The sequence below is a fragment of the Phaseolus vulgaris genome, chromosome 9 (genome assembly GCF_000499845.2).
Source record: "Phaseolus vulgaris cultivar G19833 chromosome 9, P. vulgaris v2.0, whole genome shotgun sequence".
Classification (NCBI taxonomy): Eukaryota; Viridiplantae; Streptophyta; class Magnoliopsida; order Fabales; family Fabaceae; genus Phaseolus; species Phaseolus vulgaris.
Window position 1 is genome coordinate 15159635 of NC_023751.2, and position 144179 is coordinate 15303813.

General features: G+C 29.7%; 14 protein-coding genes and 1 non-coding gene across 26 annotated transcripts; 7 read left to right on the forward strand and 8 right to left on the reverse strand.

The window, feature by feature from the left end:
• Window positions 1-8210: 8210 nt before the first annotated feature.
• Window positions 8211-9146, reverse strand: LOC137822249 (U-box domain-containing protein 14-like). The gene has a single exon (XM_068627144.1). It carries the CDS (start codon window positions 9144-9146, stop codon window positions 8211-8213), a length of 936 nt encoding a protein of 311 aa, XP_068483245.1.
• Window positions 9147-13097: 3951 nt separating this feature from the next.
• On the forward strand, window positions 13098-17383 carry LOC137820051 (uncharacterized). 2 transcript variants are annotated; one of them, XR_011082531.1, is made up of 4 exons: window positions 13098-13249; window positions 13898-14326; window positions 14510-15973; window positions 16122-17383. XR_011082531.1 is itself a non-coding variant. In XM_068623830.1 (3 exons), exons 2-3 carry the CDS (start codon window positions 13928-13930, stop codon window positions 15296-15298), a joined length of 1188 nt encoding a protein of 395 aa, XP_068479931.1. In that variant the 5' UTR covers window positions 13098-13249; window positions 13898-13927; the 3' UTR covers window positions 15299-17383. The 2 variants fall into 2 exon arrangements, 1 of the variants encoding a protein (XP_068479931.1); XM_068623830.1 differs by having other exon boundaries at window positions 14510-17383.
• Window positions 17384-20786: 3403 nt separating this feature from the next.
• LOC137820053 (GTP-binding nuclear protein Ran-3) lies at window positions 20787-23313 on the reverse strand. Its single transcript, XM_068623831.1, has 8 exons — window positions 23164-23313; window positions 23014-23083; window positions 22730-22786; window positions 22480-22597; window positions 21764-21853; window positions 21489-21668; window positions 21306-21383; window positions 20787-20999 (listed from the first exon to the last, which is right to left on the reverse strand). Exons 1-8 carry the CDS (start codon window positions 23164-23166, stop codon window positions 20930-20932), a joined length of 666 nt encoding a protein of 221 aa, XP_068479932.1. The 5' UTR covers window positions 23167-23313; the 3' UTR covers window positions 20787-20929.
• Window positions 23314-25787: 2474 nt separating this feature from the next.
• LOC137820055 (GTP-binding nuclear protein Ran-3-like) lies at window positions 25788-33433 on the reverse strand. Of its 2 annotated transcripts, none has more exons than XM_068623835.1 (8): window positions 33348-33433; window positions 27770-27839; window positions 27579-27635; window positions 27366-27483; window positions 26939-27028; window positions 26654-26833; window positions 26475-26552; window positions 25788-25987 (listed from the first exon to the last, which is right to left on the reverse strand). In XM_068623835.1, exons 1-8 carry the CDS (start codon window positions 33348-33350, stop codon window positions 25918-25920), a joined length of 666 nt encoding a protein of 221 aa, XP_068479936.1. In that variant the 5' UTR covers window positions 33351-33433; the 3' UTR covers window positions 25788-25917. The 2 variants fall into 2 exon arrangements, with proteins under 2 accessions (XP_068479936.1, XP_068479934.1); XM_068623833.1 differs by lacking the exon at window positions 33348-33433 and adding an exon at window positions 27931-28108.
• LOC137820054 (GTP-binding nuclear protein Ran-3) lies at window positions 31375-33485 on the reverse strand. The gene is made up of 8 exons (XM_068623832.1): window positions 33348-33485; window positions 33197-33266; window positions 33009-33065; window positions 32802-32919; window positions 32410-32499; window positions 32123-32302; window positions 31955-32032; window positions 31375-31609 (listed from the first exon to the last, which is right to left on the reverse strand). Exons 1-8 carry the CDS (start codon window positions 33348-33350, stop codon window positions 31540-31542), a joined length of 666 nt encoding a protein of 221 aa, XP_068479933.1. The 5' UTR covers window positions 33351-33485; the 3' UTR covers window positions 31375-31539.
• A 7736-nt stretch (window positions 33486-41221) lies between these two features.
• On the forward strand, window positions 41222-48108 carry LOC137822081 (potassium channel AKT1). Its single transcript, XM_068626986.1, has 12 exons — window positions 41222-41731; window positions 42006-42371; window positions 42688-42745; window positions 42922-43233; window positions 43481-43726; window positions 44001-44099; window positions 45130-45162; window positions 45260-45445; window positions 45640-45834; window positions 45909-45984; window positions 46794-47366; window positions 47672-48108. The coding sequence occupies exons 1-12, from the start codon at window positions 41514-41516 to the stop codon at window positions 47938-47940; spliced, it is 2631 nt and encodes an 876-aa protein (XP_068483087.1). The 5' UTR covers window positions 41222-41513; the 3' UTR covers window positions 47941-48108.
• A 789-nt stretch (window positions 48109-48897) lies between these two features.
• LOC137822769 (probable boron transporter 7) lies at window positions 48898-55279 on the reverse strand. Of its 2 annotated transcripts, none has more exons than XM_068627764.1 (13): window positions 54807-55279; window positions 53753-53858; window positions 53558-53640; window positions 53286-53478; window positions 53048-53186; window positions 52796-52961; window positions 52548-52714; window positions 52151-52324; window positions 51971-52066; window positions 51772-51888; window positions 50102-50409; window positions 49711-49978; window positions 48898-49602 (listed from the first exon to the last, which is right to left on the reverse strand). In XM_068627764.1, exons 2-13 carry the CDS (start codon window positions 53845-53847, stop codon window positions 49444-49446), a joined length of 1965 nt encoding a protein of 654 aa, XP_068483865.1. In that variant the 5' UTR covers window positions 53848-53858; window positions 54807-55279; the 3' UTR covers window positions 48898-49443. The 2 variants fall into 2 exon arrangements, with proteins under 2 accessions (XP_068483865.1, XP_068483866.1); XM_068627765.1 differs by lacking the exon at window positions 54807-55279 and adding an exon at window positions 54110-54247.
• Window positions 55280-58149: 2870 nt separating this feature from the next.
• LOC137821146 (probable 1-deoxy-D-xylulose-5-phosphate synthase, chloroplastic) lies at window positions 58150-64879 on the reverse strand. 2 transcript variants are annotated; one of them, XM_068625605.1, is made up of 10 exons: window positions 64467-64879; window positions 63153-63272; window positions 62892-63056; window positions 62552-62702; window positions 62068-62336; window positions 61254-61551; window positions 60302-60594; window positions 59548-59826; window positions 59077-59361; window positions 58150-58668 (listed from the first exon to the last, which is right to left on the reverse strand). In XM_068625605.1, the coding sequence occupies exons 1-10, from the start codon at window positions 64605-64607 to the stop codon at window positions 58513-58515; spliced, it is 2157 nt and encodes a 718-aa protein (XP_068481706.1). In that variant the 5' UTR covers window positions 64608-64879; the 3' UTR covers window positions 58150-58512. The 2 variants fall into 2 exon arrangements, with proteins under 2 accessions (XP_068481706.1, XP_068481707.1); XM_068625606.1 differs by having other exon boundaries at window positions 63153-64295; window positions 64467-64855.
• A 5106-nt stretch (window positions 64880-69985) lies between these two features.
• LOC137822840 (EG45-like domain containing protein) lies at window positions 69986-72913 on the forward strand. The gene is made up of 4 exons (XM_068627843.1): window positions 69986-70096; window positions 71907-72029; window positions 72210-72510; window positions 72776-72913. Exons 2-4 carry the CDS (start codon window positions 71912-71914, stop codon window positions 72780-72782), a joined length of 426 nt encoding a protein of 141 aa, XP_068483944.1. The 5' UTR covers window positions 69986-70096; window positions 71907-71911; the 3' UTR covers window positions 72783-72913.
• Window positions 72914-76171: 3258 nt separating this feature from the next.
• Window positions 76172-79143, forward strand: LOC137821413 (uncharacterized). 5 transcript variants are annotated; one of them, XM_068625999.1, is made up of 7 exons: window positions 76174-76417; window positions 76490-76532; window positions 76617-76772; window positions 76980-77075; window positions 77158-77235; window positions 77533-77642; window positions 78678-79143. In XM_068625999.1, the coding sequence occupies exons 1-6, from the start codon at window positions 76299-76301 to the stop codon at window positions 77617-77619; spliced, it is 579 nt and encodes a 192-aa protein (XP_068482100.1). In that variant the 5' UTR covers window positions 76174-76298; the 3' UTR covers window positions 77620-77642; window positions 78678-79143. The 5 variants fall into 5 exon arrangements, with proteins under 5 accessions (XP_068482097.1, XP_068482100.1, XP_068482098.1 ...); XM_068625997.1 differs by having other exon boundaries at window positions 76174-76532; XM_068625998.1 differs by lacking the exon at window positions 78678-79143 and having other exon boundaries at window positions 77533-77883.
• Window positions 79144-81420: 2277 nt separating this feature from the next.
• TRNAG-UCC (transfer RNA glycine (anticodon UCC)) lies at window positions 81421-81492 on the reverse strand. Its single transcript has one exon. It is a non-coding gene; the product is annotated as a tRNA-Gly (tRNA).
• Window positions 81493-85699: 4207 nt separating this feature from the next.
• On the forward strand, window positions 85700-93340 carry LOC137821938 (pleiotropic drug resistance protein 1-like). Of its 3 annotated transcripts, none has more exons than XM_068626751.1 (25): window positions 85700-85850; window positions 86007-86418; window positions 86510-86630; window positions 86752-86840; window positions 86943-87027; window positions 87129-87288; window positions 87401-87477; window positions 87586-87639; window positions 87735-87825; window positions 87929-88230; window positions 88318-88599; window positions 88700-89016; window positions 89099-89259; window positions 89548-89651; window positions 89762-89918; window positions 89994-90101; window positions 90185-90348; window positions 90546-90878; window positions 91136-91426; window positions 91515-91598; window positions 91686-91819; window positions 91931-92158; window positions 92257-92428; window positions 92570-92824; window positions 92941-93340. In XM_068626751.1, the coding sequence occupies exons 2-25, from the start codon at window positions 86096-86098 to the stop codon at window positions 93196-93198; spliced, it is 4350 nt and encodes a 1449-aa protein (XP_068482852.1). In that variant the 5' UTR covers window positions 85700-85850; window positions 86007-86095; the 3' UTR covers window positions 93199-93340. The 3 variants fall into 3 exon arrangements, with proteins under 3 accessions (XP_068482852.1, XP_068482851.1, XP_068482850.1); XM_068626750.1 differs by having other exon boundaries at window positions 85738-85875; XM_068626749.1 differs by lacking the exon at window positions 85700-85850 and having other exon boundaries at window positions 85902-86418.
• Window positions 93341-94954: 1614 nt separating this feature from the next.
• On the reverse strand, window positions 94955-98153 carry LOC137820664 (probable protein phosphatase 2C 22). Of its 2 annotated transcripts, none has more exons than XM_068624849.1 (4): window positions 97387-98153; window positions 96512-96715; window positions 95938-96149; window positions 94955-95665 (listed from the first exon to the last, which is right to left on the reverse strand). In XM_068624849.1, the coding sequence occupies exons 1-4, from the start codon at window positions 97510-97512 to the stop codon at window positions 95101-95103; spliced, it is 1107 nt and encodes a 368-aa protein (XP_068480950.1). In that variant the 5' UTR covers window positions 97513-98153; the 3' UTR covers window positions 94955-95100. The 2 variants fall into 2 exon arrangements, with proteins under 2 accessions (XP_068480950.1, XP_068480949.1); XM_068624848.1 differs by having other exon boundaries at window positions 96512-96718; window positions 97387-97931.
• Window positions 98154-104612: 6459 nt separating this feature from the next.
• Window positions 104613-105499, forward strand: LOC137820665 (protein CHLOROPLAST VESICULATION). The gene is made up of 2 exons (XM_068624850.1): window positions 104613-104998; window positions 105076-105499. Exons 1-2 carry the CDS (start codon window positions 104919-104921, stop codon window positions 105425-105427), a joined length of 432 nt encoding a protein of 143 aa, XP_068480951.1. The 5' UTR covers window positions 104613-104918; the 3' UTR covers window positions 105428-105499.
• Window positions 105500-130374: 24875 nt separating this feature from the next.
• On the forward strand, window positions 130375-133066 carry LOC137820666 (probable indole-3-pyruvate monooxygenase YUCCA4). The gene is made up of 4 exons (XM_068624851.1): window positions 130375-131181; window positions 131455-131703; window positions 131868-131990; window positions 132668-133066. The coding sequence occupies exons 1-4, from the start codon at window positions 130546-130548 to the stop codon at window positions 132884-132886; spliced, it is 1227 nt and encodes a 408-aa protein (XP_068480952.1). The 5' UTR covers window positions 130375-130545; the 3' UTR covers window positions 132887-133066.
• The last annotated feature ends 11113 nt before the right edge of the window (window positions 133067-144179 follow it).

Genomic DNA, 144179 nt, shown 5'->3' on the forward strand with positions numbered 1-144179 from the left:
ATCAAGAGATCGTTACAAAATTGGTAGAATTATTATATTTTCGTCTGACTTGTTGATGATTATTTTTTTTATATTACTTTTAAGATATGCCTTCTCACCACATATATATATATATATATATATATATAAAATTATTGGTTCTGAGCATGTCTCAAACATCAATACTTTCTCGACATCTTAATACATTGAGAATCAAGTTGTTGTACACATCTAAATTATAATTTAACGTTATAATTAAATTAATAGATAATACGAAATAAACATTTTCATAAGATAATTATAAATATTTGAATTATATTGGATGAAACTTTAATCATTCATGTCCAATAAATAATTATATTAATGTCTAGTATAATAATTATATATAGGAGTTAACTCCCTCAATAAAAAATAAGATGACAAAATTTTAATATTATTATCTACTTGATACTAATTTAAGTGTCGGAATACATTTATACTATTCTTATATAAAGAGAAATGCGTGAAAAGATAAAGATCAAGAAATCGAAACCTAATACTTAAAAGAGGACGGATAATAAACTTTCACTTTGTAAGAATATATATTACATTGTTATATATACAATATAGTAAAAGAATTTATTTATTTAAAAATAGTAATTTTCAACAAAATTCTTAAAGAAAATACAAGTTTATTCTTCCATATGAATCTAACTTTCCCAATTTGGGTAACATACTAATAATTAAGAAAGATAAATAAATGCATGGTTTTAATATATTATAATAAATTTATATAATGTAAAATAATTGTTTATAGTTATTTTAAATAAGCCATTTAAAAAACCTTTTTAACAATCTAAGACTTTCCTTCTTTTTAGTATTTATGTTGAATAATTATTTTAAAGACATTGAATACTTATTTTTTTTTTATAAATTATTTCACTTGAATAAATAATAATGAAATATGAAATAATTTTGTTATAAACTAAAATTAGTTTATATAAAAGTTGAATTTAAAAAAAATACTTTATATATATATATATATGAGTTAATATTATGTTATAAAGAAAATTTATAAAAAATAGAATTTTATGAAAGTCCACACACAACACAATTTTTAGAAAAGAAAAAAAAATATATCTAAGTTTAATTTAATGTACGTTGAGTTATAGATAGTTGTCCAATAATCGAAGTATTTTTATCTCTATTCATAGTAAATGACTAACTCATTTATTAAATTATTCCATTTTGATGTGAATTTCATTGATTTTTTTAACTTTTGAATATTTTTTTATATTTTTCAGCTGTTAGTTTGTAAATAAAGTAGGAAAAAAAATATTAGATGTTATAATAGTAAGTTTTGATGCATTGAATTCAAGTATTTTGATGTTGATAAATGAATAAAATTATGCAAAGGAACTTGGGGGTGAAAACAAAAAAGAAAAAAAAATCCAATAATTTTGGTAATTCTTTGAATGGGAAATAATTTGTTAAACGAAACTATAGTTGCAAAATTTGAATGTATTATTGGAAGAAACTTGCGTGTTGAAGTCAATTTGCTAGATGAATCTTAAAAAAAAAACACTTAATCTGACTAGTTTATCTATAATTAGTATTAGATGTAACAATGCAACTCGTATTAGTCTGAATTATGTAAATATATTCAGGGTTTATTTCATTATTCTTTGTGATTAATATTTGATATTTTATTACTTATAATACAAATTAAAATTCAGTATATATGATTTTGAATATACCTATATAGAATTATTATATATTGAATAAACATAATCGTAAACAATACATAAACATAGATAAATAACTCTTATCTTATATAATCATATGGTCGTTATTATTTATTAATACGCGATATGAGTTAATCATACTAAATCATCACAAATTTTGACTTCTTCTTGATGACTCTCGTGATTGTGTGATCTTTATTTTTAATCGTTACAAACATTAATTTTATAAATTAACAAAAGGAAAATATAAACATGAAGAAAAAAAAATGTCCATAGTCAGCACTTTTGAAGCCATTTTTTTAGTTTTAATGAATATATTTAGTAACCTATATAAATCAAATTTTATTACGCTTTTTTTTTTGTTAATTATTGAATGAAGTGTGAAATAGGCAAGTTATTGACGAACCAATAGTACTAAAGTTGGGTTTCAGTTTAGAACTAAGTTTGAATAACTAAAAGCTAAATAAATAAAATCAAAGTTATCTTTCTTGGACTAAACTGATTATGTAAGAAGGTTATTAAATTTGTTAATGTTTTTGACATTTTTTTTAGCTTAAACAGATTTCACACCATTGGTGATTTTAAAATATAGTCATCGTTATGCATTCCTTTCAGTTTTGTTAAATTTGTTTTGTGATAAAATAATTGAAATTAAGCATTTAAATCTTTTTACTTGAATTCAGAATGCTTTTAGTTAAAATAATTAGAGTGATTACTTTGGAAAATTAATTATTAATTGTCTTGGCCATTTAGTTGTATATATTAATTATTAAAATAAGTATCGGTTTACTATAAGAAAGGTACAAATTATACCTAAAGTACATTAAAGTGTGATGAAGTTTTGTCGTTTTCTCAGACAGAAACATTCGATAAATCGACAATCTTCTTTTCATGGTTGACTGTTTAAAAGTAAAGTAGGTTTGGGCGCGGAGAAGGGATATATGGAACTTGTTTTTTCAAAATGAATTTCTACATATATATATATATATTTTTTTTTTTTCCATCTCAGACAGAAAAAAAAAACTAATAAAAATATTAAATGAAATAATAGAAATAATTAAATATCATGCTATAAAAAGATTAACCCTACAAAGAAGGGTTTTAAGAAGTGAAGTGATGCGAAGCCCCAGAATGAGTAAAATAAGTTGTGATTTTTTTAATTAATAACCTAAACCTAGTGGTGTTGATGGTGTAAGATAGGTATATAAATAAAATAAAATAAAATAGATGCAGTGTCTGTGAACAGTTCGAAAGCAGAAATTCCAGCTAGTATTTTGAAATGGTGTGTGTCGGGAATCTATGGAGATTTAAAACTATTATCACGTCGTTGATATTCTGTATGCCACTTACACAAGTTCCTTCAGGCATATATTTTATTTTATTTTATTGCTATCTAAGTTATTAATAATAAAAACAATATTAAAATATTGTTTTTTTCTGAGTGGGCTAGGGTTGAAAAAGGTGGGAGGTAGGCTTCAAAAAAGTTATTACGGGTTGTTGCTGCTTTGCAATAGAATATATTGGATGTTGGACAACTTTTATTTCTTCCAACACTATATTTATATTCATACGCATTCACTTTATTTAAAACAAAAATAATAATTATAAATAGTTCATTTTTTAATCCACAATTATAAATTGATTATGCTTTTAAATAGTTCATTTTTAATCAATAATTATAAATTTCCAAAATTTTAAAGCGAATACCATAACGGACAGTGGTCACGGGTGCTTTCGGCCGAGTATGAGGCCCAATGATCTAAGCTTCCAAACAAATAATTACGCACTTAATTTTTTTATTATCAATTTAATATTATTTGTGAGGAGATTTTATGTTTATTTTAAATATTATATTATTTCTGTGCATATTTAATTAATCTAACTGTCCTCTCCACGGCCTATTTAAATACTTTAAAAATCTATAGTTAATTTTTATTCTTTAACTTAGTCATCAAATTTAGGAAAAGTGAGTATCGTATTAATCTTTAAAAATTGAGCTTTGGGAAGTATTATAATTTTAATGTTTTCAATTTAATTTTAGAATTCAATTTGTCAAAAAAAAAAAAAGACAAAGCAACACTATATTAGAAAACAATATTTATTTCGATTAAATTGTTTTTTGAGTATACTACTCATATCGTATTACCAACTATTGTTATAATTTTGTTAGTGAAAGAAGTTTATTTAAAATTGAAATTGTCTAAATTTCATTTAAGACCGCTACATTTGTGAGATAAATTAATATGGAACAAGAGCATGATAATTGATAGGATATAAGTGGATAAAGATATCATGAATTTTATTTTATAAGATTGACTTAAATTTCAAATTTATTTTTAATATGATAAAAAATTAAATTGAATATTTTTTTTCTTCACTCTTACTAAAAATTATTAAAAAAATTAATTTTAAAAATAAAAAATAATTAATTGTTATATTAACTAAATTATATATTATTTTAAAGATTATTTTTTTTATTAACATATAAACTAATTTTTATTATTAATAAATAGTTTATAATTTGGTATTTAATTAATTATCAAAGTTTTAATTACTAAATTTAATTTTAATTCTTATAGTAACTCATTCACCATCCTCCGTATCTTTTTATGTGGATCTCTTTCATGTTTTTACTGTCCACTTTTTCTCTATTCCTTCTTTTCTACATTCCTTCTTATTTAACTCAGTTTCTTTCCTTAATTTACTTTTTTTAAGTCTATGGTAAAACAACAGTAGTTTTAATGATATATGACTACATTATAAAAAATAGTTTTCATTGATATATTGACCAAATACACAGCAAAAATTAGTTGATGTTGTGAATGTTGTAAACAGAAGCAACAACAAAAGATTATGTTGTATATCTTAATTGAATATATACTGAAAAATAATTTTACCTATTAAGAATACTATTTTTTTTTTCAAATTGAAGACAAAAAGTAATGAATAAATTGTGCTAAAATAGAAAGAAATGAGGTGTGGCAACTAACGTAGAAGGACAATGGGAGACAAAGAGTAACAATTATGAAGCTTGATACTCCTCTTAAATGGCGAGTCGGTGTCCGATACTTGTGTCGAACACCGACACTCGTATGACATCTGTAGGACACGTATCTGTGAACTGTCAAATTCAAAAAGTATTTGTTAGATTTCTGACAATTATAGTACGATTTTAACACAATTTTAAAAAAGAAAAATACATTAATTTTCTCAAAATTCAAATTTTATTGTATAAATTGTTATTATGATTATAAAACTAAGAAACAAATTATTGTGAACCAATTATGAAAAAACATCTTTTCGCTCCGAAAAATAATCTGGAACATACTTGTACACATAAATTTTTATTGTCAATTTATATAATTCATAATTATATAATATATAGATTCGTGTCCCCGTGTCTTACATTTTAGAAATTTTAAGTATCTCCGTATCTGTGTCTGTGTCATATCAGTATCCATGTGAGTGTCTGTGCTACATATATGAGGATTGGGGAGTTTGAATATGAGCGAGTGGGGTGTGAAGAGAGACTTTGAAAGTTTTTTAAAATGGAGGTGTAAAGAGAAGGACGAGTAACCTCTAAAATTTCAAAAACAAATTAGAAAGTGTAAAGAATAAAAAATGTGGTGTAAATCGAAAAATAATGTAGAATGCCAGCGAGGGTCAAGAAGGCCTACTAGGAGGTACTGCACTACCCAAAGTAGTGACAGTATTTTTGGATAAGTTAGCATAATACATGGAATATTTATTTAGTATTAATAATTTTATTTATTATTATAATTTTGGAAGATAAAATCATTGTCAGTTAATGCTGAAAGGATTAAAGTAACGGTATAACTTATCAATTTTGAGAAATGAAATTAATTTTGTTACAAATTTTGGAACTAAATTATAATATCTTAATTTTAGAAACTAAATCAATGTTGCTCGGATAAATTACACGGTACCTCTTGTACTGAATTATATTGTATCTCTGGAACCCTTAAATTCATATCAGGTTTATTGACCATGATTGGGTTATTTTTTTTAGTTTTTACCAAAATGGTGTCCGTTTAAAAAAAATTATAAATTTAGACAAGTCGTATCTAATTGGGACGACTTCATATGCAGAAGTCGTACCAATTAGACACGACTTCTGCCCTGTCATACTGAAGTCGTGTCAACTTGACACGACTTCTACCCCGTCATACTGAAGTCATACCAACTTGGCTCGACTTCTGCCCTATCATACTGAAGTCGTGCCAACTTGGCACGACTTCTGCCCCGTATTAATTAATTTATTATATATAATTTATTTTTTCGTATTAATAAATTTCTATCAATCATTATTATATATAATTTTATATGGTAATAAAAATAGGCGTGTCTAATTTTATTTAATATTTAATGTTTTAAGAATCTGTAAAAAAAAATTTTCGTATTACTTAATTTCTATCAATCATTATTATATATAATTTTATATATGATAATAAAAAAAATGTGTCTAATTTTATTTAATATTTAATATTTTAAGAATCTATAAAAATATTTTTTCGTATTACTTAATTTCTATCAATCATTATTATATATAATTTTATATATGGTTAATGTTTTAAGAAACTGTAAAAATATTTTTTCGTATTACTTAATTTCTATTAATCATTATTATATATAATTTTATATATGATAATAAAAAAATGTGTCTAATTTTATTTAATATTTAATATTTTAAGAATCTGTAAAAATATTTTTTCGTATTATTTAATTTCTATCAATCATTATTATATATAATTTTATATATGATAATAAAAAAATGTGTCTAATTTTATTTAATATTTAATATTTTAAGAATCTATAGAAATATTTTTTCGTATTACTTAATTTCTATCAATCATTATTATATATAATTTTATATATGGTTAATCTTTTAAGAATCTGTAAAAATATTTTTTCGTATTACTTAATTTCTATCAATCATTATTATATATAATTTTATATATGATAATAAAATAGGTGTGTCTAATTTTATTTAATATTTAATGTTTTAAGAATTTGTAAAAATATTTTTTCGTATTACTTAATTTTTATCAATCATTATTATATATAATTTTATATATGATAATAAAATAGGTGTGTCTAATTTTATTTAATATTTAATGTTTTAAGAATTTGTAAAAAAATTTTTTCGTATTACTTAATTTTTATCAATCATTATTATATATAATTTTATATATGATATTAAAAAAATGTGTCTAATTTTATTTAATATTTAATATTTTAAGAATCTGTAAAAATATTTGTTCGTATTACTTAATTTCTATCAATCATTATTATATATAATTTTATATATGATAATAGAAAAATGTGTCTAATTTTATTTAATATTTAATATTTTAAGAATCTGTAAAAATATTTGTTCGTATTACTTAATTTCTATCAATCATTATTATATATAATTTTAAATATGGTAATAAAAAAATGTGTATCAATCATTATTATAGTCAAGATGGGAACCAAAACATTTTTCCATTAGCTTTCGCCATTGTTGAAGGTGAAACAAAGGAAGCCCTTATATGGTTTTTCCAATTGTTACGAGCATATGTCACACCTCAGTCAAATTTATGCATGATTACTGATAGAGGAACAACAATATTATCAGCATTACAATCTCCTGAAGTTGCTTCCGAAGATGGTTTAACCTCAGTGTATTGCATACGCTATATAGCATCCAATTTCAATAAGAGGTTTAAAAATGTTGACTTAAAGCGGAAAATAATCAACATGGGTACGACTTCAGTATGACAGGGCAAAAGTCGTGCCAAGTTGGCACGACTTCAGTATGACATGGCAGAAGTCGTGCCTAATTGGTACGACTTCTGCATATGAAGTCGTACCTGTTGGGGATCCCACATCGACTAGAGATTAGAGCCTTTCATTGTATATAAGTGGGTGCAAACCTCACGCCATTGAGCCGGTTTTATGGGGTTGAGTTAGGCTTTAAGTCCACTTCGTAATATGGTATCAGAGCCATTTTGAGCCTATCCTAGCGAGTGTTTGTGTTAGGCCTATTGTGCCACCCGCTATCGGGCCACTATCGGACCACCAAAAATATATAGTCCCACGCACGAGTTGGCAGTCTCGGCGTGAGCTTGTATATAAGTGGGTGCAAACCTCAACCGTATGAGTCGGTTTTATGGGGTTGACTTAGGCTTAAAGTTCACTTCGTAATAGTACTAATTAGGCACGACTTACCTAAATTTATAATTTTTTTTAAACGGACACCATTTTGGTAAAAAAAAAAAAAAATAACCCCATCATCAATAAACCTTCATATCACTATTATAATGCGTAATTTATAAATTAAGAAAGGGTAAAATTAAAGAAAATAATAATAATTTAACCTATTTAAAAATGTGAACACATTTTTTCCCATCAATTTGTCCCACAATTTTATACTTGGTAATACTCAATCTAAAAGTGACACATATTGATTGGTGCTTATAAATTGCAAAATAAAAGCTTGGCAAGTTAAGCATGGAGGGAGCATACGTCCATATCAGAGTCCAAGCTCACCTGTGCCATCTTCTTCATCAACAAATCCGCCTTGTCACGAACTCTCACCGAACCCCTCACACAAAGATCAGCCAAGACGGTTGAAAATTCCGGCAGCATCAAAGCCTCAGTGACACAGTCTTCACTGTCATCAAAAAGACGGATAAGGATATCAGCAGCACCCTCCTTGCTCAACAAAGACCTACCCTTCAACACATTCAACATTACCCTAACTATCTCATCCGTTTTCTTCAAACCATTCAACCCTTCATCAAACCTCGCAAGGAGACTAAGAACAGCCAGAGAAGTTCCTGCCAGGTCTTCATTATCAGTACCCTTCACCACCTTAAGTAGCACTGCCACTACCCCGGCTCGCACTGCCAAAGTGCAGTTTCCATGAAAATGAACAAGCTCAGCCAGAGAACTCAGAAGGTGGTGCGCATCAGAACCACGAGACCCTTCAACTGCTTTCACTAGCAACTGAACTGTGCCTGCCACCCCAAACTTGGCCTTGTTTTTGTCATGCATGGCCAAGCTGCAAATCAACGAGGAGGCCAATTTGGAGGAGTCAAGGGAAAATGATGAGTTGGTGATGAGGGAGTTGAGGTAGTAAATGGTTTCCATGTCAGCAAGAGATTGCTTCAGATCTGGGTTGAGGGATAGGTTGAAGAGGGTTAATAGAGAAAGTGTTTGGATGATGGGGGAGGAAGAGTTTGTTAGTGTGGCTATTGTTGGAATGGCTCCTTCTGTTTGAGCTAGTGAGGTTCTGTTCTGGGAACTGACCTTGGTGATGGAAGCCAGCATTTGAAGAGCTTTCTCTTGAACTTCAGTTGAGTCTGATTGAACCAGGAACAGACATTCATTGATGGCATCAAAAACACGAGACGAGGATGATGATATTACTGACGACATCTCGTGTTCAGTACCACCTTTCAACCACCCAAGTTTTTTAGGCTTTAAATTGAAGTATTTAAGAAGCTTAAACTTAAACCCTACATCTTTGGTTATGTAAATTATGTATATATAGAGATAGTTTCAATGTTTCATTAGCATTGGAAATGGCTTAGATTTTTGTCCTACTCTTGGGGCTGTAACACATTTAATCTATATATCTTTGTCATTTCTCATTGGTCTCGTGCTCCTGCCAACACACTAATATTGAGAAGAAAAAAAAACACTATTCGGCTAGACAGAAAAATATATTTTCACAGCAATATTCAAAATAAAACATTTAAATCCAAAATAAATCATTTAATAAGTGTATCTGTCCACCTATAAATTGTGAAAGACCATCAATTTAAATTTTTAATAAGTGTATCTGTCCACCTATACATTTTGAAGAATTTTAAATTCACCAAATAAATGAATTAATCTTTTATTATAAATTAGTGATTAATTTAGAATATAAAATAGTTAGTAGCTAATGTTAAAAATTAATTTATAAATTATTTATAATTTTTATTAATAATAAAAATTATTTTAAATACTAATAATATTTTAGTTTATAAGGTAATATTTATTTTGTTTAATATATTAATTATTTATTTATTATTCTTAAAATTAGTTAATGTAGTAATTAGTTATTTGTTGTTTTAAATTAGTTACTATTGAATGATTATTTTTTGTATGTTAGAAGTATGTTTAAAAATAATTTTCAAAAGATTTTCATAAGATTTGTGAATAGGAACAAAAGTTTTTGATACAGGTGCACCAGAGCCACTTTCATGTTATATGTAATAGGAATTTAGAATGGAATCAGTTATTTGCCTAAATCCATCTATACAAGCAGTTTTACATTTAAGATAATTGAAAAGTGAAAAATATAAATATTAGGATAATTCTAACAAATTGGATTGTTGTCTCTAATATAAAGAGAGAGATATGAATTACATAATTAATCAATTTTTTTATCAAAAAATAAACCAGGTTAAAATTAAAGATGTAAACTTATTTGAAGTCATGATTTAATTAAATACAGAGGCTATAGAAGAATTCAAATTGCATAAAACACGTCTAACTACAAGAAGGATTTACATGAACGAAATAAATAAAATTCAAATAATAATGAAGACATCTTTAAACAATTTTAAGTTTCAAAGCTATTCATAGCAAGTGTTAGATATAAGTATAAATTTAAATATTCCAAATTAGTACAAAAATAACTTATTTAGATTTTCAATCATTTCAAACATCTACACTTGCACTCAATAGAAGATGAAAGATGTTTAATTCTATGTTCTTTTATTTATTTATTTATAGAATTGACTAAATAAATACATTTTTAATATGATTATTATTAGAATAAACTTAACTAAAATATATTAATGTTTTAAGTATAGAATAATATATATATATATATATAATTAATGTTTTGGTACACTAAATAGCCTCACATCGTTCAGAGGTCAATAAAGACAATTTAAATACATTTTTTTCCATGATCCTCTAAGGTACCTTTTGATGATATAATCATAACGAAGTTATGAGCTTCAGAGTGAACAATATACCGGATGCGACAATTGACCCTAGTGATGTCACCTCAACGAACTTGAGGTTGGAACATTAATGTTATGTACACTCAATAGTCCAACATCACTTAGGAGTCAAGGATAAGGACAATTTAAATACATCTTCCTCCTTTAATCCTCTAAGACGCATTTTAAGAGCAAAATCGTGATGGGACTCTAAGCTCTAAAACGAAGATTGCATCAAATACAATTATTGACCCTAATGATATTATCTCAACGAACTTGAGGTTAAACATATGATAATATATCAACTTTACAAACATAAACATTATATTTATGATAGTTGTTATATAATTAGTTTGTATGATTGTTTCTCTCATGTATTTACCCTTCTATTGAAAGTGAATAAATAAATAAATAAAAGAATATTAATAATATATCATTTCACACATAAAACAAAGAAATAAAAAAATAACACAGTATATAGGTATTTATATTTGTAGATAATTTCATCACATATATTCATGTTTTATGAAATTTAAATCATGGTTTTATTTACATGCATTTATCTAAAATGAATCTTATAATATTTTTTAATTTAAAATAAGATTAATATATTTATATCAACATTATTATTACTAGTAGAAACACATACGTTCATGTCAAGTGCCTGCTGTCCGCAATTTTTTTTTTATGGTTAAAATTTTAAAGTCATAATTTTACTACAACAATAAAGAAAAAATGATTCAATGTTTTATATTTATTAATAATTCTTAATTTAATGGAAACAAATAAAGAAAGAAATGAAAGAATGATCAATTTGATAAAGAGGAATAGTAAGCGAACCTGCAAGCCAGAAGAGAGTGTGAGCACCGCCCCCAATCAATGACCTTAAAGGTTTGGTTGCGAAAGGCGAGATAAACAACAGATTACCATTACAAATCCAAGTTACAAAGATTCAATCTTTCGTAATGCAACGAACCTCTTCCATGCCTCGTGCGAGAAAGATCACGTTAGAAATCATAAACTCAAAATTCTATTGTCAAATTTGGAGAAGCTTCCATGCCACATTGGTGATGAGAATAATATGTGATCCATGAAGAAGGATGTAGTGAAGAAGAATAAGTTGTTTTGTTCCTCGTTGACATCTCCATCCATATCAATCACATTTTGAGTCATAGTGATTCGTGTTTTTTTGCAAATAAAGAACAAGAAACCAAATGATAAGAAGGAATAACAATTATGATTTTTAGAGAGGTGAAGATATGGGTAAAAAACCAATACAAAATGGTAAATAAACTACTTCACATCCAAAATTTAAAATTGGTATCTTTTTTTACAAAAATGATAGAATATTAGTTTTAAAAATAAAAAAGAAAAACAGTTTTCAATTAAATATAAAAGTAATTAGTTATTTATTAAATGCTTTAAAAAAAATAACTAAAATGTCCAAAATAAAACAATAAAATAAATATTAATATAAGGGTAAAATTGAAAATATAAAAAAAATGAGTTAAAGAGGGGAATCTCTTTATATATAGGTATAAATTTTGATTTTTTAAAATTTTAAATCATAATTAAATGTTTTATAAGTAAATAAATAATTAAATTAATTAACATAATTATATATTTCATGAATTAAAAATAAAATAATTTAGTGACATATTGACAGTAAAAGAATTGGGTTATCACGTTGCATCCATTCACTTTGCAAAACCGTTTCTTGTAATACATAATAGATAAATAAAATATATAATATATAATAGATAATAGATAAATAAGATATGTAATATATAATAGATAATAGATAAATAAGATATGTAAGATATAATAGATAATAGATAAATAAGATAGGTAAGATATAATAGATAATAGATAATAGATAATAGATAATAGATAAATAAGATATATGCTCTCTTGAATAATTATTATCTTAAAAGTTACAACAACAATGATTTTTAATTACATTATTTACTAAATAGAGTTGAGATGTCACGGGCATCACTGATAACATTACAAAATATGTAAAACAAAAGTGACTTAAATATGTTAAATATCTTAACTAATTAACATTTATCAGATACTATCTTCTAATATTAATTAGTATAGCACGGGTCACTTTAGTTTTGCGTATATTTTAGAATTACTTGTTTATATTGGGTATAGCTCTTACTTTCAGTAAAAAATATATATAGAAAAATTGTTAATAATCAATATTAAATTAACAAACTAGTTATTTTCTTATATAGTAAGCAAAACTTATTTCTTATATAGTAAACATAACTTATATAGCAAATGAATTTGATATTTATTTTCTTAAAAAGTACAAATTATATGGGCCCAAACCATTGCGGCCCATATGGCTATTTTTATCTCCAGTGCGCCCATAAATTGCACAATTATGCCATTTTTGACGATAAATTCTTAGAAACCCTAATTTGTTCGATTTTTCAATACTCTTCCCCTTCGAAAAATCAAAGGTACTTACAGGCGCAGCGATTAGTTCAGAGGTTGTAAGCGATCTCGCATCGTGAATCGTCGATAAAGGTAATTTTTCACCATCTTCATTTATTAGAGCTGTTTCGATTCATGCCACTTTTTACAATTTAAACGTTTCTGCTTCGATTGCGATACCTGCTTTTAAATTTTGATCCTGTTACCTCCCTTTCCAGTTTATTTGGTCTATTTTATGTAGTCCGCTTCTATGAATTGTAGCTATTCTAAGATTTTAGTTACTTTTCAATTAATCGCGTTGACAATATTCAATGTAGTTTTTTTTTTCGTTGCAAATTTTTTCGGAGATTTATTTTGTTGAGCATAGCAGTAAGTTTGATTTTTATGAATTCATTCGATTGACACACTTGCCTGATTAGTTAGTGATTCGCAACACCGGTCAAGGTTTTTGAATTTTTGTTTTTGTCATGGTTTTATCGTGAGAAATTGCTGACAAATGCAATCTATGCATCCACAATCGTGGTCTGAATTGCGATATAGATTCGGTATACCCTAACTTTGCTACCGTCGTGGGCTGTTTAAAACCTTAAATTTGATTCTATTTCCATCTTTGGTAAAATTTGTTGAATATTTTCTTGGAGTTGTATAGGAAGATAATCTATAATCCTTCTAGGGTATCTGATATAAACAATTTTGTGATTTTTCTTCTGTGATATTAACGTACGAGTATTAATGCCACAGATTCGTGTCTGAGTTGGAGTAGTCATCACCATGAGATTGAGAAAGGGAATTAAAGTGGAGATCCCTGGCAATACCGATGGACTTAGTGTGGAATGGCGATGTGCACGAATAATTTCTGGTAATGGGCACACCTACAGTGTTCAGTATGACCGTTCTAGTACAACAAGTGAAGCTAGCATAGAGAGAGTTTCAAGAAAGGCCATCAGACCATCTCCCCCTCCTGTTAAAGGTATTGGGAGTTGGGTAGCTAATGATCACGTGGAGGTTTACAATTTCGGTTCTTGGAGAGCAGCTACTGTTTTGAAATTCATTGATGGAGATTTCTACCTGGTAAGACTGTGGGTATCTTGCAAAGAGTTAACGGTGCTCAAGGTAAACATGAGGGCACGCCAGACTTTTCAAAATGGTCAATGGGTGGTCAAGTCTAAGGTAAATTTCCATTTGTTCAACATAAATAATACAGCTTTGCTTATGATTTAATTTTTAATTTTAGCTAATATTCCAAAGCTTGATTACTTTCTTTATGGTTGAATATCTGATCTATTTATAGAGATTCCTTGAGTACTCGTAAATTTAATTCAATGTCCTGATATTTGTTCATACTTCTTTCAGGGATCTGTCAAGTCACCAGTTGGGAAGTCTAGCTTGATTTCTAACAGTTCCAAAGATGAGCCTGAAAATAAGTGCAGAAATATTGTTTCTCCAGGATTAGATGCCAGTGATCACCAGGAACCTTGCCTGATTTCATCTTCAACATTGAAAAGAACATCACCTTTTGTCTCCTCTCTTGTTGAGTCTTATCCCAGAAAATTAAGGGCTGTGTCGAATATGGGTGAGTGTGAAAGATTCAAAGCTGTAACCACAGCCCCCTCGCTGCATAAGGTATATGCTGTTGTTTACCCACAAAATAATATGGGTGAAAAATGCATGCATACTTCCTTTACTAATGGTACCAAAAAATATTATGAAACAGGAAAGGAGAATCCTTGTAATGTTTCAACACACTTTCTTGAACGAATTGAAGAACCTGATTATTCTTGTAGTGATCTGAGTTCTGTTGGCAGTTGTAGTGTCATAAGTAGTAACTCAAATAAAATTTCCAGTGATACCTTACCAGGTCCTTGCCAGGATGAGGATACCCTTTGCAGTGATGCAGAATCTCTAGATGTTGGAGATGTGGATGAAGGATGCTCCACTTCTCCCAGTGAGGTTGCAGCAGAAAGAATTCATAGTTTAGAGTTGCATGCATACCACAGTACCCTAGAAGTTATGTATGCCTCTGGTTCTTTAAGTTGGGAACAGGAAGAATTATTGACTAACCTTCGAATTTCACTCAATATTTCAAATGATGAACATTTGATGGAGATAAAGAACTTAGGTTCATGTGGTCAGAATTTTTAAATGTTTACATTTTAATTCCTTATTTGTACAGCCTTAGTAGGTTCTGAAGAAGAGTACATATTTTTGAATTATTTTTTCTTAATATTTCTATATTGGGAAAATAATGTTGCTATACACTCATTATGAATATATCAAGTTACGATGCTCTTTATTTATTTGCTAGTCTCACTCTCTCTCTCTCCTTATATTTGATGCTATAATTTTCCTTTTCAATGTCACAAGTTCTTGGCTTCTACACCTGTTATGATTTGCTGATATGAGATATTCAACTGATTGTCTCCTTAGCTACTTGTATGTCATTTAATTGCCAAGTAATTGATTTGCCTGGACACCTTGATTATACTTCTGAATTTGATCTAAAATACTTAATTTGAATGAAATATATTAGCGATTTATTTTATGGCATCAACTTTTCTGCCATTTGAATATTATTGATGAATCAACTACAATTTTCCAGGGCCAGTGTAGGAGGCTTGCATGCCTTGCTTCCAATGGCTAAATATGATACTAGGTTTGCTTCTTTTCTCTCTGCAAATTAATTGGTCACATCTACCAATAATTTTCTTACTGAGATTAGAAATTTCTGACCACTGCTTTATCATTCATGTGATTCAAGAACACGATCTCACTTTAGGGTTACTCATGTGATTCAAGAACACGATCCTCGTATGGAAGGTCTTCTTATAGTGCAATTATTCAGATAATAACAATTTAATTCATTTATTTGCATACCTTGTGAATTATCTTCACTGTTACTTGAATACTTTATCCTGTCAGTGGAAAAAAAGTGATGCTAGGATGTTCAGAATGTGTTATATATCAGGTAGCTAATTGCCCTGGATTTCTGTCCCGTGGCCTCTCCATGATGCATAAGCAGATGTCCGGTGTGTTGACATGGCAGCAAATTGCAGCAGCAATAATGCTTTGCAGCCACTACATCAGACGGGTAAAAATCTCATATCGTTTTTTCATAATTGACCTAATTATTTTAGGGTCGTTTGGTCATAATTGACCTGTCTGCAAAATTATTCTCTCCATTCTCTAATGTCAGTTCACCACTGTCTGACAGCCCATTTCATGCTGTCTTATTGTACCTTTTTTTGAACTGGTCACTTAATGCTCTTATTTTTCTAAACTTTCTTAGGCTTGGATCTTATAATTTCCACGAGTTCATCAACATTTTTTTTTATCTTGACATTGTTGAAATTGGCGTATATAGGAAACATGTTAACGATGGTTTTTTAGCAGGTCTTGGGAAAAATACTCCATTAAGTAATTTTTTAATGGAACTTTACTGTATCTAAGAATTTGTAAAAAACATAGGATTCGCATATTCCCGTCATACTCAAAAATCAATAAACTCATTTCCTCCTTTCTATAGTGGTTTCTGAGCGTATATGTTGTTAAGTTCAAAATGTCTGACATCTCTCAGCCCCTCGATATTGTCAAGCACACTGTCAATTGACCATCAAGAAAAGTGTTAGGACATCCGTTGATTCTCATTGACATGGAGCACCATTTTCTATCATTATTCTCATTGAGGTCAAATTTATGTTTTTTTATCCCTATCGTTTTGTTTTTGTCTCCAAATAATTATATTGTGTGTTGGGTTTACATACTGATCGCTAACGAGATCCGTTGATGACATTTTGTTAATCTTTGCAACCTCATCATTCTGATTCTTGACTGTTTATTTTGAAATGTTATATATTGAGATAAAATTTATATCGGCTATTCATAAACATAGTTCTCGGTAATTTAATCTAATGCACTTTTTTTCGTTGTGGTCAATTTGAATCCCATTTGCTGAGCTGATCAATGTTTTAGTTCTTCCAAATCAAATGTGGAAAGCAAGTACCTGAGAAGATGATGCAACTCTGATGCATTTTTGGTTTGCCTCATTGTGTGTTTGTGTAAAATCTGGCTTGTTTTCCGTATTTTGAATTTTTTTGAATATGTTATATCGCGAATAATCAATTTAATCGATGTATTATGCGCAGTTAAGTCACAATATGTTCAAATTTTGTATGATTGCAGCCTGTGCTGTGTATTCGATTGAAGTATAGTTCCAGTAATTTTTAGTTATTACAGTTCTGTTAATGTGCTGTTGGATCCAATTACAGTGCTTTTAATGTTTAGAGTTATTACTCGTATCTATTGTAGGCTAAATTCATTCAGTAAAAGATTGACACTCCCAATCCCTCTTTTATGTTTTTCATATTCTTATTTAGGGGAATTGAGCAACCGACCAGTTGCGGACGATAATGCAATTGTGTCGCTCAATGTAAACATAATTGGGGTTGCTTTGCGTAATGTTTTTTAATGTAGCTGTTCACTTAGGCTTTAAAGATTTCTGAAAAAGATTAAATGCTTTTTCATAAATTAGTACATGGAGGCCAAAATTACGCATGTTAATCAAAGAACTAGTGATGTAAAAAAACATTAGTAGATAGTGAAGCTTACTGTTTTGTTTTCAAGGTCTCCATTAATTAGTCTCTTAAACAGATATCACTAAATTAATTTCTGCAACTAAATGAAAGGCATATATCATTAGTAAAAAAATTCTTAACATAATACATATTAAGAACATTTTTACTCGTTTTAAAAATGTTATCTGCCAAGTCTTTTAATGGTGTTGTAATAAAATATTTTAATGTTTTAATTATACTAGGTATATCGCATAAGCAACGCTTAAACGTTCCTTTATAAATTTATAATCCTGAGTTGAAATAAAAAAAATACTTGTAACCTTGACAATAATCAATAAATTATCTTGTGTAAAAAAGTAATCAGGGCTACTAAGTGTTAACTATCAGTATTCCTTTGGAAAGTTTGATGTTGCAATTAAACAATGGTCTTAGATGGGTGTGAGATTTGTCGGGAGAGAAGAGAGTGAACTTGTGAGGTAGAGTATTCCTTTGGAAAGTTTGATGTTGCAATTAAACAATGGTCTTAGATGGGTGTGAGATTTGTCGGGGGAGAGAAGAGAGTGAACTTGTGAGGTAGAGGATGCATATTGAAATAAATTTATGAAGATGATTTATTAAAGTTTGTTATTGATAAAATTTATAAATTATTTTAAAGATGTAAAATTTAAGTTTATAAATTTATTTTTGTTATTAAAAAATTAAAATAATAAATTATGATATTTTTTTTTATAATTTTGATTTAATTAAATTTTTATAATATATAGTATTTATAATTATTAGTATTTTTTAACAAAAAATAAAATAAAATATATTTTTTATTTATTTAACTAATATAATTATTAAGTATATTAGTATTTATAAAAATAATAAAAATGATTATACATATTTATTATTTTATATAATTATATATATATATATATTGTTGATATTATAATTTTATTTTATTATTATTTATATCTATATGTTTTTATTAATATTTATTAATAGTATAATTAAATGATTTTATTACATAAATTTATGTAATATTTAATATATTAATATTTTATATTATATATATAATTTTATTAATAATTGCACTATAGGTCGAATAGTTGAAAAGTTGAAAAATCGATAATAAAATTGAAAACTAAATAAAAATGAATAAATGATTAAATAGTAAAATATTATAGCAAAATCTATTAAATAGGTATAAGTACGTTTAATATGTTTAATAAATACAATGTACAATTCAATTGGATCTAAAGTCTAATAAAAAGTACTATAAATAGGTAATTAATTCAAGAAGTAAGTAGAATCTAATAATTAACTAAAATCAGTTCTGATTATATCATCGGAGCCTCTTGCTAGTACATATTCGAGAGTTGATCAAAGGCCAACAGTTGATCCAGTCCAACTAGTGAGAATCCATAATCGATATCCAAACTCAAGTCCAAACTAATGAATAATGTAACCAATAATTAATATTATTAATAACTTAAATAATTAATATATTTTAAAATAGTGTATAATTTAAATTTAAATTTAAATATAATGATATAATATATATATATATATATATATATATATATATATATATATATAACTCAGTGAATGCAGGAAGGATGAGTTAATTTAGGGTTTAGGATTTATATTTAGTAAAATCAGACATCATTTCCATCTACTCGTCGGTCTTCATTTGTATGTCATCAATAGAACGAAACACAACATATTTTTTATATTTTCCAGTCGAAAGTGTGATGTTGCAATCGAGTGTATATGTTTGCTCGTGAAGTTGACATTAGAATATCTTTTCCAACATTTTATTTCTAAATAATTTTAGTTCAAAATAACATGAAAGGTTAGTGACAAAAATGTCTACTGTAAATTTTATAATTGCTCGAGATGTGTTTGTATCCTTGTAATCACAATGGTACATAGTCTAATACATTTTTTTACATTTGTGGACATATTCTCACGAAACATTAAAGTTTTGGTAGGAATTACGAGTACAATTTTGATTATTGAAGATAAAAGATAAAGACATGAAGTTGAGGTTTTTAAAATCTGAGTAAGCATAGCCATAATTTTTATAGTATCTTTTTCTTACGATTTTTCTTTATATAATCATTTAACTCTTTTTTTTAATTCACGCAAGTTAAAGCTAACTAAAGTAGGTTGGACTATAAACGTTAGAACCAAAGAATAAAATGGAGTAAAAAAGCACATTACAATCACTCAGCAAAAAAAAAAGTATTATGTAAAAAGAAAACAAATTACTGTCAATAAAAGAAGACTTGAATATCTTGTTATGATTTTTTTTACCTTTTTCTTTCTCTTTTTATTTTATTCTCTATGTTAGTATTTGATAAAAATAAGATATGGATAACACCATGTTGATAACGGGACATGTGTCGACTTTGATGATTTATGTAATGCTAGGTAGTTAAGTAGTTATAAACGTCACATTTTATTATCTTCGGCCAAATGAATAACGCAACGTTATTTATTACATCATGCACTTTCAGCACTATAAAAATTACATCTCAGAAAGAGTGGTAGTTGTTGGAGTAAAAGAATACTGTGAAAATCCCCTGTACTGACAGAAAGGTGCCCAACTTTATAGGTACAACTTCATTTCACCTTTCCATTTAAATTTATTTCAGAGGGTCCAACCGCTACAAAAAACCTTGCTTATAAATTTAACAAGCTAAACATTTTTAAAAGATCACACTGCCTAAATAAATTATATTCGATTTATCCTTTTAATCTATTTTAATCTTATTAGTGCATGTTAACCGGTCCACAGATTCACCCTCAGAGTAAAGGATAGCAATGTTATTTTCTTGAGAAGTGCTTGTAATGATCTTTCAAGCACGTTAATGTTCAGAAAAAATACAAGTTCAAAAAGTTATTAGAGAATTGAGTCACTAATATCACTTCATTTACTTGGAAGATAATATATGAAGTGATTACTGACTAAAAAAAATAAATGGCTTTGCCCACCATATATGCAAAATGTATTTGTCGGGCGTCAAAAACACTGAACAACAGGAATGCCGAACGTGATAACCAAACAAACATAATCAAATCACCTCATAATGATTGAATTTAAAACCTCAAATCCATGTTCAAAAATGTCAATAATACACAACCCCAAAAAACATATATTGTAGCATACACAAATACCAGTAACTAAGGAAAATGGTCCACAGACGCACAATTCCTACTCAAAAGTATCATCGTCGTCGTCTGGAAGGGGCTGACTAGCAGCTGCAGCAAGCTCAGCCTCATGTCTGCAAAAGTCACAAATTCATACATTATAAAAAATCTGAACAACTCTGGATGACCAAATACAATAAGAATACTTTCAGTTTGATCGATATGAAACAACTCGGAGGCTCTTAGTTCATAGAAACTAAAATAACACAGCCTACTAAAAACCTAATATAATACCCATGACGACAAACCATTAGGACATTTTTAAATTCAACATACAACCATGCAGTTCTATAAACCTATTTTATCATCCTAGAGAAGCCGTGACCAAGAACTACAGGTTGCTGATAAAGAATTAGTTTGCTAAAGGACAGGTAACTTACTGTTGTTGGGCTGCTAAATCAATTTGAACTTCGGGTGGAGCCAAAGCAGGAGATTCTACAAAGTGCAAGTTAGGATCTCTGCAAAATTGACACAAGTAGCAAAATTTTAGGAGAAATAAATTTAGAAGTTTGTAATTGTCTTATAATATGGACTGCAAATAAATCTAGCAGTTTTGGAGGTACCCTGCAAGTTTCCTAGCCAAGTACAAGAATGGCTTTTCAAAGTTATAGTTGCTCTTTGCAGATATCTCATAATACTGCAAATTCTTCTTTCTGTGAAAAGTAACCTGCTTGGCCTTCACTTGCCTATTCTTTACATCAACCTTGTTACCACAAAGAACAATTGGGATGTTCTCACAAACCCTAAAAAATCAATTGGGCAGAAAACGTCAATGATCTGATGTATACAGAACTCGTATGAAACTAATAAACAGGTTTTAACAAATTCATTTACGAACCGACAAAGATCACGGTGCCAGGTAGGGACATTTTTGTAAGTTAGCCGAGCAGTAACATCAAACATGATTATTGCACATTGCCCATGGATACTGCAATATAAAGAATATAAGGAACCGAGTTAAAAGCAGAGAAAGGGATCAAAATATATATAAAGATAAGCTTAGGGGTTTTATAAATTTCCAATAAACATTTCCAAAAGAATAAATTAGAAATTTCTTACGTATCCAATTCATCCTATCCAATTCATCCTATAAAGATTAACAACACATGCAGAGCCAGGCAATTTTCACGCAAAAGCTTTAATAGTTATGATAAAATAAAATTATGGAAACAATGCCAACGGACAACAATATTAGTTCACAAGTAACAAATCTAACATTTAACACACATGCAGAAGTTATGATTGAAAGCATGTATGTAAGCACAACAAGATATAATAAATCATAATCTTCAGTCTTGCCTTGTCATACAATGTAGATATTCAAAACAATAACCCATGTAAGAAACAAGAAACACATAGATGATGAAAGCTCCCAACAACATGCAAACAGAAGAGATGCGTGCTATTTAATTCTAAGCATCAAACAGTATAACAACTCGTATTTCCCCTTTGGATTCAAATGATCACACAGGTCATCTACATGTAAACATTAGAATAACAAAGGGAGTCTGCGGTCTTGTTGCCAGTTCCCGCAAAAAAAAAAAAAAAACTTACTAATATCCATCCCTGAGACCACCAAACTTCTCTTGCCCGGCAGTATCCCAACAGTAGAAACGAATCTTTCCACAGTTCGTGAAAAAATCCAACGGATGAACCTCCACACCAATAGTGGCTGTTTGAGACAGAGCCATGACAACAAATAAGATGATAAACGCAAATAAAATACAAACACAAAAACAAACTATGAGCATAAATCATTAACCACAAATAATAATTGATAAAAAAAAAAAAAAGAGAATCTCACGTTCATATTTCTTCTCAAATTCACCGGTGAGATGCCTCTTCACGAAAGTGGTCTTTCCTGTAAAGATCCAACATCGTATAATAAAACAATAAAACTCATATTGATGATGAACAACTCGATACTGAAATTTTACTTTTAGAAATAAGGTAGATCGTTCCCCAAAAAAGAAAAACCAGACAAACAATACCAATTGCGAAATAACCAAACCCTAACCCTAACCCTAACGGTTTCAAATCAAGAAAGAATGAAAGTGGATCACCCTCAAGAAGCAAGAAGTAATTCACCTGTCCCACCGTCACCGACGATGACGAGCTTGAAACTTGGGTAGTCAACTGTTTGCTGATTTGGCAAAGCCTGCGATGAAAATATAATGTTAATCGAATGTGGAGAGAAAATTGAAAAAAAAAAAAAAAACAGAAAGAAAGAAAGAGAACCATGGTGAAAGCGGTGACTGAGAGAGGAGACAGAGAGAAATGAAAGCAAGGGTTTATAATAGTTCCCCTTTCTCACAAGAGAGTTCCTCTCAGCGTTAACCTCACGCACCTCTTCCACCTGGACTTTGCTTTTTCGGTCATATATTATTTTTTCCATAAATGGGCCTCCTAATATAATTAATTACAGGTATTGCATTGTGCAACCCCATACTTTTCAAGTTGCACCCTATAAATACTGAAAATAAATTATTACCGTTTTTGCTGCTCCAGTTTTCAATTCTGCAATACAGTAACCTTTCATATAGTATATTCTAAAATATTAAAACTTATTTTTTGATACTTTAAATGGTACTTTATAAAATATAATTTTTATATTTTATAATATATATTTAAAATATAACATTCAGAATATATTTTTTAAAGGTCAGTTTTATCACTTTGCCAAATTTTACTCGTTTGCCACCATATGGGTGTGCAACTTCAAAAAGCATGGGAATGCACCAACACTGCCCATTTTAGTATTAAATATCCTTTTTATAACATTTTTTTTTATACTTTGGTTTTCTCTGCATTAAAGTAGAGATATACTCTGTAATAAAATTATTTTATACTTGAAAAACTTACTAAAATTTTAACAAATAAATTAATAATATAAGATATTATGAGCAACAGGTCATGGGATAAAAAGTTGGAGTTTTTTTTTATATAAACCATTTTTTTATTGAATAAAATATTTTTATAGTTAAATAAGATTTCTATTGAGAGTAAGAATTCATATTAAAATAGTTAACACAATTTTAAATTGATTAGATTCAATAAATTTATACCAGTTAATTTATGTGCTATTACAAAAAAAAAAAATCAAATTTTTTGCTGATTAAAAAACTTTGAAAAAGAAGTTATATGAGAAGTACTGTACTTGTTTAAATGATTAAGGAGAGTTCATTGGTATAATCAAAATATAAAAGTAAAGTTTTTAATTGAACTCCCATTGACTGTACCATTTCAAATTTACTCTTTCATTCTCATGAAACATCAATATTTTTTATTACAAAATATATAATTTTAAAAACAAAATTTATATTACAAAATGTACATCATAGAATACAAATGTACATTTTAGACTCTAAAATCCAAAATATATTTCCAGACACAGAATGAACGATTCAGATTTAATGTATTTGGAATTATACTTAATATATTTTGAATTATCCAACTTATATTGTATTTCTAAATCTAGAAATGTATTTTAAAAGGTAAAAAAAAATACATTTTACAAATATGAAATAGGAGAACACTTTTAAAATTTCACCATCCATGAAGGTGCACCTTCAAACTAGTGGGGGATGCAGAATAAATGGACAAGAAATAGGCAATGCATATCACTGCACCTAATTTCAATGGAAAAGACAAAAATAACCTTAATGTATTGTTTGTTTTTTATATTACGGATTTTCTTATCCGAGCTTTTGATTTTTTTTTCGGATTTTTAAACACAAAATGCTCTTCGGATATATTTTTTGAATGTATTATTTTTCTATTTTGAAACACAAAATGCTCTTCGGATATTATTTTTTTGGAATGTATTATTTTCTATTTTGAATTTTCATTTTCGAAATAAAAGTTATTTTTGGAATTTTTTAAATTGTGTTGGGCGCATGTTTTTCGGGATGTACTATTTTCTATTTCGAATTTTCATTTTCGAAATAAAGGTTATTTTTGGATTTTTTTAAATTGTGAAATGTTGGGTGTAGGAAGAATTTGCCCAAGAAATAAACTTGTTTGAGTCCAGCTGAGCCCATCAAAGAAACTCATTGACACAAATTAAAAACTACAATAAAAACAACTAGCATAGAAAAATTAGTTTGAATTAAAACTTATTTTTCCAAATTTTTATTCTTTTAAAATTTAACATAAACATTTGAAGATAAAATAAAACTTTTTAAGAAACAATATACATTTAGTTCTCCCTACTTATAAATTTCAATTTAGTTAATGCCAATATAAACAAATTAAACACAACTAATTCTTTTTTACTAGCAATGCAAAAAAAGACATATATATATATATATATGTATATATATATGTAGGAAGGGATGGTACCCTAGTGCATCAAACTAGACACCAAAAAATGAAAATGAACACAAAAAACAGGTTTCAGCTTTCACTGAGATATGTCTTCAGTGCTTATATAAGAAAATCTACACCACAAATTTCTCACTAATACAGTATTGATTTGACTTCTAGAATCCACTAAAATAGCCTCAGTTTTTCCTTATCAATAGACACCAACTACTAAAATTTCATTTATATCAAATGTTCCCTTCCAAATCTTAATACATTTTCTATTAAAATATCAGTGATACCGTTATTATAAACAATAAAACCAGAAACGTCTAATGTCAGGTTATCTTAACAGAGGAATCAAATAAAAACAAAAATCTAACTTTTAAAAAAAATGACCAATTTATTTTACACCAAATTAACTTCAATTATATTCTGTGAAAATCACATCCTTAATTCCTAGATGTGTAATTGAAAATATCCAACACGCACATCCTTGCATAATAAAAGATCAAAATTTTGTTGAAACAACCAGCTCACACCTTCGTAACACCCCTACATAGTAAAAATGAGAATTTTACTTTAAAAACAAATTGTAATTTAAACAACGAAGTGTCAACACTACAACCCCTTAAAGGATTTGAAATAGCTTACAAAAACCAACATTTGTTCCATAAACACTCTAGTTCTCTACTCAAAAGTGTCATCATCATCGTCAGGAAGGGGCTGACTGGCAGCTGCAGCAAGCTCGGCTTCATGCCTGCAAAAGCCACCAATACATAATAAATATAAGAAATTTAAAATGAACAAAACCACATCAAATGAGAACAATACTACTACGTTAGAAGGACCTTTCCGAAACACAAGTCATGCATTTTGTGGAATTTAAAAATATATGAAAGCTATGCCGGCTAATTAGTTCACTTTGTTTGGATGTTAATGCTGGCAGAAGAGGAATGATTAATTATACGAAACAATTCCGATTCCTCGTTATTATTTAAGTATATTTAACAGCAAAGTCTTCCCCCAGCTAACAACACAAAAGACACTTTCTCAAACAGTTCTCCTCAATTCCTCCCCATTATTTTGGTTAGTGGTAATTCGTTTTCGTTAAGCAATTTTTTTAATTCAAAACGCACACTTGACAAATCTACAACCCATCTTTTTCTTATCATGCCAAGAAACCAATAATAAGTAAAATGCTGATAGAATCGGAGAAACAATTTAGTTAATGACAGATGGCTTACTGTTGCTGTGCAGCTAAATCAATTTGAACTTCTGGTGGAGCCAATGCAGGGGATTCTACAAAGTGCAAGTTAGGATCACTGCAAAATTGACACAGTTAGAAAAAAAATAAATTGGTGTCCATTTAAAAGCGTAGTATAAAATGAAATGAATGTAAGAAATGAAAACTCAGTGGCTCTACCCTGCAATTTTACGTGCAAGATACAAAAATGGCTTCTCAAAATTGTAGTTGCTCTTAGCTGAGATTTCATAGTACTGCAAATTCTTCTTCCTGTGGAAAGTAACCTGTTTTGCCTTCACCTGCCTGTTCTTGACATCAACCTTGTTACCGCAGAGAACAATTGGGATGTTTTCACAGACCCTGAAAAATAGGTTAGGCAGAAATTACTTATGGAGCCAAATAAACCAAATTCAGAGTTATAAGAGGCATCACAGCCGAAAAAGATTAGGGGCTTCATTTACAAACCTGCAAAGATCACGATGCCAGGTTGGGACATTCTTGTATGTTAGTCGGGCAGTAACATCAAACATGATAATCGCACATTGTCCATGGATACTGCAACATAAGATACCATTTAACACAACATAAAGGGTTGGTATCACAGCATAACAAATAAAATTCTTACACACCTTTTCATTAGAAAATTTAGGCCTAAATCAAATCTATAAAACAGGCTTGCAATATAAACCTATATTCTATAATTTGACCAACAATTTCCAGTGGAACAAATTAAAAAACTAAATGCAATAAATATATGAGTGTGTGTGTCTAACAGTCGTCATACAAAAAATAAAAACTAAAAAGTGCAGGTAACTTCCATGCAAACTACAACATGCAATCAGATACACATAGAATACTGTTAAAAGAAAAAAATTGTGGACACAAGACTTACTAGTATCCATCCCTGAGACCACCAAACTTCTCCTGTCCAGCAGTATCCCAGCAATAGAATCGAATCTTTCCACAATTAGTGAAAAAATCCAACGGGTGAACCTCCACACCAATTGTTGCTGTTGTGAAAAAGCAAAATCAAGATAAACAAGAAGTTTGATTTGAAATAAATGTTAAACACAAAACCTTAATCTTAATTATAAACTAATCTTACGTTCGTATTTCTTCTCGAATTCCCCAGTAAGATGCCTTTTCACAAAGGTTGTCTTTCCTGGAAATTTCATCACAAATAAGTTCACATGCCAAGGTATAACCAGATCGCTACAACAGAATAACCTTTAATAACTGAAAACACAGGCTAAATGGTGAAAATAAGAGTGAGAAAAAAGAAGAAGAAAAGATAACCTGTGCCACCATCGCCGACGATTACGAGTTTGAAACTCGGGTAATCCACAGTTTGCTGATTGGGCAAAGCCTGCATCGAAAAAGATGAAGAATAAACGGAAGTGCGAAATAAAAGTGGAAAGAAAAGCGTTGAAAGAAGAGTTCAATAGCATATAGCATACCATGGAATGGGAAATGTAGCTACGCTGTGTTGGGTTAAAGGTAATGAACGAGAAATGATCAAAGAGATATGGGTTTGTGAGAGAAAACACCCAAGCGAGGGTTTATATGGTAAGGGTTTGAAGTTCCGTATTTTGAATGAACGCGTTACCCTAACGCAACGGTGTCCACCCTCTGATTACGCTCACTTTAAATTTGAATTCAATCTTTAACTGGGCTCGGCCCAACGCATAAGCTCTCTAGACTTCTTCTTGATTTTAGATAGATTCTCACTGCACCATATCATATTCTATTGACACCAATAGGTTAATATGGAATTACTGTTTTACCCTTAATGAAATAAAATTAGATTAAATTTTAGATGCACCAACACCTAACACTCTCCACACCGCATTCATTCTTCCGGATCATTCAGGCAAGGGCGAAATTCAACATATTCGAAATTCCATTCACCAGCGTTCTTAAGTCATGACAACGACGACAGTAGCGTAACGAAAAGGAGGTGTAGTTGACGGAGGAGGATACGCAGTAAAAAACAAGTAATACAAAATGGTAAAGTTATATATATGTGGAAGTGTTTTTATGTGTTCTATAAGTGTATATCCAAAGGGGTTGTAGATGATTATGTCTGAAAGGATTTTTTATTTATTTATTGTTTTCAGATATAGATTGTATGGGTTTCGGATGAGAAAATCCATAAGGTAGTGTTTTCAAGTGATTCTGAATGTGGAAATATAAAAGTTAGTGTAGGTGATTTTTTTTAATTAATTTTATCGTATTTTATGATTAGGAACTTGGTGAGAACTAGAGGAGAATTTTATTTTTAATGTGGACCATATGCGACCAACTACATATGTGAGAAGAAGGTGTGGTAGTTATAATACTTTAGTTATAAATAAGAACTTTGAAGATTATATTAAACCAGAAAAAGCTTTGTGTGGAAAAGAATACAAGTAAGCCTGATGTTAGCACGATGAGCAATGTATGACAGAGATGTGTATGTCATAAGACATTCACGTAAGAATGATTGATTATGTATTATAACATTTGTTGTAATATTTTTATCCAAGAATGATGTTGTTTGAACTTGATATTTAAGTATAACTTAATTTTGTTTTGACCATATAAATACATTTTAATGTTGATTTTACTTATATTATTTTAAATTGGTTTGGTTTAGAGGGTTTTAATCCATTAAAAATACCAAAATCATCACACACTGTAAAACAAAAAAGATGAGAAAGATTGATTTCTAGAGATGTATATACGAAAGTATGGTGGTACCTTCCGAATAAAGATGTCCATAGTCAAATAATACAATTTTGAATGACGTAGATAAACATGACACTTTTTGATACCAATATTAGTAGGCAAAACTAACACTTCCGAATGTTAATATCCATAAGTAAATATGTGACTTCCGAATATTAATATTCGTATACAAATATGTGACAAAGAGAAAATTGGATTTAAAAACTTACATAGGGTGTATATAAAAAATATATGGTGGAGGGATAAATTGCCTTGATTTTATTATTATTGGGTCAAAATATTCTGGTTCCCTGATTTTATTTTATCAACTTCGGATTTTTAAGCCACTAAAAAAAACTTTGGATTCGTTTGGGACATAGTATCGGCAATTGTTTTGCGTCAAATTCTTCCAGCACCTTATAAATTGTGACCCGCACCAAAACTTTTTTAAATTTCCAAAATTATCTTTCATTTCAAAACTGAAAATTCGAAATTTAAAAAATATATTCTGAAAAATAAATCTAAAATAGAATTTTATGTTCTGAAAATATATCTAAAAAAAATCAAGATCACATTTAAAAAAATAATTTTAGAATACGTATTCTAAATCTAGAAATATATTATATTTTTTTCATTTTACATATAAAAAATTGTAATCCGATTCAACTAATTTCTTTGCGTTGCTTTGGTCGTTATCGTTATTAAAAAGAACTGGATTTCATCATTTCTAAAACACTGATTAAAGATTTATCAATTTAAAAAAAAGGGAAATACTTTAAATTATATTACACGTTAGTCATGGATCCCACACCTTAAAGCTTTCTTTCTTAATTTCTTGTTTTTTAAAATACTGTATTTTATTTTATCTTAGGTTATATATATATATATATATATATATATATATATATAAGGAGTGTTTCCTAATTACTTCCATATTTTCCTTTTTAAATGACAGATTTTTAACATGTTTTGTTTTAATTTAATTATTTTTTGATAATTCAATAAACATTTTTTTGTCAATTGTACATTTCATCCCACCCAAATTATAATTAATTTACATATATTTATCATAATGTAGAAATAGAAAAAAAAAATATAATTATTTTACTTTTTAGGTTTTGCCCAACAAACTTTAAACATAATATTAAAAGCAAGAAAGTGCATCATAATGTCCTTAATCTCTGCTTTTGCAGTAATATGCTTTCTAAACAAATTAAAAGCCACTGATCAAATGTACCAAATGCAGCACGATCCTACCCTTCCAATATCACATGCAATGCTGTGGAAGCTAAATTGGACTAATTTTCTCAGAATCAATTCATCTATTGATAAATCAGTTTGAATTTATTTTTCAAAATTTAAGCGTTAAATAAGTTTATACATACATAAAAAAAACATTATAAGCTTTAAAGATAAAAAAATTACTGGCGATAAAAATTACAAGAACGATACACTAAAAGGTACATAAATTAAAATATAACCATATAAATAACTCTAGACGAAATATATTATATAATTTTTAATTTTATTTTATAACATACCAGTATTTATATTTATTTATTGTTTTAAATTGTAATTTAATAGTAATAGTAATATAGTTATGTAGTTATATAATCACAAATCAAATAAAACTAATAAACCAGAAACCACTATCTTACCAATTCAACAACAAATTAATAAAACCACAAACCAAGATTTGGCGCGCATGACGATGAACCTATAATTCTAATTCATTAAATAATCACTCGAGTTCTCTCAAAAAATAGTCATAAATTTATCTAAACTACATAAAAAAAATACAGTTTTAAAACCAATTAAAATTAAGTTATTTGATTTTCTCATAAATTCGACTGTTTTTTCTAAACTAATTTTACAAATATAAACAATCACAAATTAGTCTTTTTCCTAATTTCTGAAAGGATAATTACGATACTATTTTACATTAAAATGACGTAGTTTATGTTCTGTGAAAATCAGACCCATTATTCTTATTTCTATAGATCTAAATAATATTAGGGAGCCTAACTATCACTACAAAGCAATCAGTTTTAAGTTTAAAAAAAATGTGTACTGTGAAATGCAACCAATTTCTTCACCGTTGGATAATAACTGAATCAAATAGCACAGCCTCGTGTTTTAGAAGACAAAAATAATTGTCCAAGCAACCAATCCACATCTTAAAAACACCCACAATATAGTAAAAATGAGATTTAATTTAAGCAACGGATCTCGGATTATAATTGAATTCAGATGTCGAATTCAAATCCAAAAATGTCAACACTGCAACCCCCAAAATTACTTCAGTAGCATACAATACCAACGATAAGGATGACATTCCATAAACACACTACATTGATCCTCTACTCAAAAGTGTCATCGTCATCGTCAGGAAGGGGCTGACTGGCAGCTGCAGCAAGCTCAGCTTCATGCCTGCAAAAGTCACCAACACATTAATATAAGAAACAATCAAATCAAATGAAAACAATAATAAATGTAAAAGACCTTCATGAAACAAGCAGTGCATTTGTGGAATTTAAAACATATGAACGAGATGTCGATGTTGGCAGGGAAAGAGTATTATTGGAAACAATTCCCATGCCCCATGATTAATTAAACTTAACATTATGGGAGTCACTTTTAACTACAATTCTCCTCACTACCTACAATCCACTTTTATAAAGCATTTTTAACTCAACGCAATTTGGCAATCATAAAACATAAAAGGGTGATGGAATCGGAGAAACGATGATGAAGCTCATGGACAGATGGACTTACTGTTGTTGTGCAGCTAAATCAATTTGAACTTCAGGTGGAGCCAATGCAGGAGATTCTACAAAGTGCAAGTTAGGATCCCTGCAGAAATGTCCCAAGTAGCAAAACATAAGTTGACATGCATTTTAAAACGTGTAAATAGAAATTATGAAGTGCAAACTCTGGCTATACCCTGCAAGTTTACGAGCAAGATACAAGAATGGCTTCTCAAAGTTGTAGTTACTCTTAGCTGAGATCTCATAATACTGCAAGTTTTTCTTCCGGTGGAAAGTAACCTGCTTTGCCTTCACCTGCCTGTTCTTGACATCAACCTTGTTACCACAAAGAACAATTGGGATGTTTTCACAGACCCTGAAAAATCATTCAGACAAAAATTGCTCATGGTGTCAAAAAACCACACAATTCCAAAAATTGGAGACAACACATTCAAAATGGCTTAGATGATTTCATTTACGAACCTGCAAAGATCACGATGCCAGGTAGGGACATTTTTGTATGTTAATCGAGCAGTAACGTCAAACATGATAATCGCACATTGCCCATGAATACTGCAACGTAGAATACCGTTAAACACAAGTAATAGGAGTTTGCATAACTGAAGAATTCAATAAAAACTTAGAGACACTTCCAGGGGCACAAATTAAAACCCTCATGGTAGAAATGAGATTCTATACATCTAAACACATTAAACCTAACAGAAATAAAAACTACGAATACTAGTAACTACCATACAAAGCAACAACGCCAACTCAGAGTAACCAATCAAAACATGTACATAAGTGGATATAAAAATGGAAAGTTAAGTGTCCTGATTGGTTTGTTTACACAAATTTGTGACCAAATGACTTACTAGTATCCATCTCTGAGACCACCAAACTTCTCCTGTCCAGCAGTATCCCAGCAGTAGAATCGAATTTTTCCACAGTTAGTGAAAAAATCCAATGGGTGAACCTCTACACCGATTGTGGCTGTTATGGACAAAATCATAAACAATAAGTTTAATGTGAAAATCTTTAAACACAGAACCTTAATCTTGATATGACTAAACGAATCTTACGTTCGTATTTCTTCTCAAATTCCCCAGTAAGATGCCTTTTCACAAATGTTGTCTTTCCTGCAAATTTTGTCACAAATAAGGTCATATGCCAAGGTATGGCCTAGATCGCTACAACAGAACATCTTTTAATAACTGAAAAAAGGGTAATCGGAGAAAATAAAAGCGAGAAAAAAAGAAGAAAAACTGACCAGTGCCACCGTCACCGACGATTACGAGTTTGAAACTTGGGTAATCCACGGTTTGCTGATTGGGCAAAGCCTAGAAATGAAAGATCCAATTGGAATGAAAAGCTACAAGAAGAATTGAAAAAACAAGTGATTTGGTAAAGAAAGAGCGTACCATGAAGGAGAGTGTGTTGGTGTGAAAAGTAGAACTGTGTCGTTTTGAGGCGGTGAGGAGAAAGGGTTTGAGAATGAAGGAAGGAGCGAGGGTTTTATAGAGAAAGGGTTTTCAAGTTTATTTATAGGTAGATGTGAGAGCGTCTCTTCCAGCGTCAACATGACGCAGCATTCTCCACCCTTGGATTAAATGACAGATTCAATCTCAATTTCAAATTTCAAACCACCAACCCGACATCTGTTTTTGCTCGTTATTGTACTTACTGTCACTGCCTATCCAACCCTTGCCAATTTTACCTAATGCTATAATTTTACATCTGATTTTTACAAACGATTTTTTTAAATATTATCTATATATATATATATATATATATATATTAAGATTAATCACATTCTCATTCTTCTTCTTTATACTTTATTGCGATATAAAAAAGTTAACTACAGATAAAAGTGCCATCTAAATCTGTTTAATTCAGGTAAATAAATCAACTATAATTAAATTTGTCACGTTTACAATTTTGATATTCCAATTTGTGAATGCATGATCGTGGATTTTTTTTTCTCTTACAGGGAAGACAAAAGTTATAACCTAGAATTTAAATTTGTATTTTTATTGTTTTGAGTGTATATATATACTGATTTAGTCTTTATAATTGATTTTCTTGATGTAATTGTTTTGATTTTCTTTATAATTGATTTAGTTTTTTATGTAATTGATTTTTATTGTTGGGTTGATCTCACTTTTTATATGGTGGTCCCGTTCAATATTAATCATCTTTAAAAAAAAATTCTGAACAGAGTGCGAGTCGTCGTCAATAGAGAGAGAAAAGGAAAGGAGAAAAAAGTAAAGAGGGGAAGTTTCGTCCAGCAACTTCCGATTGACACCCTTTGTTCACGTTGGATCGGATTGAAATTTTGTCAACAGGTTCATACCTTGTGGTACTTTAATCCGATCATTCGGATCTTTGAGAAGTTGTTTGAGTAGGAAGAAAATTGTCTCACACTGCAGCAACACTTTTAGCATTTTTTTAGGACGAAAGTTTTCGGATCACCGGCTTCGTAATCAGGCAGAAATTTTGTCAACAGGTTCATACGTGGTACTTCAATTCGACCCGTTAGGATCTTTGAGAAGTTGTTTGAGCAGTAGTCCAATATTAATCACTTTTAGGGTTTTTTCTTGAACATAGTGAGAGCCGTCAGTAGAGACAAAGAGAGAAAAGGAAAGGAGAAAAGAGTGAAGAGAGAGGAAGATTCTTCCAACAACTTCTAGTCGCCGTTGACACTTTGTTCACAGTTTTCTGGAACAGTGACTTATAGGCCACGTAAAGTAGTTGCAGTTTGGTGAATTTTCTGGTTTATTGTTCTCTATTTCATCTATGTTGTCTTGCTATTTGAATGATTATTTTGAATACGAATTGTGTTATGATTTGAGACTCTCCTATATCCTAATTTTGATCATAGTGAAACTTGATTGACTGACTCATGCCCGTAGTTTTTACTTCTCACATTGATAAGGTTTTCCACAATTTTTGTGTCTTCCTTATGTTTTTGTTTTTGTTATTATTTGTTATTGTTACTCACATATTCTTACAAGTTGGATAAATTATTATCCCTGCATGTTGCTCTTGTTGAGTTATTATTGTACTTTGTTGAATTTCCCATCAATAATTTGCAAATCACATGTTTATTTCAATATAGAATTCCTTATATAAAGTATTCTTAATCTGTTTTTTTCGTAAAAAAAAAGGTGTGTAGCGTCTTAGGTTATTTTTTTAATGACTTATAATATATATTGAAAAAATAAAGCATCAGTTATTAAAAAGGCATTGACAGCCACATATACCAGTAACAATCAGTTGTGTTAAAAAGCATGATCAATCAATTATATTAGAAAATATGATTATTCATAACCATATATAATAACCCTAAACTATATTTAAAAAGTAAAAGTAACCATAAAAACATTAAATTTTATACTATAAATAATAAATAAAACATATTAATAATCAGAATAAAAATATATTAGGTTATCATTATACCAATTCAACTAAAAATGTTACTATTACATATTTCAATATCGCGCTAAGTTATATACCATTAGTAATGTATGAAGCCATTTCAAAAACCTAAACATTGTCTGAATATATATTTTTAAACTATTTAAAAACCTTCAAAACTCATTCATCCTCGTTATAAGAATAAATTCAAATAAATTATTTACCTTAAGATCTTACCTTTCTTATTTAATAAATTCTTAAAATTTATGAATTTTGAAACACATTTAAAATATGAGACACAAATTAAAGAATGAATAAACTCAACGATAATACAAATATTAAAATAAATCATGTTGACATTCATAATGAGTCCTCACAAAATATGATAAAAGATATGAAGAAAATTCTTTTAAATGAAAATTGAAAGTTTTAGTCTTTCAAAAGAATATGATTCATTCAAATGCATTTTATAAATAATAACAATAAGAAAATTTGGAGTTTTTTCATATAAATAAGATATTATTGAACATTTAGAAAATAACAAAGTTATTGTGAGGAAATGATTATATTAAGATTAAATAAAATAAAAATAATCAAGTGGAGATATATTGAAACAAAATTAAGGGTGAATGAATATGTTAAAAAAAAGTATAGACTTTAATGATGTTGGGTTCCTTGAATAGACATACTTTGGGAGACTTGTTACTTAACTTTAACTTGAGAGTTGTGGATCTAATAAGTTTTAAGTCATGAATCAACTCATGTATAACATATTTGACACCACCTTCAACCCAAAACTTTGAAGACAATTAATTTGTGAGTCTTTATCTTTATATACCATTGATCTTATTCATCTTAACTCAATGTGGGATTCCTTACTCCACAATGAATTTCTCAGAGTTGAGATATTCTATAAGAATATTAGATTGACCACAATTAAATTTGTTTTAGGTATATTTAATCTATTTGACTTCCATATTATTTACTTCATGAAAAAATTGAAAATGAGACATATAATTGTGGTAAAAGACTTTAAAAGAACAAAGAGTTTTGCCTCCATATATTACAATAGGTTTGACTTTTCATCATACTTTTTTATTGGTATAACACATGTTGTTGACAATCCAAAAAATTATTAAATTCAATAATTAAAAGCACACTTGGTTAGAATTTTTTATAAAAAAAAAAAGTATAGATTAGCATCCAAAATTTTAGAAATCCGCTAAAACATAAAAGATTGAAAAATTTGTGGTGGACCAATATTAATTAAGACCTTTGTTTTAAATGATTAAATCCATAACTAATGTGTTTTTAGATGTTAGCAAATGTATCATCTAGGTCTATATTTAACAGACATCATATTCTATGCTAACGACTTTTGATGGGTAGAAAAAAATTTCAAATAAATCGTGTAAATAACAAACGACTTCAAACTAAATCACAATCCAAAATACTCGTGCATAAATCGTATTGCAAGCATATGATTTTAATTAACATTTGTTGAATCGTTAGACAAATTAATAAAGGCTGAATTCGCACATCTGATCTACAACTTCATTAAAATGCACTGCTATTACAACTTTATGTAAAGTCAGTAAAATGAAGTCGATAAAGTAAAGTCATGTTTAAGACTAACAAATTCAACGTATTCTTTCTTATAGTCATGGTTGTTTGTCTTTCAATTATTTAGAAGTGCCTATCTTTGTTGGTGCTCCAAAGTGACAATTTCTTCAACCTTTGGTTGACAAAGTCAAATTGAAGCTAGCATCTTGGAAAGGTAAATCTCTTGGCATGATGGGTTGAATTCAGTTGGTCAATACAGTGATTACTGGATTTCTAGCTTATAGCTTTAATATATATAAATGACCTATTTCACTTCTTAGCCAATTTGAGCAATTGTGTCGAAATTTTATTTGGGTTGGTGATATTTTGTAAAAAGGCACAGTTACCGTGAATTGGGAAACGATTTGTTCTCCTCTTGAAAATGAAGGTTTGAAGATTATTAATCTTAGTTATTAAAATAATGCATATTTTATTAAGCTTGCTTGGAACTTTGCTTATAGCAACATGTCTTGGTCTTTGCTCTTGAAAACCATGGTTCTTAAATCAAAATACGAGTTTAGAATGGTTTATAGATTCTCATCTCTTTGGCGTGTAATTAAGAAGTTTTACTCTACTATACTTGATTATACTTCTTGAACTGTAGGTACAAGTTTTTTTTATTAATTTATGGAATGATAAGTGGTGTTTTACTACTTTTTTAACAAATATTGCAGAATTATTTAATGGTGCTAGCATTCTGGATACAGTCTCTTAGTTTTGGATAGGTTATGATTGGAATATTCCCTTATCTTTACAGCAAATGCTGCATTTTTTAATCATATCATGGTTAGGGAGGAACACGATATTCCTAATTGGATTCTAGATAAGTCTGATCGTTTCACTCTTAAATCGACTATGACTTTTTTCTTGGAACCAGGAGTTCCCTGTGGTTGGGGTAAATTCATTTGGTCTTCATCTATTCCGCCTTCCAAAACTCTACTCTAGTACTCTGTAAAGTTTTTCATGGTCGGCTTCTTATAGATCAACATATTCAGAATAAAGGTTTGCATATATGTTCTATGTGTACGCTTTGTGAAAAGCATGGGAAATATATTAAACTTGTATTTTTTGAATGTTCTAATGCTTTGCATATTTGGAGTTGAGTTCAACATTTTTCTTACTTCTCATTTTTCTAATAAGAATGATCTTATTTCTTTTATTAAGAGTGATGGTAATCTCTTGGTTAAATTAATTAAGCTTGCAATGATAAAATTTTCTATTTGGATGATATGGTGTATGAGGAATTATGCTAGATTTCAAGATAAGATTGAGGTTTCTAGGGCTATTTCGGTAATTAAATATTTAACTTGTATAGTGAGAAATTCATCAAAAGTTTCAATGAAGAATGATATGTTGGAATTCAAAGTGCTTACGTTTTTTGGTATTAACACTTGTAGTGGTAAAATTATTCGTCCTCTTTCTGTTAGATGGGATTTTCCTTCACCATGTTGGGTTAACATTAATACTGATGGGACTGCTAGGAGGTATCTTGGTTTTGCTACTTATGGAGGTATTTTTCGTGGAAGTATGATGAAGTTTATTAGTGCTTTCTCTGTGTTTCTTGAAGTTCAGACTGGTATTGCTGAGTTTTATAGAATTATACATGTTATGGAGGAAGTTCAAAAGATGAGGCTTACTAATGTCTGATTTGAATGTGATTCTGCCTTGGTTTGTGTTGCGTTTACTGCTAGGACTAATGTTTTGTGGATGTTTCGTAATCGATGAAATATTTATCTTAATTACTGTGTGAGAATCAAGTTTATGGTTAGTCATATTTTTTGTGAAGGGAATGTGTGTGCTGAAAAATTGGCTAATTTAGGATTTATTCATAAAGAATAATTTCATTGGTATAATAAACTTTCATCTAGTATGTTTTTAGAATTATTTATGAATAAGTATAGTCTACATATGTATCGTTTTTGTTAACATACGAGTTTTAGTCTAGTCTCCCATATTTTTGTATTTTTTTTAAATAATATTTTTTTTCATGTGATGACAGATGATTGTTGTTACTTGAAGTGTCAACCTAACTGAAATGTAAGTTGTACCGTGATATTTAACATATCAAAGTTTTTATAAAAAAAATCACAACCGTTTTAAATTTTGAATCCTCTACAAAATAGTCATTCAACTTTCATAATAATAATTATTTTGTATTTTAATATAAATATATTTTTCGATGATGAATATAATCAAAGAAAAAAAGGAACGAGACCATGCATGAATTTTGTTCCTGGTTGGATTAGTATACCCATTGACTTTGTCAACATAAGCTCGGATTGAATGTGACAAGGAAGTTTAATTAGCGAGCAATATTCATATCCCGTGAGCACATATTAGTCTTTGGTCACTACTTTTTTGAGTTTTAATACTATACGAATCATATATATATATATATATATATATATATATATATATATATATATATATATATATATATATATATATATATGGAAAAAAAATCAAGACAACTGCATACTTTAAAATTAAGAACATTGTCGTGATAAATATATTTTTATATTATAAAGTTACTCTACAAAGTTCTATTTGTTCATAATTATCATGGTATATATTTCTTCTATGAAAACATGTCCATTTATGTAAAAAAATGTATAGGTCTATTGAATGACACTTTAATAATTCAGATAAGTGTAAAAGTTAACTTCCTAAATTAGTGTATAATCAAGTGTCAATGATAGAGTATTTTTGTATACACACTTCCAAAGCAATATGTTTATTCATGTTAAATCATATAGTCTATTAGTTGTTTAGAATTAAATAAACAACTTTTGTAATTTAACAAATATAATATTTGTCATCTTTTTTATCATCATCTACTCTCATAAAAGAATATGACAAATTGTATTGTTTATTCAAGATATCATCATACATTTTACATTTTTACTTTTATTTATGATTGATAACACCATGAATAAATGTTGTATTCATGTTTAGGGTTTATAAGAAAATTATTACACAAAAAATATTTAATTTTTTCATCATATAAACAATATATGAAATAAAAGTAATTACGTAAAATCAATATTATACATTTTGTATTTACCCAAAATAATAGAATGATACATTCAATAATTAGGCATAACCAATGCTCTTAATATATAAAATAAGGATAATAACTACTTTAATACGTCATAAATGATCTATTCAGCAAGGACTTTGTCTTAGAAAATCTTGAGGAATTTCAATTCTCTTTTTCTAGTATTAAAGATTTTGACTTACAATTTTTTTCCACCTCTAAAATCTTACGTCAATTTTCGGTGAAAAAACATCTAGAGATTAATATAAAATACAATTAACTTTAATTTCATGAAATATAAAAAACATTAATTAGAATATATGTCTTATGAACTATATCATAAAATTCACTATACGTGACAACAACAATTTAAGTTGAGTATTCCTCTTATTTTTATATAAAAAATATAAAGAGAATTCAAATTTAAAGATGATATTTAATATTTATATTAAGTTTCAATTGGTAAACTACAACGTTAACTTATAGTTGTCAACGATCAAATAAAATATTATATTATATTTCTACTGATTATTGAAGTGTTATAAGTTATAATATATTATATTGAAGCTTAGAATTATTCGCAGACATCTATTTAAAAAGTAAAAAGTGAAGAGACTAGTTAAAATATTTATACATAGTTTTATTAATAATTTTTATTTTTGTATTATGAATAATTAGTATGTTGAATTAGATGAAATATTACATTTCTTAAATTAATAAAATTTTACATATAGTTTCAAATATACATTAAGAATTAATATACCATATTAAATTATATATTATAAAAATATTTCACATAATTATTATTTTTTATCATATTACCTCTTATTACATTGAATCAAATTTAATGATTGTTAAACATATTCGTTATTTTTTTTCCTTTAAATTAGTTTATATTTAAAATTACTGATAAAAAATAATTGAAAAACTAATATGAAATCAATTTATAAATACTGAAACAATTTTTTTATTTTAAAAACGTATAAATTTGAATTCTAATAAGATTATTTGAATTTGAATCATTGTATGGATATTTTCCCCAAACCTAATTTTCTGGAGATGTAAATTGAGAAGATAGTTAAAGATGAAACACGTGTTATAAGTAAAAGTAGCCAGCACGGAATGCTTGCATAGATCACGTGTTTAATGTGGGTTGGGTGCGAGGCAGTTACACAAAAGATACGTGATTCCTTCCACTTTAGTTAGTTATATTATACGTACATCTGTGATTTCTTCTACTTTAGTTAGTTATACGTACATGTGTGTGTCTGTACACATATATGCATAATCTGCAATTAACTCCATTCGTTTTGGGTTTTAAGAAAAGTTGCATCGATGGATTCTGCAGAGAAGAAGCAATGCGCGCTTGTTACCTGTAACTGTATATCTGCTCCACTCTTAATCTTGCGGCCCCAAACACGAGCGTGTATGAAGAAGAAGCCTAGTTTCGAAGAAACGTTTCAAGTTTCGCACGCAAAAGGAAATTGAGGTTTCTCTGTGAGCGAGAAAGTGTGAGAAGAAATTAAGATCAATGGATAAATTAACAGCGAAGCATGTGAAGGATATGTTTGCAATGTTATGGGTACGGAAACACGATAGACGCATGCAGATTGATCCGTGGTCCCAAGATGGAAGACAAAGCATCCTCAGCGGCGTTCCGCTTCCTTCTCTAGGCGCCGCAGCCGGCAGCACCGGGCCGAACCGCAGGATACGGCCATTCATCGTCTCGCCCTACAACCCTTATTACAGGTATACCAAACAAAAAAATGTATACAAGCTTGATTTGGGAATTTAATGCATGTTTCGTTTTCTTTAAGTATGCTCAAATTCTAGAATTATTAATGAAAAATAAAATTTAGCTAACGGAGTAGTTCTGCTATTTTCATTAGTATCACTTCCGATATCATGTTTTGCATTTCAGGTTGTAGTTATTGTCACATTTTTAGCTATGAGGCTACTTAATTGATAATAATTGATTGGCACGGAACTGATGGTTCTTTTATGTATAATCGGGGTGATGCAGATTTTGGGACGCGTTGCTGGTGATCTTAGTTTTTTACACTGCATTTGTTAGTCCCTTTGAGTTTGGGTTTCTTAATGAACCAACGGATTCCCTTTCTATCACGGACAACGTGGTGAACGGTCTTTTTGCCATTGACATTGTTCTCACCTTCTCTGTTGCCTACCTGGACAAGGAGACATATTTGCTCGAGGACCGCCCGTTGTTCATTTGCTACAAATACGTCACAACATGGTTTGCCTTCGATGTCATCTCCACGATCCCTTCTGAATTTGCCGGCACTGTGTTGCCCGATCCTCTTCAGACATATGGCTATTTCAATATGCTACGTCTTTGGCGTCTCCGAAGAGTTAGTGCCATGTTTGCAAGGTAATTGTCCTGCTTTGCTTTTGTATTGTATTTTGGCGTCTTTGTTCATGTACTCACAGTGTAAAATGTTTCCATCCAGTCAGAGAAAAAAAAATTCCATCGAATGTGACAGTTATGCTAGTTGGTGGACAATTCATATATATTTACTTAAGTTTCAAATATTTATTCACATTGAATTCATAAGTGACTACTTACATGGAAGTTTAATTAAATACAAGATGTTAAACTCATAGGCTTGAGTTGGGACAGGACATTTTTTTATTGGGTCTTACGTAAAAACTTATTATTATGACATTCCTTCCCTTTTCTGTATCAGATTAGAAAAGGACAGAAATTATAACTACTTTTGGATACGCTCTTGCAAGCTTGTATGTGTAAGTATGTCCTTTATTAAAGGATTTATTTTGAAATAGACTGATAGAGTACTTTTACACTGAATCAATCATGAATTATACAATGTCAAAATTAAATTCACTGTCTTAATTTCTTTCTCTTTAGATGGGTGACAATGAGTTTGAGTAACCTAACTTATAACTTTGCCTTTTTCTAGGTAACACTATTTTCAATGCATTTTGCTGCCTGTCTTTTCTATTTTATAGCTCTAAATCGTGATCCAAAATCAACATGGCTAAGCATGGTCTCTGAGAACACTCAAAAGAGTATTTACAATCGCTACGTAACATCAATCTACTGGTCAATAACGACTCTTACAACAGTTGGTTATGGTGACCTGCATCCCGTAAATACCAAGGAGATGGTGTTTGACATATTTTATATGATGTTTAACCTGGGACTAACGGCTTATCTAATAGGAAACATGACAAACTTAATTGTTCAAGGGACAAGCAGAACTAGAACATATGTGAGTTGTTATCAATTAAATCTCAAACATTGTTTCTTCTCTTCAATTTGTTGGAGTGCTCTTTGGAAAGTCAATGTTTGTATTTGAAAAATGGGAGGGGAGCATCCCTAATAGAATTGTTAATGATTTAAAACTAAAAAATTATAAAAATATTTAGGGGTTCTAAAATATAATAATGGTCTTTCATTTCTCGGTGTCCATCAATATTCTTATGTTGTTTTTTGGTGTCTGTTTTGTGGCATGTCAGAGAGACAACCTGCAAGCTGTCACAGATTTTGCCCACCGGAATCAGTTACCTATCCGCTTGCAAGAACAAATGCTTGCTCATTTGTTTATGAAGTACAGAACAGATTTAGAAGGACTGCAACAACAAGAAATTATTGATTCACTTCCAAAGGCTATTCGATCTAGCATCTCAGACTACCTATTCACCTCACTTCTTGAGAAAGTGTACTTGTTTCATGGGGTTTCATCTGACCTACTCTTTCAACTGGTAATATTCCTATTTTCGCCTTGATGTATAATTCTGTGACCATGGTACTCAAAACTTGACAGTTTGAAGCTTTTTAGTGTAAACATAGATTCTTTTTCACTTGTTTACTAATTAATTAACCTTTCACGTTTAATTTGAAATAAATTCATCTAGTTGATACTATTTCCAAGAATAGCTAAGTTGTATGTCTGCTTCCTGATAGTCCTTGTATATTGTTAATTGATAACAATGGTTTATGTGTATGTTTTGAATGGTTGAAATTGAAAATTTGAAGGTCTCGGAGATGAGGGTTGAGTATTTTCCTCCAAAGGAAGAAGTAATTTTGCGGAATGAAGCGCCCACAGACATTTATATATTTGTTAATGGTGCCGCAGTAAGAAACTATACTCCAATTTCCATTCACTTAATATATCATCTTAATGGTACCTATAATATAATTATACTCCAATTTTCATTCACTTAATATATCTTCTTAGTGGTAACTAGAATATGGAAAGGTTATTCACAATCGAAAAACACAATTGAAAACTAATCCAAAAAGTTGATAACAGACTGTTAAAATCAAATATTTTTGGATTAATTTTGACTTTTTTTTGTTTCATAGCGTAGCGATTCAATTCAGTTTACAATTTGATGTTCTAGGATTAATAAAGTGAATTGAGCTTAAATTAGTTATTAAATAGTACTGTATTACCAATTATTTCATTCATATGGAAGATATGTCTCTAGATGAAAATGTAATATGTTTAGCTTAATTATTTTAATACATGAATGAGGTAGGAGAAGAATTATCTTCGACTCTAAATGTTATATTATTAGGCTTGAAAAGAAAAAGTTCTAAAGCAAAATAAAACACGAAAAATACATCCTATGAGTTATCCATTATATTCATTTATCTCACAATATAACACAACCACATTTTTTTATTATAGGTTTTAACATGCGTATGCAAAATTATTTAATGTTACGTACAATGATAGAACAAATATCTAAATATAATAAAATATTATAACATAGTAATAGACCAAAAAGATAACACCAAAGACTTATATTAATAAAGAATTATACAATAAAATCTTAAAACCAATCCAAACTACACTGGAGAGATTGATTTGGTTTAATTTGATTTACCGTTTATATTCCAACCAATTTTATGTTTGCTTCAGATTTATTTTTTATTAAAAACCAAATTTTGACGTACTTTTAAGCAAAAACCAAAGACCACGACCCTAAAAACTGAATTGCATGATTTAAAGTAGGAGGAGTGTAAGATAATGCAAATGAGGAAATTAAGTGTTTTGTTTAATTTTCCGTTTATTGCATATGAAACGTGTACTACTCTCAAATTTCTTTTCTCCAATCCAAGGAGAAACTGAACTTTCATTTACTTCTCTGGCTGTCAGGAACTCGTCATTAAAAGGAATGGAATAGAACAGGCGAGTTTGGTCTCATTAACACTTTCATGAATCATTCCTGCCAATGTGAAGAGTTGTCTTTATGACTAACAAAGCGTGTGGTTTGCGATAATTGCAGGTCGTTGGTGAGGCTGTAAGTGGAGATATAGTTGGAGAAATTGGAGTTCTATGCTATAGGCCACAGATATTTACAGTTCGAACAAAACGATTGAGCCAAATTTTGCGTATGAGCCGTACTGTATTTCTAAATCTAGTTAATTCAAATGTTGGAAATGGGGGAATAGTCATGAACAATTTTCTCCAGGTATTTATAAGCTAAAAAGTATATGCTCAATGGCTGATTTGTGTTTTATTCTTGGAGTGAGTCTATTTGCTAGCTAGTTACGTTTTAGATTCATTCACATAATATTTTGTACACACATTTTAATTTGTATCCGTGTAACATTTTCTTCATTGCTTCATACATTGTGACGTGCTAGCTATACTTTTGTTGCACAGAATTTGGAAGAATCAAGTTATCCAGAGAGGCATGTTATTTTGGCAGAAACGGTGGCCAAGATTGTTCAGGGTAAAATGGATATGCCCATTAGCCCGTGCTTTGCAGCAATCAGAAATGATGATAGATTGTTAGAGAGTTTGCTAAAGAAGGGTTTAGATCCAAATGAAGGAGATAAGAAAGGAAAGACGGCACTGGTTTGTATCCAAGCATAAGTATTAAGTATAGACACAAAACTAGACGCTGACAACTTTACTTTCTGATGTAACAGCATATTGCAGCTTCCAAAGGCAGTGAGCAGTGCGTAAGTTTGCTTCTAGAGTATGGTGCTGATCCAAATAGCAAAGGTACTCTTGACCCTCTTTGGAACATTTGAGCTTTATATGGACGAGTGTGAGAATGGAATTAGAAGGAATTGAGGAGAAGAAAAACCGAAAGTAAGGTTGTCTCTAAGAAGTGAATGAATTTGAATGGAAAATATTTATAATAAATGTGATTGATAAGATTGAAAAAGAAATTATTTTTTATTTTAATAATATGATATTTATTATTTATTTTACTATAATAAATAAAAATAAAAAACATCTCATCAACTATGCATAACAACATACGCAATTTTGTCTTCATATATATGTTATTATCTTCTCATGCATAAACAATTATATTTATCTTCAGCATAATCAAGAAGGTTATAATAGTGTAAACTTTCACTCTTGTGTAAAGAATTTTTTTTTCTTGAAATTTGTGTTTTTTAATGATTACATGTTTCGACTTTTTATTTTGAGTACAAATCTTTTTCCTCTTTCTTCTTTCGTTAGATCAAAACACAACGTTAGTGGGAAAAAGGGAAGGTTTATAGTGCCTTGGACTTAAAAGAGAGTCTAACAATACCTTTCACTCCATTTGTTAAAGGAAAGTAGTCTCCATATCATGGCCTCATCATTATTTAAATTCCAAAAATTTCCTTATCACACAGTATAGTTATTTTATTTTAATATGAATTCGATGCTTAATTTTTTATTACTGAAAATTTTAGCACCCAATTAGTCAGTTTATGAAACACACCCTTTCAAAAGTTATTATCAAACCTTTTCTACATGAGTATATGTGCTCGCACCGGTGATATCTCTAACTCAAAATTCTTTTATTTGTGCAGATTTTAATGGAATTGTCCCACTACTGGAAGCAAGGAAGGGTGATCATAAATCTGTGATAAAACTTCTAAGAGAAAAGGGTGCAATTTTTACTTCTGCCGATGAAGGCAATCTAGCATGCAGGGCTGTTGAACAAAATAACAAAGAATTGCTCGAGGAAGTTATTGAATGCGGTGTGGCTGTGTCACAACCCAACAAAAATGGAGATACTGCTCTCCATATTGCAGTAGTTGACTCAAACAGTGACATGATTAACTTTCTTTTAGCCCAAGGAGCAGTCATAGATATGCCTGATGCTAATGGGCAGACTCCCAGAGTTTTGACAGAAAAACACGATAGTGAAGAGATTCACGCTGTAATAGATGACACGGGGGAGAGCATAAAACCAGCTGCTATTCCAATAACAAAGGATAGCAGTATTGGAAGGTTTCAAAGAGATCTCAGCATGTCTGCCACTTCCTACCAAAGCCTGCAATCTACTAGAGAGTTTACTTGGCAAGATAGTAAAGGGAGAAGAAGGTCTTCCAGCTCTTTCCATAATTCCCTTTTCGGAATCCTCTCTACTTCCAATCGTGGTAAGTATATCTTAGAACAAATAGATGATATTAAACTGAACAACTTTTTCTCTGATGCCCAGAAAACAGTAAGCAATTTGAATATTATGATAATTTAATTAAATTAGAATACAGTGCCCAAGTACATATACCGTCTGATTGGAAATCATTGACTCTTTCATTTTCTTTTTTATCTTTAATTGGTATGTTAAGAATAATTGCCAGGAAGACCCATACTTTAAATCCAAGCATGTTAGAAAATATGAAGTCCTTTTTCCCTTGGGTTACGAAATTGATTGATTGTGTTTTTTGATTGAACACGGCAGAGAGAAGGGCAAGGGAATCTGAAAACAGTAAAAGTGTTAGAAGAAATGAGAGAGAGTTACCCAGAGTGATAATTAGTTGTCCTGAAAAAGGTGAACATGCTGGAAAACTTGTTTTGTTGCCCAAGTCCCTTGAAGAGCTGCTAGATATTGGTGCCAGTAAATTTGCTATATCTCCCACCAAAATTTTGACCACAGAAGGAGCAGAAGTAGACCATATAAATCTTATAAGAGATGGTGATCATCTTGTTATTGCCAGCGATGATTCCTAAACCTCTCCTTTTATCATGAATATCCATTGTTGTGCAATCGTTTTTTGGTTCATAGTTTTCTTTTAAGAGTACGCTTTTGTAACTGGTAACTGGCAGAATTATTCCCACTCCTACCCCTTCAGTTGATTTCATATTAGTCTAAAGTGAAAAGAGAAGAAACAATAAAAATAGCATTTTTTTGCCTTTTAAAAACAAATTTGCTTTGATGATAAAATATGTTTTACAACTATTTCATTCCATCGTTTACAGTTGAAGAAATCGTTAATCTTGTTTAGAGAAGACTGGTAGAAACATTTACTAACTAATATCAACATGGTGGGTTGCGTGTGTAAAAATATTGCCAAATTTCTTTTTAAGATAAAATGGTAAAAAGAATAAAATAACGACAGAACTTATAATTTGATTTGATTAATATGCTAAAATAATTTTTTATATTATATTTAAAAAATTATATATATATATATATAAATTATAATTAAAAATAAAAAATTATTATAAAATTTTAATAAATTAAAAAAGTTATATTTTAACTTGTAATATTCCTTCTTCTTTTTCAACAATTTTCTACACTTGTAATAGATGCTGCTCTTCCACTCCTATAAACAATAAGAGAGACGGCAAAGTGGATTAACGTTCTAAAAATAAGATTGGAAAAGTTTAATTTGATAAGCAAATTGTGAATTTAATAGCCATATCATCATTTAGTAACCTCAGGTAATTATCCCTTTAAAAAAATTAAGGTTATCATTAAATTCAACAAACTGACTATTCTGAGTAGTTTGTGTTTTAATCAGACTGCGTATCCTTTATTTTTCCTTTTCTTCAAAACGAATTTTAATGTTCAAAGCCATTTCTGGCAATAAAACCGAGTTACCCTCATTTAATTTATTTATTGAGCACACTGTGGAGTGTGTATGTTTTGAAACTGTGGAAAGAAGTGATCCAACAATCAAAGCTGGAACTAATGTTTAAAAAGAATCATTCTTCTATAATTTTTGTAATAAATACACTGTTAAGAAAAACCAGATTCCATTACATTGGTTGTCGTTGAATGCTACAAACAAAAAAATTTGCTCACAAACTCTGATGTATCCTATCAAAGAATTGGTGTTAACTAAAAGCTAAAAAAATGTTCTAATGACATCATCTATCTATGTTTTAACTAAATGAAATAACTCTAATAATTGAGTTTTCTTATTTCCTTGCTTTCCCTTTCTTTTTCCTCCTCCCAAACTGACTCTTGTTTTCTGTGAACTTGGTAGCCAATCTATGAGGAATTTATCCTTGATCTCAACATTTCAGAGTGTTTTCCCACCAATTTTGAAAGCCCGTTTCAAAGTTCAAATGCATTTTTTATCCACTTGTCTTTTCCTTTTGCATTTCACCTCTTTCAATTTTCACCGATTGAATCCTTTCTTGTTCCACAGAAGATCATATTCAACCTTAACAGACAACAAAATTATTATCTTGAGGAACACTATTATATCAAACCCTTTCTGCATCCTAAACGTGTCTGTCTTCACTGGAGCTCTGATTTCTTTCATGCAAATTGCTTATAGTTATCACTTTCAACTCTCCCCTGTTGGTTGTCATCTCGTCTAATATCTCTGCATCGTAGAAGTCTTCTGAGCTTCCTTCACTATCAGTATCTGGTTTCTTATCCTGATAAAAAAGATTTTCAGTTCCTAAGCTAAAAAGCTTGGAATATAGTAAAATTTTGCAAAGCACATGATGTGTCATAATTATTAGAAGCATAAAGATCATCCGTACCATTAAATAACTATGTGGAGTTCCAGCAATTTCCTCATACCCAGAAGCATCTAGTTCTTGGAGATGGTTACGCTTGAACATCTTTGGAAGCAATCGTTCTCTTATGACTATGAGAAGGAAGAATGGTACCGGGAACAGTATTCCAAAAATAGGAATCCAAGTCACCCCATAACATATCAAAAAATATGCTAACTGTAAGCCTGTAAATGCAGCTATGGTCTTGAATGGTACTACCTCCACAAAAGAGGCATGAGAACCTTCCAAAATTCTGCCGAATGACAAAATAGCACATTGGCTTCTTACAGTATATGAAAAAAGCTTGATGAAAATGTAAATGTAATGGTGCAATTTGAAAATATTATGCATAGAAAATAGTGTAATGTATAGTTACTTGTAACGGCGGCTTGGGGTGATGAAGAGGAGCAATATCCTTTCCCAGAACTGATTTCCAGGGAGACTATCAATTGCCATGTAAGCAAAATATCCCCACAGAACTGAGGTTGGTATCCTTTTGATTACAGACATGGCAAGGATTGATACACCCACCAGGACAGACTGCAAAAGGTTGGTCACTCTTTGCTCATTAACCCTCACTGGTAGATAATCATCTATGTGTTTCTCATCAAAATTCTCCTCTGCTGCATCATCATTGTTATCAGATTTCATCACAGCTTGTTTTAAAGTCTCCAATTCTTTAACCTGCACCAATTTCATAACATTCTTATCACTCATTCTACATGTCAACCCATACTTTATCTTTTTTAGTAGATCTGTTTACTCTAAGTTTGGAATTCACTTTTAGGAATAAGTTTTCAACTATGTAAAGTGATTTTTTATGTCCAAAAACATCTGAGTCTACACCCCAATCCTAACATGTTTTTCCTTCTTTATTGCAATTTAAACAAAAAGGAAAGGAACAATTTTAAAATAAAAAATAAAAATTATAATAGAGAAAAATAATTTAAAACAATTAATTAAAAGTGCTGAGATTAATTTTAATTTGGTTTGGGAGAATCAACAAAAAAAAAGTAATGTATGTAAACAAATTTTAGAAAAAAATGAGTATAATTTCTATTTTTACTTTTTAATATAACTGAGAATAAAAAATTTCATTTTTTTAACATAAATTCAATAAAAGATAGAAAAAATATAAAATTTTATATTATTATTATTAATATAAATTTATAAAAAAATTTAATAAGATTCATACCATACATATACATATATATAGGATACATTTATATTTCAATAATAATTATGTTTTATTATTTTATCTTCATACACCTTTAACTCTCAAATAAATTAAATTTCAATTAATTATTACTATATATATATATATATATTAAAATTTTCTTTATTAAATACTAAGAATATATATATATATATAGTTTATATGATTTTTTTCAAATTATTACATAAATTTATTATTATAATTTAATAAATGTATAAAATAAATTTTATATTAAATAATTATTCCATGAGAATTATAAATAATTTTTTATTTTTATAATGTTAAATTTTAATTTTAATCCTTTAGTCATTATTAACTATTTCAACTTTTATCATCAAATTTATAACATGCAATAATTTTTTTAATAATTTTTTAAAATAATTTTACCTTTCCAATGTATTATTTAAAAAATCTTTAAAATTTCTTTCAATTCTTTTTAGAATAATGATATGTTAACCACAGTAAAAAAATATTCACTTTACAAACCAAAAAATAATATTTTAATTATATTTAGTTTATTTTTAAACTTTAGATATTATTATATTATTATAATGTAGTCAAGTATATGTTTTTACTGTGTGTACAGTATCAATGAAATTTTTTCCTTCTTTTTAATGTTGAAAAAATTAATTATAATAATAAAAAATTACAAAATAATATTTATTTAAACACTTTATATTTATTTACACAATCCAAAATAATATTTCTTTTATTTTTCATAAGTTTAAAATTAAAACTAGATTTTTAAAAAATTATAAAGTGTGAAGGTTCTACTTAAGAATTTTTTTTTGTTTCAATTTGATTTGTTGTGGAAAAAATTCTGAGCATACCGTAGGGTCTGTATCCATTTCTACAATGACATCTTGCATCTTTCCGTACACTTCAGAGTTGGTTTTATGTTCCCTAATACATTCCTTGGCACTCTTCACCACCCTCTTTCGGATCAACTGCAAATGCAAATTCATAACTTCAATTCATACTTATTTAAGAGATAAGAAGCAGAGTCCTGATGCAATTCATGATCCTTACCTTCCTCCTAAGAACTGATAAACTCTTTGTGTGCATGGGAGACTGTGGAAGGACTCCATTTGAAGGTGGAAGACCAAGGATCCCACAAACCAGAGTCTAAGGACAAAAAAGGTGTCAGCAACTTTTATCAACATAGAAATGGAATAGCACAAGAAGGTTATTAGAGACAAATTAACAAACCATTACTCCAAGCAGGAAAACATCATAGTGGTAGGCAGATGGCTTTTGAAGGTTGAATTTTTTCTGTTGTGCCATCTGCGAAGCTACACTGTGATCAAAAAAGTATAAGCCTGCCATCATCACAGCTGGAATAATTGCCGCAAATATATAAGCTAGGGGTACCTTCCCCATATCCTGCATTTTGCAGTATCTGTTAAATCCATGTTTTAGACTTGCCTAAATTCAAATGATCACTGCTTTCTGTTCACAATGATGAACACCAACCTCTAACCTAAAAGCAGATGGACAAAATCAACAGAAACACAAAACCAATGTATTTTGCAAAGCAACGGATCTAATTCTGTTTCAAAAGATTGCACTTTGGATGGAAAAAGTTGTACTCAATATGTAAGGGTACCTTCACAACTGTCCAGTGTTGGAGAGCTTCAGGTTCCCATGGTAGAGGAGAAATAAGCCTTCTAGGAACGCCATCTATAACTTGTTTAGGTACAAAATAAGATAGTGCAGTCCATAACACCACCATCAATGGAACCCCATAATCTGCTATAAATCCTCGTAGCCACGCTGCGTTGGATGCCAGAATAAGAAACAAAGAATTGAAATGGTAAATCAAGCTCTCTCTTTAAGATATTATGCCTCATTTACCTGTTCCATATCGCCAGGCTCTTGCTCTTCTGCTTTTCAGGGCAGTGAAAAGTAATCCAAAACAGAAAACGGTTGCAAGTAATCCATTTGTATACAGCCACTGGAATTGAAATTCCTCTGAAGAAGGATCTTTTTCCTTGACTGGGTTGAACTCCCCTATCAATCCCTGTTGTTCAAGGCTTAAATAACTGGCATGTTGAGTTATGCAGTACCAAATTTACAATCTATTTTGCTAGGAAGAGAAAGCAACACCTTTATAGCCTCTTGTAAGAAAAGAACAGTTATGAGCATGCCAAATAACTCCCCAGCAATTCTTGTAAACCTTGTGATAATTGAGCAAGCATTGAAAATTGCAAGCAGAATCAGCAACAATCCTGTCCAAATACAAACCCTGAAGCACAGGTGAGCATTGAAGTTAGAGAAATCAAAATGCACAACGATTCAGGAAATGTGAAAAGCAGAAACAGAATTATAATGTAAAATGGCGTACCAACTAAGAGCTGGCAGAGAGAGCTCCCTACCCAGTCCAGGCGTTTTCTTGCAAATACTGTACATGTAACCGTACATTATGACAGTGGGCTCAGCAACTCCTAAAATCAACAAAGGTTGGCCACCAAATACTGAGTGGATAACTCCACAAATAGCAGTAGATGCCATTGTTTCCACCACGCTCAAGATTTCATCTGTTAAAAAACACCGTACGTAAGCTCACTTACAGAACTTCAAAGATTTGAGGGTGTTGATAGAAAGAGATTGTTTTACCTGTATCCCTATGAAGTTGCTGTCCAAAAACAATGACAGGAAGAGCAGAAGCAAAGAATATGTATAAAGTTGGAGCCAAAATGCTGCTCAAGAAGCATGAATCAAAATTTGTTGCTAAATATATGACATTATATATAGGAAAGAAAAAGAAAAGAGCAAGTATGCAATGTGTTACCCAAGAGAGACAAGAGTTACCTAGCCCCAGAACAGATTGTACAAATCCAATCTTGTTTATAGAATTCAGCTCTTTCCTTGACATCTTCACTTATTCCCTTAAATGGTGCTACCATGTTTCTCACAGCTGATGCAGCAAATTATGCACACCACAGATTAGATATACCAGTTGACAACTTTTACAAAACTGATTGCATTTGAAGAAAGCAAGTGTGATCTAATGTGAGGAACTTTTTGGTTGGCGAAGTGTATTAGCGTGCATTTAAATAAGAAGAAAGGAGGGAATAAGACATAGATAATGGAGTCAAAGACACAGCAAAACAAATAAAGAAAGGACGAAATTGACACTTAAAGAAATCGCAGCCAATAGTTTGATACATGTGATGAAGATGCATTTTTTGAGTTGCCGCGTCTCTACACCACAAAAGCCACACTTTAAAATATAGGAAATCTTTGGAACACATTCATTGTTTTATGCTAATCTAGGAAATCTAGGACCAGTCAAAGCTTACACACAACATACCAACATGGCATGATCGATGATGATATGCTAGTACTTGACGGTGGTCACAAGCATAATCAAGAAAAAAAATCATATAATTGAATAATAAAAATGGGATGAACATAATGACAATTATTTTATATTAACAACATTGCATACATTTTCACAATGGGTAACTATAAAATTTAGATTATTTCAGTAATGGATAATGAATTATACGATTGATGATTGTTATAATAAATTATAATTACGGTCAAATTTAAACTACTTATTTTTCAGAAGAGGATTCTCTTACTAAATTTCAGCTAATGAATGCACTCATAGTCACACGATTTATGTGTAAAATATTCCTATTCTAGAAATGATCGATTACAGAGTTTTGATTGAAGGTAAAAAGTATCTAAAATTGTTTCAAGTGAAAATAAATAAACACATTATAAAACTAAATCGATTCTTGAACATAAATTAAACATGTAAATATATACATAAAACCAGGCTCAAGAACAATGTAACGTGAGTTGAAAACAAGGAGATGAAGACGAGGAAAGAAGAGTAATGTGAAAGGGTGCTCACTTCTCAGAAATGCAGAAATGGGGAATTAGGAGAAGCTAGACGGGCAGGTATATAAGGCGATTGGGGAGGCCAGAAGAAAACCATGATTTGAAGAGAAGAAAAGGAATTATTAATGCAACGCAATTAACAATTACAATGATCATTAAGGAGAAAAATGAGAAATGGTGAAAAGTGAGACAGTTGAAGAACGAAGAGGATCCAGAGGGACCCTAAGAAAATATGAGGAATATGTATGAATTTATGTTGGTTGGTGAAACGGTACACTGATGAGACCCTTTCTGTTTCTAGGAATATTTTCTGTGTGTGGAGCAAAGAAGAAAAGAGAGAGGACATCACTACAGCGAGGGAAGAGGGTCTGAGACAAATGGGTGTGCAAAAATTAGTAACTGAAAATTGGGATTTGTGGTCCCATGTAAGGGAATTCCGTTTTAACATCCTAGGAATTCTGAGGGATCCATGCTTTGGTGTGGTGTGGTCTCACTTTAACAAAATATGAGGTTTATTCAGTAAACTTGCTTAAAACATCCAAAATTGTATACAATCTCATGAATTTAGTATTAAGAGTTGTAATATGATATAAATATTTTGATTTCTCCCCAACAACATAATTTTGTTTAGTTTATAGGACAAAAAGTAAAATGTTTATCGTCACTTGTCTTTCTTCATGCTTCGTAAATCATATGGCAGAAACAAATAACACATCAATATGGCATGACGGTGGTCAGAAGCATAACCAAGAAAAAGTAATCATATAATTGAATAATAAAAATGAGATAAACAAAATGACAATTATTTTATATAAACAATATTGTATACATTTTCACAATTAGAATTTAATATGGAGAATGAGTTTGGGACAACTATAAAACTTAGATTATTTTAATAATGGATAGTGAATTATATGATATATTATTGTTATAATAGATTATAATGAGAGTCAATTTTAAATAATACTTTTACTAAATTTCAGCTAATGTTCAAACATAACTTGTTTTATAAACAAAATCAATTGAAATTAAAAAAGTAAACTTTCCAAAATACACTCACAGTAATATGACTTTAAGTGTAAAATATTTCTATTTTAAAAATGTTCAATTACAAAATTTTGATTGAAGAGAAAAACACTACGATAAAATCATGAAATATAAAATAATTTTAGAAAAAATAATAATTAGTTATTATAGTGACTAAATTAGAGATATTTTAGAGATTAAAAATATTTTTAATTTTTAAATTAGTTTCTATTATTCTTAAATAGTTTCGAAATTGGTATCTAATTAACAAACCAAAATTTTTTTTAGTCAAAATAATCTTTAATTTAGTCATTATAGCAATTAATTATTTTTTTTATCTAAAATTTGTTTCTATTTCATAACTTTTTTGTAGTAAAAATTATCTAAAATTATTTTAAGTGAAGATGAATAAATAAATAAATAAATATATTATAAAATAAAATATTTCGATTAAACATGTAAATATTTACATAAAATCGGGCTTAGGAACAATGTAATGTGAATTTAAACGAAAAGACGAAGGTGATGAAAGAAGAGTAATGTATAACTCACTCCTCAGAAGATGCTTAAATGCAGCAATGAAAAATTAGGAGAAACTAGATAGTGATAATGACATGCAAATATTTACGTAATATCAGACTTAGGAACAATGTAATGAGAATTTAAACAAGGAAACGAAGAGAGCGAAAGAAGAGTAATGTAAAATGGTATTTGTATTAGTATGGATCGAACGTTCATTACCATAACTAAGTTCTCATAACCGAGTCGACCGGCTCCCACACGTTCGTGCAGGCCAATCGACACATTCAAACCATTAACGCTCAAATCAAGGTTAGTAAAGCTAAATCACCATTAAGAACTAAATAATATGTTCCTAAGTGCGATCTACTTCACTAATTCGACCAAATAAAGTAAGTCCATTGAAATAATATAAATAACGCATATTCCAAGAACAAGGTATCAGCCTGTCAACAGTTCTATAGATCTCATCTCACTAACTTGAACAATATTCACTCCTCACTAACTTGAACAATATTCACTCCTTCAAAGATGAAGATGCAGAATTGGAGCAATGGGGAATTAGGAGAAGCTAGACAATGAAAATGACATGTATATAAAGCAATTGAGGAGGCCAGAAAATAAGTATGACTTATGAGTTGAAGAGAAGAAAAGGAATTATTAATGGAGCATGATTAACTATTACAATGATTATTAATGAGATAAATGTGAAAGGGTGAAAAATGAGTTGGTTAGGAAGAGATTGATTGTGGAGGGTGTGAGCTGGAAGAAGGAAAGTGGGTGAAGGCGAAGCGCGTTTGCAGCTGGCTTTATTTGGTTAATTTGGATTTTAGTGTTTTGGTTGGAATTTGGTACATTCAGTTCATACCTTCCACATTCCTTTGTCTCTTATTTTGGTTTTCATTCTTTGAATGCCGTGTTTGGTTTGGTTTAGCCAAAGAGTATTTTAATGCACTTCTAAATTTAATTTTATTGTTTATAATTTATTAAATAATCACTCTTATTAATATTTCTCATTCTCTTCTAATATTTTTTTGTCACAAGCCGTGGCCTACTACTAAAAGTATAACCATTGGTCTAATCTAGCAACAGTAATCTAGCATACTGACTCACTTAGATCTATTCCGCATAACCCGCACCCCACGTGGATCAACAGTAAAACAGGACGGACAGGTTGACCCATTGGTCCACATAAATAAATAAAAAGATATTTTATTTTTTTACAAAAATAATCATATCTTATTCACATTATTATTGCACTACGACCTTTATTTTATTTAAAAAAAAAATTAAATTTAATATATAAAAAAAATTATTTTATTCATCTAAAGAAGTTAATATTAAAAATAAGAGTGGATTTAGTTTTAAGTAAAATTTTACATTTAAATTTTTTTAATAAAAAAATAATATAAAGAAGAGATTTCATTAAAATATTTTGTAACAAAACTTTGATAAGATACTCTCCTACATTTACATACATAGATAAGGAAAATATATGGAAAACAAAATTTTAATTATTTTTAATAAACCTTCTAACAACTCTAATACTTGAATATCTTTATATTTCTTATATTAATTGAATGAACTAAAACAAGAATGAAATTTTATTTTTTCACGAATAAAAATAACTTTTTATAGTTAAATTTTAGTTTTTAAAAAAAATATACTCTCGGAGACCAACCCGACCCACATTTTGTTGGTTAAACACGGAACAAGTCTAAGTAAGAAGAGCCAACCAACATTGTCACCCCTAATATCAACCAACATTGTCACCCCTAATATGTAATACCCCTAATATATAATACTGCAAGGAAAGGAATATATGCATTTAGTTTTATTAAGAGAAAAATAAGGACAGAGGAATGTTTTGTTTAACAAATCTAAAACTATTCCATCCAAAATGCACATTCACAACACTTTTCTCACAATAACATTCGTTATCTTACACTTTCAAACTAAACCTATACATCCAAAATTCACGATCTCAACAATTTACACTGTTAGACGTCCAAAAATAAAAACTGCTGTTAATTACCTTTTCAGTATTTAACATCATTTACAAAAAAAACGGCACCCTTGACAGGTTCTGTGTCATGGTTCCTCTTCCAAAACGAAGCTAACCAGGTTGAATTCATGGTATTTGAAAAAGGGCAAGACAGGAAGCAAATAAGAAGTCAGGAGGAACACATGAACTGCAGAGCTTCCCGTGTACGGCCTAGCAAACTCAATGCCGTGGCAGCAATGTGGTGTCCACTCAACCCCGCTTCGTCAAGCTGTTCATTTGGTGATGCATGCTCAATATATCTGTCAGGTAAGACAATTGGTCGCCACTGGAACACAAAAAACATATCACAAAGTTGTGGTCACAAAAAACATATCACAACGTTGTGATCACAAAAAACAAAAATCTAGTCATACTTTGCAGACAAGCTATGCCAAGGCTGTGTGTGATTATAAATGCACCAAACACAATATAAAATCACTAGATCATCTTTAAAATGATATAAAACTAAAATAAACAATTTGCTGCATGAAAGGGACGCCAAGCTTTCGCAAATTACACGTACAACACAACAGAAATATTCTAGTGCTAAAATGATAAATGTACTAGTATGACCGAGTCGGTCAGTAACTCGACCATTCAACCATTCTTTACGCCAATTGAATAGCACATTCATAATCCAAAATATTAACCATAGAAGTATAGCCTTCCCACATACAAAGCTTGACCCAATTACCTTAATTCTTCCATCGAGTAGTCCATTAACTGCAATAAACTCGGCAACATGGGAACCAAATCCTCCAATAGATCCTTCCTCGACAGTGATTAGAAAAGAGTGATGTTTACAAAGCTGCCTCAGAAGTTTGATGTCAAGGGGCTTGCAGAACCTTGCATCAGCAACAGTCACCTCAATGCCAAGTTTTGCAAGGAGTGAATGAGCCATTAGGCAGTTCTGAACCATCGATCCGTATCCTAGGAAAGCAACATCTTTACCCTCAACAAGAACTCTTCCTCTCCCTATCTGTGAATGAATAGATTACAACCACCCCAAATTTAGAGAAGGAAGATATATTAAAAAATATTATGACAAATCTTCGGGGAAGTTAGAAATGAATAACGCTTCCTTAGATTTGTTAATCAGTTTACCCTATTCGAAGTTTCAGTATAACTCACAATGTATCGAGAAAATAGAGTGCCGCCTAATTACCTTAATGGGGATTCCATCGCCTACAGTATAGCTTTTCCCAACCAGGGCACCCCTTGGATACCGAAAGCAGACTGGTTGATTATTGATATGAGTAGCAGTAGCTACCATGTGCATGAGTTCAACCTCATCAGATGGTGCCATGACAATCATGTTTGGTAAGCACGACATAAAGGTTATATCAAATGCTCCACATTGGAGGGGACCATCAGAACCAACCAATCCTGCACTTGTGATGACAAAGCGCACTGGAATTCTCTGTTGATCAACATCGTGTACCACCTATGTGTGATATGTAACTTGTTTAAAATCATAATTGCTTAAATTAAATCACATTATTATGCAATGCGAACTAACTATCCATTCTCATGCATGTAGATCCATATTAAAATTACAAAAAGGTATAGTGAGACCTAATTACTTTTCTTTGTTATATACTTTTGTTAACACGGTCAGATATCCTCAAGTACCAGACTTCCTGAAGGTTCATACTTTTTACAGTACAGTCACTTTCAGTAAAGTCGTGACGACAATTTGACACCCCAAGAACATACCAGATGTGCAGTGCTGTTCCCAAATTCGTTCACTTCATAATAACAGCAAATTAATAATGACAACAGTACTAAATTCCATTAAATTTAAAGATTTATATCAACGACAATTAATCTATTCCCAAAGAAATCCAAATATTCTATGAACAATAAATAGTGGTTGTCATGGTAGTTTAAGGCTTTATTAAGCTGATATAAGATTGAACCTGATCATAGGCTCTTTGCAGAAAGGAAGAAGGTATAATGCAAAATGGCTTCAATCCACCGCATGCCAAACCAGAAGCAAAGGTGACTGCATGTTGCTCAGCCATTCCCACGTCAAAAAACCTATCTGGAAATTTCCCCTGAAACAATTCAAGGGATGACTCCATCGCTATTCCAGCACGAACAACCACAATATCTTTGTCTTTCTCTGCTTCTGCAACCAAAGTCTCCACAAAGCAATCGCCATATGTTTGAGGCCGAACAACATTATCTAACGAATCATATTTAAAAGGATCTGAAAAGTAAACATAGTTACTCAATAATAATTATGTGACCACATCACATATCAATCAAAATTTCAAAATGACGAGAAGGTCAATCGAATAAAGAGCCTAAACTATAATCTCCTGACATTCAGAAGATATAAATGTGCACCTAAATAATAATTATATACTAGAAGCCATAAGAAGCCAAATATATGCAGTGTTGGCTTCAACTTGTATCAAAATAAGGTCAAAATGCTTGGGAATACTATTTAAAGGGATAAAGGACAACCCACGAAAACATTCAGTGAGAGCATCTGAAAAAATATAAAACTAAATGATTTTACTGAAATTTTAGTTTTGGTAGAGTTTAATGGTGTCCATTATCCATGTCCGACTCCACTTGTATGAGGTTCATTAATTTGTTATTGTTGTTTATGCAGTATGATATCCTTTATAAGCAAGTTATCTTCAAGCTACTGCATAGAATCTATCTATAAACTAATCAGTATACAAAGAGATTCATTTTATTTTCTTGAAAGGCTTGAGCATTTGAAATAAGAACACAACCACAGGAAAAAGTAGAAAACCAAAAAAAAGAAACAACTGTAGTATAAACACACTATTAAGCTATTTTACTAGAAATAGCATGCAATGGAACAATTAACACAATATAATTATCATAGGTTACCACAAGAAATGCCACCATCTTGTTGCCTATTTGTTATATCACTTTTCTGATTGTTTTCATCTCCCTGATTTTCATCAGTTATCACATGTACCAAGACGGGTCCCATTGAATCCAGGGAAGCAACTTCTTGCAGAACACATATTAGATCCTCAATATTGTGTCCATCCACTGGGCCTATGTAGTACAACCCAAGCTCCTCAAAAAGAGTAGAACCTAGGGGACCTACCATACCACGAGCATATTCATCAACTTTAGCCGCCAACTCATGCATACCTCTACCAATTCGTTTTGTAACACCCTGTTACAAAGCAGACAAATTGTCACTTACTTGAACATAATTTGAGTATGAAGCACAAAGCATTGAGATGTGAAAATGGGATCTAAAAGAAGGACCATCATTACACCTTATTAGGTATATCACTCTTTATTCTACACAAGGAAAAAACTAAAAAAAAAAATATATATGAATATAGAAAGATGCACATACAACCACAGATTTGGGGGAGTGGAAAGCATATTTGTACATTTATTTATCTTTCTTAATGCACACGGAGGCAAATCTAAGTTGTCACACTATTTTCCACAGGTCCCATATGATACATAATATCATTGCTCTTAATGTACTAATTAAATCCATTTTATACTAAAGTTATGAATTATTTAACGTTGAAACATGTTTCTTTTAGTAGGCTCGTTTCAAGTTGAATGACATGGCATTACCAGGTGGACGTTGCATGCCAACAACATATACTGAAGACTAATTTGAAGCTATCTAGTATTCTTTTATTGCAGAGGATGAAGAAAAGAAGCATACCTTGGCAGCTTCTCTAAACCTTCGGAAAGATTTACTGGACTGGAGCTTGCTCAGGGTACTAGATAGGGCATTGACAGATGTCTTTGGGCCCTCCTCGATTTTTGGAAGTAAAGAGTGACGACTATCATTCAAAATCACAACCATATTTGAGTCCAAGTATCCTGCATTGCTCATTGCCTCATATGCCTGACCAGCCATAGTTGTCCAATTGCTGATAACTGCAACTACACGTTCTTGCCTGCCCTTAATATCCCGGGCAACTGCCATGCCTGATAAAATAAATGCATATGACTTTGAGGTCATTTAAATTTCACATTTAGAAATTTTATTTTAACATATAAAATGGAAAATGCAGAAAAAGTACAATGTATCAACCAAACAAATTTACTCAGACCAGTGAATGACAATAAAAGCTTACGAACAAAGTCTGAATAGTGTTTGATGAAACAAATATTATTAAAAGGGAAAAGAATTTACAAACTACCAAGTCCAGCGGAAATACTGTTGCATCCATGACCTGCACCAAATGCATCATATTCACTCTCAAATAGGGAAGTAAAACCAGAGAGACCGTTCTTTCTTTTCATTGTTGTCATGAGAGATCGCCTTCCTGTAAGAATCTTATGTGCATATGTCTGCACAAAGATAATGAAATGGTTACATTATCCAAACCAGGTCATTCATTGTTTTGTTGCAAAATGAATTCCTAGGAAACAATTATTTTAACAATCCGCAATTTGCATTCAACTTTCACGCCCAAAAGGAGAGAGGAAAATTTAAAACGAGAAGGGAACTTTCTTTTTGCATATAATTTAAAATCTTACTTGATCCCCAACATCCCACAATATTCTGTCAACTGGAGCATTGAAAACATGATGTATTGCAACTGTCAGCTCCACCACTGCCATACTTGCTTTTGATGATATTTGTGTAGCTGACATAATAGAAGACAAATCTGAACGAATTTCAACTGCTAGTTGATTCAGTTCCTGCAAAGACAAATATTTAGGGAATGAGATACTTCAAGACTGTGAGAACAAATAATGTAAAAGCAAAATGAAAATGATAACAAGCTTACGGTTAACCTTAAGAGATAAGTTCTTCAAGTAAAGAGGGTTTTCAACCATATCAAGAATGGGTGTTGGAACTTTCTCCCAGTGGTAGTCATCACTATCAAGCTGTGCACACACTCGATCAACTAATCCCTGCATCCGCAGCCCCACTTTCAGTAACTAAATACAATACATGTAAATTTTTGCTGTAATACTTTTCACTTCTTATTTAAAAATTTAAGCTTATATGACTTTTAAATTTCTTTCATGGGAACTGGTCAAAGAAAAGTAAAAAGAAAAAAATCAAGGATTTTGAGATTGTATCATGTGATTCATATCAATGATAATTGCATCGACATTTATGTATTGTACAATACAAATTCTTTTGAGATTCATTTTGTAATATGAATCATATCAAATCATAGGATTCGAATAATGAATAGTAAGATTCTTAAAACTATGACAAATAGAATTGTCCTTTTGATCTATCACCTGAGAATGATGTACATTTAGCGCAATGTCAAAGCCAATTTGGCAGTTGATGACTCCTACCTACTGATTCCCCAGCCACTTAATTCCGCACCAGATTAAATTGTCCATGTGATCCCAAATTCCCAGTTATGAGGAGAATTAAAGGACCATTGAGTCTAACTATGAAACATAGTTCATAGTTTGGTTGGAGAGGAGTAATTTTATAATGGAAAGCGTGGCAACTTGTTTCGTTCACAAGCATAGGGGAGGGGAGGGAAAATAAATGGATTTACTACTATATACTTACATTAGTGAAATAAAACTATTAAATTGAAGATTGTTTAGGCTAATTAATGTAAAAAAAATTCTCTCCTTCAAATTCCTCATTTTCAGAAGGGAGCTAAACTAAGTGAGGAGGGATTTTAGCCCCCTCCATTCCTCTCTGCTTCCTTCCTCTTCATGCTGTTTTTCCCCTCCAAATGCAATCAAACATAGTATTACCTCAATGCCCCTTATGCTAAACATCATATCAAGTCACCCAAACTATCCCATTTGCACAAAAAGTGCTTTTTATAGAACTACAAAGTACAGAAACTTCCCAGTTCCCAGAGTCAATCACTTTTCTACAACAGACATCAATCAACAGTGCGAACTTTATTCTGTCTAGATCCTCTTTCCTTATGTTCAGTAGCATCTCAATTCCCTCTGGAAACCAGATTTGATTAATCAACGGAACATTTCATCATGTTAAAAGAGTTAACAAATATAACTAATTAGACAAATCCTAGTACTCTGAGAACAGGCATGGATTGAAAATTCAGGTGAATTGTGTCTTCTGCAATTCATGAAACAAGATATTGAGAATGAGAAACATACCTTCGAAGTAGAACGAGGTGACAAAGAAATTGTGGAGAGTTCCACGTGGAGGGGGAACAGGGAGGTTGAGCAATCCACTCTGCGGCCAAGGGAGTGTAAAGGAACTCCGAAAGGGTATGTAGAAGAAGGAGTAGCAGCCATGGAGAAAGTACCAACCAGAGTGTTGTTACTGAAATCTTCAAAAATCACAGTTCAAGGAGAATCGTGATTATTGAACCCATAGTTATTAGCTATTTCGCATGTATAATGATGAATCAAAAAATATAAAAAAAGACAAAGAAAAAAAAACAAATTTGATAAGATGGGATAATTGAAAAATGGGAGAAAATGGGAGAAAGTGAAGGCAACACAAGATAGCGATTATCCCCTGATGAAAAGGACCCAGTTTTACATGGCTCAGAAAACTTGGAAGCATCACAAATTATAATATCTACTTTACATTATAAAATTAAATAAATTTTTAATATTAAATTTATTTATTTTTTATAAAAAATTTCATGACATTGACATCTCAGCTAGCTAGGGATGTTAAATGTTTCACTTAAATAACTTTTTTCTTACCCTATAAATCTAAAAAATTTGGACATGATCTTTAATAAAAATATTCATTTTGATCTTATACATTTTTGTTTTGTTTTTTTTATCTCAATAAACTTTTATAATTATTTTTTTATCTTCAATACTTTTTTCCACTTTGGTACAAGTTTTTACTTTTGTTTTGTTCCTTATAACATTTTATTTTTGTTTCCATTGTTTATAAAAAAAAAAAATAAGTGATGAAATGTTTATTAAATAAAAGTTAACACATTATTTTTTTCAAATTTTGAAAAAAAAATGTGATGCAAAAAATATGTTTTTTTTCTTCAAATATTTACTTCAACAGCTAAGTAAATGAAACGTGGAATAAGTTTGTTTGTTTCTAAGAAACATATACATATGACAATAACTGATTTGTCTTCTCACTATAATATGCATTATACATACGACAATTACTAATTCTCACAATGTAATATGCACTATTCAGTCCTCCCACCTATATATATATTTATACAATTGGAAAATAATATTTGTGTATAAATTTTTAATTCATATTATTTTTAATTTTAGAATTTTAATTTTAAAAGTAAATAATATTATATATTTTTTAATATAAAAACATGTATGATTAAAACAATAATAAAAACATACTGAACAGTATTTTTAACTAAGGGGAAAAGGAATTATTAATAAAATAATTTGTGTAACTTTAATATGGAGTTTTAGATGAAAATATTAAAAATTAATACGTATTTTTAAATGAATATATTTAAATTTTTTATATTTATCTATATTCAAATTTTATTTCATTTTATTAAAATTTATTTTTAACAATTTTATATATATTTACAATATCAAATAATTTATAATTTTTTCAACTGAGAATTTAGAGACTCATCACAAAAATAATATTTTAATCATACTCGAATCTCAACTCAAAATAATTAATAATATTTTATTTTAAATTAATTTTAATTATAATAATAAAATTATAATTTTATCAATTATAAAAAAATATCAATCACATTGCTGTAAATTTCTGTAAACTTTCATAAATTTTTTTCTTTATTTTCTTTTACTTTTCACTTTCTCTTTTAATTCAATTAAAAATTCACTTTTAATTTTATTTTAATCTGAACAATTTCACTTCTCACTTTTTTTTTCTTCAAATTCATATTTTTCTCTTCTTTAATTCATCTCTCACTCCAAACACAATAACCCCATATTTGCTTCTATGGATGTACTGGTCACAGGCAAAGAAGTGAGGAGATATCAACTATTTGGATCTATGATTGTGTGGGGAAGAGAGGGAGAGGATATACATGTGAAGAGTAAATATCCTCTTCTCTCAAAATGAATAGATGTAGAGGAAAAACCATATCAGCATCCCTTATTTTCAAATTTACCCTCATTTGAATGTGTCACAGCACAATGTTTCATTTGAATATATTAGTATTTAAAAAAATTTATTGTACAATGTTTTAAAAAATAATATATATATATATATATATGTGTGTGTAAGATTTAAAATGAAGAAACCAATCATCATAAATTTTAAGAAAGTTTTAAGTTTGTTTATTATTTTATAAAATATAAATTATGTAAATAATGATAAACCAGTGTAAAAAAATATAGTTAAATAAAATCTTCCATTTATATATTAGTTATTAGAGTAAATCAGGTTATACTTATTTTTCAAGTTCTAATAAGATATTTTATTAAATGTGGTTGGATTTAGTTTTGTTTAAAGAAAATAATATACTATATTTAATTAACACTGAGAATATTATTTGGGTTTGATCATGGGCATCACCAATACTAAACATTTTTTATTTTATTTTATCCTTATTTTTTATTATAATTTTTTATGAGTTTCTTTTCTATGGTTAATTAAGTTATATTTTTGTTGTTGTAGTATTTTTTAGATTAGGTTTTTTAATATAAAAAATAGTAATTTTCTATTTATATAAAATGTGATTTATTTTCTAATTTTATAATATATGTTTAATATTTAAAGAAATTATTTGAAGTTATGTTTTTATTTAATTTGTTGTTGTGTTTATATTAATATATTTCTATGTATAGTTATTATGTTAATGAGTTATAATTTATTTATTATAATCTTTTATGATTTTTTTTCTATTTGTTAATTATGTTATATATTTTTTTAGTATTTTTTATTTTTCATTATTACAGGTTTTTAATATTAAAAAATAATATTTTTTATTTATATAAGATTTAATTTATTTTTTAATTTTATAACACATGTTTAATATTTTAAAGAAATTATTTGAAGTTCTGTTTTTATTTAATTTGTTGAATACATATTCTTTTTAATTATAATTTTTATATTATACATATTTAAATTTAACATATATTTTTTCTATTTATAATTTTTAAAACTAGTGAAAGTTGTTCATTTTTAAACAAAAACAACTTATTTTATTATTAATTTTTTTAATAGATAAGGGTAAATCTGTAAAGTAACATTTCACACCTTTAAAATAATTAAAATTCCCTCACAACAATCACATCACTCATAGATTTGCATAAACTTTCTTCACACATCTACTCTAACATACCCCAATCCAAACTCCATCACTTTTCTCACACATCTACTCTCTCAAATACTCACGCATCCCCTCCTTAATTCAAACAGAGCTTAAGAAAAGTGTCTCTTAGTACTACTTAGTTATTGACATAATCACTTAATTGACAATTTAACGATTAGAAAAAAAATGTATGGAAATTTTTTTTTTGAAAATCTAATAAAATTTAATAGGAAATAAAAACAACAAAAGATATATACAGATGTGAGTCTTACGTTGATAACAAATTTTAATTATTATTCATCATTTACCAGGTCTCAATAAATGGTAGGATTAAAACAAAACAAAAATTATCAAACATAAAAACAAAAGAAAAAGTCATGAAATATATCTATAGGAAGGTTGTGATCGACCTACGATCATACACAATACACACTATGAAGTTATCTATCTATTTATCTAGATATTTGGGATTGAGATTCTCAATTAACTGTTAATTAATGTGTAACTTCTTTTTCTGATGTAAAAATTGTAAATTCACGACACTTAATTTTTTGGATTAATAATTAATGTTAAATTTAATTAAATTTAATTTCCTTTATAAATTTAAATATTCATGCGACAAATAGAGTGAATTGTTCCGACATATACTCAAATCAATCCAAGTTATTTGAGATAACAAATAACTTTTAACGATAATACTAAACAAACTTTATTATTATATTATGATTATATTTATTATTATAATTAATATTAATATTTTTAATATTAATAATATTCAAATATTATTATTAATAACTAGTGGATAAGAGCACATGTTTATTCACATTTTCTACTTTTATTATTATTATTACTATTATTATTATATGTGTATTTGTATTTTTTAAATATCAAATATCACTAAGAAAAGATAAGGTAGAAACATTTTCTCTCATCAGCTATGAGTTTCAACCTACAATTTTAATAAGTAAGTTACAATAAAAAATATATTAAACAAATTCAAATTTATAGCACAATCAACATAATTATATTAAAGCAATCACTTCATTAAGATGATAAACTCTACTAACAAATCCTAAGAAAATATTTATTTTCTAATCTTTTTCCTTCTCTTTGCAACAAAATATTGACTCATTCTTTTAAAATAAATGTAGTGCAGTTTCTTTCAAATTTAATATTAACTCTTTTTTTAGTTTTAAATTTAAGTAATTGTAAAATAACCAAAATAAAAAATGAAATATTGATATAAGGATAAAATAGAAAAAAAAAATTATGTATAACTAAAAACAGTTATAATAGATAACCTCCTTTATATTTAAGTATAGATATTAATATTATTTATATTATAACATTATTAATATTTTTAATATCATTAATTATTATATTAATGTTATTAATATTGTCAATGTTATTAATACTATCAATGTTATTAATATTAATAAGTTTATTAATGTTATAATATTATTAATAATAATATCAACCAACTTCAATCAAATAATATCGACCAACTATATTGAGTAGGTATTATCCACAAACTTTAGTCCGTAAGTAATATACATTGACTCTAATTCGTATGTTATATCCACCAACTCTAATCTATGAGTAAATTAGTAGGTAATTCTTCATATTTTTTTAAACTTTTATTATTATTATTTTAATATTTTTTTATTTAGAATTATTATTTATGATTTTTATTTATAATTATTAATGTTGCAATAATACTTTTGACATTATTAACATTATTCATATTATTTATATCATTAATATTATTCATATTATTAATATTACTAATGATGTTAATCTTATTAATGTTATTAATATTATTAGTGTTATTAATATTGTTAATGTTATTAATATTAATAATATTTTTAATAAAAATATTATTATTAATAGTAATTTTGGGTTTACTTGTAGATATATATTTGTGGGCAAAATTTATGAGTAATGTAAAATTTATTTATGGGTAAGATCTATGAAACTTTTTTTATGTAATTAATTTATGTGGTGTCATGGGTCGAGTTCGATATTGTTATAAACATATTGTCTACCAACCTGCATCTTTAGGAACATTAATAGAGTATCAGCGTGAATGAGAAGATCATGAATAATCAGTCTTAAATAAGAGACAATATTTATTATTGAAAAGGAAAAAAAAAAATCTAAGTATAAAGAGAATAAAAGAAAGATTTTAGCATAAAAGAGAGAATGTAGGAAAAAGATAGACAAAGGAAAAGACTTATATTTTTTACTATATTGATCCCACACGCTATTGTGTGAAACAATTTTAAATATTTAACTAAAAACATTTTTCTTAAAAATTAATTATATCAGGGAATTACAAATTATCTTGTATAAAAAAAGAAATAAAGAATTTTACGAAAAGGATATAAATGAGCATTTAAGAACGGCTTTAACTATTGAAACTCAGTACAGCACCCCTTTAACTAGCATTTAAGAACATCAGTTAATGGTCATAAACAGGTTCCTAAACATTGTTGCTCCACCTTCATACCTCTGCTAAGTGAACACGCCATCAGCCATCAGGTACCTCTCTCATCCTTCAATCTTATTCTCAAACTTATCATGTATGAGTAAAATAACATTGTTTGTTTCAAAAATCTATAAGCAAAGTTTCACATTATATCAGAACATGGTTCACAGTATAGGGAAATTAAAGCACAATAAGATATTCCCTTTTCTTCGTTTTATCCCAAATGGAAATGCATGTGTGTGTGTATGAAAGGGAAGAAAATCTGCAAAACGAAAACGACATAATAGATGGTTCCCTAAGGGTGATTCACAGCTTACAATCACAAATATTTGAGTCGGCAAAGGCAGTTATTAGGAGAAGGAGATGGGTCAAATTAAATTAAATATAGCAGGAAAACTGCGTCCCCAATATGGTTTGAAGTTTGTGAGAGGCATAGATGATTCAAGTTTGGAAAAACTCAAAGATTTACCTAATAGTTGTTCATTGTAATGGATTTCAAATATTTTTCTAGAAAAAGCATTTACTTATGCTAGGTTGTACAATTAATGTGGCTGTCTTCTCAATTTCACACTGAACATGGAATTTCTAAATTTAAATGTGTTCCCAATGTGGGCACTCATAAGAAAATGATATGTTGAACACTCTTCTATTATTGGAATTTCTTACAAATCATAAAATTATTTTTTGTTCATACCTGATTAATTAATTCAAATGTTGGGGTTTTTTTAGGTGCAATAAAGACACATTGAATATAAAATTTATTTCATTTCAAGTGTTTGTTTAAAAATCATAATTTTTTACTGAATTTCGAACACTTACATCAATGTATAGCTTAATTTACTAATTTAGCTCCAACACCTTGTATATATTCACATTTATGCTCAATTTTCTTTAGTTAGTTACTATAAAATAAATAAATATGCTGATAAAAAATAAAATAAAATAAATAAATATATTGTAAAAAAAAAATTGGCTGTCTAACAACATGTCCATAAATTTTATAATTATTTTGGGATCTCATACTTTGACATTCATAAAAATTTATACCACCACTCTACAATCACTTTTATTAATATATAGAGTAGTTAAAGGAAATAAAAGAAAATGTGGGTTGTCAAAATAGTTTTTTCCAATTACCTTTTATGTAGTAACTGATTTTTAACATATATAGATTCATACCAAAAGTCATATAATAAATATAAATTTAATTTATTGAATACAGTATATTATATTTTATACATTTAAGGTTTAAAGTATCGTTTTAAGTTATTTATATTATGTAATACTATAATTAATATATTATAAGTAAAGATAACTGTTAAATAACATTTAAAACTATATTTATAAGCTAGTTTTAATATGTAAAATTTTATCTTAATGCTATTTATACATAGTACTTTGAGTAAATTAGTTTTAATATTTATAAAATTAAATAAATACTATATATAAACACTCATTTTGATTTTTTTAAAAGCTTTAAATTACCTTCATTTAAAACACAGTAAGGTTATACAACACTATGAATTAAGAAACGGATTAAGTTTCTGTCTGTCTTTCTCATATCTAAGAAGAAAAAACTATTTTTATATCAAATATCCTAATTAAAGTTAAAATATTTCAGAAAAAATATCACTAAATAAAGTAAAATTAATAAAATTATGTCTGAAAATAAGAATTTTTTTTTTATATTAAGTATATATAGTATGATAATATACATCATAATCATAATCAAAGTAATGAATGTTAGGTTGACGCCGTTATGCTGACCACTGACTACATAACCCTAATCATAATTTATTACTACAAATATATTGAAGAACTTGGCCTAAAATATTTGGCGCATTCCTTGATTTTCTGATGCAGCATCAATGTCTCAGCTTCTTCCTTCCACTTCCTCCATTTGCCTCCTACTCCTCTGCACTCTCTTCCTCCACCACTCTTTAGCTGACCTTGGCACTGCAGCACGCTATGGCCCTCCCTTTTTGCGTAAGTATATGTATATATGTGTATATATATATATATATATATATATATATATATATATATATATATATATGCAGGACTCAATGTTGGTTCAGATTAAACTTTCATAGGAAACTTTGATGATATCTGCCAAAATAAAACGTGTTAATATTTGGGCTAATTGTGTTGAGGTGACACTTGCAGCCACTGCATGTTTCGGTAGAGACGCATCACAGTTTCCGCCGAGTAACTTCTTTGGTGCTGTTGGGGAGGGTTTATGGGACAATGGTGCCGCATGTGGGAGACAGTATCAGGTGCGGTGCATCAGTGCTGCAGTTCGCGGAACTTGCATTACTGGGCAGATGGTTCAGATAAAGATCGTTGATCGAGCGCAATCATCGGTTTCTAGGCCTTCTTTAGAGGGAACTACGTTGGTCCTCTCCTCCCAGGCCTTTCAGGCCATCGCCAATGCTTCTGCATCCTTCATTAACGTAGAATACCAACAGTAAGTCCTCTTTTGCCTTTTTCATTACCATTACTTTATTCTCAACATACATGTTTCGTGTTGGTTTTGTTTCGTGATGACGTTTTCTACCTACGTATCAAGATTAGACGTTGAAAAGTCAAATGTTGAGTGCTGCTGATGACTTTCTTACCTGCAACAAAATTAATAATCATAATTCTAGAATCTTTGATTGAATGGATAATTGGTTTTATCTATTTGGAGTGAATAATCTCTGACTCAGAATTCCTACTTTGTCCATTTGCAGGGTCTGAAAACGGGAACCTATGCTTTCGATTACATTACTTGTTGGCATATATAGTTACTCAGAAAATTATTCTCTGTAATGATTGCTAAATATGCAGATGAAGCTGCATTTATATTAATAATGGTAACTGTTTGATGAGATCTGCGTCGATTTTGTTCGTGTAACGAGGTTATCCAAATTTGGTCGACTTTAATACTTTCTCTGATATTCATTATAGAAAACTTCGAAGGATTTATATTTTTTGTTTAAGGGCCATTTTCAAAATTTGATAATTTTAAATATTCATTCTTTTTTTATCTATTTTTTAGTTAGTTGACATATATTTGTTGTGATATAAAAATAGAAGTTTAAATAACAGAAAAATTTATAAATATTTTATTTAAATTAAGTTATTTTTTCTTAATATTTTTTTAAACATAAAACAATTTAAAAATTCGGAGAAAATACAAAATTAAATTTAATCTACTTAAAAATGAGTTTTTTTAAAGATAAAACTAACTCGAATCATGTCAAATAAGGTCAGGTAGTTTAGTTTTGATCTTTTTATGAAAAGTTAACTATGTTTTATGAAAATTTAAACTCTTATATATATATATATATATATATATATATATTAGAGAGAGAGAGAGAGAATCTTAACTTAATTAGAAGAAAACGAGAAATATACGTCAACATAGTTAAATTTATTTTTAGCTATAGCAATCATAATTCAAGGATCAACTAAAGTTGTCATGTAATTGAATATTCAGTATTTATTCAAATCACAAAGAAAGGAACAGTCATAATTCAAGGATCAACTAAAGTTTCCATGTAGTTGAATATTCACTGTTTATTCAAACCACAAAGAAAGGAACAACCATAATTCAAATATCAACTAAAGTTTCCATGTAGTTGAATATTCATTATTTATTCAAACAACAAGAAAGGAGGCTTATCATTTGTTGTGTCAAATGGTTGTAAAGAGTTTCCTTTTAACTATTTAATCTATATTTTAACAAATTTAAACTTGTAACGTATAAATACCTTTTATTTTTAAAAATATTAAACAATAAACATGTTAGACACATTAATACTACATAAAAAACACATTAGATGAATTTGTAAATAGTTAGCTCCAAAGTTGGATGAGGACTTTATTATATGTAATATGTTGTTTGTGCTTTAAAATCACCCTTGGGGCAAGCGGTTAGAAACATCTAATCTAAGGTAAAGCTAGATGGAAGATGATTCTTGCCATTATAATATATAATGTATGTAACATTAAAAAAATTATGCAACAATAAATAAATTGTTTTTGTGTTAAGGATGTTTGGTTCTATGTATAAAGATTATAACATTATTTAAATGCTACTCTATTTATTTATTTATTTTTACTGATAAAAAAATAAAAACAATAAAGTCAAACACAAACAAATTACAACTAATATTCATTCCAAACACAAAACTCACTTAACTTTCCCATTCACACCAAAAAGTCTTTGCTCACTTCGATACCAACTTATTCCAATAATCACAAAACCATTTCAAAATAAAAAACTTTAAATGTACTAAATTATCATAAAACTTATCTTTAGGTTGAGGGTTTTAGTTCCACATAAGAACTTTTATCTCCACCTAAGACAACATTTCTTATGTACTATACTTACGAACAACTTCTTAGTTACCTTCCACTTCCACTTCAACATTAGAGACCACATTTTGAAACAAGTTGTTAACTATTAGGACACAAATGAGGGACCAAAGTTAGGGCTCGTACTTTCCTGCAAAAAGAACAAACTCGAACACTAACTAAGTTTAACCTGTGCACCACTTCTCAATGAGTTTCAAAGATCCCAATCGAGTGTCGAATAAAGAAATGAGAGAACACTTTGCCTTGTATGATTTAATCAAGAGACTTTGAATTTTTAGACCTTTTGTTTTAGAATGTTGGGTTAGAGGTGTTAGTTTTTTTTTATGTGTTTTTTTTTTCGGTCATTGTTGGCCTAATGTTTTTTTTTTGTTCTAGTAGGAAGTTTGTAGCAAGCTTATGAGGGATGTGCTATTCGGTTTTGTACAAGGGTTGGACCACTCTTGAAGTGATTTCTATTTATTTATTTTTTTCTTACTGATAAAAAAAAACACTATAAAACACAAGCTCAGAATATCAGAGAAAAGGGCGAAAATTAAAATGTAATGTAACTTTAATTTACACATGTCAGTAAAATATAATTTTAGTGTTTATTTTTTAATCCCAAAAGTTTATGCAAACTAATATATATATTTTTTTACCACTTTATAGTGTTAATTTAGCAAACAAATATAAATAAAACATCGTACACTACCTAGGTAAAAAATATAATTGAGCACAAACAAAAATAAAAATCACACATTTTAATATGATAAAAATGAAGATATTATAAAAAACTTTAGAATATTATATATGTCCCTATCCGCTTAAGGTCTAGAATGTCAACGAGTTCGAGACAACTATATGTCTTTCCTAACCGAACCTTCATTGTCATCAATGACTAAAACAATTTAATCAATGAACCTTAAATGATGAACGACTATTTATGAAACAATTAATACCATTTATATGATTAATCCAATTGTCTCATAATCTATAAATATCCGCTCTTTAAGAAGTACAAATTGTCTTATCTTATACTCTTAACTCTCTCATATTGATCAAACTTGTAATCTTTGTGTTCCTACTCACTTAAGTATTGGAGAGTTTTCAAGTGGGCCTTCCTCTTTTATCGGAGAACAACTAAAAGTTCGTTCCTAATGAACATCCTATCCTTATCGAGTTACACTCCTTCAAGTTTATTTTTTATAGAAACAATATATTTTACTTCTATACAATTTAAAAAAATTATCATTTTAGTATGATTTTTCCACAAATTTATTAGAATTGATAAATTTAAAAATATTAAAATAGTAGGTAAGGTAAGTCGTGTTTAGAAGAAAGCACGATTTTCCTGGTTCAGAAACACGAATTTAGTATGAGTTGTTTTTTAATTACAAATGAAAGTCATATACCAAAACCACTATAATTTTTGTATAACGTTATTGGATATAGGAAAATATTTTTTAATAATAAATTTAATAATGTTATTTATTTATTCATTGTTTACAAAGTTCAAGATTACGATTATTGTTTACTTACTCTTTTATGAACGAGATCAGGTGTTTAGAACTTGTCTAATAATGATAGTTTTATAAGATCCTAATAATTGTTTGGTAATTTTGTTAGAGTCACTTACATAGTTATAATTAATTATATAATTATAATTTTGGTAGCTGAATGTGTAAAAAATATTTAATTATGTCCTATTTAAGTTTAAATGAACTATTTTATCATTAAAAAAATACTTTTTTTTTAAATACCGATTTAAATCAGAGATTATTTTCAAAATAATCTTCAAGAAACCAACAGAGACCATAGACGTCGTGTTCAGAAGTTTGAAGAGAAAAGCCTTCATCTCAATCTTCAATTTTCTTCTTCTTCTTCTTCTTCCCTTTCGTATCAGAGCGTTGGACGATGTCGTTTGGGTCCTCTCTCTTGTCGCATCCGCATTCCGTTCGATTCTTGTTCAACAGCAAAGGAACCTCTCGCTTCAAAGCCGCTGCCGAAGTTCCCGATTTCCTTTCCGAGGATTGGTACCTATTCTTCCTCACTGCAATCCAATTCCATTTTATTCTCCAATATTCCAATTCGAACAATGCCTGCAGGTTCAAATCACGCCAAAAAAGACCATTTGGTCCACGATTAGATGTAATAGTCACTATCCACCACCGCTTCTCCTCTTCTCCTTCCTTTTTCTTTCTTCCTTTTCTGTTAAATTAATGTTTGGTATAGTTTAGTGCAGAAGATGCGGTGCATTACCAGCTCGAAGCCTTGAAGAATAACGATCAACCTCGTGAAGACTATGGAATCGAGGTTATGTACAGGTTCGCAGGATTTGATCCTTTTGAAAGGTCTACCTATTTTGGGCCTTTCTTTGATTTGGGCCAGGTTCGTTCTAAAATTGTGTTCTTCTTTATGCAGTGAAGTTATATTAATGGTAATCTTTTATTAGTTGACTGTGTCAAACTTCTGTATACACATGGCATAGTCATAGTCGTTAAAGTCCATTAATAGATACTTTACTGTTATTGAAATATTTGTATGTTGAAAATTGAAATTCATGCTAAACAGTTATACACACCTCTGCATGTGCAGTTTGAAAGGTTTAGGCGTATTTTTCACCATTCTACTTATCGAGTATTGCTAGGTCACAAGGAGAGAAAGATCATGAGCACTTTGTTTGTAGAGGAGGTAGAATGCTTTTTCTTCTTCAGTTTTTTTTTTCAATATTATCATAAAAAGCTGATGTTATGGAGTGATGAACTTCAAACAGAACAAATACAAGCAGCGGGTTTGGTTTCGTGGAAGTCGACCAGAGGAAGAGGAGATATTTCAATTTACAATGGTTCAGGTTTGATCATGATTTCTTCGCTACATCGTATCTTCATAGTCATGTTTGTGAGGGATTTAATCTTGTGTTTGGTTCATTTTGTTTGCAAAAATTATTGTTTATTTTTGTTTGGAAAATAAGTAATAATAATACGTAGTTAGGCATTTTGTGAACTGTGGATTGCTGCAGGAGTATTCAATTTTGATAGTTCTTTTCTTAATTCAGTGATAGATGTTTGAATTATTGTGATAGATTACTACTTAATTAAGCACAACTATGTATGTATCTGATGTTTGTTTGTTTGTTTGTCACTGGCAGAGAGTTGGTGGATGCTGGGATGGTTACTGGTTGACGGAATCTCTGCTTCACGACACTGATACATTTGCTGGTGGATTAGCTTATTAAAAATCGTCTAATGCAGGAATCAGGTTCATGAGATTACTGTCAAAAGCATGAAATGATCTGCAATCACTATCCTAATCTGTAAAATTTGTGTAGATATACATGTAAGAAATTCAACTGTTAAAATAAGGGATGTGTTGAATATGATTGGTCCTCGCTAATCAAATGTAAGAAATTCTTGTATATTTTACTGAATGTTGCTGGAGATGGCATGTGCACACCATCACGTGCGTTTATCTTAATACACTGCCTGATTCATTTATTTTACAGTATGGTGCAAAATTTGTTGGCCATGGTTAATCAAACCGCGAGTTATATATTTTCACCTTTTGGAATTAAAAGATTTTATTATTGTATGACATCAATAGAAATTACATCTCGGAACACCAAGTATTTACAAAATTTGTTCCTAGATATTAAGATTCTTTTGTTTCCAATTGCTTGCCCAAAGACACAAACAACTGCGTGAGGCGTAGTCTTTTTTATGGTTCTACTAGCAATTCAGAAACTACATCTTCTGCTGTTTGGTTGTGTGAAGACGGGTCAAAGATGGCCTTGTTAACCAACAAGAAACCAAACAGATGCAACTAACTACAACGACACCATTCAAGTTTATCACTTCTCTAAAATACAACCAAAATGATAGTTTTCAACACATTTCACTTTCTTAGAATGACAGGTTGGTTTTAAATTTTAGTTAAAATTCAAGATCAACATATATCTAAATTCAAATTAAGAAAGGCTCATAGCCAAATTATAATCAAGATTTCAAGATGACTTAAGCTAAAAATGAAGCCAGTCATTATTAAATTCTGCATTTTACACCAGTAGAACAAGGGTAAAACGCGAGGACCATTGCAAGTGCAAAAAATGTGGGGACCATTTTTAGTTGAGTTACATGATATATAGTTCCCTAAATCAAAGCCATCAGTGACAGGATTCTTGGAAAATAGAGAGGAATTTTGAGCATGTGACAATGCACAACCACTTTCAATTATTTGTATGCTAACCATATATACATATATATAAATCAATTCTAACATATCCATATTGTCATGCAGGTAGTGGCCAAGATGAAGGTCACATTCGCTGGCACTAGACAGTATCATAACAACATATCCCAGTTGTGATTACTAACTTGTTGAATACTTGGAACTAACAATGAACACAAAAGGGACTTGAGAAGGGCACAATCTCTACCTAAAGGGTGTAAGTATACAAATGATGTGAGACAGGAGGAGAAAAGATCATTGAAATATATGTATGATGAAAAGGCAAAAACCAGAAGAAATGAAAGACAGATGAAGGGAAAGCCTTGAGGCTGATTAAATCACCAAAGAAAAAAGGAACAGATTTTTGAAACCTGCAGGTGGGCCTAGGGCACGAATGTATTCTAGCTAGCAAGGTCTGGACCCGTATTTACACTATTCACCGTTTTTGTTAATAGTTTTAAGGTAAAGGATCATAGTTCACTCTAAGGTAAGAAAAGCCTTCAAATTTAAACAAATACTTAAAAAGAAAACTATACTTTCCTCGCTCTAAACAAATACTTAATATAAAATAATTATTTAATAATTGGAAATAATAAATAAAAAATATTTAAGAGTTGAAATTTATATAAATTAAATAAATAATTAGTGTAAAAATATTACTGTAAATATTATTAAAAAGAGAAAAGATAACATTTTTTTAATATAATAATTTGTTAACTTATTTCATTTTTGTAAGAAATTAAAAAATTACTATTATATTGAATATATTAAATAAATAAAACTAAGATAATAATTGAGAATAGAAAATTTAATACAAAATCTTCTAATATACTAATTTTTCTTTTTGAAATTGTAAGAAATAAATGTTTATTATTATTTCATGAAAAATCAAGTATATATTTATTAATTTTTATATCTATATTATAATGCGTGCTTATTTTCTAACTTTAGTCATTTGAAATCATGTGTTAATAATATAGTATTTATTATTTTATTTTAAATAGGAAAGATTTAAAAAGAAATATTAATCAATTCTTAAATCTTTATAACATCGGGATTAACAGTTTTTTAAGAAAAAAAAATAAAACTAAAATATCAATAAATAAAAAATGATACTCAATGCAAAAAATAATAATTTTACTATTAATAAACATCTTTAAGAAAGAATATAAAATTTACTTTCAAATTGGTAGAAAGGTAAAATTTTAATATAATTTCGTTATCTTAATTCTTATTTCTTTCTAACTTTTAATACTATTATTACAATTTACACGTAAATATTCAATTAAATTTCTACTATAATAATAATAATAAAAACATAATAGATGAATATATTGTATAACAACTTTTCTATTATAAAAATCATCTCTCACATCACCTCTTCTGGACTTTTTATACCAATATTTTTATTTTAGTTATTATCAAAATTTTATCTACCAAATTTAAAATATAATTAGTCGGTAACTAATACTTTGATGGATAATTAAATATTAATTACTTTAAATATTAATAATTTAAATACTAATTTAGGAATTTAATTAATATAACTAATACTTTCACTACAAGAAAAATCATGAAATATAAACCAATTTTAAAGACAAAAAATAATTAGTTATTATAGTGACTAAATTAGAGACCGACTATTTTAGAGACTAAAAATATTTTTAGTTTATAAATTAGTTTCTATTATTGTTAAATGGTTTCTAAATTGCTACCAAATTTATAATATAAATAATTGGTAGTTAAAAACTTGGTAACTAATTAGATACTAATTTAGAAACTATTTAACAATAGAAACTAATTTAGAAACCATCAATAATTTAATCTCTAAAATAGTCTCTAATTTAGTCACTATAGCAACTAATTATTTTTTGTCTCTAAAATTAGTTTATATTTCATGATTTTCTTGTAGTGTTTAATAGATATTTGAATATTAATTATTTTAAATACTAATAATTTAAATATTAATGATTGTTATAGTCTTTAAAATATTATATATAATGATTAATTACTTATTTTTTTAAATTAATTTTTATTTAATAATATTTTTAAGTAACTTTTTCACAACTATTATAACAACAAACAACAATTCTTACAAAGCCACACCTTTTTGCATCACTAGTACCATAAGTATATTAATAGATTTTGGCAATATGTGAGTACCCACCCCACTTATGAGATGTGCATGAGAATTAGTTGCAGTGAATATAATAGATGTGTAGGTGAAGTTACTATTTATAAACCCAGCTAGGTAGTGGTTGTCATCATAATAAACACAATCATAAATGATTGGAGCATTGGGACAGAGCCATGCACTTTACTACCATTCTTCATATTTCCCATCTTGATTCTGTCTCCCATTCCAACTTCCACACCATGTCCATGTACATACCACCCTTCTCTTCTTCCTCCTTTTCTTCTGCTTCTCACCTTACCTGTCATATTATTCATACCATCTCTCTGTTTTATAATCACTTCTTTATCATTCTGATAAGTCAACTTCACTATGCATTACCATATACACATAATTTTAGGTTTTATACTCAAATCTCTGCAAAAAATAAGAAGAGTATCATTTATCATAAATTTGTTGTTGGTCACCCTACCTGTCATATATATATATATATATATATAGAATATTTATAATAAAGTTTACGATTGTGATAATGAAATTTTATAATGAGTCGACCAGGGAATATAGTTGAAGTAAATTAATGTAATAAAAAATGCAAAACAGAAAATAATAATAATAATAATAAAGGTAGTTTGAAAAAAATATATTATTATTAAAGTTGAAAACAAAAATGTATTATGCGTCAGCCGGGAGTCGAACCCGGATCTATTGCTTGGAAGGCAATTATCCTAACCGTTGGACTACTGACGCTAGATATTATTATATTTAAATTGAAATAAAATGATTATAATATAAAAATGAATATACCTTATGGATCTGACAATGATTTATATAGCTATTTTATATCCAACTTTTAAAATTAAAACTCAGTTGTTGATTTTTGTTTTAAGCAGTAATACTCCATTTGATTCTTTCTGGTTTATGCCTTAGGCTTTGTCAAAATGGAACAAAACTAATTAATCAGTGCAACTAAAAATCATCTTCTTTTTGTCTGTATCCTATTGTGCCAGACTGCAACATTGCATCTCCACGCATGCATGGAATATGCTAAAGTAAAACTCCTTATTTAAGTCAAATCAAATACTTTGTTTAATACGTAACTCATTTTTTTAAAATATACTGTTGGAATTTCCTTTTCATTATGTCTATAAAGAAGAAAAAAACGACAAACATGAACTTAACTTCCGTCACTGATGATGTCCGACATCAGTTGTTTTAGTCATAATTCGTTACTCAAAAGCATGTTTATAAGGAATTCTCTTCCTCAAGTTTCTAATGTTAAAATCACGTCATCTTTCCCATGTCATCCCCACAAATTGGAAATAAACTACACTTTCTCTCTCTCTCTCAACCAAAGTTATTAACTACTTTCTTTCTCGTTGTGTTCTTCATGAAAACGTCCTTTCTAATTTAATTAATTATCACAAGCAAAAAAATACTCAAATGATTGCTTAGTTGAGAGTTTATGAAACGAGGCCAAGAAAAGTCAAATTCAAAAGCCCCACTTTTTTTTTTCAATATATATTTGCTATTCATGCCAAATAGGTAAAATTTTATAATTTTTTGTGGCAGTTTGTGTAAGTGGGAGTAGGAATAGTGGACGGGTCAGTGACAATTTCAGTCATGACGAACCTATTGAAAGTTAGGGGAGTTTCAACGAAGTCTTCAAGATGATTAAGAAGGCTGGTGGCAACTAGAGTGGAACATTGAGTTCCGTTGACAAATTACAGAAGTACATGTACACAGTTGAAGCGCAGGTGAATATTGTTCCGTGGCTTCAAGTGGAAGATTGTTGAGTGTGAAGCCAGAACCAATTGTATTAGACTGACTAGACACCATATTTTAGTGAATGAGCTTAATTATTGCGTCCCCTCTATAATCTCTATTTAAGAGATTTTTGTGCTTGTAATAAAATTGTAACAAACAGAATGAAAATTTAATTAGTTGTCAATGAATAAATTTTGTGTTGTTTATTTTCTACAGTTAATTCGTGATTGTGAATGTTGCTTACATATGCGTTTTTTCTCATCCAAGAGAGTTTATGAAATGAGGCCAAGAAAAGTCAAATTCAAAAGCCCCCATTTTTTTTTTCAATATATATTTGTATTGATGCCAAATAGGTAAAATTTTATAATTTTTGGTACAACACGTCACATAAAGGATCTCTAAACCTAAAGCTTTGGGTTTGTATTTATGGTAGGCATGTCCATGGATATCATATTTAAAGACTATAGTGGTGCGTTTGTTGGTGTTAGATTAGAGGTAAAAAATGATGAAGGTGATGGATGATGAGAGACACATAACATTATTTTAGGTGAAGCAAAGCCCCAGGTAGCACATGCATGTATGGAAGTGTGAATGCATGATAAGAATGGACATGCATTAGTGGGGAATACGTAGAATAATGATGTTGTGGGAAATATAATAATGGTATGAGAAGTAACATAGGCGTTGACCCATGGACCAAAGGATCTTTTCCGGATCCATGGGGATTTTGGGACACATGGGATCTCTTTTCTCCTAGATCCACACCTTCCCTTATCATCTTCCACTTATTCTCTACCACCTCCAAAATTAATATGTCATGCATCCCACTACACAAATTTTTATCTTTCACTTTTTTTTAAAAAAAAACTTAACTTTCACAACTTAATAGGAAAATAAATCGATTTATGTTAAACCCTAAATCCTAAATTATAAATCTAAGATAAAAATGAATAAAAATATTACACATTGAAGTTTTTGGGTAAAAATTCTATTTTGATAATTTGTATCAAATTTATTGATTACCCATATAAAAAATTATTAAACCTAAAAAATATTTAAAAGAAGTTATAAATTTGGCATAATAAAAGTGTAAGGGAGAAGTGATTCTTGCTTAGAATCTGTATTTTGCTTAAGCAGCCCTCCTCTTTATATTAAAACAAAAATTAAAATAATGTGAGGTCGGCATGTATAACTTTGCACTTCTTTTATTACCTTTCTAACTCACCACCAAACTTCAAACCCAATCCTCCCGAATCTAGCAAACCCTACTTTTAAAAACATCATTTTTTTTATATAATAATAATAATAATAATTTTTGTTTTTGAGAGGAGAGGATCCATATTATATTAAATACCATCAAATTTCTTGGGTTCTGTATTCTAAGTAGATATCCCCTCGTCCATTGCTTTATTACTACCAAAATAATGATAGATTCCGGTTCAACATTTTATTTTATTGTTCAAGTCAGAACATTGAGGATCCATTCTTTATACCACCTCTATTTTTTCAAAATTTCTTTTTATCTTTTTAATGGAATTATATATAATTGGGTGCAAACATCATCTTATATATCGATTTTATGGGGTTGAGTTAGGCTTAAAGTTCACTTCTTAATATGGTATCATAATTATTTTTGAGCCTAGCCTAACAAATGTTTGTTGGATTTATCAGGTCACCCGCTATCGGACCGTTATCGGACCATCCATAATATATTATCCCACGCACGAGCTGTCACTTTAGGCATGAGGGATGTGTTGAAAATCTCACATCGACTAAAAATTATATAATATTTCATATTATATAACTAGGTGTAAACCTCACCTTATAAGTCAGTTTTATGGGGTTGAGTTAGACGTAAAGTTCACTTCTTAATATTTTCAGGTATACAAGTTATTATATGATATACTCCTATTTAATTTATAAATAATTGATATTTTTTAATTTACAAAAAAAAATTACCTCTTAAAAATCAACAAGAATCATCTGATCTAGGATAATATAAATTTCTTAGGTGAATTTATTCACTACAAGAAAATCATGAAATAAAAACTAATTTTTAAAAAAAATAATAATTAATTGCTATAGTGACTAAATTAGATACCATTTTAGAGACTAAATAAATTTTTGGTTTCTAAATTAATTTCTATTATTGTTAAATGGTTTCTAAATTGGTATCTAATTAGTCACCAAGGTTTTTCTACCAAATTATCATATTTACAAGTTTTTTTTTTAAATTACTCCTAACATGTTTTTATTAATTTTAATTATTTAATCTTTATCGTATCAATATTTTGTTGTTTTAACTTTCAGTGGTTAGAATCTCAATATACTTTGCAACAATACGACCACATAAATGAATTTTACACTGAACTCATTCTAAAATCTTAAGTCGTCTTTCATGGTAGTTCTTAAATGTGTTAATCTAGGAATTGTTTTTTCTTCCATTAAAGAAGAGTAAGATCAATATCTTGATCGAGTGTAGAACTGGTTCTTCTACTCGAAATCATAAGAATAAGTTCTTCAAAGTGGAGAGGACCAACTTATAAGAAAAGTTGCTGATAAAAATAAAATAAGAAGAACTCAAGTTAGATTATTTTATTGAAACAAAATTAGATAAATTCCTAAATTTTATATGACTTTAGGGACCCACAAAAGTGCATCGAAAACACAAAAATGAGTTGGTTTCTAGTGAAGATGCTCATTAGGTTTGAGTAGTTTTTTTTCTTTCAAAAAGTTTGTGGTTGATAATGTATATTAGTCTCCCTATTTTTATTTAATTGTTATTTTCAAAATTTAATACAACAGATCACTTTGATATATTTAGTCAATGTCAATGAAATTAATTAAAATAATTACGAGAAGACACCTCTAAAAATCGATGAAAAACATAATTAACAATAACATTAATCTTAAATTAACCTTATAAATTGTAATATGCCGACCCAATACAAATCTTATATAAATATGTTAGACATATATATTTATTGTAACGTAAACTAAAAAATGAAAAAATAGAAAATCTCATAATTATTTGATGGAAATAAAATTTATTATATTTCTTGATTTTTATAAAACAACCTTAAACGAACAAACGGAAGTACGATATTGTAAAAAATAGGAAGATGTTGGAGTTCGCATTATGTGATAAGAAAAAAAGGTACAATGAAGACGTGATTATTTATATAAGACTGATTAATTTAATCTTGATATCTTTCTGGTGTCATAGCACATTAATCACTAACGTGAGAGGTTTGAAATGGGTGTGATTCTGAGGACCTGTCCTTTGATTAAGAAATGCACCATTATTGAGCCAACGCAGAAGATTGCATGTAGGATTAACAGTGAGTTCTTCCGACCATTATATAAGTAGGTGCCTACATTCCTAAGCTTCCATTCATCCTCTTCTGTTTGTTGCCACAACAGCAAGAGAAGAAACTATTTACTCACACATAATATGATGAACACATTTCCATTTCTGTGATTCGTTCTTAAACCAGGAACAGGAGAGTCAATTTTTTGCGTTGCACATGACAAGTTCATCATAAACTGTCCATATCAGAATTAGCTTCATTGCATAAATTGAAAGATGGAAAGTGATGAGCTGAGAGCGGCAAGTGCACGCATAGGGAGCTCCAGCGTGTGGAGAAGCAGTGGTGTTGATGTGTTTTCAGGGTCTTCAAGAAGAGATGATGATGAGGAAGAGCTTAAGTGGGCTGCTATTGAGAAACTCCCCACGTATCTACGCATGACTCGGGGCATTCTCACCGAGGCTGAAGGCCAGCCTCCTACAGAGATTGATATAAACAAACTTTGTCCACTTCAGAGGAAGAACTTGGTGGAGAGGCTCGTCAAGATTGCGGAACAAGATAATGAGAAGTTCTTGTTCAAGTTAAGAGACCGCATTGATCGGTAAGCTACTAACATATGTGTGTGTCTGTGTGTGTTTTAGTTTTGATCTCTTAAAGGTATGGAAAATTTACTATGAGTTTTGAAAGTGCAGCGTTGGACTTGAAATTCCCACTATTGAAGTCCGTTTTGAGCACTTGAACGTTGAGGCAGAAGCTCATGTGGGAAGCAGAGCACTACCCACAATCTTTAACTTCTGCATTAATTTGTTGGAGGTAATTGTAAATGGTAAATAGATTTGTATGCTGTCACGAGAGTTGTTTCCGAAGCAGAGAACACTGACAAGTTCAAATGCTTGTGTGTGTGTGTGTGTGCATTTTCTCTTTCTTTCTGAAGGGGTTCCTCAGTTCTCTCCACCTTATTCCCAGTCGAAAGAAGCCATTCACAGTTCTTGATGGTGTCAGTGGAATCATCAAGCCTAGAAGGTAAGAGGGTGGAGTTGACCTTTGTGGAAATGGTATGTAGGATTGTTGAGGAACTGAACTGAACTATTTTTTCTTAACATAATTTCGTTTTGGCTTATGCAGAATGACACTTCTTTTAGGCCCTCCAAGCTCTGGAAAGACCACGTTATTGTTGGCTTTGGCTGGAAGACTTGGGAAAGATTTAAAAGTAAGTACGTGTGAGTTTTACTTTTGTTTCAGTAACTGCTCAGATGAATAAGAATCATTAAGGTTTATGATTCGTTCTACTTTATTGCTGATGAATTGCAGTTTTCGGGGCGAGTTTCGTATAATGGTCGTGGGATGGAAGAATTTGTGCCTCAGAGAACATCAGCTTACATAAGTCAAAGTGATCTACACATAGGAGAAATGACAGTGAGAGAAACATTGGCCTTTTCAGCAAGGTGTCAAGGGATTGGAACCCGTTATGGTCAGTAAGCCCTTTGAAAACAACAGTCATCCTTGATGTCAGGTCTAGTGGACTTTGAAGGATTATCTCACTTAACTTCTATTGAACTGTTTCCGACTTGCGTAACATGCAGAGATGCTGGCAGAACTGTCAAGAAGAGAGAAGGCTGAAAACATTAAGCCAGATCCTGATCTTGATATTTATATGAAGGTGACACGAGATCAAAATTAAATGTCAATCTAACCCTCTCGCAGTTTCTTAAGTCCACAATGAATGTTAGAAATGTACGTGGCTAATCCAAAAGTTCTAAATTTACAGGCAGCAGCACTAGAAGGCCAAGAAACCAATGTGGTTACAGATTATATAATGAAGGCATGACATTAAATTCAGCAAATTGTAAGATGATTTTAATTTTAAAGAAAACAGAAGGAAGAAACTTAGTTGTTCCTGTTTCTAACATTTGGCAGATTTTGGGACTAGAAGTTTGTGCGGATACCATGGTTGGGGATGACATGATTCGGGGTATTTCTGGCGGACAGAAGAAGAGAGTCACAACTGGTAAACAAAAAATCTTGTTTTCTGTTTAATGTGAAATATTTTGTGGGACTTATATGTGACTACCAATTACAAAGTCCATATTATTTGTGTCTATGAATTATAGGTGAGATGCTAGTTGGACCGACAAGAGCACTTTTCATGGATGAAATTTCAACTGGTTTAGACAGTTCTACCACATTCCAAATGGTTAATTCTCTTAGACAATCTATCCACATTCTGAATGGAACAGCTGTGATCTCTCTTCTCCAGCCAGCACCAGAAACTTACGAGTTGTTTGATGATATTATTCTCCTCTCAGATGGGCAAATTGTGTATCAGGGTCCAAGGGAAAATGTGCTTGAGTTCTTTGAATACATGGGGTTCAAATGTCCAGAGAGGAAAGGAGTAGCAGATTTTTTACAAGAAGTAACTCTAAGCTTCCGTATACTTGTTTTCCTCTTTTCATCTTTAAAAGAAACACCACTCAGTTCTTCATGCTTATATGTATGACAGGTAACATCAAGAAAAGACCAAGAACAATATTGGGCAAATAAAGATGAGCCATACATCTTCATCACTGTTAGAGAGTTTGCTGAGGCATTTCAGTCATTTCACATTGGACGAAAACTTGGTGATGAACTTGCCACCCCATTTGACATGTCAAAAGGTCACCCTGCTGTGTTAACAAAGAACAAGTACGGAGTTAGCAAGAAGGAGCTCTTGAAAGCTTGCGTGTCCAGAGAATTCTTACTTATGAAAAGGAATTCGTTTGTCTATATTTTCAAGATGTGGCAAGTAAGCACTGCTCTAGCTTCAATATTTTGTTTTCCTTTGTTAATCAACTACACCGACTAGTTCATGTAGATTAATTCAAGTTTGGTTCTTTCATTTTCAGTTGATTTTAACGGGGTTCATAACAATGACATTGTTCCTGAGAACTGAGATGCACCGGGATACAGAAACTGATGGTGGTATCTTTATGGGTGCATTGTTCTTCGTACTAATTGTGATTATGTTCAATGGATTCTCCGAGCTATCCATGTCCATCATGAAACTCCCCGTTTTCTATAAGCAAAGAGACCTTCTCTTTTTTCCTTCTTGGGCATATTCTCTGCCTACATGGATCCTTAAGATTCCTATAACCTTAGTGGAAGTTGGTATTTGGGTTGTGATGACTTACTATGTTATAGGATTTGATCCTAGTATTGAAAGGTGAGAATCTTCTATTAATTTTTTAATGGATAGATCTTAGAGTTTGCTTTGTGATGTGCTTACTAGTAGTTCCTCATGCCAGGTTCATCAAGCAGTACTTTTTGCTTGTTTGTATCAATCAAATGGCATCAGGACTTTTTCGATTTATGGGGGCAGTTGGGAGGAACATCATTGTTGCAAACACAGTTGGATCATTTGCTCTACTTGCAGTTATGGTCATGGGTGGATTTATCCTATCTAGAGGTGAAGTGTTAATAAAAGCATTTCAGTTTACTTTGTAATAAATAATATGGTTGACCTCTGTAACATTTACTTTAAAAGCAATAACTTCATTTTTAATTGGTCCAAATGGGAATACTTCATTAGCAATAGATTCTCTAACAATTCTTTTGACAACACTTTCTGCTATTGATATAGTTGAAATATATTGAAAATCATAATGCATGAGAGTTGGACTCTTTCTATGTAAGTTGCATGTTCCCAGGTATTTTGATGTCAAAATCTAACAGCGCTACCTTCTTTTTGAAGCAGTTGATGTGAAGAAGTGGTGGCTGTGGGGTTACTGGTTCTCACCCATGATGTATGCACAGAATGCTCTAGCTGTGAATGAATTTCTCGGGAAGAGTTGGTTACATGTAAGCAATAAAATCATATTCTCTATACATGTACGAGAATACAAATATGTAACTGGTAAAAAAGTGTCAATCAGATTTTGATGACAATATGTGAGTATTTTGCATTGAAGGTTCCACCTAATTCAACAGAACCATTAGGAGTAAAGGTGTTGAAGTCACGTGGGATTTTCCCTGAAGCATACTGGTATTGGATTGGTGTTGGAGCTTCCATTGGATACATGGCACTGTTCAACTTCCTTTTCCCCTTGGCCTTACATTATCTTGACCGTAAGTATCTTTACACACGTACCTTTCAATTTTGAACTGACATTGTACTCTAACAACGGAATCATTTTGCTGCAGCATTTGGTAAACCACAAGCTTTAATATCTGAAGAAGCCTTAGCTGAGAGAAATGCAGGCAGAAACGAACACATCGTTGAATTATCGTCTAGACACAATGGCTCTTCTGGTGGGTTGCATGTTCACTCACGCGGTCACATTTTGTTCCTGTTTTGATTTCACATGTTCACAAAGTGTATAATTTGAGTACAGATAAAGGGAATGAAGATCGTAGAAGTGTGTGCTCAAGAACACTGTCAGCAAGAGTGGGAAGCATTGGTGCAAGCGAGCACAACACGAAGCGAGGGATGGTTCTTCCTTTCACACCCTTTTCTATTACTTTTGATGACATCAGATATGCGGTGGAGATGCCACAGGTACAAAAATTGACTTCAAACAGAGTATCATTTTCTGTAATAGACCATTAGAATAAATCAGACATGCACAGTTAAGATAATGGCGTATGAAGGTTATAAAACGAAGCATAAAAAAGTGAGAGCCATGTATGGTGTCCGTTCGCATATTTTCCAATAGTTTTCTGGAAATAGATTCTGATTTCTATCTATGTTTGCAGGAAATGAAGAACCAAGGCATTCTTGAAGATCGACTTGAACTGTTGAAGGGTGTTAATGGAGCTTTTAGACCAGGAGTTCTGACAGCTCTAATGGGTGTAAGTGGGGCTGGTAAAACAACTTTAATGGACGTGTTATCTGGAAGGAAATCAGCAGGTTATATTCAAGGGCAAATCACTATATCAGGTTACCCTAAAAAGCAAGAAACGTTTGCCCGCATAGCAGGATACTGTGAGCAGACCGATATACACTCTCCCCATGTTACAGTCTATGAGTCTTTGGTTTATTCTGCATGGCTTCGGTTACCACCTGAGGTTGATTCTGCAACTAAACAGGTAAACTTTTGTAAATTAGACCATACATGGTATATTAACATCAAGAGAATTTAGATCAACCTATTACTTAATGGAAAGAGGAAATCTTGAGTGTTTGATTGGTTGTGTTGTGCCTAATAAGATCTGTGTTCATGCTCATGTTACAACTTCTTAGTGCACACACAACAAATGACATTGTAACATTGTAGTGCTGTCCTTCTTCCAAGTGTCGAATGAAGCCATTCCAGTTGCTTACAGATCCTATTGATTAATAGCAGATGTTCATTGAGGAAGTTATGGAGCTGGTAGAGCTGACTTCATTAAGAGAAGCCTTGGTGGGATTGCCAGGAGTGAATGGCCTGTCCACGGAGCAGCGCAAGAGGTTAACAATAGCAGTTGAACTTGTTGCCAATCCATCTATTATATTCATGGATGAACCTACCTCTGGCCTTGATGCCAGAGCTGCTGCTATAGTTATGAGAACAGTGAGGAATACAGTGGATACCGGGCGAACAGTGGTCTGCACAATCCACCAGCCAAGCATTGATATATTTGATGCTTTTGATGAGGTCAGTGACACTTTTCCTTCTCCTAACTAGCTTCGAAAAATTCAGCGTTTCATTTTAAGGCTGAACATACATGTTGTTATATTGACAGCTACTTCTGTTGAAGCGTGGGGGTGAGGAAATATATGTGGGGCCTTTAGGCCAGCATTGTTCTGAACTGATCAGTTACTTTGAGGTCTACACCATCTCTAACTAGTAATTAATTAGTGCTAAATACTATTTTCAACCAGTTTGTTCAATAAGTAACTTGTGCTTGGTGTAGGGAATTAATGGGGTGCCAAAAATTAAGAATGGTTATAATCCTGCCACTTGGATGTTGGAGGTTACTTCAGAAGCACAAGAAGCGGTTCTTGAAGTTAACTTCACTGAAATTTACAAGAATTCTGACCTATATGGGTAGGAACAATTACAAATTCAAACCAAAATCCATATGAAAGATTGCCCTTTGAGCATTAGTTACTGTTTATATGTTTTTCTATGGTTAACCAACATTACACATACATTCAGGAGAAACAAGGCCTTGATAAGGGAACTTAGCACACCTCCAGCAGGTTCCAAAGACTTGTACTACCCCACAAAGTACTCTCAGACTTTCTTCACTCAATGCATGGCTTGCCTCTGGAAACAACACCTATCATACTGGAGAAATCCCCCATACAGTGCGGTGAGACTTTTATTCACAACAATCATAGCCTTACTGTTTGGGACAATATTTTGGGATATCGGCTCTAAAAGGTACCCAACATGCAACCACTTGCCATAATTTCTCTGAATAGTTTCTAAGTCCCTTTTAATTTTTTATTTTATAACCTTAATTTATTCTTCTGATGCAGACAAAGAAGACAAGATCTATTTAATGCAATGGGGTCTATGTATGCTGCAGTCCTATTTATCGGGATACACAACGCTACATCTGTGCAACCTGTTGTAGCCATTGAGAGAACAGTCTTCTATAGAGAAAGAGCTGCTGGAATGTACTCAGCTTTACCATACGCATTTGGACAGGTATACGTGAAATTGTTCGTCTAATGACTAAAGAACAATAACAATTAATTGACAAAGAATTCTCTTAGTTATAGAACACTAATTTTGAAGTTATGGAAGTAAAATTTTAGCTAACTCACCCCACAATTGAAATATATTCAGGTTGCCATTGAGATCCCATACATACTCATACAGACCCTGGTATACGGGGTCATTGTGTATGCTATGATTGGGTTTGATTGGACGCTCAGCAAGTTCTTTTGGTATCTCTTCTTCATGTTCTTTACCTTTTTATACTTCACCTTCTATGGCATGATGGCTGTGGGTCTTACCCCGGATCACAACATTGCTGCAATAGTTTCCTTTGGGTTCTACATGATATGGAACCTCTTCTCAGGATTTGTGATTCCAAGAACAGTAAGTTCATCTGTCCCTTTAACTTTATTTTAACACTAGACTACATACATACATAGATTTATGCATATGATAAGTCATTAACTGAGAAATGATATTATGATCCTTGTATGTGACAGAGGATGCCAGTGTGGTGGAGATGGTACTTTTGGATCTGTCCTGTGTCTTGGACCTTGTATGGATTGGTTACTTCACAATTTGGTGATATAAAAGACCGTATAGAGAGTGGAGAGACTGTGGAAGAGTTTGTTAGAAGTTATTTTGGGTATAGAGATGACTTTGTAGGTGTAGCTGCTGCTGTGCTTGTTGGGTTTACACTACTTTTTGGATTTACCTTTGCCTTCTCAATTAAGGCATTCAATTTCCAAAAGAGATGACCACTTTACTTTACACAACTTGTAAATGAAGGATCACATTTCATCCAACAAAGAAAGAAATATATAGAAACATAGATCACTTCTCCTTTGAAATTTATACAGCATCTTTCTATTTAATTTTAATTATTGGTTCTTGCCATCACCATGGTACAACTCATGGATAGAGAGAACCCTTTTTCACTTTTTGTCTTCATGTTACAATCCATGTTCCTTGTTCTCCAATACGGCTACATTCTACTTCTGTATGATGGTTGTCACTCCATTGCCTATGTTTATGTGCTTGTTGTTCTTGAATAGTCCAAGAAAACTGAGTCAACGAGACATGCATAGCAGTGAAAATGATTTTATAACAAGAGAAAGAGAGAGAGAGAGATTTAACATATAATAAAAATAATGGAAAAGAAATAGAAAAGATAATATTGTATGGTATTCGAATTATTTTATGTGTAGAACATGTGGATCAATAATTTATGTATCTATCTGTCCATCTTCATCAAACTGATTCCATTTTAACGGTCAATAAAAAGCAACGTGCAATTTATTAGAGTCATAAATAAATTAACGATGTTACGTCACACTACCGTTTATTATGACTAAAAGAATGACGTCATTTGTTAATTGACTCTATATTAATATGGTCAATACTTGTGAAAAACTTATTTGGAAAATATTAAATAAGAAAAGAAAAGAAAAAAAGAGAAAGATAAAAATAGAAACAAAACATCAATTATTAGAATGAATGTAAGAAAGAAAGTACAGAAGTTTATCTTCGGTTGTTTTAAATGAGTAAAGTAAAGAGTGAAAATAAATAAATTATTTGTATAAAAAGTTATATAATGAAAACTCTTAGTCTTGTTTTCACTTGACATAAAAAGTTATATCAATGCTTCAAAAAATATAAAAACAATTATTCAAAAAGACAACACACACAAATCACAGTCCCACAAGCATTAGGGAACCTGGGCGTTTTAGCAAGAAATATGCTTCACTTTAACAAAAACAAAACATTGTATTCCTCACATTCTCTTTAACTAAAAGAAGTTTTAAAAGTGACTTTATCTGATAGTTAAAGATAAGAGCATACTCTTAATTTATTTTAAAGCATCTTACTATTAAGCAAATAAAAAATAAACTGTCTTTCAATCCTTAACCTAATTAAAGTTTAAATGTGAATACACCTTAGGGTTGTTTGATTGTTCTGGTTAATAACAGTGATTTTTAATAATAATAAAAACATCTCATATTTCATTCACACCTAAACACACTGGAAATTATGTACAAGATCACGGGTCAAGATGTGAGCAAAACGACTAGGATCCTCCCCTTAATCCACAAAAAAAGTTGATGTTTTTTATGGGTGCTGCCCTTAATCCACAAAAAAAGCCCTTAATCCACAAAAAAGTTGATTTTTTATCCATGAGTGCTAATATATTGACAATCTGCACAGATCACAACTGGAAAAAGAAATAACTTAAATTGATAATTGCATTGGTTAAATCACATTTGGCTTTCAATTTAAAGTCAAAGTAACATTCTTCTTCTTTTTACATAAAAGTTCATCTGAATCATATAATAGCCCAGTTAAAAAAAAACTAAATTGTTAAAATGCATTACACAGCCATGTGATAAAATCCTGAATTAACCAAGGAAAGAAAAGAGCAATGGTGATGGTGATGGTGAGAAGTGAGAAGCACAGAAGGCATGTATTGATTGGTTTAGTTTATGCAGAAATGAAATAAGAAGGAGGAAGTGGCAGTGATTCTAAATGTCCAATGACTAAATTAAATGTCGACTAGATGCCGCATATGTTACAGTCAAAGTTTTCTCTCAGCCTACACCTACAATTACAAATGAATCTTAATCCTCAAAAAAGAAAATTGAAGCAGAAGGAGCTGAACCAACTCAATTACCCAAGCTGTCAAGGAAACTTTGCAACTCCTTCAAACCTTCTGCAGAGAAGCTCCGGTGCACTCTAGAGCGAGGCGCCACCAAGTTGGGAGGAGGTTGCTGCTGGAAGCAAATCACAACTGCAGACAAATTGTCTCCACTCTTTCTCTTTAAAGCCTCATCAACCAGATCCTTACTGCACATGCTTGGGTCATTATGCTCCTGGAGCCTCCGCCGAGCAAAATCCACTGCATTTTGGCTCCTGAATACATCCCAAATCCCATCACAACCTATGATCAGAAATTCGTCCTCGCTCGTCAGTTTTGTAGTCATAAGTTCGGGTTCTGAAGTCAGTGGTCCACCATCTTTGCTCTTCATTCCTTCCATGTGCCAGTCACCAAGTGCGCGAGCAACATTCAGTTGCCCGTTAAGATATCCATCGTAGACATACCCCCCAGAAGCCTCGATTCGCTTCCTTTCTTTGTTGCAACTCGGTTTATGATCTCTTGACATTTCAAGTGCTTTTCCTCGACGGCACAGCACAGCTCGACAATCTCCAGCATTTGCCACCACCAGCAACCTGCAATCGGAAACTATGATCATCACACGACTCATCAAAGGTATGCAGTTTATGTCGTGTCAGTTTCATCTTGGAAAAGGTGGAACATAAAAATATAATTTTGGGCCTACGCCAACTGTTGTGGCAGGACAAAAGGTTCCTGATCATCATTCCAATTATTTACGGCTTTTGTACTTGTTTAAAACAGTGGAAACTTACCCAAAGAAAAATCAATAACACAATTTTGGCTATTTGGGAAAAAATGTGTACACCCAGATTATCAAAATCCTAACCTTCCTATAACAAGAGTAGCTAATGCAGTGGTGCCAGATGCAAGTGCAGCATCCAGAGAGCAAGCTTCTGCAAAGGCGTTGTCTGTTTGCAAAAATGCCGAAGCAACTATCCTTTCAATATCTCCAGGGAAATCTTCATCATCGAGAATAAACTTTGGCAGATGCTGGCAAGCAAAGTCAGCAGCATGCTTTCCACCATGTCCATCAAACACCTGACCAAGCCATCGACCATAATCATTACCTGACTTTCACAACAGTTTTCAAACAAATGCAAGAAACAAACAAAATATTCTACGGGATCAGCAATGTTGTGTCTAAGACGTGTTTATATGCATTTGTCAATAGTCCATACCATAGGTAAAACAATGCATTTTCCCCAGAGAATATTAGCATGAGGACTATGATTTGCAAAGAAATTCCAAACAAATGTCGTCAGATGTTTGGGAACGTAAGACAAAGAAGAGAACTTAGCAGTACATGAAAATGACGATAATAAAAAGCGTCACAGAAAAACTAAAATTCATTAACACAGTAATCACTGTTAATCAAGTTAAGCACCAAAATAGATAAATACCCCATAGAAAGCACTGGGTCCATCTATACAATTCTTGAGTCCATAATCGTGCATATAATTGTCAGCACAAACATATACATCTTCCATACTTGACCGAAATCCAATATCAGCGCAAGCTCCAGAACGAAGCGTTGGAAAGAAATCAGACTGACAATCTTCAGTAACATTCCCTGGCTCAGTTACATCAGACAACTTTGTTTTCATCTGCTGAATTTGCCATAAAAGTTAGAAAAAGAACATAAATCATAGAAAATAATTTTTTCAGAGCAGAAAGGAACTTGGAACTCCAGAAATAACATATCAATAGCAGTCCTGATACTTAAATGGCTGTAAATTATACCAACAAGAAAACTAAATCGACAAATCCAGAAGAGACCCAGAACGTTAGCACACTAGAGGTAACCATAAAAATGACAAGGAACAAAGTTCAATGCTATTATTTACACGGTTTCATTTAATTCAATACCTCCACGATCTGACATTTTTTACCACACCGACTCACCATCAGTGTTTTACATTACTTCTACCAACCAAGCATTACTTTTACCCTAAATCCCAACTCTAGGTTTCATCTATAAAGAATGAAAAGAAATAACCCATATAAGCTAAAACAACTTGCACATATGACTCAACCACTTTCCTTTGCAACAACTTTCCAAAATCTCCCACTGCATCAAAATGGCAACGGAAAGGAAAAGAAACGGTGGTCAAAATTGTCAAATATAGATATCACAAACATTTTAAGGAACTCGGTAATCCCATAACTGTTCAAACAACAAAATCACAAATCATTTTTTTCCTGTCTAAAAGAAAGCAGACACACTAACATACTAGCACAATACACATTTAAAGAAAAGATCAATTTTGTAACTCACGAGAGAAGCGTGACGAACAAGTTTGCATTGGCGATGTGAAGATGGGTTGGGATTGGGAGGTCGAGTCCCACCGGAGCTCTTGCTTTCATCTTTACTGCAACAATCAACCCCTTCAATTTCTTCCATGCTTCTCCACCATAAGATCCAAGTAACCACAAATCGAAACGGGTTCGACCCAGATTGCAAAAATCAATTAGGTAGCTATAACGAGTGCAAAAATTAGGTTTTTTTGGAGTTAGGTTTGGCGGGTAGGTCTCTGCGATTCAAAGGGAACATGGTGTCGCAAATGCAGGAATTTTGAGAAGGGATTTGCGTATATGACACAAGTGGTGTGAACATAGAGGGAGAGAGAGAGAGAGGGAGAGAGAGATTCACCGTCGTATCTGAAGGCGGTGGACGGTCGTTGGTGGGGTTTTAACTTTCAAAATGCGGTGGCAGGTTCGAAACGACGTCGAATCGCTATGTAAAGTTTTGAGCTTTGTTAACGGCAAGGGATTTGTTTTTTTTTATTTTGAGAGGGGGGCGCTTCTCTTTGATAACATATTAATAGAAAATAAATAGTAATATTAATAAATATATTTGTTTTCCCAATGTTTATGTAATTCAGGGATCTGAATGCAGTGATTCACCATGATTTGCATTTTGAAGCTTCAATAATATTATTTTAACATTAACATTAATATAGCAGTATGAACTAAATGAAGATTAGATTTGTTTCTCCAATCATCACACCCTTCTTCAGTCAACATCATATGGGCATCCAACTTACAAACACAATTTCTGAAGTGGCAGCTATAAACAGCTGTAGATTCTTTTTAATTTACCATTATTACTTCACTTCCATCAATTCCAAATAATGCTCTAGACTATAAGCAACCCATTTTTTTAGTATTTGTAAAAAAACTTATGCCATCAATTTTCTTAAAGATAATTACTGTATCATATAATTTAAGATCAAATACTGATACAGAAAATTATCTTTTTATTTGAAAAAAAACTGAAAAATACTCTAATTATTATCTAATTACGAATTGTTGTATATAATAAGCTAATGTCGTTTTAATTATATTTGATTTTTAAAACAAACAACAATGACATGGACAAATGAACAATATAAACTCCAAAGCCACTCTTAAAATATGCATGATGTTAAGATCTATTTTCGCAACAACAAAAATAAAATTCTTACCCTTTGGACTAAGTCAAATCAAATCATATTTCAATTTTTTATGCAAGTCTCCATGATAATAATAACTTGGTTCAATTTTTCTTGTCACCCATCATTTTCCTATTTGTTAATTGCCTATTCTCCACTTTATGTTTGTTGATCATAGATTAATTATACATAATATGCCACCATAATACCACTAATTTTGCCATTTTTTCTCATCTGAGTACTTATAACAACTAAACGTGTATTAAATCATTCTCTCCCACTCCAACTCTAAAATGGAGAATTGTCATATTAATATTATATAAAATTGTCTCTATTTAAGTAAAATTAATGTTGATTCTATTTTAAACTTTAAACTTTATATATGTATTTATATTTATAATAAAAAAAATTAATAGTTTTGTTAATTTTTTTTACATGACAAATAAATTTTTACTATAAAAATGATATTAAAATATTTATATTAATATATCGTACATAAATATTATAATATATATTAAAAATTAATTTGTTATATTAAAACACCATAGTTTTCTTATTACATATATAAATTTAAAGTTTAAACTAAATATAAAAATTACTTTCACATTAACTACAAGTATAAATCTATATCTAAAATTGAACAAAATATAAAAATTAATAAGAAGTGGGTGTATAGTGCTGACGGAAATGCAAAACCAGTTGAGAGGACAATCAACACATACCACATGTCCCATATTACGTCTTATTTCAATAAAAGAAATTAACACGTATTAAAAAAAAATTATATTATTTTCACGTTCTTGTTGTGTCGGTTACATATTATTAAAGAGATAAAAAAAATATTTAGATATCAATTTTTATTGATGAGACAAATAAATCGATAAAAAAATAAATATTCAATGGGTGTTCTGACCGTATTGAAAGATACCGCATTTTAAAACAGAGAGAAACATGTCTAGTTACATTTCAAATTCAACAATATTTAATCCAAAGATGTATTATTTTTATAATAATATCTTTTCCATCTCATCAATTACTTTTATTATACACTTTTTCTTTTTAATTAAACAAATTAAATCAGTGAACGGCAGAAAAGTTATACTAGCTTGTATATAGGTTTGGTTTCTCTAAATCGTATAAATATATTTTCTCTTAATCGAGTGAAGGTTAGAAGTTTTGGTATATTATATATAAATTATAAAACTCGTACACTCCTTTAAATGGCGTGTTGATGTCGAATACTTGTATCGGATATGGACATTCGTAGGACGCTGGTAGGATATGTATCCGTGAAGTGTCCAATTTAAAAAGTATTTATTGAATTTTTAACATAGTACAATTTTAACACAATTTTAAAATAAAAAATACATTAATTTTTTAAAAACTTAAATGTATTGTATAATTTTTTATTATGATTATAAAAATAAGAAACAAATTATTTTGAACCAGTTATAAAAAACATCTTTTTGCTCCAAAAAAAATAATCTGAAACATATTTGTGCACATAAATCTTTATTGTCAATTTATATAATTCATAATTATATAATATATAGATCCGTATCCCCGTGTCTTACATCTTAGAAATTATACGTATTTCCGTGTCCGTGTTCATGTCATATCAGTGTCTGTCTCGGTGTTGGTGCTACATAGTATATAAATTAGTTTTTGTTTAAAATTGAGAAACAAAAGTGCTTAAATAGCATATTAAAAGTGCTTTTGTTATCTGCTATTGTGTGAAGTGATTAAAATTATGTAATAGTTGCGATATCTCCCTTAAAATTTTGTAAGTATTTTAAATTACTTGAGAAAATTATGACATGCAATGGTGAGTTTTTTCATGGAATATTGTTTTGAGAGGGAACGTTAATAAAAATGGACAGTGCCCCAATTCACACTGAAACTCCAATTTGGCATCTCTTTTTTGGGCTTTGCTTCAGATACACTCATTCAATTCTTAAAAAGCAGTCACTGTGGTTTCTTCTTCGAATGGTATTCTAAATTCTAACGAGGTTGAGTACTTTTTTAGAAAGTATGGTAGAGATATCATATTAAATGTTACGTTTTTTTTTACTATTTTTTAGTCTCTAATGATTATTTTCAGAACAACCTTAATAAAACCGTACGTTATAATAGTTAATTCATACATGAATAGGTAATTATGAAGGATAAATCAGTGAAAGATTCGTCTTCTTTATGCCGACAAAACTATTGGCTCTGTTATTGGATAGGAAGTGCGATTGAAGCATTCTTATTGACGACGAAGTTGTGGAAATTTAAGTTGTTTATTCAATTTTTTTTCTTCGAATTTGTTAGGTTGCTTATAAAAGTAGATCACCTTGTTCATGTTAACCTAAAACTTTGACTTGTTTTGTAAGCAATTACCCATACTTTCATGAATGGATTACTTTTGAAAAGTATTTGTATTTGATGTTTGGTTAGTTTTTTTGTCTCGCTATCCACGTTTAGATTCTTTTACGTTTAAAAAATAGGTTATTTACCAAACATTAAAGTGTTCATCATAAAAAAATGTTTTTGTTGAATACTAAATATACATTAATATAAGTTTAATAACATGTACGAATGATAGATTTGGTGTTAAGATATATATTTTGAGATCAGGGTAATGGATATGACTATTATTTCTTAATATATATTTTTTAAATAAAAATAAGTATATAATAATAACAAAAGTTCAAGTTTAGAACTGTAACGAACTAATTAATTCTTTAATAATAAAAGTGATATATATATATATATATTATATAAATAAAAATGAGAAAAATTATGCATATTTTATTATTGAAGTACAAAACTTATAACCAGAAAAGTTATAATATTTAAATTTTGTTTTAAAAAAAATTACTAACTTTTTTCAAAATATTTTTTCTTTACCTTTTTTACATTCTTTTTAGATTTATTAAAGATCATTTTACTCTTTGGTATAGTAGTCTCTATCTTAGGACTATTGGTGGAGAACAAACCATGTATGTCTCATCAGAATTTGTTCTAAAGTTAATTCCTCCTTATTATTTGATTTTGGAAAATTTTGTATTGAGAATGTTAAGATGTGCATGGCTCTCTTAGGATAAAGATGTGTATATCTGTTAATCTAAAATCATAACAGAATGTTAATTAATCAGAATCTTCTATGTACTTGTTTAGCTTTCAGTGTGATAGGAGGAGTTGAAAGCTTGACCTTAGATCTAAATCAGCTTTAAGAGGTAACAAAAACTATTTATATTTTGATAGTACCTTAGGGTAGATGATTTGGAAGTGGAGGTGACATAGCCACAATTATTTTGATTTTTGTGTAGGATTTATACTTTTGTTTGAAAATATGTAAATGTTTGAAGTGGAATATACTGTTATTTGATTTTTTGGTTAATTGAGATTTTCTAGAGCTCTTTGGATTCAATACCATTTTGAAATATCGAGATTGATTGAAAATATACTTTGTATGTTAATTTATGAAGTCATGCTAACCTTTAGAAACGTCTAAAAGTTACCTCTAAAAGTTACAAATTGTTATATCGGTCTTGGGTAAAGGTTTGAAAACAAGTTAATTCTATTTTTATGAAATTTATTTTCTTGTATTTTCACCTAAGCAAAATATAACATGAAATCAACATTTTCTCTCGATCCCATTTTTTGTTAAAGAAAAACTGGACTAGAAAATCATCCTTGATCTCATTCCTATTTTCGCTCAATTTAAATAGAGCATAAATTCAACCTTAATATTGACTATATTTTTGTTCAAGTGAAGCATTTATGTTCAAGTTACAAAATTTCACTCAAGCTATTTTTTTTTTTTGTCTGTTTGTTTTTCGCTTTAGTTGATTTGAATGTGAATGTTACTTTATACGTATAAAAATTGAATATTGATTTTATTATATCAATGTGATGAGTTTCATATGCTGAACTGTAAACATGGTTTCAAAGAGAAAATACTATGTTGAGATGTTTAATTTGTGTATTGAATTTGAGATTCTATATGAGATATCATGATTCTACTTCTACTGATATTGGACTCACATAAAATAAAATATTAGGTGATGAGAGTTGAACGAGGTTTTTATGGCGTAATATGCAATGTGAAAAAAAAATACTTGTATAGTAGATTTATTGATTTAGCATATCATGAGTCGACTGCATTCTATTACGTAACTTTATTGTGGTGATAACTTAGTGAAAGTAGTATGACAGATGCAAATCTTTAACTATAATTCAATGCATGTATCTTCCGAAAATAAAGTCATGTGTTTGTGATGTATGACATGAGAAAGGTAGTTGGGCTAAGAGTCATGAACTGAGTTTTGATACATATTTAATAAATTTATGAAATGTGTATGCTTGATAATGTAAGAATGAGATTTGAATGGTTTATATAAATTATGAAAGTTATAGTATATGATTTAATATATGCATACAAGTTAAATTTTAAAACATTGGCTTACCATATTTGGTCAACTTGTGTAGTTCTTGTTATTTTTATTTATTTTTTAATTGTAATGATTGTGTGTGTAGGATAAAGATAAAGATTTGGCTTGACTTAAGTTGGATCTATCTCAATTTGACTTTTACCTAATCCAACATATCCAATTTACACAATTGCTTCTTACACCCAATAAATTTGAACCTGCACTCTATTATTGACGTGAAATGACCAAAATGTTCTATGTAGTTTTTTTAAATAGGAGTGAGGGGTAAGGTCAAAATGTATTCCAAATTTGACATTCCATAATACATTTCTAAATTTGGGTTTACAGAACAATTTTATGGATTACAGGTATCTTTTCTAGATTTTGTTTTCCAAAATTTTATTTCCAGAAAAAAAAGCTATATTGAATTTAGAGAACACTTTTATGGATTACAGGTATCTTTTCCAGAAAAAAAAAGCTATGTTGAATTTTCTTGTTCAGAATGTACTTTTAATTCTGAAATTTCAATTCTAAAATAAAGGCTAATTTTTTAAATTTCAAAAGCTAATTAGATGAAGGTTAAAAAATATTGGGTGCAGGAAGCAATTGCCCCCAGATTGACTTGAAATTAACCTTGTCCAACTGGACTTGGATGTGATTTGGCTCAATTTGTCTTAAAACCAGCCTGATCAAATTTTGTCTAGCCCAACTTACATAACTTCAAGTGACTAAGATTCACTTTAATTTTAAATTTTCAAAATCTAAAACAATATTGAAAATTCATATGCAGTCCAAATATAATTAATAAAATTGTACTTAAAATCCAAGAGCATGAATCCGGGTCTAAGAAAATAAACTTAAAATAATATAAATTTAAGTACTACACTTTAAATTTATTAAAGCTTTGAATTTTCTAGACACCTTTAAATGAAAAAAAAGGAGAAAGTGGCGTGGTTATGAACTTGGTGAAGTTGAAACAGCGAGGAAAGAACTAGAAAAAGAGGAAAAAGAAAAAACGAAATTGAACCCGTGATTCTATTTTCCTGATGGAGTCAATATTTCTATTTTAATATGGTATAATTTTGACTAAAAAATTCCTAAAAGATCTAAACTTTTCTTTCGGGATATATATATATATATATATATTTACATATATATATATATATTTACATATATATATATATATACATATATATATATATTTACATATATATATATATATATTTACATATATATATATATTTACATATATATAAAGTGAGATTTATTTTCATTTATATATTATTAATAGTTTTTTATTTGTATTTGATATAAGATTAAAAAAATAGTACGTTACAAAAAAATTCAATTTATTTACGGAAGAATTTTGTAGGTAACAGTCAAAATTCGTAGATAAATCAGCATTATCTACAAATTATTTATGAGAAAAAAATCCGTATGTAATCTAGGCATAGATAATTTATTTACGGATAGTGTGTTGATAGGACGAAAATAGTAATTATTCACTCACTTCAGTCCGTAGGTATCCACTCAAATCCGTAAGTAATGTATTGATGAGTAAATTTATAGGTAATTTAATATACTTTATTTTTAAAATTTTAATTATTAGTTGAATGTTGAAGTATGTAACTAGTGGAATAAGAGTTTGATCCAAGATATACGGAGAAGAGAAAGGTTGGAAGAGTGCGACAAGTGTGTCTTGTTCTTCATTCACTGTCTAAGGCGAGATTGGTGCAAAGACGGCACGCAATAGGAAGAAGCATCGATCACCAACCCACAAAATGCTAAACTCAACCAATTCCAACCAAATTAGGATACCTTTTCCATTCGGAATACCTCAACCACCGTTTTCAACCTTTTTCAACCTTTTTACATGTAACTCTCTCCTTCTATGTATATATAAATATATTTTCCTTCAAACTTTATAATAACTAAAACCTTAAAGACAATTCATTACCATGAGGACTACTTGCTTCCTAAGCCTTCCCCCTCTCACTTCAAACCAACCTTCCAAGGCAAAACCACCTCATCTTTCGTCGTAAGTTTTAATGTTTATACATGTGTTGTTTTTGTTACACAATTTAACACAACTAACTCCCACCCTGCGTTGTAAAGGGTGAAAAACGAAGCGTGTTGGAAGAGGCAAGGCGTTGTGATGGGAGTGGCATGGTACGTGATTGGAATAGAAATGTGCAATTCAATGACACTGGCTCATGAAATGATTCAAATCACCACCTTGCCCATTAACCAAGTATCAAATGCTTCTAACGCCGGTGCTAAATGGAGCCAGAAAAGAACGTGCCCTCCTTGGCAAGGCAATTCACTCGAAACCATCGTGCCGGAGAATCTTCCACGGCCCTCGGCACGGCGCCGATACGAGGCCGTCCGTTCCTCCTCCAAGACTGCGCCGCCGCTCTCCGCCCCAACCAAAATTCCAAGCTACAACGGCAGCTGCTTCTCCATGTGAAATTCAACTCCCAGTCATCTCTTACTTGTACATAATTATTGTTATTAATAATTGATTCCCCTTCTACACAAATTAATTTCTTAATCATATTCTTATTCTCCTTTTTTATTTTATTTCTGAAAAACTCCGAAAATATCTAACGAATAATTGCGTGTAGTAATGGTAGTACTCCATTGGATTTATGCAGTGTTAGTTATTGTAGTACATGTAGTACAAATCTTTCAGTTCGTTACCCTTCTTAAACCATGAACAAACGTTGTACTACACCGTTCTCCCTTTTTTTTTTGTCATTTCACAACCCATTAACTAAGATATTGGGCCTACGGCCCTAATTGCTGTAACTAAGGCCTGGCCCATCATACCATTATTCACAGGAAATTTCTTCTTGGACCTCCCTTTCTTCTAACTACACTCCCATCAAATAACGGAAATTATAATTTTACCCTCTTCTTCATCTTTTTCATTTACCACCACTAAACTTCCATCCCAGCAGCAACCTCCACCACCACAGCAGCTCCCCACATCCATCACCACCGTCTATTAGTCACCGGCACAACACCTCCAACGTCCAGCGTCACTGTTGCAGTTCTTTACCTTCACCGTTTAAAAATATATATATTTTGAATACTGAAATTTATAATAATTTTTTTTAATTCTATAATCTATAATATAAATTTGTATTTTAGATTAAATAATTCAAAATGTAAAATTTATATTTTAAATTTTAAATTCAAAATACGAATTATTTTATTCTAAATAATATTAAGAAATGATTAAATTCACATAACCCCCCTTTTGTATTTTAACGACTAGATCAATTTGAAAATAGATGCAAGAAAATTAAGTTTAACGAAAAATATTTGGACGGAAAACAGATTTTCTTCTAATTTAAAAAATAATTCTCCAGTGAGAGAAAATTGATTTTTCTTAAAATTTTCATGATATGAAATGAAAAGTTGAAATTTATAAAATTAAGTCTAAAAATGTAAAAAAGCTGGGCAATCTTTCAAAAAAATGAAAAGATAAAAAACAATAAAAGAAATAATTTGTAAAGAATTAAAAAAACATCACGAAAAAATAAATAAAAGTGAAAAATAGATTAATTTATGAGAAATAAAAAAGTTTTATAAGATTATTTTGAACAAGTTCTTTTTGCATCCCATAGATCTCTTGTTCTCACTTTCCATTCATTTATTTTGAAATGAATTTACATCATTAACGAGAGTTTACATAATAAATCAAGTGGTGTAAAAAGTCTAATTTCATATCTTGAACATATTGAAATGGGCCCTTGCTTGTAAATTTTTGTTTGCTACAAACAAAATAATTTATTTTGAAAATTTATATAAAATGAAATAAATTTATTTTTATGTTGTTAGTCTTAAAAATAAAATATAATTTTTTTATTAATTAAATTATAAATTCAATCACAAGACAAAATAAATAAATGCCTCCAGAATTTTCTTAAAGCTGACAGATGGGTTTATTAAATTAGGGGGTGTCTTTAGTAGTCCCTTTGTTTTTGTTGCTGATCCTAAACAGTCTGACCCATAGAGAATGGGTTAATGTTTTGCAATCAAAGATCCAGATGTTTATTACTTTCTACACGTTACATTATGTTCAGAAGTTAGGAAATATATTCACAAAGTAAATTTAGACATCTGATTTAATTATAGTTAATAATTCCAAAATCCAATTAAATTAATTTTATTGAACTTTCAATTTTTTTAAAAGGTATTAATTTATTATAAACTTTCAAAAAATTATTGCATAATTCAACAAATTTATTTGAGGTATTAATTTATGATTAAATTACAATTTACCAAACTAACAGCTTTTTCCACTCTTTTAGGCATGGAGTGTTTGGATTTTGAATAAGAAGACTGGTTTTGAATAAGGACATGGGTCTTGATAATGTTTTAATCAAATAAAATAATTAAATTAGTATAAAATGACTAATACTTTTATTGTTATGAGTATGAAAGTAGCATTTTGCCTAAAATATAACATTTTATGGTTAGATATGATAAAAAAATGTGTTCAGATTATTAGTGATGTTATTAATGTTGAACATTAATAGAGAGGTTAGACGAACTATTGAACTATATATATTTAGGTGATGGAACGAAATTTGATAAATTTTCACATATTTTTTTCACCTTGTTCCCTTTAAATTAATTTAACATGTCACTCATTAAGTTGTCTATAAATATAGAATGAGTTTCTATGGATTAAATAACAACATACATTTTTTTCCCATACTTACAATATGATATGTTTAGACAGGCTTTTCTTTAAAGAATTTTGAAGAGAAAACATAAAATGATTTTTTTTGTAAAATTATAGTTATTTTTTAAAAAAAGATTAAGAAATGAGAATTCAGTCAAATTAGAGAAAAAAAACTATAAATTAATTTGTGTATAAATAATTTTAATTTTTAGAAAATATTATTGTTTTTGTGGTGCTTTTAAAAGTTTCTAATAATATATATTTAATTTATTTAAAGTAGTGTAATAGATTTTTAATCCTTTTTTAAATCGGTCCTCTATCCTTAAAAACTCATTCGTATACTTTAACTTTTATTTTTTACTTAAATTTGTTCTTTCATATATTCATATATAATAGTAGATGTTTTTGAATTTAGGTATTAAATAATAATTATTTTTTTATATAATATTAGAGTTTGTCTCATTATATTTACTTACAATGATAAACACGGTTACAATAATTTGAAAGTGAGTTTCATCTGTAACTAACCACAAAAGAATTAATCGAATTTGTATTCCCAAAATTAAAAGAAAATATTGAAATTTTAAAGATAAAATATCAAAGATCAAAATAGATTTTGCTGCAAAAGTAACAGTATGATGATGTATAAGACACACGGTGTACTTTGAAGAGTCATTTTTATTTTTAACAAATTTCTTTCAGTATATATATTTGAAACTCATTTTTTTATCTCTCTTTAATTTGTTTTTATCATATCACATTGTTCTTTCTTAACTTATCTTTCTGTCTCCCCTATAGACTGTTGCACCTAGACCTATAGGTACCTTGCCCAGAAGGTCAAGGACAATATTTAATAAAATGCATTAACTCTTTCTACAAGTACAACTGTATTATTGTGTTGGGTGGATAAAAAAACAATTTTAAATTATAAAACCACTTGTACAAATCTTTCACTGTTTCTTTTAGAATAGTTTATGAAAATTTTATGAGTTGCAAAGTATTTGAATAAGTTTTTAACATCTAAATCCTTTCATTAACGAATTTTTTCACAAAAGTTTCCATAAGTAGTATAAAGTTTTTCACTTTTTAGTGATTTCTAAGTGTGAGAAAACGCATGAGAATAAACTTTTACAAAATGTTATAATTTTGAGTATTATCTCATTTTATTTAGCTTACATTTTTTTAAAAATATTACAAAGTGGATTTTAAGTCTAACTCAACCCCATAAAATCGGTTCATGAGATGAGGTTTACATCCACTTATATATTACGAAATCTGCTAATCTCTAAAAAGTACAACTCGTGTGTGGGACAATATATTATGGGTGGTCCGATAACGACTCGATAGCGGGTGAAACGATAGGCCGAATAAACACTCGTTAAGATATGATCGAAATGGTTCTGATACCATATTTCAAAGTGTATTTTAAGCCTAACTCAACCCCATAAAATCAATTCATAGGGTGAGGTTTGTAACCACTTATATACAATGAAATATTCTTTCATCTCTAGTCGATATGAGATTTCCAACAAAAAATTTATATATATATATATATATATATATATATATATATATAAAGTGAATAACAAGAATCACGAGTATTATTCACATGAAATTATAAATCTTATAGTTATTTCTTGAAATTATTAGTAATAGTTTCATCCCCTATATTAGATAGGTGGTGTGTTAAATAGGAAAAAATGTGGTTGATTGCGAAGGAGATAGAATCTGCAAAAGTAGATTGTGTTGTGGCATATTTGAAAAACTCCAAAATTTAAAAGAATTATGTAGGTGAAGAGGCATTGAGTGTGTGTGATGGATTGGATGGAATGAAGCGGGTATCATTGTGTTGGAATTTGGAGGTAAACTAAGCAAGATCTTTATATCTTAGCTTTTCTTTCTAATACCCTTTTCTAGTCAATTCCATGATGCCTCCAACTCATTTCCAATCACCTCACTTCTACCTAATTTAGTAGTTTCACACAAATTACTAATTAAGAATTACACATTACTGGTTTAGTTAATTAATTAAGACATTGCTCAAGTTGTTTTAACTTAATAATTGAGTTTCAATTCTAAGTATATTATATAACGTGTTAGACATTTGAAAAAAAATGGAGAAACTTACATACATGATTTTGAGTATCTCACATCAAATAAGATTATATAATATTTAAATCAGTATAAATCTCAATTTTGAAGTTAAAAATTGATTATGTTTAAAATACCTTTTTTAATATGAAAATTGAAATCCTTAATATTGAAAATTAGAATTATTTAAAGTTTATTTCGATGAGAGTTATGTCACACACGAGTTCATCAATTTAGTAATTTTGTAAGATTAAAATTAATGTAAATTTTTTTTGTTATATTTATACTAAAATTTTAATTTGAGGAAACGAGTTTAAATTATGAAAAAATCATCCCATATAAAATTACTTTGTGAAAAAAAAAAGTTTGATGAAAAAATGATTCTTTAAAATCCATGTGACCAAATAATGAGTTATTTGTTCAGAATCAAACTCACATCTGCAGATTGTATATGGAAAGTTGTTTGTTGTTAATATTAAAACTCATAAACAAAATAAATTTAAACAAGCGAGCATTTAAGAAGTGGTTGGATAAAAGTTTATTGGCATTTTCATGATTAATGAAATGTGAGTTACGAGTAAACTGAAAAACATGCCTCATGCTGGTTGATATTCAATGTGTTACATATATTTGATTTAAAAAAAGGGCTCGAAAGTGTAGTTTGGCCCCTACATTGTATGGGGCCAAACAAGTTATGAAGCAAACACATGTCACAATTCATAGTCTTCCATGTCTAAATGATGAAATTCTTTAAAGAGGAAAGTGGTGTGTAGGGATTTGTTTGTATCGACATTCTTTCTTATTATTATAGAAAGATATTTTCTGGTGTGTAGAAATATATATTGTTTTGTAAATACGTAAATACATTATGTACATTCAAGTCTGTAGGATTTTTTTTTAATCAGAGTCAAGTTTGTAGGATACTTGAGTATCCATTATTTGGATAAGGTCGACCGACATATGACTAAAACTATAACACTTAAATAGAAGATTAACGAGATTAATCAGTGATTAAACACTAGGTAATACACTCTTAGACTCTGATTGGATTGAGGAGGGGATTTGTGAGGAGGGGAGAGAGTGAATTTGTAAGGATTAGAGAGGATGTGTGAAGATATGTGAGGTTGTTTGAATTGAGGGATGGTAAGGAGGATTTGTAAGGATGATTTATTGTAAGTTTACAAATTTGTCTTTGTTATTAAAAATATTTGAATAATTAATTATGATTTTTTTTTGTATAGATTTGAATTAATAAATTTTTTTAATATATAATATTCATAATTACTTATATTTTATAATAAAAAATTAAAAAATATAATAGAAAATATTTTTGTGTTACATTGAAATAAAATTATTAAATATATATTTTTTTATAAAATTTTTTCATATTAGGATTTCAGCAAGGGCTAAAACCCTGTCGTGAAAATGGAAAACTCATACTCTTACATCAAAAATAAAATAAAAAAACAAAAATAGTCCTATGAGGAATTATTCATAATATTTATGAAATATATTAAAATTTATAAAAGTAATATTTATTTATTATTTTATATAACTATATATATTTTGTTAATATTATAATTTTTTTATTTTCATTATTTATAATTATATGTTGTTATTAATAGTATAATTAAATATTTTTAAAATTATAAATAAATTTATGTAATATTTAATTTTGATATTGTAATAACATGCATGCCCAATGATATTTTGATAAAATACAACCATCCTACATTCATCCTCACAAATCTTTTCATTTTGTGAAAAATGAAAAATATCACTCACCCTCTCCCCCTTCCACTCCTCCACCCTCAAAACCCTTGAAACAAACACAAAAAACACTCCCTCCCTCCTCCCCCCTCTCTCCTCCTCCATGGAAACAAACACACCCTTAATCATGATTCAAATCCCTAATCCGGGCAAAAAACAATGGATTCATAATATTCATATAAACAGGCACAGATTCCAAGAACCAGTCATCATTCAGTACTAATAACAGAGTGTCGAACATTGAAGTCTTACTTGAACGTTAGAGTGTCTTTTGAAAGTAACATCGAGCTCGGAATCCACAAAGACAAGGAGTAGCGAAGTGGGAGGAGTATGAGGAGATCGTCCAAGTGAAAGGGAGAAAAGATAGACCAACCGACGGAGAAATAATTCTCTTGGTTCCAATCCGTTCGAAAACATAGGACATAAAATTATTAGCTATATTCTTGTTTTTTTTTAATTTGCATTACTTTCTCCTTAACTAACTTTTATGAAAAATGATTGTTTGACCCTCATTGTTCCACCCTACACCTCATTTGCATTATTTTTTTAAAGTTTTTTTATTACAAATATTAGTATTTTATTATGTGTGTAAACTGGAGCAGAGTGTCAAAATATCATCACCCAACTTTTATACAAAAATAAAATAAAAATTGAAAAGTTTCCCTTGAGTTTTTGCCACTTTCGAAGCAATAGAGTGGAACGAAAAAGAGCCAAATGATCAATGATTGATAGGAACACATGCATGATTGTAAGTGTGTATAGCACAAAGTTGAAGCAACAAAGCTACAAAGGAAGCATTTTACAGTAAAAATAATAGCTAGCTTAGTTAGGCAGTGAGATAGTGCGTGAGATAGCTACCTACAAAGTGGGAAGCAAATTATTTTTTATAGTATATTGTCGTCCCCGTGTAACTGCAAAGTTGCGGAACCATAATTAACACTGAAACAAGTAAGAGAGTTGTGCACCATAAGTAGAAATTATTCTTGCTGCTACACCTCCCATCATTACTCACTTTTTAACTTGCTAGTACTATATTCCTCTTCATCCCTTCCATCATATTCGTATTTTTATACCAAGAATATTCTTTTAACTCATTATTACAGCCTAGTATTCACAACACACATCATCAAGGTTTTTTTTCATTGTAATTTCGTTTGATATCTTTTTTCAATGGATACATTTTCTTTTTATTTCTGAATTGGCTGAATGTGGAATACGGCATAATTTAACAGAAATCATAATCTATGCTAATGACTTCTGTTTGACAAAAGCAAATTCAAAAAGAAAAATTATAAATTACGATAAAAAATAGTCGTGCAAAAACTTTAAAAAAATTGTTTATGTTCTCACACAGACTTGGGGACCTAGAGAACGATTGTTCCTGCTCCTATCTTCGGTCGATCTGTTACTTTTCAAACTCCTCAGTACGCTCAAGCTCTCTAATGTGCTTCACTCCTCTCGTTCGTCTTGCTCTACAAACGGGGGTGGTATCTGTAGAAAACACTCCAACGTTCAAGTTCAAGTCAGTGGGGGTGTCGGTACTCAAATGTCAGAATACTGTAGATAATGATGTACCATTCTTCTTGAAATGCGTGTTATTTATATTACCTTAATGGACATTTACTAGTGGGTCGGATTAAGCAATTGGTTTGTGTTTATGGTTTCGTTAAGCAACCCTTAACCATGAATTAACCCTGGTGACTTGATCACCTTTAGACTCGAACTTTGGAGACCGGTCGGCCACGTGTTGTCACGTGGCCGTCTCGGTATTACTTTGATGTCGGCATGGTCCGAGTGCTGGCCGACTCACTGGATCGTACGATCGTACCAGTATAGTTTATAAATTACAATCGGAAAAACACACGTGCAAAGATGATTTTAATTAACATTAACTAAACCACGAGACATTATAAAACTTGTAATTACATATTTAAAAACTCTACCTAAGCATCCTTTTAGAATTTGTTGGTCCTTCTGAATCCTTTATATGCAACATGAGTGACAATATATGCATTAACGTACATGGTGAGTGGTTGAGGGAGCCTGAGGCGAAATTGATAATTCCCGAATACTTGTTTTCTTTTGAACAGGGTGGGGACTAGAGTGGGGTGGGGTGGGGGAACATTCAGATGTTTCATGATTCGAATATCGAGCAGAAGATCTTAGTTTGCATTGTGCGCAGAAAAAGTAGCTAGGGTGTGTTTCATCATATTTGTTTCTTATCAACACTCACAAAAATAAACAATAACTACACATATTAGTTGTTAATATTATGAATTGACACGCCCTAATATTGATCTTGGGTGTAGACGAAGTTGTATGGGGTGGTTTCATTAATTTTGGGTTCTGTTATGAACCCCACTTTTTGTGATGCATGTGCTGATATCCCACTCCATTGTAGAGATTCCAAAACACGGTGATGCAGTAAGTGGCTAAGTGGTTTCTTATAACTCAGCAAAAAGCAAGTAGAAGCCACTTGTTTTTGCACCCACTTCTTCCACTGCGATTACAAACCCTTCCTATCTGCAATTGCAAAATTTTAGATTATATATGTATATGTAGCTCCTGCACCCATGGAAAGGATGACATCACACCTGCTTCACACATATCTCTCGCTACTAGAGCCCAACAAGATTATCCAAAGATTCTATCCACAGTTAAAATCCCTTCACAGTCACTCTTCTTAAATAATTGTTGTGTTTGACAATTATTTTGTCATATGAAACTTAATAAACATAACTACATACTCTCTTGTATGTGTTATTTTTTATTTACTATCATCACCATTTCAACTATATATTGTTAATTCGTCGTACAATGAGATTATGGCAATCAACTATTTATATATTGATTTCCCACAACTTCAAGAGAACCACTCCTTTCTGGTTCTCCATACAGATATTCACAATTAAAAAAAATCATTATTATTTACGGATTTTTATTCACGAATTTAAATCCGTAGATAAATTCAGCATTACCTATGATATTGCCTAGAGAAAACATTATCAACGGATATTGCTCACAAATCTGAATTTGTAGGTAAATTAAGCATTACATACCAACTATTACACACGAATTTTATTACCTACCAACTTTTACCCACGGATCTCTATTACCTACCAATTATTACTTATAGATCTCTATTACCTATCAACTATTACTCACAAATTTCTATTACCTACCAACTATTACCTACGAATCTCTATCAAATATTATAATAATAATTATATACATAATATTAAAAATATTATTATAATATGAATAATTACAAAATCATAACTAATATTTATAAATAATAATCATCCTAACTAATAAGTATGCATATTATTAATATTATAAAATTAATAATACTAATACAACAATATAAAGAATAATTTCACTATTATATTAATAATATGAATAATATTATTATTATTATTATTAATACTAATATTAATAGTATTGATGATATTAATAATATAATAAAATTAGTAATATTTGTAATAATAACATTAATAATATAAATAATATTAATAAAAATATTAATAAAATTAATATTATTTATAATATAAATAATATTAAAACTATTTATAATATTTAATAATATTAATAATATTTAATAATATTAATAATATTAATAATATTTAATAATATTAATTATATTAATAATATTTAATAATATTAATTATATTTATAATATTTAATAATGTTATTAATTAGAATAATAATAATATTAATGAATTTAATAATATTAATGATATTAAATATATAAATAATGTGAATAATTTTATATTATTAAATATATTATTAGTATAATAAATAACATGACAACAAAATTTGACTGGTGTAATGGTTAAAGATTCTTTGGTCATTTTTCAGGTGACTTTGTTTTGAGTTCCACCTGCTTGTAGTCTAGTTCTAAATTTAATTATAATTATCATAACATATATAATAATTGTCAATAATAATCATAAAAATAAACATAAAATAATATTTATAAATAATAATTAAAAATTTAGAAATGAAGCAGGTTGAATTACCTATGGATTTACACACAGTCACATTACTTACGACTGAAACTTTTCTTATAGTGATCGTGAACCTCCGACAGAATTTTAACCGTGTCGGTTACATTAGGAATAGTTCGCCTCTATTTTAACTTGTTTATTATCAATTTTAAATTTAGAGTAGTTTGTGAAAGGTGAAACCAAATAGTTTATTAAATGTGAAAACAATTTATTAGACGTGGAACCGTTTTTAATATGTGATTTTTTTTTCCTTTATATTTTCATTTCTCTTTAAAATTATAGTTTTTATGTCCTTTTATTATTTGATTTAGTTTTTATATCTTCTTATCATTTAGTTTTTAATTTTAATTTTAAATTATAGTGCTTAGATAATAAAAGATTATAATTAATATAATTATAAGCATGTGCCCAAAAGAAAGATAAATAATTTAAATTTTAAAATTCAATTTAATAAAAATAATCTTATAACTTATTATTTAGCTTAAAAAATTAATAATTTATCTTTAATATATATATATATATTTATATTGATATATAACTATATTTATAAATATTAAAAATCTAGAAAAGTGTATCTTAAATATTATAAATAATTTCGAATATATCTTTCATTAATAACTATATTTATAAATATTAGTATTTCACTACAAGAAATCATGAAATAGAAACCAATTTTAGTATATATTAGCAAGAAACCAGTTCTAACTAAATTAGTTTATATTATTGTTAAATGGTTTCTAAATTGGTATATAATTAGCAACCCAGGTTCTTGCTACCAAATTTAATTTTAATTATAATTGTCATAGCATATATAATAATTTTCAATAATAATCATAAAGATGACCATAAAATAATATTTATAAATAATAATTGAAAATTTGAAAATAAAGTATGTGAAATTACCTATGAATTTATACACGAACACATTACCTACGGACTGAAATTTTTCTTGGAGTGATCGTGAACCTCACCGACCATAAGATTTTCAACGTCAGTCTCCGACAGGATTCTCGACTTAACTGTGTCGCTTCTATTAGGAAGATATCACCTCTGTTTTAAGTTATTTATTATCAATTTTAAATTTGGATTAGTTTGTGAAAGGTGAAACCACACAGTTTATTAAATGTGGAAATAATTGATTAGAGGTGAAAGAGTTCTTAATACTTAATAGGTGATTTTTTTTTCTTTATATTTTCATCTCTCGTGTAACATCGATAACAACATCATAAGCATCTTCTTTTAATTTCCCAAAAGTAATAGTAGATAATATTTTGATAATGGACCAAAATAGCTTTGTTGACATGCTAAAATATCATAACAACTATAGTATAAAGTGTGATTAGAAAGAAGTTTAAAAAGAATGTGGATAAAAGAGTATTTAGCATATATCTATATTTTTTTAGAAAACATATTATTGGAGATCTCATATCGAATAGAGATTAGGACATTTCGTTGTATATAAGTGGGTGCAAACCTTCCCTCATGAGCCGATTTTATGGGGTTGAGTTAGGCTTAAAGTTCACTTTGTATTATGGTATCTGAGTCATTTTGAGCCTATACTAACGAGTGTTTGTTGGGCTTATCGAGCCGTTATCGGACCACCCATAATATGTTGTCTCACGCACGAGCTGTCACTCTCGATGTGAGGGGTGTGTTGGAGATCCCACATCGACTAGATATGAGAATATTTCATCATATGACTTGTTACTATGCTAAACTCGAAAGAGTGCATTCACTTGGTCAAAAAAAATTATATTAACTGGGATAATTTTTTTTACTTTTAAACATATTTAATTTTTTTTAAAAAAAACTGGTATATAATTAGATCCAAGGTTTTAGATACCAACTTTAAAATTTAAATAATTGGTTGTTAAAACTTAGGTAGTTGATTAGATACCAATTTAGAAACTATTTATTAATAATAAAAACTTATTTAGATACCAATAATCATTTTAGTATCTAAAAAGGTATCTAATTTAGTTATTATAGAAACTAATAATTTTTTGTTTCTTGATTTCTATTTAATGATTTTCTAATAGTGCATTAAAAAATAAATAAAAAATACATCTTACTAACATGAAAAAAAATCCTAGTCGATAATAACAAAAAAGTAGTAATCTATATCTATATATAAAGGGGATTCCCCTCTTGAACCGCTCAATTGGTGTTTATCAATTTTACCCTTATATTAATATTTATTTTATTATTTTATTATTTTATTTTGGACATCTCATTCATTTCATTGTTTTAAGTATTTAATAAATAACTAATTATTCTTATAATTAATTGAAAACTGTTTTTCTTTTTTATTTTTAAAACTATTATTCTATCAAGCAATTATCAATTATAAATTTTAAATGTGGAGGAGTATATTAAATGTTTTGTAGAGCTAGCAGTTTTTTTCCATATCTTTGTCTCTCTTAAAAATCATAATTTTTAAATTTTGAATGTGGAACAGTTTATTAAACGTTTTGTTTGACGTGCTTTTCCCACGTCTTGATCTCTCTTAAAAATTGTAGTTGTTATTCCTTCTTATCATTTGGAAACACCAATGACTTAAGCTTTAATTGTGACCTTCGTCAATAGTATTTGGCGGACGATCATCTTCGAATGCCTCGTGTGGGCAATCTGGATGGAGATGTGAACGAGGAGTAAAACAACTTATTCTTTTCACTCCAGTTACATCCTCCTTCTACACATATCACTTATTATTCTCATCACAAATGTGACATCAAAGCTTCTCCAAATTCGCCAATAGAATTTTGAGTCTATGATTTCTGACGCGATCTTTCACGTACGAGACAAGGAAGATGTTTGTTGCATTATGAAAAAACGACTATTACAGAAGATTGAATCTTCTTTACTTGAATTTGAAATGGTAACTTGTTGTTTGTCTCACCTTTCGCAACAACTAGACCTTTAAATTCATTGCTTGGGGGCGGTGCTCACATTCTCTTCTTGACAAGTTCGCTTCTTATTCCTCTTTATCAAATTGATCATTTTTTCATTTTCATTTAATTATTAGTTCCACTAAATTAAAAATTATTAATAAATATAAAATATTGAATATTTTTTTATTTATTGTTATAGTAATATTATGTTTGAAAATGTTAATGATAAAAAATGCGGACACATAGGTGCATGTGTTTCCGCTAGTAACAATAATGTGAGTCCTAGTCAAGATCACATAAGGAAAAATAAAATACAAGATAAAAAAAATTGAATATGAGAATACGGAAAATCTTAAATTATTACTTTTTAAGTAGAATTTGAAATTTTTTAATTTTAATTAGTGCAATTACTTTAATAAATTTCTTTTTTTTAAAATTTTCATTCAAACAATACACTTTATCTTAAAATATTTAAAAAAAATTAATTACCTTATTACGTGTTAACATATTTGTAAAATAAAATTTTGATTTTTTTTAAAGTTAATTATTCTTTTCCATCTTTTACTTTTATCTAACAACAACAAAACATTGTTTTTTAGTTTATTTTTTCTACTGAAACATTACGTAGGCAAATGCCGAAAAAAAAAATCTCATTAAAGTAGTTTTTTTTGTTATGAATTCATGTGACTTATTTCCAACTAAACAAGAAGTAAATAATTTGTGATATAAAAAGGTGATTTAGAAGTCAACTTTAAATCTTATTTAATTTTATAATTCTTATTTAATTTTATAAACTTGATTTATAAAATAAGGTTATATCAATTTATATATTATAAAATATTTTTTAAAAATTATTAAATAAAAACGAATTAAAGTAGGTGATAGTTAAAATCTTGATAGTTAATTATATAATAATTTAAAAATTATTTATTAATAACACTACAAGAAAATGATGAAATAGAAACTAATTTTAGAGACCAATAGTAATTAGTTGCTATAGTGACTAAATTAGATATATTTTTTAAGAACTAAAACAATTTTTTATTTATAAATTAGTTTCTATTATTGTTAAATTATTTTTAAATTGGTATATAATTAGTAACTAAGATTTTTGCTACCAAATTTGGAATCTAAATAATTGGTAGTTAAAACTGTGGTAACTAATTAGATACCAATTTAGAAACTATTTTAGAACCATCGAAACTAATTTAGAAATCAATTTTTTTTTAGTTTCTAAAATGTTCTCTAATTTAGTTTCTATTGCAACTAATTATTTTGGTATTTAAATATTGACTTTTATTTGATGATTTTCTTGTAGTGTAATAAAAACTACTTGAAATATTTTTCTATAAAATAATATCTAATTTAATCGGAACTAACTATTTTTTTTTTCTATTATTAGTTTTTATTTATTAGTTTCTTGTAAAGCAAATCATACGTGAAACATGCATATATTGGTAATATGATAGCGAGTGATCGGAGGATAAGTTTTTAAATAAGTATGATACCATATTATAAATTTTAAATTTTAAATTCAATTCAATTATATAAGGCTAACTCATCATAAGATAAGGTTTATATTTATCTATATATTATAAAACTAGTGCAAACTTGAAATTAAAAAAAAAAGTGTTGTTAGAAAAATAAACAACAGCCTAAGATCTTTGAGGGCTGCCCAGAAATAATCTCCAGTTCTCCATAAGCCGAAATGAACAAAGAAAAAAAAAATATTGTAGTGAGCTTTTGATTTCTTATTGAAAAATACTGAGTGCAGTTTATCAAGAAACACTTCAAATACTTAATGATAAGTCAAAAAAAAGAAAATAATATTGTATTACTTTAACGATTACATATTTTACGACAAACGTTGATTTGTTGAAATCCTGGGATATTATAACATCAGAGAAATTTGTTTATTTTGGGAAGTGGAACTTATTTAAAAAATAAAATAATTTTAAAATCGTATTTTATCAATTTATAATTGTAAACTAACGTCAATCAGTCACTCTGTTGGAGTCGTGAAACTAACATTATTTGTATCCTCAAAAGAACTAAACGCCCGCCATCAGTATCTCATAAGTACTTAGTTCGATTTTTTCCATGAATTTTGTAACAAAATAGATCATCAATGTTTAGAACTGCAAGGAGAATTATAGACAGCAATGTCCAATCAAATTTAACTTTTTTGTTCATGTCATTTTGCGTTCATACTGATTACTAAAGTCAACATTTCATATCAAAGATCCTCTTCCATCTCTATACACACACCCAAAGCACATAAACAAAATGAAAATAAGAAAACAAAGACGGAGAAATAAAGAGATTGAAAAACTGAAGAGGAAGTGATGGGGTCCATTTGCAATCGTTATGATAAGTATTGTGTTAATTTGATGAGTGAAAGGTGTAGGCAAGTTCTACTTTTGAGTTGATATATATATTTGAAATGGATGATTGAGAAGACTATGTGCACCAAAGTGATGTTATGTTAATTTGATCCATGTTTAATCGTTGAAGATCTGATCACAGATACCTAGTGAAAGCGAAATCCGAAGAAACAAGTTCCCCGTAGTGTGTGTGGTGCACACAGGAAAAGAAAGGGAGAGATTCGCTTTGAAGTTGTGGTGTGGTGTGGTGTGGTGTGGGGAACTTATATTATTCAATGTTTGAGGGCTTCTTAACGTCATTGTGTGTGTGGCAGACCAAACCGTGCCCCCAACTTCCCTTTGTTCACTCTCAACCCACATATTTTACTGTGCTAAATTCCCTTTCATTACTTTCAAAATCAAATATGATTAAGAAATATCTATTTAATTTAGAGTTTAAGGTTTAATTCACGAACTAAAGTTTGGTGTGTTGTGCGTGTTAGAATGAGTTTAACTTGCATGCTCCCAATGAAGGAGGAGGGTGTTGGGGTTAGAGGGTGCTTTAATGCTTGCCGTCATTGACCCTTTCTTTTCCATATCCAGCTCCATATCTTCCACCCTGTTCACGCACCTCCTCTTCAACAGTGGACATGTTCTTGTGTCGTGCTGTATGTAGCAAAATTGCAACATGTCCTCATATAACTATAAATCATGTATATGAAAAAAAATAAAGTAAATCTCAAACTGATTTGAATATTTTAATTATTCACTAACATTCTATACGTGTGTTAAAAAATCATTATACATTTACTTATTGTTCACATTACATATATCACTGCTGCAAAAATGTTGTTTAATGAAAGTTTTACAACGTTGTTTTATAGTCAAAAGTTGTTCACTAAAATATGGTAAAAATTTTATAATTATTGGGAATATATAGACGACGGTGGTGGAAAGGTCGATGCCTATACTTTGCGCGAGCGAATAGTGGACAGTTATTTGGGGATTGTTGACTATTTGATGGAAAAATGTGTCGGTTAAAGGGGGAGTCGTCGCCTATTTGAAGGGATACTACTATAGACGCCAATTTTAGTTAACAACCGTCGTCTATGATCTTTTTTTAAAAACCTCCCAAAACCATATTTTCCTTCATGTTGTGTTTTTTAAAGCTTTCTCTACTTCTCCAAAAGAGAGACGCTAAAATGGATATAAAATTAAATAATTATTAAAAAGTGCACTTTAAACCTAACTCAATCTCATAAAATCAACTTATAAGGTGAGGTTTGCATACACTTATATACACTGAAATATCTTAATCTCTAGTCGATGTGGGATCTCCGACACACAACCTCTCACGCCAAGGCTACCAACTCGTGCGTGAGACTATATATTATCGGTGGTCCGATAATAACCCGATAGCGGCTGACCTGATAAGCCCAACAAACAATCGCTAGGATAGACTTGAAATGATTCTGATACCATATTAAGAAGTGGACTTTAAGCCTAACACAACCTCATAAAACTCACTTATAAGGTGAGGTTTGCACTCACTTGTATACTATGAAATGTCCTAATCTTTAGTCGATGTGTGATCTCCAACAATAATTAAAATTAACATCGTTGTTGGGGACGCTACGTGAGAAAGCAAATGTAAGTAAACTCTCGTCATTGGAGACACTACCTAAAAAATAAATGAGTAAAATGCACTTAAGGAGAGTGAAATGGCCACAAATAAGACGTAGGATTTTTGGGATGAATTCGGGATTTTGAGGTTGAAAGTGTGAGACAAAAATGAGAAATTGAAAGTGTGAGAAAATGAAAATGTGAAACCAAAATGTTTAATATTTTTTTTTTCTCATTGAATAACTTAGCGTGGGATAAAGTGACAATAAACATCCACCTTAGTGTCGCCTAAACCTACGTTAAATGTAATAAAATATTAACTTGCATCCACTTTGTGTCCTCGTTCTTGATGCATTATCATTCTGCAACTTATTTTTTAATTGTATTTACTTTGTGTCTCCATTCTAGACGCTAACATATTATTATTATTTTAATAATTTTTAACTTGCATCCACTTTGTCTCCCATTCTATACTCAATATTATTCTCTCACTTAATTTTTTTCATTGCATTTACTTTGTGTCTCTATTTTAGACGCTAACTTATTGTAATTATTTTAATAATTTTTAGTGTAAGTTAAAGGTCTCCATTGTGGACACAATATTTGACATTTATTTTTGTTTCCAACTTGAATAGACTTCACCCATGCTAGTGGTTTTTTTTATCGCCCCGTTTTTTGGTAACAGCTAAAATTGATTTTTCCTGTAGTGATATTATTTTAGTTATAGAATTAATATTAATAAAATCTTATAATTAGTTTTGGAGTTTATAATAAATACTCATTTTGTTAAATAATAAATATTATTAAAATTTCATAAGTAATTTTAGGATTTATATTTAATATTACTTTAGTTATATAATTAAGATTATTAAAATTTAATAAATTAATATTAGGGTTTAGAATTAGAGTAATAAAAATTTATAATTAATTTTAGGATTTATAACTAATGCTATTTTAGTTAATAATATAATTAATATTAAATAAAATATAATAATTAATATTAGAGTTTATAATTAGTATTAGTAAAATACGACCATCCATTAACCATTCTGGAACTCCGGTTAATAAATTAATTTATAATTATGTATTGTATTTAATTTTAATATAAAATATTCTTTATTTTATAGCAATCACGTCAAAAATCAAGTTCGCAAATAAAGAAGCATTTGGTTTCCACTGACAATCCTATAGCCTTTTTAGTAGAGATTTTATTCGGCTATAGGTACAAACCCAATGGAGTTTTTGTCGGATTACACTATTGTTGGAAGAAACGATGACATTCATATATACATATACATGATTGATGTGTTAAGTAACCAGGAGTTAAATATAACCATCATTCAATTTTTTATGATGTAAGTCTGCTCCACCATTTTCTCAATTTATTTTATTATATTAAATTATATTATTTTTTATTTAATTATTTGTAGGTATTTATCTTAAGTTTCTATTAATGAGGGGAACATGATGTTTATGGATTATTGGATCCCCAATTAATTCATCCAATGAGAACTCATAAAGTTGAAACTTAATCATACATCAACAATTGTCTTCATACACGGGGAATAAAAATATTTTTCTCTTATATGAATGAGTAAGTTCAGTCAATATAAGTTGCCAATTATTAGTACCCCATCCTTTAATGTTTTACTAATTGCACTCATGGATGATGCAGAGGTCACTAGAAGTTACTTGTGCTATCTATAATGATGACACTACTGTGTGGTTTCGTTCATTGCACAAGAAGTCACCCACATGTTTCAAGCAAATAGGTGACAGGTAATTATATACTCAGCTTACCTATGTACAATGCTTAAACGTCCACTAACAAGTTTCTTTTTTAATTAGCATATATCGAGGATATAACATATTGAGAGGTCGACACGGTGCAAATTATCAAAAGTTGACATAATTGATCCTAAATTGTTTTTCAAAATATCAATATTAACTTTTAATTAATATTAAATTGTAGTGTAATAAACAAAAATCTTACCTCGAAATTGTAGGTGCATTTGACTCTAAAAGTGGGTTGGATTGAGCCTTAAACTTTCTTTTTGTAACGAATAATTAGACCTTCTATTTATATTGTCTAATAAATCATATAGTACGACCATCAAACAGATCGTCTAATTCTGAGAATTAAAACAACAACAAAATAGACTAGGCACTTTAATAGCTAGATTAGACATTCAATGAAGCTCTTTTGTATTAATGGAGGTTCTTAAGAGGATTGGATGTAGCTTGGATTTGGGTGAATCAGGATAAATCTTTTTTGTTGATATCTCTTTACTATTATTGTTGCTTGATGACTTTTTATAGCAAGTGTAATGCGTTGTTGGAATTAATAATATCTCCCTAATGACGGATATCAATCCCACGAGAAACAGTTGAATAATTAAGTAAAATCTTCACTAAATATAAAATAGAATATTAAAAACTTGTTGGAATTTGTTGTGATGACAATGATTAACAAGAAAATAAGGCAACGAGTTGTTGCTTTAATTGAAAAAATAGGGATTGTGTTTCATCTTTCTCACTCTTTTGTATTTTGATTAGCATGGTAACATTATGTCCTCGGATTGATATTGATGCCCATATAAAATTCATTTATATCGATTTTTCGCATATAAAATTCTTAAGATGCTTCCTAAATATCGATTCCTCTCATATTTATAAAAATAACTTAGTATTTAGATCAGACGTTGATAGCAATTAAATTAACATTTCAAGTTTATTCCTAACATTCAAATATGATAAGTATTATTGATTAGGCCAGAACCCTAAAAATACTTTCCAGTAAAACTTAAGATTCTATATCAAGAATTAGAAGCAAAACAATAATACCAATAATCAATCAAGAACAAAATTATATTCAGATATCACATCAATACATAAGAGTTTGAACATACTACTCCCAATACCAAAGGGTAGAATTAGTCACACATATTCTAACACTTTTTATTCTCCCAATTGGACTACAAGTCACTCAATGGTGTTTTTCTTTCAATCTTGCACACTAGGGTTAAGCCTCAAGCCCCCTATTTAACCTAATTTGCTAGGGTTAAGCCTCAAGCCCCCTATTTAACCTAATTTGCTAGGGTTAAGTGACTTCTTATGTGGAGCTGATGGGCTCGTTTGGGCGAATAAAACATAAAAAAGGTTCAATGTCTCTGGCGTTATTTCGCTCATGCGAGATATAACTCGCTTGAGCGAGAAAAGCATAGCTTTTGTCTAATGCTTATGGAGCATTCTCACTCAAGCGAGAATGGGATCGCTTGAGTGAGATACTCTTATTCTAATTTGGACTTTTTGTGCACTTGTGTGTTCTGGAACCTTACAGCTTTCTCCTTTTAGCTTATATTATTCTTCTTTAGTCTGGTCATCTCCATTCTTTCCTAGAAACCTGACATTAACACCAAATTTGGGAATAAAATGTTCTTATTCAAATAAAGATCATAAAATATGTAAAAAAGTATAAATTCATAAATTAGGGGTTATTTTATATTTATTTTAGCAATTAATACTCATAAGTGTCTATATTTTAATATGAAATATTACTGAAATTAGACATTTATCATTGCTTTAATTTGTTAGTAAGATCATCTAGTAGATCGTCCAATACTAAGAATTAAAGCAACTACAATAGTAAACAAATATTAACAAAAAAGATTTATCCTAATTCACCCAAATTCAGGCTACATCCAATTCTCTTAAGAAAGTGTTGAAGAACCTACACTAATACAAAAGAGTTTCACTGAATGTCTAATCTAGCTAGTAAAGTGTCTTGTCTATTTTGTTGTTGTTTTAATTCTCAGTATTAGATGATCTTACTGTATGATTCATTAGACGGTATACCTAGACAATCTAATTATTCGTTTCAAATATAGAGTTTAAGACTCAATCCAACATCACTTCTAGAGTTGTGTACACCAATCTCTAGATAAGATTTGGTTCTATACAACATGTATATGAGTTATTTATATATATTTGTACTATATTTTTTATGTGGACTTTTGAAGAAACTAAAGAAAAAAAGTGTTCACTTATAATTTATCATTACGTTTTTAAAATGTAGATTGCTGGTGGGTTGAAAAGATGTATTTGTATTATAATAGTTATTATATTTATGAGGTAAACTTGTTGATGGATTCCAAACAGGATTATTTTTTCTACAAAGACTTATAGAGGAAAAAAAATTAAAATTAATTTTTTTCATATTGACACACAAGGTACTTTGTTATATAATTCTTTAAAATTTTCATTTTTTAGCTTACCCATAGGCTATTTTTTATTTATTAAAAAAAACATGTTTTTGTTATTTTATTTTTCCTAAAGTTATTTAAGAAGAAGTGGATGAAATATTCCCTAAACTAAGAATATATCCTAGGAAAGATCCCTAGTGGCGAGAAATACTTTTCCATGTAAGATTTTGTGGCAGGTGAATCTAAAATGCATGTTTATGAAGATCCCGTATCAAAACACTATAATATATTCAGTGAAAGTCACGTATGTTGATTTCATTTCGTCGTTGATTCAAGTTTGATTATGTTTCATAGGTGCTTCTTCCTCTGCAGACATGTTATTGGTTGGATCAAAAGCTCTATTATAACGCAATCTTTATTCACCCACAAACGTCAACTCCAACTTCACAACTTGCTACTTACATAATAATATACACACCTTTATTCTCCCAATCAAATATCCCGCGTAAATCTTCCAAACAAAATTCATAAAACCTATTTAAATTTTCATTCTCCTGAATTTCAAATTTTTAAGAACCTTTACAATTACAACCAACATATTTAATATATATTTGTGCATCTGTACTTAAAATTACATAATTACAACAAAGTTTAGTTTGTAAAAAATAATTGAGTTATATTTTAAGGAAAACACATTAAACCTATTAAGTGTACTAATTATTTTTTACGTAAATTAATAGTTTTAGATGAAATTAATGTTTTGTTTTGTCATAAGTAGTGAAGATACGAATTTTCAAATCAATGTTCCCCATTTTTTGTGCTTTTCTTTTGTCTTCCATTGATATTTGTCTAGTGAAATATTTGAGTCTTATTGACAAGAGTTTTAAAGACATTATTCCTTAAGAAGTCAACAAATAAAAAACTATTACACCTATAATGGAGTTACATTAGCATCCTAAAATATAGTGTCTGAAAAAAATAATTGTAATTCTCTGACAAATTTCTATAAACATTTTTTTTGAAAAAAAAATGATAAGTTTTATTGCTCTTAACATCGTGGTGCACCCTTTTTCTTCTTCCTTTTTCTTTTCTGTTTCATTTCAATACCCTTTTTGGTGGTATTGAAAATTCTTGCATATTAATTCTAATATTTGATATTTTGTATTTTTTTATTAAAATACTGTTTTGTTTATATAGTGCTAATCAGGAAAAATTCAATACTTCAAAATGTTTCCCATTTTGTGTTTCTTTTTCTTTGTCTCCCACTCAAATTTGTTGGACATATATTGTGTGGAGTTTTATTATAACAAATATCTTATAGACACTATTTAAGAAGTCATTGAATAAAAATATTAAATTCTATATTAAAATGTATTTATAAAAATAAATATTTTATTTTCACAAAAATTAAAAAGCTGTCTTGTCAACAAAAATTATTATAAATTTGAAATATTTGGAATTTTGCGATCTAAAAAAAGTAACAAATAAGAAAATTTATTGATTTGAATATCAGTCTAATAATATATTTAGAACGGAGCAATGAGTTTAAAATAAACAAACTGCAAAATAAAATTCATTTCCACTTATTTATTCGTGTCTTCTGCTAAGTAAAATATTTTTCAAGATGGTTTATAGATAATTCTATGTTTATAACATTTCTAAAAAAAAGTTGAACTATTAGAGAGACGAAGAAAAACAGAAAAAGGAAAAATTGTGTGAGATAAAATATTAAATAAATAGAGGAAAATATATATTTTTAAATAAGAAGTTTAAATAGAGAGTAAAAGAAAACAAAAAAACAAGATTAATTTATATTAAAAATATATAAAAACATTTTGCATACCTTTGTGAAAGTATCATGTAGATCTAGGTTCCTACAACGTTGCCCAAAATTTATAAGCCATGGATATGGTAATGAAAAGAATGAAATATTTGTTGGTATTATTTGCAAGAAAGTCCATATTTTGTTGGAATTTGGAATACTTTGGCCTTTTGCATTGCACATTTTGTAGGTAAAAATAAAACGTACTGTAACAAAAAAGCAGAGAAGGCATATATATGCATAGTGAAAAATGAACACTTATGAGCACTGTGAATGGCACCAGATTTGTTTAGAACCCCATATCGTCGTGCGCAGGTAGCATTCTACTTCCAAGTATTGCTTCTTCTCGTCACCTTGGATTTTAAACGAAGATAGAGAATTCGATGGAGTCTTGGCTTTGCTTTTGAACATTTTGGCCTGTGTGTAAAGTCCATGTGCTCTGCATGACCATGGATTTTGATCGGAACCTTGAGATTTTCAGGCTCTGGTTGACTGAAATGTGATCATAACTGTAGCCAGATCAGTGGTATTCGTCTACAATTTTTCATAATGACAAGGATTGTGGCAAAATCATTTAGTGACCACAGTTTAAAAACCTTGCTTAGTAATGTGGGGTGGTTGAGGTTGTGGGTGTGGAACAGAAGACAACAATGGCAATGTATAATTCATTGCATAGGTCGGATATTAAGGTTTGTGGCATTGAAGAAGGAAGGGATGTTGATGAAGTAGGGTCGGAGAAGGAGGCAGCAGCCATGCATGCATAGATTGTTGAAAGCTTGGGATGATGGTAACTGGTAAGGGTGGCTTCACACACACATAATTGAAAAGTAAAAAAGGTTTTATTTTCCCCTTTGGGAGAAATCTCAGAATCTTTCTTTTCTTTGTTTGTAGCAATGTGCTTCATCATGGTAAAGACTAAAGAGTTAAGACCACTCAGTTCCTTGGTTTCAGTAGTGGGATAAGATTGGGTGATAGATAACTCATCTATAAGTAGAAAATATTTAGTAGTCACTATTTTATATTAGGTAATCATATTTGCACTACACTTATATATGCCAAGCACTTTATTAATATATTTTATTTGTTTATCTTAACCTCTTTATTTCTCTCTAGTATATACACTGTCATCAACTATATTAACATTTTATTTTTTCTCTTTCTGCTTCTTCAAATTATAGATATTGAAAAAGTATCCGATAATATTAGAATAAATAATTCCCAGAGATTCTTTTAATTTTTCAATTGAAAATTTTTCCTTTCTTTTTCAAATAAGTATTTCACATTCACCTTTATTTGTATATTTGATTTTTTAAAAAATATTGTTTAAAAAAATTATCACTGGTTGTACTTTATATCATAATTTAATTTTTTTTTGTTATAAATTTACATATTCTAAAAAACGAATTACTTGAGAAGAAAAGTCATTCTCATATAATACACAGATTAATTTTTTTTTAAATATTCTATAGTTTTTTTATCAGCAATAAAAATATTCTATAGTTCGAACATATAAAAAATGATTATATATTTTTTATTTAATACATTTATTTTTATTTATGTTTATATTTTTTTGTATCTTCCTTTAACTCCAAAAACAAAGAGTGTACGTTCATCCTTTTATCAAGATTTTCGTATCCTTTCCTAATCTTTCACGTCTCAATTGCAGTCCAACTCCAGTGACCCCCCGGGCAGTGGAATGCTATACTTTTTCTACTTGAATACTAAATAAAAATAAAAAGCAACATAGATTATTTTTATTAAATAGATCTCAATAGTATTAGATATGCAGAGAAAAATAAAAAGGCAGAAACCAAAAATAGAAAAAAATTGTAAATTGATTTGTGAGTTAATTTTTGTTTTTAAAGTTAATTAGAGTGTGGAAAGTAAAGAAATGGGAAGAAATGCTACTTTCCATGCATATTTAAAAGGCACGCAGCCCCTCCTGCCACACTCTCTGACGCACTTCCTTGAGCATTCCCACTATACGCCACCCTCTTTAAATTCCCACAAATTGCATCGTGTCATTGAAACACAGAAGAAGCAGAAAGGAAAAGGAAAAGCAAAGCGAGAGGGTTTTTCCTTGGAAGTTGTTGTTGAAGGGTATCTTGCGATTTTCTTGGATGGAGTCTTGCAAGGGGCGAGAGGGAGATGAAGTAAAGTGCGTGTGGGTTCATGGTCCTATAATCGTAGGGGCAGGACCCTCGGGGCTGGCCGTTGCAGCCTGTCTCTCCCACCACGGACTACCCTACGTCATTCTCGAGAGGACTGACTGCATAACCTCCCTTTGGCAACACAGAACCTACGACCGTCTCAAACTCCACCTCCCCAAACACTTCTGCCAGCTACCCTTCATGCCCTTCCCTCACCATTTCCCAAAATACCCCTCCAAGAACCAGTTCATCTCCTACCTCCATTCCTACGCTTCACGCTTCAACATCCGCCCCCGCTTCAACCAGTCCGTTCAGACCGCTCACTTCGACGCCGCTTCCCAGTTCTGGGTCGTCAGAACCAACGATTTTCAGTACATTTCCCCGTGGCTCGTCGTTGCTACCGGCGAGAATGCCGAACCTGTCATTCCCTCAATTCTTGGCATCGACAACTTTCACGGACCCATTCTTCACACCAGCGTCTATAAATCCGGTTCTCATTACAAAAACAAGAGGGTTTTGGTCGTTGGTTGCGGCAACTCAGGAATGGAAGTTAGCTTGGATCTTTGCAGGCACAACGCCAGCCCTTACATCGTCGCCAGAAACACAGTCAGTAACTCACTATATACATATATACACACTTCTTCTTTCCCAATTCCCATGCATGTTTTTCTCAGTTCTGGTAACTACTCGCTGTTCTTTAATTATTATCAGAATTCGCACTTCACTGTATGTCGTAGTCTTTGCCGTTAAAACTTTGTTAATTATTATTGTTTTTTAATGCTAATCCCAGATGGAATAATAAAGATAAACCTGAATATTTAGACATATTAATTATTGGGACATATTCGGACACATTGTTGACATGATTTCATGGTACAGGTACATGTGCTGCCTAGGGAGATGTTTGGCTTTTCGACGTTTGGAATAGCGATGGCTCTATTGAAATGGCTTCCCGTAAAGTTAGTGGACAAGTTGGTATTGGTGTTGGCTAGGTTAATGTTAGGAGACACTGCTCGCTACGGCGTAAGGAGGCCCAAAACTGGGCCAATAGAGCTCAAACTCATCACCGGTAAAACCCCTGTGCTAGATGTTGGACAAGTAGCGCAAATAAGATCCGGTAACATAAAGGTACGTGCGCATTTAACTGAAACCAGTTTGTATAACCATGCTTTGTTTTCTGATTCATGACTATGTGATTATATTATAACAATGTAATCCATGAAAAAGCAAGCAACTACTCTTTTTTACCATGTATGGAATCTCTTGCTAAGTTTGGTTAGGGTTTGTTTCAGGTGATGGAAGGTGTGAAGGAGATAACAAGAAACGGTGCCAAGTTTATGGATGGACAAGAAAAGGAGTTCAGTGCTATAATATTAGCAACGGGTTACAAGAGCAACGTGCCCACTTGGCTTAAGGTAAGAAGAAACTAAGAGTTGATTTTTACCTCTATCTAACTTATCATCAACTACTACTTTTCTTCAACCTAATTTTTATGCTGGCTCTTCCCTTGTTTTTTTCTTACTTTTCTATTTTCTGATCATGTGAAAAACCCACAACACAAATACTTGCAATAAAAATATTTGAAAACTAGCAGTTATTGAGTCAGTTAGCGGTGGTTTGGGAGTTGGGACATGCACAGCAGAAACCAACAGAAGGGTTCTTTTCTTCATGCAAATATGAAAGAGAGAATAAAATGACTTTGGGGTTTGCGCCTTACAAATATGAAACTTTTCATTCCAGTGACGTTTCATGTGTAACCATCATCAAAAATCGCTTTAGTTCTTGTATACTACTCACTCACACCAACAATAATCATTTCCCTCGTTCGAGATGGAGAACGCTTCCGAGCGGAAAAAACTGTAGCAATCTGATTTGTTCCTTCTCCATTAAAACAACTAGTGCACAATTTATATAAATCTAATTTTTGATTCTACATTAAAACCTCCATTTTCAACTGCTACATTAAATGTCATTTTTTACTGATGAAACAAAATTTAATTTTACAATCTCTGTTTGGTTTTTTTACACTAAACATGTTTTATTAAATTGAAACTGCGAAAATGTATCTAATGAAGAATATATGGAACTGCAGAGCCGTGAATGTTTCACAGAAGACGGAATGCCGAAAACGGCGTTTCCAATGAGTTGGAAGGGAGAAAACGGATTGTATACAGTGGGGTTCACGAGAAGAGGTCTTCTTGGAACTGCATCAGACGCCGTAAAGATTGGAGAAGACATCGCTGATCAATGGATGAGCGTTAAGGACAAATCATACCGTAATTCCCACATGATCCTGCTGAAGAGTACATAGGATGACGTGGCTAATCCTGTAATTGTCCTGGATTTTTTTTCCTCTTTACAGAGGTTTTTTATTTTTATTTTATTTTTTTGTGTATGTACAATTTTGTATTTCCAGCATTCTTGTGTCTAATCTTTTCATCACTTTGCCTTGGTTTTAAACCGTTCCGTAAATGAAATGCCTCCTTTGTTGAAAGAAAGGACAACAAAGCTTATGCCATGTCTCCATAATTTTTCATACTTTATTTGAAGCATTTAATTTACATTATTAACTAATAATCATCATGAATTTTACATAATCGAGAAAAAAGAATAAATTATTATTGTAGTTGTTGTAAAAATGGTGGGATGGGATGAAAGGATAGGAGTTGACAGGTGTGGAAGAAGGGTGAGTGAGTTGGTGTGTTAATTATTGTGGCATCACACATTCTCTCTCTCCTATTTATTATTATTGATGCAGCAATAAGAGTAACAGTAATAGTGCCTACGTACGTCCTACTCACTCTCACATCACAGGACTTGGGTGCCAGTGCCAGACTACAATATTTTGCTTCCAGTAATCATATTTTAACATCAATAAATTTTATTAATAAAACATAATATTTTATTATTATTCACTTTGATATATAATTAAAATATTATGCGCATGCTTGCTTGCGTGTTAGACTTGGTTTGCTTTACGAATCCCAAGGAATGTATTCTTCACGAGGAAATCGCGGATAACGGGAGGAAACAGATTTGTATAGTTTACCACCCTTATTAATATCAAATTAAAATCTAATTCAATCATATAATAACGACTTAACAAGCTCCAACCAATTTCATTATTAATAATTTTTTATATTATATTATTTTATATACTTTTATTTTATTTTTTTCATTTTTCTCCTCTTATAATTTTATGTAGAACCTCTTTGTTCAAGGAAAGTACTGTTCAAAGGATCACGGTGAATACTACTTCTCTTGTTTCTCCTTATATGCATAAAGTCACATAAGCAAGTGTGTTTAACCTCATTTTTTTTGTCTTTGCATGATAGTAACATATTACTCTTTTTTTTTAAAGTTAATATATATAACATAATATAATACAAATAAAATAATATTAAAATTATCTAAATATAAATATTAATTATTATATAAATTTAACACAAATATTTAATTATATTATTAATAAAATATATTTTTAAAATAATGATAATAAATATAAATAAAATAAAATTATTAAATAATAGTAATATTAATAATTTTTATTTTTATATCAAATATTTAATAATATTATTAATAATTATTATTTATTATTAATAATAAATAAAATTATTTTACTTATATAAATAAATAAATTATTTTTTTTAATATAAAAAAATTGTAATTTTAAGTTTTCATTAATTAAAAAAATTAAAATTTCAATCATACTCATGTCACTTACAGATTTATTATTTTTATGAAAAAATTTATGTTTAATTATAAGAAATTCTTGCTTTATTAAAAAACTAATTATTCAATGATATTGAAAATAATTACAAAATTTTAATTAACTCAAATTTACGCAAAAATACTTCATATTTTATTATTCAAATATTTTTAAAGATAAGGGTAAACTTGTAAACTTACATTTTACACATTTAAAAAAATCAAAATTTTCTCACAATCATCTCATCATTCACAAATTCCAATAAACATTCATCACACATCCACTCTAACATACCCCAATCCAAACAACCTCACTTTCTTTACACTTTTTTCTCACATCCTCACACATCTACTCCCTCAAATCCTCACTCATTCACTCCCTAATTCAAACACACCCGGAAAGAAAGGGACGAAAAGAAAGATTTAGTGGTTGAATTATTTCTCTCGCTTGTGTAATATGTAAGGATCTAGAAAATAACCTTAGAGTGAAGTGATATATTTTAAATGATACCTGAATATTTTATTATTAAAATGAAAATGACATATAAATAGAAAATTCAATTATTCAGGTTTCATTTTAAAATAACCACCATCTCTCTAAAAGTTTCCCTTTTCCTTTCTCTCCCTTCTCTCTAAGATTCTGACCTCTTCGTTCATCTGTTCGACGATCAGAGTACGCCATTAGACTCCTGGCAGCAAAGACTACAAGACTGCCCGATCAAAATCTCTGATAGAGTAAGTTTATTTTCGTACCCTTTTCCTTTCCTCTCCTTCTCTCTATGATTCTGACATCCTCAGTTTGACGATCGGAGTCTGCCATTGAACTCCTGCCAATGAACTCTACAAGATTGCCCGATCAAAATCCTAAATAGAGTAAGTTCATTTTTGGCCCTTTTCTTTGAGTCAAATTTTGAACTTGATAGGTTGTCTACATGAGTTTTACATGTGACTCTTTTAGCTTTAGGGTTAATCTCTGTTAACCCAAGGTCCTAGTTATATAGTTAGATTTTGATTAGGACTCTGTGGTGCAGGTTAATTACCTTTAAGCTTTTGGGTAGGTTTGGAGCTCTTAGTGAGCATCAACTAAAGCTAGTCTTATTATTTTCAATAAAACCTTAGGTTAGAAGATTCTGGATGTGGAGGTGACGTGGTCACCAATTCTAATTGTTTTTGCTTGCAGGATTGTCTCTCTTGAAGAGTAAAGTAATATATTGACTGGAATGGTTGATTTTGAATCTGTTATGGGAATAATTTGTTGAAACTGTTTGTGATTGAGAATTGAAAGTGTTGTGTGATTTCAGATGATGATTGATTTAAAGAGCATATATTTGGAATTAATTATGTGTTTTAAGTAAAGTTTGAGATATATTTGGATTGTTTAGAAAGTTTATATATATGAAGTGATTGAGTGGTGCATTGATATGTTAAATGATGTATTTAATGAGGTTAAAGTGTGATCAAGACGTAGTATTTTCAGGAAAGGAAATACCATGTTGAGATTGTTATTAGGGTGTATTGATTTGTGAGTGTCCTGTGAAAGATCCTGACTCTACTGATATAATGGAATCAAATAGATGAAGTTATTCAGTTGGTGAGAGTCGAAGGAGGTCCATTTGGCTGATTCTGAGGTTTGAAAGAACTGATCAGAGCACAAATGGATTTACCCTGTCATATGAAGATGATGAGATGATGAGATATTGAGATAATTATGTGCATGGCTGTGTGGGTTTCACAGCAGTAGTATGACAGGTGCAGGTCTCTGGATGCTAATTTCAATACACGAGTCTTCCGGAAGTAGAGTCAAGTGTTTATGTGTTGTGAGTCAGTAAAAGTCTTTTATGAATGTAATAGACACTTGATGGTTTGAGAAATCATATGAGAATTGATGAATTATGCTTATTAATTTGAAATTTAAATTATATCAAAACTTTTTATATAGATAGCTTACCCTGTTATTTGTTTGTGTTTGTTTCTTTATCTGTGATGATCGTGTTTTACATGGGAGCAGATGAGATTTCAGGTGATAGAGCTCCTTAGTGAACAGCTGGAGAATGAGATAGTTTTATTTGAATGTTTTGTTTTGTTGTTAAAACTTTTGATGTATATATATTAAATCCTTATGAAGAGGGATATTTCTTTTGAGATACACATATGAGAAAGTAGTATATGTTATTTGTAATTAGATATTGCTTGTTTTACTTTTATTACATTATATATGGGTAAAATTAAGGATGTTACATAATATGTGTGTTCAGTGGTGGTTGTTTCTTGTTTTCTTTGTTGGAAACAGATGCTAGCTTCATGTCTTTTGAGTGTAGGTGGTGTTATGTTCTATTGTTCCAAAACATGTATTGAGACCTGACATCATTTTCCTTTCTTACATGTTGTGTTTACTCCCTTATCCCTAAGATTTGTATGTTGCAAGGTCGAAAAAAACTTATTATAATTTATTACTTTATTTTATTCTTAACAATAATTTGTTCTTTTTTATAACTAAATATTTCTTTATATGGGATTTTTTATTTTTTATCTTGTCTTTGGATTTTCAATCTCTCAACAAAGGTTCAACACTCAAAGAAGTTTTCGGTCTCAGTAAGTGTATATACTAAAAGTCACAAATTTCATTGCCTCTTATCTTAGCATAATGGTTGTACCATTCTCTGATATTAAGGTAGTCGAATTAGGCTCACATGCCTCTAATCATGGTTTTATGGATCTTTTATAGTGCAATACCAATTAATGACATTATTAAGTCCCTGATATCCTCTAGGAGAACTCTCGTACGGATGGCAAAGTCGGGCAACTCATGTGAATAAGACTGCAGATTGTTAACGAAAAATGCAGGATATACTACTTATTTCAACCCATAGCTCACGCGAGTCAAGTGCAGGGCGAGCTAGCCCGCATAACCAACATATTTTAATTTTAGAAAAATATTTTTGTACCCATATAATTTCTTCTTGCAACCTCATATTCTCAAAATTTATAAAATTGTCCATTCATTCTACAATCTCAAATACAATTTTGTATTTTGGATTGTGTAATTTGGAATATTGTACAATCTGAAACCCAAATTTTAACTTTCAAATTTTATAACTCGAGAAGTCTTTGAAGTTCATATTTCAAAATTAAAGAAAAAATATTCAACGAAAAATATCAAAGGTTAATTTGAATATTTTTGTAAGTATGGGGTGCAAGAAGAAAGACATGGAGGTGCAGGGAGAAACAACCATCAATCCCTAATTCATAAGACCTTCACGAAATTCGATAATAATTTTTTAATAGTTAAGAGTGTTTTTGTTTTTCTAAAATGCATAGATTGTTTAGGTTTAGGTTTCAATACTCATAACATGTTAAATGTAGTGGTTGTTTACAATAAAATTTAAATATATTATTATATTTTTCAATATTAGAAATATTAGAATAGTAATAATGTGTCTACATATATTACCTTAAAAAAATGTATATATTTAATGAAATATTTTATTAGTCAATTTATAACACTAAAAAAAAGGATTTTAGTGGAGGCTAATATAACCATAGGAATTAATTTAATTAATAGAGATTTTTTAACATTCGTTAAGTTCCAAAGGTCATTCTAAAACTTTGGCTAAATAATTGAGAATTTTTCAACTTTCGTTAAATTTTAAAGGTTTATTTTAAAATCTCAGCAAAATAATGGAGGTTTTTTTAACCTTCGTTAAATTCCAACGGTTTATTCTAAAATCTCATTAAAATAACAGATATTTTTTTAACCTTCGTTAAATTTCAAATGTTTATTTTAAAACATAAGCAAACTAAAGGAGGTTTTTTTAACCTTCGTTAAATTTCAAAGGTTTATTTTAAAACCTGAACAAAATAACGGACATTTTTTAACTTTCGTTAAATTTCAAAGGTTTATCTTAAAACCTCAACAAAATAACAAAAGTTTTTTTAACCTTCGTTAAATTACAAAGATTTATTGTAGAACCTCAATAAAACACTCCAATTTTTTCAAACTTCAATAAATAAATATAATTAAATCTATTTATAAATAAATAATTAAAAGCTACATAGTTTTAATATATTTTATAACTAAATTCTCTAAAATTTTGAAAGTGTAACTTTACATTACAAATAAGTTTTCTAAAGTTTTAAAATTTTATTTTAAAAACTCAACGGAATAACCTTGGATAGTAAGTATTTCAACAACCAATCTTAAATAATAAATATTTCAACAATACTTGTATATTTCTTAAGATTGATGGTAGTTGGTTTATATAATTCCTAGTTTTTTTGTTATGAGTTCATACTTAAAAAATCCTGACTTATTTTGTTTTAGCTTTTGATGTACCTATATTTTATGTGCAATTTTAGTTTTAGTTATAATTGTTAATATTTAATTGTCATAATTTTGAAATATTTTAAATTAAGGCCTTTATTTTAAATTTTATCTAATAATTAATTTTTTGTGAAAATGAGAAATAATAGAGTTAATTTCTCCTTACAATATGTTCTTGCAATCTTTAGTAAAAAACACACATGACTTTGAAGCCCACATCTGATAGATAATGCAATTATTTAGGATATATAACATCAATGGTTGTCGAGTTAGATAACAGTGGCTTGTGACCTATGTTGGGGCAGTAAGGTGATGGAAGAAGTAAAATTGAAGTAAGAAGAAGATAATAACTTATTTAGTGTTTCTTCTCCTTAGATATAATAAACATAAGTGTAGCTGAATTCTGATTCCTTGTTAGGACTGTCGTCAGCGGCCATTGAGTAATGTTTCTACGGTGGAGAGCATGAAATAAAAATCAATTTTAGAGACAAAAAATAATTAGTTGCTATATTGACTAAATTAGATACCATTTTAGAAACTAAAAAAAAAAATTGGTAGCAAAAATTTTGGTAGTTAATTAGATACCAATTTAGAAACCATTTAACAATAAAAGAAACTAGTCTCTAAAATGGTCTCTAATTTAGTCACAACTAATTATTTTGTCTCTAAAAATTGGTTTCTATTTCATGATTTTCTTGTAGTGTTATATTACGAAAATTTTGAAACTCATGATATTCTATGGATGTTTTGAAACCCATGGTATTTTACGGAGGTTTTGAAACTCATGGTATTTAACGAAGATTTTGAAACTCATGGTATTTTACGGAGGTTTTGAAACCCATAGTATTTTATATAGGTTCTTAAACCCATGATATTTAACAAAGGTTCTAAAAGTTTTTTCCTGAAGTTTAAAAACCCTTAGGGAACACGTTTTCCAGGGATGGTTTAGCGAAGAAATTGTAACCCTGTGTAAATGACTTAATATAGGTTTTAACCTAAGTGTTGTAAAAATAATCCCCGTTAAAATCATTTTTTCTTGTAGTGTTAGAACAATTTGAAATTCAAATTTTATTGAAAATCAAAATATCATTATAATTCTTTTACCCATATTTTACTATACACCTCTTGTAAGAATAATTTTGTGAGACCATTTACCTAATGCATCTAAATAATAATAAAAAATTAACTTAATAAACAAAAAATATATTTATTCAATAATTTATTTAAAATTTTATTTTTCATTAATTTTTTGTAAAAAAATATTTTTTACGCGGACAAGCCGATATACAAGACAAACCAGTAAAATTGACTCATATGTTTTATGCGAGACGAATCCATCTAACCGACGATTTTGAATATGAGATTATGCAAGACGTGCTAACCCACGTTTCCATACCTAACCTCTAGATCCTAAATTGTCAAAAATCATTTGTGCCGACTTATTTTTCATTAATTCGTATTCTCGAGTAGTAAACAATCTATAATATCAAAACTATAGGCAATTAGATAAAGAAAAATAATTATTCCTTTAAAATTTTGTCAATCCACAAACAAAGTTTATTTCATCCTTTTTATGTTTATGACACATTCAATATGAAAGATATATTTTTATTTAGTTCATGCTCTGTGATTTTTTAGTATTTTTAAAGATAATTAAAATTTGTATTGGTGTACGCATTGGACTAATCTTAATTTATCGTTTGAGACTTAGTAAAAATATTTTTTTTTAAATATTAATAATTTGTATTTAAATTTTAAATTGTTTGGTTAATCAAGTTGGACAATATATTTTTTATGGATGGTCAATATATAGAGATTGAGTTTAACCTTAAATTTGTTAGAATCTTAATTAACAACATTTTGTATTGTTATCCTGTTGCATACTTGATTATATTGCACCATAAGTTATCACTTTTTTTTGTGTTATTTGGAGACCAACATTTTAAGAATTATGGAAAATGTTTTTTCTAAATTGGTAAAGTAACACCTTCAATTATAAAAGTGATAATAATTTGCAAAACATTGATATTGATTGAATTTTGAATGTGCATATTTACAAATCGAATTAAAATGGATCAATATCTACTAATGAAAAATATGAAAAAGAAATTGATAAGTTCTTGGCATCTTATCTTGAAAAAAAAAAAACTTATTATGAGGACATATTATTATTCATGTGTTTGTTGTTAGAATGATATGAACATGAAAATATACCTGCCACTTTTTTTATTTTTAAGATTATAATTTGTGCGTGTCATTTGGAAAGTATAATTTAAATAAAAAGGCAACAAAATATTTATTTAATAATAATATTTTATTGTTTCTTTAAATAAACATTGTGTAATTTTTTTATTTCAAAAAAATTCACTCAAAATAATTTAGTATCATATAATGAATACATGATCATAGAAAATTTAATTTTGGAAGTATTCTGTAAGAAATTCTGTTCTTAATGAAATAATATAATCAGTAACTTTTATTTTGTTTTTTCTTTTAAAAATTTATTTTATTAAAACAAAGTTACTCAGTCAAATAAAAAAAATCTCTTAATTAAAAGGAAAACAAAATAAAACTTGAATTTTCAATTAAGTTTTTGTTGTTGTCTATCTATTGTACTTTTAAAATATATTGAATTTAATATTTTAAGATATATTATACAAAAAATAATATATCAGAATCAATTTAATTTGAAGACACGTTAAAAAAATAACACAAAAAATCTAAGAGAAAATTTGAACTCATGTTATCAATAACCAAGATTGATATGCAAGCAAAGGAAGAAACATATTTTCAATAGTGGAGTAATTTATCATTCGAAAATGTTTACCTTGACCCGACTAAAAGTTTGTCTTGGATAACATCTAAATATGTTTATGTTCGCTTTTTTCATTAAGAGTGGTGCATTGATCATTTGGCATGTATGTTTTCGATTAAGTGACTTGGATTCTCTTAGTCTTTCGTTCTTGTTGGAAGGGTTTGAGGTGTTTGATTGTTTTTTTTAAGGTTTCTTATTTGGTTAGGTTGTTTGTTTTTTCGTAGTAATATAAGGTTTTGATAATCTGGAAGGGGTTTAGTGAGTTTTGTTGTGTTATATTTTGTTTAAGGGTTGGACTACAGTGACTAATATTTATTTAATTTTTACTTGCTGATAAAAATAATTTTTACTTGCTGATAAAAAATAACTAAATGTGATAAAAAGATTATTGTGAAACATATTTTATTTAAATTATAAATGAAATTTTGATAAATTAATTTATATGTATTTGGTGAAATAGTTCTTTTAGTATATTTGAATAAGTTACTCGCACTAATGTTTGATGGCGTTTACATTTTATTATTTTACTTTTTAAAATAATAATATAAAACATTAATGTCCAATTTTGTTTATAATTATCCTATTTGGATTATTGTTTTTAGGTAATTTTTGTATTGATTTAATGTTACCCTTGTTTATTAATGTTTAAATTATTTATTCTTTTGTTGGAAGATGATGAATAATTCAAATCATAATGAAGAATAAACTTTTACACAAATGTTATTTAAATTTGAATTTATATATAAAAAATAAATTATAAAAATTTAAAGTTATTGAAAACATATAATTACCCTGTATTAATTAAGATTTGATTAAATAATTATGTTACTATATGTCATTTTACAACTTTCATCTTATTTAGTTTCACTAAACACTTTAAGTCTTATTTGAATCTCCATTTTCAACTAATTTTACCAAACATAATGTATATGTTTATTATCTCAATTAAATTATCAAAAACTAAAACCATTCCATTATGTATCATAGAAAAATAAAACTCTATTTGAATACAATTTTTTTTCCAAAGTTATTATTTAAAATACAGGACTTTTTAGAAAAAAAAAATATTTTCTAACCTATATAGCTTCCACAATTTTTTTAAGAAATTGTTTTTGCCATTTCTAATATTATACTAAATGGCATTCACACTCCATTAAATTTGAAAACAAATATTGGCACCCCCTTACACTTTGAATTAAATAATATTGACACAGCCCTTAGCTTCGAAATAAAAATTATTTTTCTTGTAGTTTAATAAAATATTATTCATTTCTCTTTTTTTAATAAAGTAAACTCCACTTTCCTTATTTTATTTAAAAATGTCATATTAACTACAATTTATATAAACAAATTTTTTTAAATGTATTACTTGTGATATATAAATAAAACAAAATAAAAAAAAAGTAGATGTTATCATGTTAGTATAAAAGGCATCAAAACCACATGACAAAATCAGAATATTTCCAAATCACCTACAATTGATCTTGTAAGTCAATGGTGACATATCTAGAAAAGCATATCCCATTATCAATATACCAATATGTAGAGAGTGTGTACACAGAAGGGGGTATGTGTGTCCTTATGTATTTGTTTTTTCCAAATAATATGAGTAGGTTATAGGCATAGCTTACTGTACTATACCAGTGTTAGAGGTTGAAGAACTAGGGCCAGGTATATCTTAGCAAAGTATAGATTGGCATGACATGGCATGCAGAGGTAAGGTACTCATGAAATCAGGTCTGAATCGAGGGAAAGAGTGATGCTGTGCCAATATTCATTCATCTATATATCCCCATGCAAAGATACACAGAAATTCTCTCTTGTTCTGCATGCAACGGGCCCTCGTGTACATATACCTACCACACACTTTTCAATATTCTGTCAGTTTATATACTGTTTTGTAATTGTACATCTTTTTGTTCTTCACTGGAGTGTGTTACATGCCAAAGGCAGAACTGTTGCGTTTTGTTTTGGGCAGTGATGAGGTGATGATGGTACAGGATATGAGGTCAGGGGTCCCCTACCTACCTAGCTCACTCCTTATATCAATGTGGAAGTGTGTATATGTATGAAGAGAATTAATACTTCTCTATGATTCAGATTCTGTGGGGTCTTTTTATCTCAGTAGCATGTTGCTTTTGTTGCAGCTGGCTTATTGGGTAAAGCAGAAGAAAGAGAGAGAAAGACGTTTCACAATGTCCAACCCTTTTGTTTCATCCATCTCTACCTCACTCTCACACATCTTTCTCTCTGTATATTATTATCCAAACTGTATATAATAATATATATATATATATATATATATTTGGAAGTACCAACATGATGTTTTATGAATGATGATGCAACTCACATTTACGACAAAGAGTGTTTTTTTATAGGTGCTTTGTTGGGTTTTTTAAAAGGCATATATTTGAAGAACCTCTTGGAAAGAAACACCAACAAGATTGCCTTTAAGACCTTGCAAATGAAATGTGAAAATGTTGATTAATTAAGCACACCCAGGCCATGCTTGGTCATGACATTCGCAACATCCCATTCACATGATCTTCATATACTTTATGAATGTCGCAAGTCGCCTACCAAGTTGGCACAAGAATGCAGACAGCAAAACCTTTTTAGTCAGTAGATGTTAACACACTAATGTCTGCAGTGTCTTATAGACTACGATTATGGGAAGATGAAAGAAAAGTTCTTATACACTATCACATAAATGTGTGATGTATATTGTTGTTGTGTGTTGGTATAGAAAGAGATTAAAGG

Bases quoted from the DNA above. Each gene is read 5' to 3' on its own strand.
- LOC137822081 (XM_068626986.1), top strand. From the start codon at position 41,514: ATGGATAAATTAACAGCGAAGCATGTGAAGGATATGTTTGCAATGTTA. The intron at 41,732-42,005 runs GTATACCAAACA...GGGGTGATGCAG, and splicing joins CCCTACAACCCTTATTACAG to ATTTTGGGACGCGTTGCTGG. The intron at 42,746-42,921 runs GTAAGTATGTCC...GCCTTTTTCTAG, and splicing joins GCTCTTGCAAGCTTGTATGT to GTAACACTATTTTCAATGCA.
- LOC137821413 (XM_068625996.1), top strand. From the start codon at position 76,299: ATGTCGTTTGGGTCCTCTCTCTTGTCGCATCCGCATTCCGTTCGATTC. The intron at 76,773-76,979 runs GTTCGTTCTAAA...CTGCATGTGCAG, and splicing joins CTTTCTTTGATTTGGGCCAG to TTTGAAAGGTTTAGGCGTAT. The intron at 77,076-77,157 runs GTAGAATGCTTT...AACTTCAAACAG, and splicing joins GCACTTTGTTTGTAGAGGAG to AACAAATACAAGCAGCGGGT.
- LOC137822249 (XM_068627144.1), bottom strand. From the start codon at position 9,146: ATGTCGTCAGTAATATCATCATCCTCGTCTCGTGTTTTTGATGCCATC.
- LOC137822840 (XM_068627843.1), top strand. From the start codon at position 71,912: ATGTCTCAGCTTCTTCCTTCCACTTCCTCCATTTGCCTCCTACTCCTC. The intron at 72,030-72,209 runs GTAAGTATATGT...TGACACTTGCAG, and splicing joins CTATGGCCCTCCCTTTTTGC to CCACTGCATGTTTCGGTAGA.
- LOC137821938 (XM_068626751.1), top strand. From the start codon at position 86,096: ATGGAAAGTGATGAGCTGAGAGCGGCAAGTGCACGCATAGGGAGCTCC. The intron at 87,028-87,128 runs GTAAGTACGTGT...GATGAATTGCAG, and splicing joins GACTTGGGAAAGATTTAAAA to TTTTCGGGGCGAGTTTCGTA. The intron at 87,478-87,585 runs GTGACACGAGAT...CTAAATTTACAG, and splicing joins ATCTTGATATTTATATGAAG to GCAGCAGCACTAGAAGGCCA.
- LOC137821146 (XM_068625605.1), bottom strand. From the start codon at position 64,607: ATGGCTGCTACTCCTTCTTCTACATACCCTTTCGGAGTTCCTTTACAC. The intron at 63,057-63,152 runs GTTAACCGTAAG...TTGTCTTTGCAG, and splicing joins TGAAGAACTTATCTCTTAAG to GAACTGAATCAACTAGCAGT. The intron at 59,827-60,301 runs GTTCAATCTTAT...TATCACACATAG, and splicing joins TGCAAAGAGCCTATGATCAG to GTGGTACACGATGTTGATCA.
- LOC137820055 (XM_068623835.1), bottom strand. The intron at 27,029-27,365 runs GTAAGTCTTGTG...CTTATGTTGCAG, and splicing joins GGTCTCAGGGATGGATACTA to TATCCATGGACAATGTGCGA. The intron at 25,988-26,474 runs GTAAGCCATCTG...TGGCTTTTGCAG, and splicing joins GATTTAGCTGCACAGCAACA to GCATGAAGCCGAGCTTGCTG.
- LOC137820666 (XM_068624851.1), top strand. From the start codon at position 130,546: ATGGAGTCTTGCAAGGGGCGAGAGGGAGATGAAGTAAAGTGCGTGTGG. The intron at 131,182-131,454 runs GTCAGTAACTCA...TTCATGGTACAG, and splicing joins ACATCGTCGCCAGAAACACA to GTACATGTGCTGCCTAGGGA. The intron at 131,991-132,667 runs GTAAGAAGAAAC...ATGGAACTGCAG, and splicing joins ACGTGCCCACTTGGCTTAAG to AGCCGTGAATGTTTCACAGA.
- LOC137820051 (XM_068623830.1), top strand. From the start codon at position 13,928: ATGAGATTGAGAAAGGGAATTAAAGTGGAGATCCCTGGCAATACCGAT. The intron at 14,327-14,509 runs GTAAATTTCCAT...TACTTCTTTCAG, and splicing joins AATGGGTGGTCAAGTCTAAG to GGATCTGTCAAGTCACCAGT.
- LOC137820664 (XM_068624848.1), bottom strand. From the start codon at position 97,512: ATGGAAGAAATTGAAGGGGTTGATTGTTGCAGTAAAGATGAAAGCAAG. The intron at 96,719-97,386 runs GTGAGTTACAAA...TGGCAAATTCAG, and splicing joins TTGTTCGTCACGCTTCTCTC to CAGATGAAAACAAAGTTGTC. The intron at 95,666-95,937 runs GTTAGGATTTTG...TTCCGATTGCAG, and splicing joins GCTACTCTTGTTATAGGAAG to GTTGCTGGTGGTGGCAAATG.
- LOC137822769 (XM_068627764.1), bottom strand. From the start codon at position 53,847: ATGGTAGCACCATTTAAGGGAATAAGTGAAGATGTCAAGGAAAGAGCT. The intron at 53,479-53,557 runs GTAAAACAATCT...GTTTTTTAACAG, and splicing joins GCAACTTCATAGGGATACAG to ATGAAATCTTGAGCGTGGTG. The intron at 52,962-53,047 runs GTGTTGCTTTCT...CTTGAACAACAG, and splicing joins TCTTACAAGAGGCTATAAAG to GGATTGATAGGGGAGTTCAA.
- LOC137820053 (XM_068623831.1), bottom strand. The intron at 22,787-23,013 runs GTGAATTACTTC...GGATCTTTACAG, and splicing joins CGTCGGTGACGGTGGGACAG to GAAAGACCACTTTCGTGAAG. The intron at 21,000-21,305 runs GTAAGTTACCTG...TGACTTTTGCAG, and splicing joins GATTTAGCAGCCCAACAACA to ACATGAGGCTGAGCTTGCTG.
- LOC137820054 (XM_068623832.1), bottom strand. The intron at 32,033-32,122 runs GTATAGCCAGAG...ACATTTCTGCAG, and splicing joins CTTGCTCGTAAACTTGCAGG to GGATCCTAACTTGCACTTTG. The intron at 31,610-31,954 runs GTAAGTCCATCT...TGACTTTTGCAG, and splicing joins GATTTAGCTGCACAACAACA to GCATGAAGCTGAGCTTGCTG.
- LOC137820665 (XM_068624850.1), top strand. From the start codon at position 104,919: ATGAGGACTACTTGCTTCCTAAGCCTTCCCCCTCTCACTTCAAACCAA. The intron at 104,999-105,075 runs GTAAGTTTTAAT...TGCGTTGTAAAG, and splicing joins AAACCACCTCATCTTTCGTC to GGTGAAAAACGAAGCGTGTT.